This window comes from Nicotiana tabacum, chromosome 12 (assembly GCF_000715075.1).
Source record: "Nicotiana tabacum cultivar K326 chromosome 12, ASM71507v2, whole genome shotgun sequence".
Lineage (NCBI taxonomy): Eukaryota > Viridiplantae > Streptophyta > Magnoliopsida > Solanales > Solanaceae > Nicotiana > Nicotiana tabacum.
In genome coordinates this window covers 128,911,737-129,055,915 of record NC_134091.1, presented here as the reverse complement: position 1 = coordinate 129,055,915, position 144,179 = coordinate 128,911,737, and the positions used below count along the sequence as shown (strand labels likewise).

At 37.7% G+C, this 144,179-nt stretch overlaps 5 protein-coding genes and 3 pseudogenes across 8 annotated transcripts; 4 read left to right on the top strand and 4 right to left on the bottom strand.

The window, feature by feature from the left end:
• Positions 1-28,334: 28,334 nt before the first annotated feature.
• LOC107776897 (uncharacterized) lies at positions 28,335-30,233 on the bottom strand. The gene has a single exon (XM_016596848.1). It carries the CDS (start codon positions 30,131-30,133, stop codon positions 28,652-28,654), a length of 1,482 nt encoding a protein of 493 aa, XP_016452334.1. The 5' UTR covers positions 30,134-30,233; the 3' UTR covers positions 28,335-28,651.
• A 12,347-nt stretch (positions 30,234-42,580) lies between these two features.
• LOC142167386 (uncharacterized) lies at positions 42,581-42,973 on the top strand. Its single transcript, XM_075227553.1, has one exon. The coding sequence runs from the start codon at positions 42,581-42,583 to the stop codon at positions 42,971-42,973; it is 393 nt and encodes a 130-aa protein (XP_075083654.1).
• A 23,565-nt stretch (positions 42,974-66,538) lies between these two features.
• LOC107776895 (pentatricopeptide repeat-containing protein At4g20090) lies at positions 66,539-69,439 on the top strand. Its single transcript, XM_016596846.2, has 2 exons — positions 66,539-68,551; positions 69,163-69,439. The coding sequence occupies exon 1, from the start codon at positions 66,734-66,736 to the stop codon at positions 67,952-67,954; it is 1,221 nt and encodes a 406-aa protein (XP_016452332.1). The 5' UTR covers positions 66,539-66,733; the 3' UTR covers positions 67,955-68,551; positions 69,163-69,439.
• A 1,707-nt stretch (positions 69,440-71,146) lies between these two features.
• LOC142166974 (uncharacterized) lies at positions 71,147-75,605 on the top strand (annotated as a pseudogene).
• A 972-nt stretch (positions 75,606-76,577) lies between these two features.
• LOC107805458 (F-box/LRR-repeat protein At3g26922-like) lies at positions 76,578-94,127 on the top strand. 4 transcript variants are annotated; one of them, XR_012697507.1, is made up of 5 exons: positions 76,578-78,339; positions 78,437-78,525; positions 93,075-93,111; positions 93,221-93,265; positions 93,337-93,355. XR_012697507.1 is itself a non-coding variant. In XM_016629507.2 (3 exons), the coding sequence occupies exons 1-3, from the start codon at positions 92,326-92,328 to the stop codon at positions 94,054-94,056; spliced, it is 1,245 nt and encodes a 414-aa protein (XP_016484993.1). In that variant the 5' UTR covers positions 91,834-92,325; the 3' UTR covers positions 94,057-94,127. The 4 variants fall into 4 exon arrangements, 1 of the variants encoding a protein (XP_016484993.1); XR_012697508.1 differs by lacking the exon at positions 93,337-93,355 and having other exon boundaries at positions 76,578-77,803; positions 78,113-78,339; positions 93,221-93,321; XR_012697506.1 differs by lacking the exon at positions 93,337-93,355 and having other exon boundaries at positions 93,221-93,321.
• A 1,801-nt stretch (positions 94,128-95,928) lies between these two features.
• On the bottom strand, positions 95,929-100,403 carry LOC107790456 (uncharacterized). Its single transcript, XM_016612381.2, has 4 exons — positions 99,364-100,403; positions 98,981-99,271; positions 96,562-98,550; positions 95,929-96,473 (listed from the first exon to the last, which is right to left on the bottom strand). The coding sequence occupies exons 1-3, from the start codon at positions 100,277-100,279 to the stop codon at positions 98,045-98,047; spliced, it is 1,713 nt and encodes a 570-aa protein (XP_016467867.2). The 5' UTR covers positions 100,280-100,403; the 3' UTR covers positions 95,929-96,473; positions 96,562-98,044.
• An 8,784-nt stretch (positions 100,404-109,187) lies between these two features.
• On the bottom strand, positions 109,188-110,679 carry LOC107802888 (uncharacterized; annotated as a pseudogene).
• Positions 110,680-111,547: 868 nt separating this feature from the next.
• LOC142167385 (BTB/POZ domain-containing protein At4g30940-like) lies at positions 111,548-117,783 on the bottom strand (annotated as a pseudogene).
• Between the last annotated feature and the right edge of the window lie 26,396 nt (positions 117,784-144,179).

Here is a 144,179-nt window from a genome sequence, read left to right as displayed (position 1 = left end):
GCTATTAGCTTCACATCATCATGTCCATTTCACGCTAAACAAATAGCCTCGCATGGTGTTATGCTCGCTGGGAGCTCGCGTCGCCAGGTTAGTGTTGCTTTTAATTTGTTTAGTTTTGTTTTTTCTTAAAAACTTCTTTCTGTTAGTTATAACATACTTAAACACACACACACCACATTTAACACTACAATGCTTGTCCCTCTTTCCCTTCCCCTCACACACTAATTTCATTGAAAACCTTCGCTCATCATCTCTTTCAATCACTTGGGATATCAATTGAATAACACTTCAATCCTCCTAAGCATCTAAGGTATGTTTCTAACTCTCTTCTCTATCGAAAATTTGAATTTAGTTAAAGAAATGCAATTCCACCATTTTTGGGTATATCTTCAAAGCAACAATATGCTTGCTCGCCCTAATCCCATAAACTCCATAGGATTGGTATTGTTGTTGTGTACAATGGTGATAATATGGAATCCCCAAGCCGATTTTGGGGGAGGGTGAGGCAATCCCTCATATCTACAACCAATTTGACAATACTAGTGCACGCTAAGCGTTTGTCAAAATGCCTCAAAGGCATTCTTGGCCCAAATAGAGTTCTACTCTCTGGGATTGTAATGACTAATGCTATGTTGTATTGAAACATTCCAAATTGCAAGTTTAGGTGGGATAAACAGTAGCTACATGCATCACAGTTATAGTAAACACCATTTTGCCATTACTTTAATCGCATGCTAAAATAAATAGGTGAAGTCTGAGTAGCCTCAAAATGGTTGAACATCATGTAGTGAACTCTTAAGTGTGGGGTCGCAAGACCATGTTTTGAATTGATTCATCTGTTTTATCACTGAGGAACGTTCACTTATGTAGGTACGAGTATGCCTCCTAAAAAAGACGATGGTAAAGGCAAGGGCAAGGCTACTGTTCCAACTAAGGCCAAGGCTTCTTCCAGACCTCCACCGAAAAAGAGAAAAGGTGGGGAAGCCACTTCAAGCCAACTTGAAGGGTTGCTAGCAGTTGCAGCTATAGCAGCCAAACCCCACAACCTGAGGGACAACGAGAATTTTGACTGAAGGGCATACCTCAATCTGCCAAGGATTGGTACAAGATTTGTCCACCGAGACATATACATTCTGAGTCAGCTGTTCATGAGTGGCGCCTCCAAGCTAAATACCAATCAATTTGGAAAGGTATTCATGATCTTGGCTTAAGCTACATGTTTAGAAACATCGGGGATATAAATGTCAACCTTGTTCGGGAATTTTATGCCGGTTTTGATCCGAATGATCCTGAGCAGCTGGTTCCTATTAGAGGAAGGTTGATCGATTTTTTGGCAACAGCTATATGCAATTTTTTGGGAGCTCTGGATGTTCCACAGGAACCCTTGGACAACTTCATCACCCATCCTACATATCAGGCATTGAGACACACTCTCCGTGGTGTCAATTCTGTGGCTGCCTGGGTTCGTGACAAGAAGACCCAACGCCATAGGAAATTTCCAAAGAAAAAAATGAAGCCAGAAGCTCAGGTGCGCCTGATATTGATCAATACGAGACTATTACCATGCAATCATGAGACTCTTATAAGCTGTGAAAGGATATGCGTGTTGTACTTTCTCATGACTGGCCAGAAAATAAATGTGGGCCACTTTATACGCTACCAGATGTCCCAGGTGAGAACACGCAAGCACATTGACAGATTGTCCTTCGCCAACATGTTGACTCAGTACCTGCGCAAAGAAAGGGCGGAGGAGGAGCGAGATTTTGATATAGTCATTCCTACACCCCTCAGACTAACGGACATCACAAGCCTACGGGTTAAAGAGGAGAATGCCATGGCCACAATGACAGGTGCCGAGCGCAATGCTCGAGATGACAGCTTTATGGCACATCTATATGGGATGATGGATTTACAGCTCAGGATTGGGGGAAGGCCGACCACTACCGAGGAGAGGGCCACCTTGGAGGAGCGCTATCCGCTCAATCCTCACGCATAACAGCTAGTTAGGCTTGGCGATGGGCAGCGACTACCAGATGATGAGGATGTCATCACACCAGTATGTTCTGAGGCCGAGCCAGAGCAGTTCGACGAGGATGCTGATGATAATGCTGAGGGAGCAGAGGATGAGGACTGGACAGGTGTAGATGGAGCCTTCGACGATGAGGACGAGGACGATGACTAATCAGGGAGTTTTTCCAACCACCTTACATGTTTTTGTGTTTATGAATTTATATACGCATTGAGGACAATGCATGATCTAAGTGTGGGGTAGAAGGTATTCTCTTTCATTTATAAATATTAGATAAACTAATTAGTTTGTGTGCTTAATGTTTATTTTATTTTCGTATTTCCCCTTATTTAATATTTTAAAAAAATAAAATGACTGGACTTTTCCCGACGATGGATCTCTTAGGCAGTTTTCTTGAGGAACTTAAGTCTAAAAAAAATAATTATATATATAATCCCTCGTAACTTTTCTTTGTGCATCGGTTCTTTTCCACGGGATGTAGTTGAACAGAGTAGTAGTTTTTGTTTTGTCTTTAGATTAGAATAGAATTTAGGGAATAAAAGAAAGGGAAAAATAAAAAATACTTGGTGCCTTTGACTAGTTTGATAGTAGCATATTTAGGCTCTAGTATGTGTAGTACCTTCCCTATAGTTTGAAAATATTTATTATGCCTTGTTGAGTAATAAAATGTTTATTGACGCCTATATCTCATTTTCTTGGCTTGTGTCACTTTGTGTTTGATGCTTAATATTTTGTTGCTCTGTGAATACTTGCCATTGTATGAGAATAGGAATGGAACCGTCCTTGATGAGTCATGTGCCATGAGTGGTGAGAAATTATATAGTCTGTGTCATTGCATTAGAGTCAAGAACTTCCGCGGCATGTGAGTTGAAGCGAAATTTTAGGTTTTGATCGGTTTGAAAAATGATTTTAGGCTTTCTTTGATCTTTTTGAACTTAATACCTACCACAAATAAAATTTATCCCTAGTCAATCCTTTTAAGCCTATAGACTTTTATTTGGCAACCACACTACAAGTCTATGCCCATTTGTTCTTAATTAACATTATTTTGATCCTTGTACCTCGTAAAGTACTTTAATTGTGAAGTGAGAGCTAGAAGAAGTAAGGACTAAGTGTGGGGTGTCTTTCGAGTGGAACCAATGAAAGAAAGAAGGGTGCACTTATTTTGTAAAATAATACACACTAGCAGACTAAACTAAAAAAAAGTTGCTAGTGGGTGTGAATTAAAGTAGTTCTTAAAGAAAGAGGAAATACTTTGGGGATGATATTGTTTGTGAAAATGCAGTTGGGTTGAAGAAAAATGCACTTAAAGTTAATTATCTGATGTGTTAAAGTGTTTAGGAGGGTTAGCCACTATTCCTAAATTTATCATGTCCGTCCTTAAGCCAACCTTACAACCATAAAAAGTCCTAATTAATTTTAGATCGAGCAAGCCTATATTAATAGAGGTTTGCATAATGGGCAAGCCTATGGTACTTTGTGCATGCATGTGACTTCTTTGTGAGAGAGGAATTTCTTTGATATATGAGAATCCTTAAAATATATTTGAGTATTTAATTCGAATGTGTGGATTCAACTTACTCACTTGTTCTTGTTGTGAGGGCACATGATTTCGCAAGGGATATGTGAGGTTATTAGATTTCTCTATGATGTTAAGTGTTCAAGCCATGAATGCATTATGATATTGAGTCGGTTTGTGAGGTTAGGATTGTTAGAAACATGTTGTTGTCCTTTTGTTGAATAAAGATTTGAAGTATGGCATAAAGTAAAGGGAAGTTTAAAGGCATATGCTAAGATGTGAGGCCAAAATGCTATACTTTTAGCACATTACTCACCCTATATTTTGTTGTTCTAATGAGATGTTGTGCGACATTTGAGCTAAATTTGGTTGTTTTATGTGTATGAACATCGGAAGGAATCCTCGAACGAAAGTTGTCATACCCCCTTTTACCCCACAAAAGATATGTGTATGGATTGTTGTGGGTTGAAGAGTTTTTCCTATAACAGTGACAAATTTGAGTAGGGATTATTTTATTTTCAGAGCCGCCACTTAAAATTGATTTTTTGGGTGTTCCAAGTCACCTTTTATTTGAATCCCTATTCAAAGGAAGATTTGACTCTTTTGTTATTGGTTTGCGGAAATAATGTCTGGGTAAGGAATTCTGTTGTCCGGGGAGAAGGTGTAAGGCATTCCCCAAGTCCCGTGGTTCCAACACGATCGCTTTATTGACTACAACTTGGCTTGGATTAATTTTGGATAAACTGTGATTTATTGGTTTTCATATTTTATCTATCCGCTTTTAATTATTAAAATATAAAATTATCTTTGAAACGAATCACGTGTGTGAATCCGTTTTGTTTATTATGTCAAAATCTTGTCACGCCTACGTGTACACAATTAATAGAATTTTATTATTAAGACTGTTTTAGCCATAGTTAACACATACTTCAGTTTTATTTTTGGAAATCACAATTATGCCACGCGAATGTATACATAATCGCAATAAACTAATTAAAGGCGTGCCTAAAGTACTCTATCAGTGTTCATTATTCTTCCTATATATTTGAGATTATTGTAAGGTCATGAATTATGGAATTACTTGTAGAAGAAGTGTATGATTTTAGATATTTGAATAAATAAACCGTCATATACCAATACCCTACAATCCAACAATTGAAGACCAAACTTATTAGGGTCCTAATCTTCTCAACTTTAAAGCAAGTTTGAATACCATATTTCTAGAAACATGATTAAGTATATAGCATTTAAGGACTAATTTACATTATTATTTATAAAGTTTAAAGGCAAATAAATAAAATCACATGAAATAAGATTAAAAGAATAGAGGAAAGAATAAACCTTTAATGAAAAATTTAATTAAATAAGTTTCCAAGAACAGGTACAGTAACTCAGACGAACGTCGAACAAGCATAAGCAAAGAAGAACATCAAAGCTAGCGAACAGAGCTCCAACGGAATCCTTGACCTCGACTATTGACTTCACTTTTTGGCATGTAAAAAGGTATGTTATGAAGTATTTTTTTTTGGGTTTTGGTTGATGAATAGCTAGATGTTTCGAAAAGAAGAGACGAAGAAAGAATGACACGAGTAAAAATTCTCTTAGCAAAGAAGAAGAAAACAAAATTCTCTCAATTCCCTCCTCTCTTTTTTTCTTCTCTTTCTCTCCCTTTTCTCCTCACATTTCTCTTCTATTTGTAGGAAAAAAATCGGAATTTTTTTCAGATTTATTTTTTTATTATTTTATTTTTTTATTTTTTAATTAAAAAGAATTCCCACTTCCTATTTTTCTTCTGTTTTTAAAAAAAATAATTCCCCACTTTCCTTTAATTTTTTTTTTTAATTTTTTACTTTACTTTATTTTATTTTTCACTTATTGTATTTAAATTTTTTTTAATTTCCACTTATTTTACTTTTCTTTTTTTAAATTTCCACTTTCTTTTACTTTTTTTTAAAAAAAATTCAGCTACCTTTACTTTTATTTTTTAATTTATCTTTCTTTTACTTTTCATTTTTTAAAATTTTCACATTCTTTTACTTTTATTTTTTTTAATTTTCCACTTTCTTTTACTTTTTTAAAAAATTAATTTCCACCTACTTTTACTTTTAATTTTTTATTCAACACTTTTAATTTTCCTATTATTTTATTTCATCCGAAAATTTAAAAAAATATTTATAATTTTCGTTTTTTAAATTTATTTTATTATAAAATAAAGATAAAAAATAAAAATAATACTAATAGTAATAATTTGACCTTTTAATTTATTTTTAATTCCTACCCTATATTAAAAATTGTAACAAATCTAAAAATATATATATTAAATTTCTAAAAATATTTACATAGTAGAAGGTGATAAAAATTCAAATATAGTCAAATATTATGTGCTCACAGCTGCCCCTCTTTGCTAGGAAACATGAAGAGTTTTCACGCAAAGACTAGGTGAGTCATGTGACTAATTTTTGACCAAATCATTATTCAAAAGGAAAATAAATAAGAGATAGGGTGCAACCGAGTCCTGATTTTGGACAGCCTACATATCCCGGGTTATAGGGAAATTAGGTCACTTGTAGTTCAAGGAGAATGGTGGAATGATGAGTTGAGGAGTCGAGTGAGGTTTTGTCGAGGCTCCGGTCCACGATCTTGCTATTATAAAAATAAAACTAAACAAACCTATCAGCTATGAGTTACAAGATTCCTATCTATGAGTCTTCTGAAACTTGATCTTGAGTCTTGATTGGTTCTTCATGCAGACTCTGATCTAAACCTTGATGCTCGCTAGGTATAGGTGCTAGTTCATTGTTCTATAGCTTCTTCTAATCAAAACATGACTCCAATACTCGTGGCTTCAGTCATGTCTTGAGCATTCCACATCTTTTCAACTGCTTTTGCATTTTGGATTCACCTATTTTTTTTCTTTTCTTTTATTCTGAATTGAGGCTTCTTCTTTTGGTCATCTCGAACCCTATTCCTCGAGGTAAAACCTACTCAGACACCAAAAAAACAAACAAACGAAATTTTTCTGCCCCAGTTTGCACTAGGAAAATTTTGTGAGGTATTGTAACAAAATTTTAAACTACTTCTTTATTGAAAGCAATAAAAGGTCGGGAATGGTGTACCCCGAAAAAGCAGAGACCAGAGAATGGAGACCCTATGTCTAAAATGAAAGAAATTAGGGAGTGGAGACCCTATGTTAGAAAAGAGACTAGGGAGTGTAGACCCTATGTATGAAATAAAAATCAACTAGGGAGTGGAGACCCTATGTTGGAAAAGCAACTAGGGAGTGGGGACCCTATGTTGGAAAAGATACTAGGGAATGGTGTACCTTGATACTGGTAAGGAAATATAACCAGGGGTTGGTACCCTGTAATATGGAAAAAGAATATAATCAGAGGTCGGTACCCTGTATTATTGAAAAGAATGTAATCATGGGATGGCGTCTTGTATTACTGAAAGAAAATGTAACCAGGGGATGGCACCCTGTATTACGGAAAAGAAATGTAACCAGGGGTTGGTGCCCTGTATTACTGAAATGAAAATGAATCCCTGGGCGAAAAGGTTCTACCTGGGTTAAACTGCGAAAAGCGAGCATGGGCGAAGAGTACTTCTACCCGGATTATGAGCTGGATCCCCCTAGGCGAAAAGTTTCTATCTGGGTTAAACTACGTAAAACAACCTGAGCGAAGAGTACTTCTACCCGGAACTATGAGCTGGATCCCCCTAGATGAAAAGGTTCTTCCATGGTTAAGCTACTTAAAACAACCTGAGCGAAGAGTACTTCTACCCGGAACTATGAGCTAGATCCCCCTTGGCGAAAAGGTTCTACCTGGGTTAAACTACGTAAACATCCTGAGAGAAGAGTACTTCTACCCGGAAACTATGAGCTAGATCCTCCTAGGCGAAAAGGTTCTACCTGGGTTAAGCTACTAAACATAGCCCGGGCTAAGAGTACTTCTACCCGAAAACTATGAGCTGGATCCCCCTAGGCAAAAAAGTTCTACCTGGGTTAAGCTACGAAAAATAGCCTGGGCGAAGAGTATTTCTACCCGGAAATATGAGTTGGATCCCATTAGGCAAAAAGGTTCTACCTAGGTTAAGCTAAGAAAAACAAGCCTGGGCGAAGAGTACTTCTACCCGAAACTATGAGCTGGATCCCCCTAGGCGAAAAGGTTCTACCTGGGTTAAGCAATGAAAAACAAGCCTGGGCGAAGAGTACTTCTACCCGGACCTATGAGCTGGATCCCCCTAGGCGTAAAGGTTCTACCTGGGTTAAGCTACGTAAATATCCTGAGTGAAGAGTATTTCCACCCGAAAACTATGAGCTGGATCCCCCAAGGAGAAAAGGTTCTACATGGGTTAAACTACCAAAAACAAGCCCGGGGCGAAGAGTACTTCTACCCGAAAACTATGAGCTGGATCCCCCTAGGTGAAAAGGTTCTACCTGGGTTAAGCTATGAAAAATAACCTGAGCGAAGAGTACTTTTACCCGGAACTATGAGCTGGATCCCCCTAGGCAAAAAGGTTCTACCTGGGTTAAGCTACGAAAAATAAGCCTGGGCGAAGAGTACTTCAACCCGAAACTATGAGATGGATCCCCCTTGGCAAAAAGGTTCTACCTAGGTTAAGCTATGTAAAACAACCTGGGCGAAGAGTACTTCTATCCGGAACTATGAGCTGGATCCCCCTAGGCGAAAAGGTTCTACCTGGGGTTAAGCTACGTAAAACAACCTGAGCGAAGAGTACTTCTACCCGAAAACTATGAGCTGGATCCCCCTAGGGAAAAAGGTTCTGCCTGGGTTAAGCTATGAAAAACAGCCTGGGCAAAGAGTACTTCTACCCGGAACTATGAGCTGGATCCCCCTAGGCGAAAATGTTCTACATAGGTTAAGCTACAAAAAACAGCCTGGGCGAAAAGTACTTCTACCCGAAACTATGAGCTGAATCCCCCTAGGCGAAAAGGTTCTACCTACGAAAAACAAGCCTGGACGAAAAGTACTTCTACCCGGAATTATGAGCTGGATCCCCCTAGGCGAAAAAGGTTCTATCTGGGTTAAGCTACGAAAAATAAGCCTAGGCAAAGAGTACTTCTACCCGGAACTATGAGCTGAATCACCCTAGGCGAAAAGGTTCTACCTGGGTTAAACTACGAATAATTGCCTGAGCAAAGAGTATTCTACCCGGAACTTTGAGCTGGATCCCCCTAAGCGTAAAGGTTCTACCTGGGTTAAGCTACGTAAAACAACCTGGGCAAAGAGTACTTCTACACGGAATTATGAGCTGGATCTCCCTAGGCAAAAAGGTTCTACCTGGGTTAAGCTACTGTAAAACAACCTGGGTGAAAAGTACTTCTACCCGGAACTATGAGCTGGATCCCCCTAGGCGAAAAGGTTCTACTTGGGTTAAGCTACAAAAAATAACCTGAGCGAAGAGTACTTCTATCCGGAACTATGAGTTGGATCCCCCTAGGCGAAAATGTTCTACTTGGGTTAAGCTAAGTAAAACAACCTGAGCGAAGAGTACTTCTACCCGGAACTATGTGCTGGATCCCCCTAGGAGAAAAGGTTCTGCCTGGGTTAAGCTACGAAAAACAAGCCTGAGCGAAGAGTACTTCTACCCGAAAACTATGAGCTAGATCCCCCTAGGCGAAAAGGTTCTACCTGGGTTAATCTAGGGAAAACAAGCCTGGGCGAAGAGTATTTCTACCCAGAACTATGAGCTGGATCCCCCTAGGAGAAAAGGTTCTGCCTGAGTTAAGCTACGAAAATGAGAGGTATGAACATTAGTGATGAATGCTAAAAATAAAAGAAAGTGGAGATTTTGAGGAAACTTACCTTTGGTGACATTCGTCCTTTAGGAATCGCCATTCTGCACTCCTTTATTCCTGCTCCAAACAAAGAAAAAATGTGAATTTTAAAAGTGGTGGTCGGTTTGTGGCCTTGATGTCTTTGGCAGCTTGGCTTTGTGCCCATCTTCTTTTGATGATGATTTCAACCTGCCACTAGATGTTTCGTGAATACCACTTGCATTTCTAGCCCCGGAGAGCCTTTGCCTTTTCAAACTTTTACATGACGGTTGGTTGTGTGAGACATAACCTTTTCAACTTTATTTTGTCTTTGTGTTAATTCACTTTCGACTTCTTTCCTCCAAAACATTCAATTTCAGAGCATTGGGGAACCTTTGGCTTTTCAAACTTTGCCAAAACGGTTAGCCACTTGGTACTTAACCTATTCAACTTCATTTTGCCTTGTAAGTACTTTCAATTTGATTTCCTCCTTTCAAGAGTTTTTGATTTCAAAGCATCAACTACCATGGAAAATCGGGGTTGACTTGATGCCCTTGCTGAGGCTGGGTGCCTCTTGAATTTTAGCTTGTATCAAACAAAAGCCTGGTAAATCAGTCTTGACATCCCTTCTTCGCCTTACTTTTGGAACAAAGTTAGACCGAAAGGGATTCAAAGAACAACAAACAATGGAATGGACAATGAATTTAGACAAGAGGTATCCCTTTCGGGGAAAGGAAAGAAGGACTTATCTGGAGTACATGCGGACTTCAATGAACATGACATGCCTTTTGGACTAGATGCCTGATCTGTGTAAATTGTCTGACTCTTAGAAATTCCTCACAACTTTTGCCTCGAAATCGAGAAACCTTGCCCAGGACTGTGTCGATGCCAATGGCTATGATGATCCTCTTTTTGATCAGTGGCGCCCTTTGTGGGTTTTCACCAGTTGACCTCTCTCTTCTCACCATCGCCTTATAGTGCTCATTGCGAGTTTTCACTAAAAAAGACTCTCTCATTTTAGTTTATTTACTCACCATTTCCTTACGGCGCCTATGAGGGTTTTCACCAATAAGACTCTCTCATTTTGGTTGCACCAGGTCCAAGTGACTCTATCCTCCAATTTTGAACATTCTCGTTGATTGATCGGAAGGACTTGAAAATGATTTGGGTAAAAAGGATTTGGATTGAATTACAACTTTTGAACCTTTAAGGCTAAACTATCGCCGAACCATTGTAACATCTGCCCCAGTTTCATTTTTTTTTTTTTGGAAATGTGGATTTTTATTTTGGTGTGACTGAACCTAGAGAGAGGCTGCCTACGTATCCTTTCGGAATCAAGTCAAACGTAGTTCAAGGTAACATGAACTATTTGTTTTTCTTTTATCTTTTTGTCTGTTTTGTTTTCTTTCTATTTCCTTTTCCTTTTTTATTTTTTTCTTTTTTTTTCTTGTTTTCTTTTTCTTTTCAATAACTCCTTCAGGTTCCAAAGAGGGTAATCAAAGAAAGATAACCGGCTCAAAGGGTTGGCAAAAAAGGTCAATGGTGTTTGGGTAGCGAGAATGAAAACCTTCGTCATCCCAATCAAAGAGCATTAAAGGTGCGTGAAGGGTCAAACATAGTACCTTTTTGACTGCATCAATTTGGAGCCAATTTCCTTTAGCTTCTTCATGATGCGGGAAGATACATCTCAGAACGAGTTGCCCCACTTCAAATTTTCTGGGCCGCACTTTCTTATTGTAGGCACTAGCCATTCTTTGTTGGTACAACTGCCCGTGACAAACTGCGGCCAATCGCTTTTCATCAATTAGTGTCAATTGTTCCAATCGATTCGTGACCCAATTTTTATCCTCAATCTCAGCTTCAACAATGATCCGAAGAGAGGGAATTTCAACTTCTTCTGATTTTATTCGGACTTGGCCTAGGCCTACTGTTCCAATTCTTTGTTTATTTTCTCACAAGCCTTATCTTCAATACATTCTGCTTCTTGATTCATTATTTCGAGGTCTGACAACATTTTAGGATCTAGGCATGAAGTCCGCAAGCATGTCATGTCATTAAAATCTGCATTAACAGTACTGAAAAGAGAATAAGAAAGGTGACAAGATTAAGAAAACAGACATTCAATGAAATATTAATTTCATTTGATTTGATTTTTTTGTTTTTTTTTTAAAAAAAAAATTTAAAGATAGAAGGTTTTACATCACAAAGTAAGACAATAAAAGTAAAACGTCCACATTACACCCTGAAATTATCCGGACGCAGAAAAGATAGCAAGACCGGCTACCGAGACTCCCATCTGACAGAGAACTTTTCAGGTTTGGCGCCCGTTTTTAGGTTTCTCTTCTGTCGCGGAAATGGCTATTGTGGCTTTCAGTGCTGGATCAAATTCCTCATCTTCACAGATCATTCCGACTACTGGCCCATTGGTGTGAGTAGGCAGAGGATTGTTCATCATATTAGGGGCCTTTCATCCCTAAGCACTATTGCCTTGACCTCGATGAGGTCTTCCACTGTTCTCTTAAGAATCCAACAGTCTTATGTATCATATCCCACTGCTCCAGAGTGGTATTCACATCTAGCATTAACCCGGTGCGTCGGTTCGGGGCTACTGGCTGCAGTAGACCTAGCCTGACTAGCTATTTGGAACAAGCTCGAGTATGATTCACCAACAGGGGTGAACTGATTTCTTCTCGGGAGGCTCTCTTTTTTTTTCAATTTTTTTTAATGTTTTTTTTTCATACCTTGATTTCTTTTTTCTTTCTCTTTTTGTTATTTTTCGCTCTTTATTTTTCTTTGTTATTTTTTTTTGTCACTCTTTTCTTTCTTTTTCACTCAATTTATTTCTTCTTTATTTTTCGGTTTATTTTTTCATTCAATTTGTTTATGGCTATGATCGAATCCGATGGGGGATTGCCTACGTATCATGACACTGCATGAATCAGATCATTACGTAGTTCAGGGAGATCGGGAATAGACTGACCCATTATTTTTCTTTTTCTTTTTTATATATAAAGACTTTTAAATATATGTTTTTGAGTTTTTTTTTCTTTTTATGGAATTTTGAATTTTTTTATAAAAAAAAGGAATTCTAAAGAAGGAAGAAAATATTTTGGATTTTGATTTGAAAATTATTTTTGTTCTTTTTTTTTTCGAATGAAAGACTTCGGAAAAGAAGGAAAATATTTTTGGATTTAATTTTTTTTTTTGGATTTTCTAAGGAAAGAATTCTAGAGAGGGAATCAAGGAAAGGGAAACTATTTTTGAATTTTTCTTTTTTTGAAAATTGGGGCCGGAACCGATGAGGTTTGCCTACGTATCTCACATCCGGTGAGAATCAGACTCGCGTAGTTCGGTCGGTTTTGACACAACAGGGAAAACATGATTTTTTTGACTCATTTTGAAATGACTTTTATTTTTCTCTTTTTATTTTCAAAATTTCGGCAGAGTTTCTAGATTTTTCAAATACCGGGATTTTTAAAAACCGAATGAATTTTCTCTCTCCTATTTTCTTCCTTCTGGTTTTCTCTCAATTCTTATTTTTATGTTTTAGAAGCCGGTCAACATGCACAAACCGAATCAAACATAATGTACATGTAGCACATAAGATGCATCAGGATGGTCTTGTAATTATCGGTTACACCGGCCCTAGACGGACCCAACCCCTGTGTTGAGTCCTCAAAGTCAAATGCACGTGATGCAAAAAAATGTTCCTACTAGGGATCCGGCATGAGGCTATGCTATTCTAGGTTTAAAATCCTGGGGGAGTATTTTAGACCTGGCTTACCCAAGCGGACAGCTCGAGCCGAGGTGCGGGCAACGTACCGGGAGCACGAAAGTCTACCCGGCCTAGTTACAGATCCAGCCTCGTTCTATTTGGTATGACCTCTAATAGAAAAGTGGGCCACACACACGTGTGCACCATAAATTCAGAAGACTCAGAAGGGAAGCGTAAGAAGGCAGTTTATATAGTTTAAATAATATCAAAGCGATAAATGAGCGGCAATTAGATCATATTACAAGCTCGAATTACAAGCTCGAATTCTGAACCCTGAACTAGAAGTTCTGGGTTCTTTTCCCCAGCAGAGTCGCCAGAGCTGTCACACCCCCTTTTACCCCACAAAAGATATATGTATAGATTGTTGTGAGTTAAAGAGTTTTTCCAATAAATTTGAGTAGGGATTATTTTATTTACAGAGCCGCTACTTGGAATTGATTTTTTGGGTGTTCCAAGTCACCTTTTATTTGAATCCCTATTCAAAGGAAGATTTGACTCTTTTGTTATTGGTCTGCAAAAACAATGTCTGAGTAAGGAATTCTGTTGACCGGGGAGAAGGTGTAAAGCATTCCCCAAATCCCGTGGTTCCAGCACGGTCGCTTTATTGACCACAACTTGGCTTGAATTAATTTTGGATAAACTGTGATTTATTGGTTTTTATGTTTTATCTATCCGCTTTTAATTATTAAAATATAAAATTATCTTTGAAACGAATCACGTGTGTGAATCCGTTTTGTTTATTATGCCAAAATCTTGTCACGCGTACGTGTACACAATTAATAGAATTTTATTATTAAGACTGTTTTAGCCATAGTTAACACATACTTCAGTTTTATTTTTGGAAATCACAATTATGCCACGCGAACATATACATAATCGCGATAAACTAATTAAAGAAGTGCCTAAAGCACTCTATCAGTGTTCATTATTCTTCCTATATATTTGAGATTATTGTAAGGTCATGAATTATGAAATTACTTGTAGAAGAAGTGTATGATTTTAGATATTTGAATAAATAAACCGTCATATACCAATACCCTACAATCCAACAATTAAAGCCCAAACTTATTAGGGTCCTAATCTTCCCAACTTTAAAGCAAGTTTGAATACCATATTTCCAGAAACATGATTAAGTATATAGCATTTAAGGACTAATTTACATTATTATTTATAAAGTTTAAAGGCAAATAAATAAAATCACATGAAATAAGATTAAAAGAATAGAGGAAAGAATAAACCTTTAACGAAAAACTTCCAATTAAATGAGTTTCCAAGAACAGGTGCAGTAACTCAGACGAACGTCGAACAAGCATAAGCGAAGAAGAACATCAAAGTTAGTGAACGGAGCTCCAACGTAATCCTCGACCTCGACTATTGACTTCACTTTTTGGCGTGTAAAAAGGGATGTTATGAAGTATTTTTGTTGGGTTTTGATTGATGAATAGCTAGATGTTTCGAAAAGAAGAGACGAAGAAAGAATGACACGAGTAAAAATTCTCTTAGCGTAGAAGAAGAAAACAAAATTCTCTCAATTCCCTCCTCTTTTTTTTCTTCTCTTTCTCCCCCCTTTCTCCTCACATTTCTCTTCTATTTAGAGGAAAAAAATTCGAAATATTTTTCAGATTTTTTTTAATTATTATTATTATTATTATTATTATTATTATTATTATTATTATTATTATTATTATTATTATTATTATTATTATTATTATTATTATTATTATTTTTTAATTAAAAAGAATTCCCACTTCCCATTTTTCTTTTTAAAAAAAATAATTTTCCACTTTTCTTTACTTTTATTTTTTAATTTCTCACTTTTTTTACTTTACTTTATTTTATTTTTCACTTATTTTACTTTTCTTTTATTAATTTTCAATTATTTTACTTTTCTTTTTTAAAATTTCCACTTTCTTTTACTTTTTTTAAAATAATTTTCAGCTACCCTTTACTTTTATTTTTTAATTTCATCTTTCTTTTACTTTTTATTTTTTAAAATTTCCACATTCTTTTACTTTTATTTTTTTAATCTTCCACTTTCTTTTACGTTTTTTTAAAAAACAATTTCCACCTACTTTTACTTTTAATTTTTTTATTCCATACTTTTAATTTTCCTATTATTGTATTTCCATCCAAAAATTAAAAAAAATATTTAATGTTTTCGATTTTTTAATTTATTTTATTATAAAATAAAGATAAAAAAATAAAAATAATACTAATAGTAATAATTTGACCTTTTAATTTATTTTTTATTCTTACCCTATATTAAAAAAATATAACAAATCTAAAAATATATATATTAAATTTCTAAAAATATTTACATAGTAGAAGGTGATAAAAATTCAAATATAGTCAAAAATTAGGTGCTCACAAAAGTTGCACAAAAAGAGGTCAAAAATACAAGAAAAGAGCACAAAAGCATCAAGTATTCAAACTGTGCCACATACCAAGTTGTGCAAGGTCTATAGCCAGGTTGACTGTGCTATAGACCAGACTTTGCAAGGTCTATAACCAGGTCGACCGCGCTATAAACTAGGCTTCGCGAGGTCTATAGTTAGGTTAACCGCGCAATAGACCAGGCTTCGCGAGGTTTCGACCGTGCTATAGACCAGGCTTCGCGAGGTTTCGACCGCGCTATAGACCAGGCTTCGCGAGGTCTATAGCATGGTAATTAAAAGTCGCAGATTAAAAGGACCCCAACCCGGATTTGGACTGGGGATTGACATAAATACTCCCCAAACGAGTTATTATAGGGTTGGTCATGATTTTAGAGAAGAAAAAGGTTGCCAAGCACTGTGGAGCAAGAATCAAACGAGTTTTTTCTTCCTTTATCTCTTTACTTTGTAGTTTCATGTCTTTAAATATTATGTTGATTGTTGTTGTATTTATGAGTAGCTAAACTCTCTTATTTAAGGTTTGATGGAACCTATTGGAGGATGATTTTCTACTGCGTTTAATATAGATTTGTCTTTGATTTTTCTCTACTTGTTCAACTATATTTTTATTGTTGTTAATTGAATAGCTCTCAATTAACTCTGCCTATTTAGTATGTATATTGCTCGAGAGAGAGTACACATTTAGGTAGTTGTTGAACAACACTATTCCTAACATAGTTGAGTGATCGATACGGAGGGTTTAAAGGCAGGATTAGAGATAACGAAGTCTTGGTGCAATCGTAGTGAGCGGTAAACTAGTGCCAGCTAGCGTAGTTCGAGAGAATACGTCTAGTAAATTTTGGTAGTTGCTCGAGAGAGAGGTACGACAATCAAAGTACTCACGATTGGTAGAGAATATTTAGGCAAATTTATAGGAAAGGTAGCGGGGAAGATTCCGACAATAGAAAAAATCATAACCTTAGGCTTTTCCAAATCTTGTCTACAATATTTGCCTTGTTAGTTACAAATTACTGCATTTTAAATTACTTTGATCTTAGTTAGTAAGCTCTCAAATTGTTATATAATCTTTCTGAAAATTGATTACTTGAATTCAGGCAAAACTATTAGTTGTAATTGGCACGTTATTTCCTTGTGGGATTCGACTCCGGACTTGTAAATCGGATTATATTTGCAACGACTGCTAGACCTCTTAGGAGGCATAGTTGGGCGTGATCAAGAGGTCATACAGCTGCCATTAGTGTGTAGAATCAGACAATTTGAGATTATTCGACTCCATTTATTCTTTTTTGCTACAAAATTGACACAAAATTAAGATGTGCATTAATAAAAATTAAGGAATTTTTTTTTACCCGTATACATATGCAAATAGCAAAGTGGCGTCCTACTCCTAGAATACAACGAATTACTCAAGAATCTACTCATGTGCACTCAAATTGAAGAGTTTTTGTAAGAATTCAGAATTAAGGACAAACATACTTTTGGAGGAGTGAAATGATAAAGATCCAAAGGATCTAGATTTTTGGTATAGAATTTCAACAAAATTGGTTAGGCATTTATAGAGATTCAATTAATAACTAACATACCCTTTTAGAATGCAGAGCAAGAATATAGTTAACAAAGAGGTATCCAAGTTGCTCTTTTCTTCAGGTCTGGCAGGGGGAGGAGTATACGGACCACTCTATTCGAAGTGTCACAAAATGTTGTTGCACTCCGACAGCAAAGTGAACCACTGGAACTAAAGTCACAATTGCAGGCCTTCGGAGACGATGATCTGTTCGGTCTAAGATCGTCTATCATGTACTTTAATTTTAATGATTTAGTAACACCTTTTAACAAAACATTGACGTATCCTTTAATTAAAGAATGGCTAAGTACCTTTCAATCGAAGGGTATCCGCATGGCGAGCTCGGACGAATTCCGAAGTAGAGACGTCGAGCTTCGAGCTATAAGACCAATCAACGGCAAAACTCAATACCATTATCGAGCCCGTGTCCGAATCGGACTACGGGGTAACGCCGATCGACACAGGCCCCGAATATCGATGCTCCAAGGCAGAATCGAGCTCGAACTAAGACTGGGAATTCGATCTAGCACCAAGCTCGAGTCAGTGCCAAGCTCGCAGACAAGAGCTGTTACAACCGCACCAAGGGAGAGAATCTTGGCGAGAATCAAGGGAGAGACAAACCATCATGGGTTCTCCACTATATGTACTATTTTATGTTGTTATAGATAAAGTAGTGACCCTCTACTATAAAAAGGGAGATAGACTGCAATAGAGAGAGGCCTCCAAGACACATTAAGATTTCATTGTGCTTGTTCTTCTAATATTTTTTAGTTTTCCCGTCTATCATTTCCCATTTCATAGCAACAAATACATGTATTATCATTTTGTATCAAAGAAATTTGCATACCCTTAGAACCATATCTAAATTTAATGTTATCCAATTTTTCGGGTAAACAGTTTGGCGCCCACCGTGGGGCTAAGGGTAACGGTGGTTGTTTGATATAAATCTACAGTACACTCCAGCTTACAACTTCGAATCAGCCATGGCTCTACCTATCGACCTCGAAGCCGGCCTTCAAGATGAAACCAATAACTTGGTGCCCAGGGCCGGAAGGCTACCTGACAATGGCAACGAGGCTCGAATCGAAGAACCCAAAATTCGAGCCGAAGTACCACTGAATATCAATTTGCAAATAGCTCTAGAAGCGAATCAGCGTTCTGAACCGGAGAGAAGCATTCAGGGCGGTGGTCGATCCATAGCCCGAGACACCTACAACACAGGGGAAATCGGGGTCAGCGTGCGTATGATTTTCGAAATGTTACAAGCCCAACAAGTAGCGACAGCTCAATTGCAGAGCCGAACATATATGCAAAGCGGGCCGAACTCCAATCCGCTTCTTCGAGAAGTCACCCCCAGAACGGAACCCACCGTAGTGAAATCAAACGAGCAGGAATCGGGGACCGCTCCTGAAATTGCTAAATTGCTCGAGGAACTCACAAAGCGAGTCGAAGCCAATGACAAAAAAGTGGAAACGTATAACGCTAGGGTCGATCAAATTCTAGGGGCTCCGCCAATGATAAAAGGGCTCGATTCGAAAAAATTCATACAAAAGCCTTTTCCCTCGAGCGCGGCCCCAAAACATTCCGTATGCCCGAAATTCCCAAATATAATGGTACGACTGATCCTAACGAACACGTCACCTCCTACACATGCGCCATCAAAGGCAATGATTTGGAGGATGATGAGATCGAATCTGTGTTGTTGAAAAAGTTCGGAGAGACCCTCGCAAAGGGAGCGATGATCTGGTATCACAACTTACCACCAAATGCCATTGATTCTTTTGCCATATTAGCAGACTCGTTTGTAAAAGCACATGCTGGTGCCATAAAGGTTGCAACAAGGAAATCGGACCTCTTCAAAGTAAAGCAAAGGGGTAACGAGATGCTGAGGGAATTCGTATCCCGATTTCAAATAGAGCGTATGGACTTGCCACCGGTCACAGACAATTGGGCCATACAAGCTTTCACCCAAGGACTGAATGGGCTAAGTTCGACAGCATCACGTCGGCTGAAACAAAATCTGATCGAGTACCGAGCAATAACTTGGGCAGATGTACATAACCGGTACTAATCAAAAATCAGGGTCGAAGATGATCAATTAGGAGCTCCGTATGGGCCCGTACGTCAGAACCACACAACCACTAAAAATCAAAGGGAAACTAATAGAGAACAAAGGTCAAATAGAGATCGATACCAACCGTACGACACAGATCGGATGAACAATGATTCAGCACGTGATACGGTTCGGAACAACCGAAGGATTGATCGGGGGAAAAATTCTCGGGGACTTATGAGCAAGAGCGGCTTTGATAAATATACAGATCCTATAGAAATCCCTCGACTATCGGAGTATAACTTCAACATTGGTACATCCGCCATCGTATCGGCCATCGGACGCATCAAAGACACCAGATGGCGTCGACCCATGCAAACTGATCCTGTCCAAAGGAATCCCAATCAAATGTGCAAATATCATGGCACCCATGGTCACAAAACGGAAGATTGCAGGCAACTAAGAGAGTAAGTGGCCCGCTTATTTAACAAAGGGCACCTTCAGGAATTTCTGAGTGATAAGGCGAAGAACCATTTTAGAGACAAGGAATTTGGCAAGCAAAACGAGCCAGAAGAACCGCAACACGTCATTCACATGATCGTCGGCGGCGTCGATGCCCCCCAGGGACCGATGCTTAAACACACTAAAACGTCGATTGTGAAGCGATCTCGAACTCAAGATTATACACCCACAAGGACTTTATCCTTCAGTGATGAAGATACAGAGGGAATCATCCAATCCCATAACGATGCACTGGTAATATCCGTACTCATGAATAAAACTAAGATTAAGCGTGTGTTAATTGATCCAGGTAGCTCGGCCAATATCATCATATCGAGGGTTGTAGAACAGCTCGGCCTGCAAGATCAGGTCGTACCCGCAACTCTGGTTCTAAACGGATTCAATATGGCATGTGAAACCACTAAAGGCGAGATTACCCTACCGATAAACGTGGTCGGAACCATCCAGCAAACAAAGTTTCACGTGATCGAAGGTGATATGAGATATAACGCCCTCTTCGAAAGGCCGTGGATCCACAGCATGAGTGCCATACCCTCGACCCTACACCAGGTCCTCAAATTCCCAACATCGGGAGGTGTCAAAATAGTGTACGGGGAACAACCGGCCGCAAAGGAAATGTTCTCCGTCGAAGAAGCAAAATCAATATCCTCACCTTCACCAATAAAAGGATCAGGTTCAAAGTAGAGCGCCAAATAGCAATCACAGACATCGGCTTCGACCTGACCAGGTAAGCAGAACGTTGAATAAGACGATGATGATCGATGGATCCCTCGATCCTTCGTAACCCCTGATGATTTCGATGCCACCAAATCAATAATTGAGGAACTGGAGCAAATCGTACTGATCGAACACTGGACCGAACAAAAGGTATACCTCAGAACGGGTTTGAGCCCCAAACTCAGGAAGAAACTCATTCAATTTCTTATCAATAACATCGACTGTTTTGCCTAGTCCCATCTAGATATAACAGGGATCCCGCCGGACATAACGGCGCACCAGTTAAGCTTGAACACTTTGTTCATACCGGTGAAGCAAAAAAGAAGGCCCCAGTCCGAGGAAAAGCACGCATTCATAAAGGACGAGGAGCTACTTATCAACGCCTAGTAAACTAAATGTTCGAAGAACAAATAGGTAAAACGATGGAAGTCTATATTGATGACATGCTAGTTAAGTCCCTGTGCGCAGATGACCATTTGGCCCATTTGCAGGAAACATTCAAGATTCTGAGGAAATTCAACATGAAGCTCAACCCCGAAAAATGTATTTTCGGGGTCGGTTCGGGCAAGTTCCTCGGCTTCATGGTCTCAAATAGGGGAATTGAGATCAACCCCGACAAAATCAAGGCCATCGAAGACATCACCATCGTGGACTGCGTGAAAGTTGTACAAAGATTAACGGGAAGAATTGCAGCCTTTGGCCGGTTCATTTCAAGATCATCGAATCGAAGTCACAAATTTTTTTCCCTACTCAAAAAGAAGAACAACTTCGCCTGGACACCAGAATGCCAACAAGCATTACAGGAATTGAAACGATACCTCTCGAGCCCGCCACTGCTTCATACTCCGAAAGATGACGAGCAACTTTACCTGTACTTGGCGGTATCGGAAGTCGCCGTAAGCAGCGTCCTAGTTCGAGAAGAGCAAGGTACGCAATTTCTCGTTTATTACGTAAGTCGGACCTTAGGAGAATCGGAAACTAGGTATCCGCACTTAGAAAAATTGGCACTTGCCCTGGTAAGCGCACCTAGAAAGTTAAGGCCGTACTTCCAATGTCACCCCATAAGCGTATTAACCACCTGCCCACTCCGAAATATTTTACATAGGCCCGAACTATCAGGCCGATTGGCCAAATGGGACATCAAACTCAGTGGGTACGATATCGAATATCAACCCCGCACGGCCATCAAGTCTCAAATTTTGGCAGACTTCGTGGCCGACTTCACGCCAACCCTCATACCCGAAGTCGAAAGGGAAGTCCTTTTGAAATCAGGTATATCATCCGGAGTATGGCTCCTTTTTACGTACGGTGCTTCGAATATAAAGGGGTCCGGGTTAGGCATAGTTTTGAAACCCCCCACGGGTAATATTATTAGGTAAGCTATTAAAACTATCAGGTTAAAGAACAACGAGGCCGAGTATGAAGCCATGATTGCAGGTCTCGAACTAGCCAGAAACTTAGGAGCAGAAGTCATTGAGGCGCACTGTGACTCTTTGCTGGTGGTGAGTCAAGTAAACAAAACCTTCGAAGTCCGAGAAGGTAGGATGCAAAGGTATCTGGACAAACTGCTTATCACCTTACACCATTTCAAACAATGGACCTTACGGCATGTTCCACGAGAACGGAATAATGAGACCGATGCTCTCGCAAATTTGGGATCGTTGGTCGAGGTAGGTGATTTGAGCTCGGAGACTGTCGTCCAACTTTCAAGATCGGTAATCGAAGATGGGCACGCCGAAATAAATTCTACTATCTTAACCTGGGATTGGAGAAACAAGTATATTGAATACTTAAAAAATGGAAAGCTCCCTTCAGACCCTAAATATTCCAGGGCCCTACGGACTAAAGCTGCTCGATTTACGTTGGCTGCGGATGGAACACTATATCGAAGAACATTCGATGGACCGATGGCGGTATGCGTAGGTCCGGGAGATACCAATTACATCCACTGGGAAGTACACGGGGGCACTTACGGCAATCACTACGGTGCCGACACATTAGTCCGAAAAGCGATCAGAGCGGGGTATTATTGGATCGATATGGGCAAAGATGCGAAAGAATTTATTCGTAAATGTGATAAATGTCAGAGGTTTGCGCTAATGATCCATCAAGCCGGGGAGCAACTTCACTCGGTCCTATCCCCGTGGCCATTCATGAAATGGGGGATGGACATCGTCGGCCCTCTGTCGTCGACCCCAGGTAAAGCCAAATTTATTTTATTTATGACTGACTATTTTTCTAAGTGGGTTGAAGCACAGGCGTTCGAGAAAATAAGAGAGAAAAAAGTCATAGACTTTATTTGGGATCATATCATATGCCGATTCGGGATACCCGCCGAAATAGTATGCGACAATAGGAAGCAATTCGTTGGAAGCAAAATCACAAAATTCCTTGAAAATTACAAAATAAGAAGGATATTATCAACACCATACCACCCCAGTGATAACGGTCAAGCCGAATCAACGAACAAGACTATTCTTCAAAACCTGAAGAAGATATTGAACGACGCGAAGGGAAAATGGAGAGAAATCCTGCCCGAAGTCCTTTGGGCATACCGAACAACGTCAAAATCCAGTACGGGGGCGACCCCATTCTCCTTAGTATATGGTTTCGAAGCATTGATACCAGTCGAAGTCGGTGAACCTAGTCCCAGATTTCAATTCATGACGGAAGAATCAAATAACGAGGCTATAAACACCAGCCTTGAATTATCGGACGAAGGACGAGAAGCTGCCCTCATCTGATTGGCCGCCCAAAAGCAACGAATCAAAAGGTACTATAATCGAAGAACTAAACTCCGCCATTTCAAGCCCGGGGACTTAGTGTTAAGAAAAGTCACCATCAATACTCGGAATCCAAATGAAGAAAAATTAGGACCAAATTGGGAAGGACCATACCAGGTGCTCGAGAACGTTGGAAAAGGATCATACAGGCTCGGCATCATAAACGGCAAACAACTATCAAGCAGTTGGAATGTATCACATCTAAAACGGTACTACTGCTAAGGTACGACCTTTCCATATTCATCTAACTAACCCATGCAGAAGTCCGAACAAGAGCTGAAGAAGATCTTTCGATCAAGAGCACGCGTTGCACTCTTTTTCCCTTAGACCGATTTTCTCCCAAATGGGTTTTTCGGCAAGGTTTTTAATGAGGCAACCATCGATCATGCTGCACTTTCAACAATATCCGAGGCCTCTTCCGACAGACCTCGAATACCGGGGGAGCATCAGGGCCCTCAAATACATCGAGTTCAGATGCAAGAAAGTCATCTCACAACAAGGTTCCAACAGGAAACATTGTAAGAGCCAAATGGTCAAAATGAACCATGCTCATATAGATCGGCCCAAACATAAACACATGTGCAATGACTTGAGATTTATTGTGGAACTAGAATTAAGATTCACTCGACTATTAAGCCTACGGGCTACTATTATTCTGAGCTCGAGCAAAGCACTCACTCTACCATTTAAGCCTACGGGCTAATTAAATTTCGAGTTCGAAACATTCACTCGACTATTAAGCCTACGGGCTACTATTATTCCGAGTTCGCAAAGCACTTACTCAACCATTTAAGCCTACGGGCTACTTAAATTTCGAGTTCGAAATATTTACTCGACTATTAAGCCTACGGGCTACTGTTATTCCGAGTTCGAGCAAAGCACTCACTCTACCATTTAAGCCTACGGGCTACTTAAATTTCGAGTTCGAAATATTCACTCGACTATTAAGCCTACGGGCTACTATTATTCCGAGTTCGAACAGAGCACTCACTCTACAATGCCTATGGGCTACTTACATTTCGAGTTCGAAACATTCACTCAACTATTAAGCCTATTGGCTACTGTTATTCCGAGTTCGAGCAAAGTACTCACTCTACCATTTAAGCCTACGGGCTACTTAAATTTTGAGTTCGAAACATTCACTCAACTATTAAGCCTACGGGCTACTGTTATTCTAAGTTCGAGCAAAGCACTCACTCTACCATTTAAGCCTACGGGCTACTTAAATTTCGAGTTTGAAACATTCACTCAACTATTAAGCCTACAGGCTACTGTTATTCCGAGTTCGAACAGAGCACTCACTCTACAATGCCTACGGGCTACTTACATTTCGAGTTCAAAACATTCACTCGACTATTAAAGCCTACGGGCTACTGATATTCCGAGTTCGAGAAAGCACTCACTCGACCATTAAGCCTACGAGCTACTTACATTCCGAGTTCGAAATAATCACTCAAATATTAAGCCTACGGGCTACCTTTATCTCAAGTTTGAGCAAGCACGCACTCGACCATTACACCTACGGGCTATAATATTTCAAGTTCCAAACATTCACTCGACAGCTAATAAGCTACTTTTTACATCTACGGATTATGTTCCTTCAAAGTTTGAATCATCCACTCAACAAGCAAACCCAGGGGCTACAAATCTGATTGATCAGAGAGACTACAAGGTCAACATTCGATTAAAAGTCTTCACAGAACAAAAACAAGTCGACCTGATTATACATATATATACGAAAATTACCTACGAGATTAATGTAAAAACATGAAGAATTCGAAACTAAGCTTCCTGGTCGAGCTCTTCCCCGTCCTCGGATCCGCTTTCGCTACCATCATCATCATCATCATCATCATCAGAAGCCAAGGCTTCAGCTTCCGCTTCGAGCTGTTTTGCCTTTTTTACCTCTTCGGTAAGGTTGAAACCTCGAGCGTGTATCTCCTCGAGGGTCTCCCTCCAAGACCTACACTTAGCAAGTTCTGCAACCCAATGAGCTCGAGTATCAGCGACCTTCACCGCTGCCCGGGCCTCCATGTGAGCAGCCTCAGCATCAGCCCGATATACAGCAATGGACTTATCTGCCAAGACTTTCGACGACTCAACCTCCACCTTAGCCTCAGCAAGTCGTGTTTCAAGCTCCTCAATCTTCTTAGCTTGAACCGACCCCTTTTGCTTGACACTTCGAAGTTGAATGTCGGCCGATAATAATTTTGTTAAGATGGTCTCTTTTTCCGCTGCCAGGCGGTCAAGGGTCTCCTTCCACCGATTGCATTCAGCTCGGATTTGATCGACTTCTTCTCGAAGTAACCCGATCTTTTCGATCTTTTGCTGTAACTGAGACAACGAAAGGTTAACTTCCACGGTTGTGTCAGACCCATACTTTAACAGAACGAGGCTCACCTGCTTATCGAGCTCGACCCCTTCTTCACGGAACTTAGCCAAATCCACTTGGAGGTCCTTTATAGCCTCATCCTTTTGGCTGCAAAGAAGCCGTAAGGCATCTCTCTCACCTGAGAACTTCCGGAGCTCGGCCTCACACTGGCTAAGATCGACTCGAAACCTACTAATGGCCTGCACAGTAAGAAACACGAGTCAAGTATGGAAAATAACAAATAAACGAAGTATGGAAGAATCATTACCCGAGTAATGAAACGCTGAGCCTCATCTAATAAAAGAGAAGTATCACCGACATAGGAACCATCGTCGACTCCAGTAAAACAATCCCTGAAAGGATCCCCTGCACCAGAGCCTGCGCCGATATCGGGAGTCTTCAATTCTCGAGCTTCCTTCAGCGCCTCCTCAGAAAAAGATGGAAGAGAAGGCGAATCACCCATTGTCATAGCCCCGAGCAAATTGCTCGGAGTACTCCGGTCGAGATTCTGGTCTTCGGAAACAACCCCAACAGGCACAACCGCCATCAGCTCGGGAGCTCCGGCAACCTCGATGGCCTCCGTAGACCGGACTACCAAAGCCGAGGAGCTATTTTCTTCTTCTTCTTCTCTCAGTCGTTGGACCGAGTCAATCGAAAGGGCAATTGTTTTTCTCTTCACCCTGCGAGTTTTGGGCTTGTGGTCCTCTGACCGAGAGGAAGCTTTTCGCTTCTTATCTTCCCCCTGTTTAGGGACCAGGGACTTGTTTCCTTCTTTGCCGCTCGAAGGCCTCAAAGCGGCATCCCTGGTTACGCCTGCACAAGAGGAAATCGGTAACGAATAGAACGCAAAGAATACTTCGAAGGAAACAAGAAGCAAACCTCACCATGGTTCTTGGCCTCCCATTTGCCTTTTGCCAAATCATGCCAAGCGCGCTCGGCGTAAGAGGAGGTCGAGGCCAACTTCCGAACCCAGTCCTCGAGGTCGGGCACCGCTTGTGGCATCCAAGGGGCAGCTGAACATCAGGGAAGGACATCAGAAAAAATCGGAAAAGCACCTGAAAAGTGAACAAAAATCACTTACGGTCAAAATTCCATTCTTCAGGGAAAGACATCTTCTCCTACGGAATGAGATCACGGGTCCTCACTCGGATATAATGACCCATCCAACCTCGATCCTTGTCTTCATCGATGCTCGACATCAATGCCTTCGATGCCCGACGATGAAGTCTGATTAGCCCTCGAAATATCTGAGGCCGATACAGTCGTATGAGGTGGTTCAGAGAAAAATCCAACCCCCCGGCTTTGATAGAGAAGAAGCGCAATAAGATCACTATACGCCATAAAGAGGGATGGATTTGGCCAAGGGTGACTTGATACCTTTTGCAGAAATCAATAATCACCGGGTCGACAGGTCCTAGTATGAAGGGATAAGTGTAAACACTTAAAAACCCCTTCATGTAAGTGGTAACATACTCATCGGAAGACGGAATTTGCAACACGACCTCGGAACCCCAGTTGTAGTCTTTTCGGACGGCCTCGAGGTCATCCTCCGTTATAGAGCATGTATACATCGATACGTATTCGCATCGACCCGGAACGGAGGAAGGGTTCTCCACCTTAAAATCAGTTTTCAAAATGCACGGGCCAAGAACATAGTCATGAACTGACGGCTCCGCCGGCGCCTTATCATCAGACGGCCATGGGGAAGAGGCTTTTTCCTTCTGAGATACGGTTTTGGAAGTTTTCGCCATTGATATGAAAGGAAAGAGTGCAAAGGAAGAAATAGACAACACCAAAATTCTAGTATGGACGGCCCCGTAACAGCGAAGTAGAGAGGATAAATAGGAAAGTTTGGAAGAAGAGAAGGCGCAAAAATGGTAAAAGTTGTGTGGAAAGACTATTTATAGACTAAGGCCTGACGGTTCGGTATCAGCGGTGGCCGACCACCATCTGACACACATTAAATACCTCGGTAAAACCGAGCTGATGGGACAGCTATCACATACGTCGAGATCGGGTTCGATAGAAACGTCGGCATAAATTTGATCGAGCCGTAGGGAAATCATATCGTTCCTCGCCACATCCTTTCTGAGAAATGAGGGGACTATCTGTGTACGGTCAAAACCGATTCTCAGTCATAAAGACCGGTCGAGATAATAACATTTCAATCGAAGGTATCCGCATGGCGAGTTCGGACGAATTCCGAAGTAGAGACGTCGAGTTTCGAGCTATAAGACCAATCAATGGCAAAACTCGATATCATTATCGAGCCCGTGTCCGAATCGGACTACGGGGTAACGCCGATCAACACAGGCCCCGAATATCGATGCTCCAAGGCAGAATCGAGCTCGAACTAAGACTGGAGATTCGATCTAGCACCAAGCTCGAGTCAGTGCCAAGCTCGCAGATAAGAGCCGTTACAACCGCACCAAGAGAGAAAATCTTGGCGAGAATCAAGGGAGAGACAAACCATTATGGGTTCTCCACTATATGTACTATTTTATGTTGTTATAGATAAAGTAGTGACCCTCTACTATAAAAAGGGAGATAGACTGCAATAGAGAGAGGCCTCCAAGACACATTAAGATTTCATTGTGCTTGTTCTTCTAATATTTTTTAGTCTCCCGTCTATCATTTCCCATTTCATAGCAAAAAACACATGTATTATCATTTTGTATCAAAGAAATTTGCATACCCTTAGAACCATATCTAAATTTAACGTTATCCGATTTTTCGGGTAAACGATATATAGTATAAAAAATTCTACAAAATATAACATAATAACAATTAAAGAATATCCAACTCCATTTATTCTTTTTGGCTACCAAATTGACACCAAAATTAAGATGTGCATTAATAAAAATTACAGGAAAAATTCTGGATATTACTCCATCTGCTATACTCGTTGAGGATGATTCTGTTACCTTTTAACTTTCCTCATCGAGTCATTTCCAAATTATTCTCACAAAACCAAAATAAAAAAGTAAGAAACAAAATTACAAAACATAGGTTAAAAAAATTCATCTAATTTGACGTAGAACTCACAACAATCTCTGGGAAATCTACACGACTGCTCCTGAATGATAATCGGACGCATAAAATAACTATTTAACATATACGCCATAGCGATTAATACAAGAACGTCCCTATTCAGTAATTGCAGGTTGACCTTGACCTTGTCTTGCTTTAAGAACAAGCTCTTCAGTAGTTGTCCCAATAATCTCATTAGCCCTTTTAAGGCCAATACAAAAATACCTTCCAATTTCATCCTTTGAAACAATTCCTAATTTCTCTAGCTTCTGAACTGCATCATCTACATCAAAATTACAGCTTATTCCAAATCTTTCTTTAATTAATTCCTCACATCTTTGATCAAGATCCAATAATGTAGCTTTCCCTTGTTCCATTAATATAAAATACGAAATAATTACTTCTTTAACTTCTTGTTGTATGACGTCATCACACAAATGCAAAAGTGTACCACGTCCACTGTCTAATTGTTTATCATACATTGATTGTGTGATCAAATTCTGATACTGAGCCATATTCTGTTGAAAAGTGAAGTAAATTTTCGCGCAATAGCCAATTATTGTGGATAAAATTGCAAAAAGAACCCATAAATCAGCTTCTGGCATGTCAAGAGAGGTCACAACTGCAAAAAGACCAACAATTGCAGATGCAATAAATTGAACCCAATCCATTGGTGTTAAACTTGGATTCTTTTTCTCAGGTAAAACAATTTCTAAATCAGCCATTGGAATATTTTTCAAATGCTTCACATAAATTCCTCTATCGGGTTTTTCTTCGTCTTCACTAGCTCGTCTGTACACCACAATTATCCTTTCAAACGTTGGTTCTTGAATTGTAATTTTTCCCAATACATTAGGGACAGTAAGTTCCATATTCTGGATTCGAATTCGTTCAACGTAAAAATCTTGTTCTTCTTCAGAAGGGATTCTTTTTTTCAGAGGCTTCTTTTTCTTATTAATTTTTCTTCGAAAATACTTATCACCACCTGTTTTTTTCAATAGCCATTTCCACGTACGCGTAATTATCATGTCAATTTTTTCCATAATAAACCAATCTGTCGTCCTATCAATTCCAATGCCACGACGAAAAATGACATATTTATCAGCAAACTCAGGGAGTTTTTCATCGCGATGATGATTAGCAAAATACTTAGACAATAACTTACTATCAAGCTTAGATTCATCAACCGTTATTGGTAGATTTAACAAATATTGCCCTGAATTCGCAATTTCTAGCTCTTCATCTGTGGCGATTTTGAAGTTGCTCTTGTCCATAATTTGGAATAAATATCTCAAGAAATTTTGTTCAAGTACGTCGATATCCTCATCTGATAATTTTTGTTGCTCGAGATTTTGAGCACCGTGGACAGGATCAAATAACGCGTATAATTGCATTAAATCTTCGAATTGTATAAGGTACCACGCGCGAATTGTGTACTCAACTCTTTTGCACAGCTTGAGAAATTCATCGCGATCTGAATCATGTTCAATTAAATTGGCTAATGTCATAATTATCCTGGATTTAAGAACTGGAATAACAGATTCTCGTTCTAATCGAATCACTTCCTTCTTCTTCTCTTTTTTCTTGGTAGTGTCCATTGTTTTATTCGAAGCTCAGAGTCAAAAGTGAAAAGGTTTCGTGTTTTTTTAAAAAGTGAAATTTCGAAAGGCAGAAATAAGGATAATTGACGAGGCAGAATGTTACATTTCCTTACTTATAAAGCTACAAAGGAAAGTGATATTACACTCAATTGTTAAGGAGAAAAAGAAGGTAACAGTTTGCATAATTTAAGAATTAATGAATGGATGAAAGGTACTAAGTAACTGCTAATTATACTGTTTCTCTTAACTGTTGGCCTAATTGCCATTGATTTGCCATTGGGAATATGGTTTTTAAGGTATTTTTGACGTGTGTTTTTATTCTACATATTTGACTTATTAAACTCGCAGAAAGTTTCTGATCTTTTTACGTATGTAATTATTAACTAAATATACCTAACACTAAAACTAACTTCATATAGAAAGAAATAAAAAACTAAAAATGGAAACTAATTGGAATTCTCGGCTACAAGAAGTCTACTAGTGGAGTTACCGATTAATGGTTGTAGTTTCACTTTGTACCAAGTGTAGCAAGGCCGTATGCAGAAAATTTTGTAAGCGATATAGAAATTTATAGAATTAAGGGAATAATAACTTAATTGTCGTACTTTTAGACAAGATATAACCTATGGGGGGACTGATAAAGCTTGTACGTCAGGCCAGCAAAGCCCCATTCTCAAGCATCGACGAGGACCAGGATCGGGGTTGGCAAGGACGCTTTGTCCGGGTAAAGACCGCCGATCTGATACCCACTGAGTGGAGGCCGTTTCCCGAGAAGTGGAACGTATCACATAAGTATACCTCCTTCCTAACGTCTATTTTATGTTTTATCTTCCCTTTTCTAGCCGGTGTTTGCTGTGGTGCATCCCTTGCTCGAGTTTCAGACGCCATCCCTCGGCTCAAAGAGTGGATCAATGGTATTTGTTCGCAGATGCCTTATGCAGAACGCTCATGGCGCGAGCTCTCGAAGGGTCGCTGGGAAGCCCGTTCTCATGGTATGATCTTTCTCTCCGAATAAGTAGTTCTAGACGTCTTTTCTAGCACTTATGTCCTCATTGACTCTACTCTCTTTGCAGGCTTGCCCAAGACCATCGAGCTCAGGCCCTTGGTGAGGGGCGAGGATTAGCCCGATGATCCCTCTACTTCAGGGCATCCCGGAGCCATAACAGGGGAGAAGAAAAGGAAGAGGGCCCTGAGTTCCCCGAGCTCGAAGAAAAAGAAACCAAGAAGGAGGCTGGTTCGTAAGCCAAAGAAAACCTCCAGCTCCCGAGTGCTTGACTCAGGCTCACTCCTCCAGCTCAGGGACGAGCCCGAAGAGGATGAAATCGTTGTAGCCCATGATCCGCCTGTCCTCGAGGAACGGATAGAAGCCGAAGGGGAAACGACAGAAGCTAATCCTCCTCAGGTTCGTGAGGCTGATGCCGAAGTGAGGTCCGAGAACTATAGAGACGTCGTCTTTGCCCCGCTCGACGTTATAGATATTTCGGGATCGCCTATATTCACAGAATCAATGTTCGATGAAGCCCGATCGACGAAGGAGCGATCTAATGAGGGGGTCCATGGAGCGGATGATCCTCTCTGAGGCTTCTTTGATGGTGTAGGCTCATCCGCCCTGGAGGAGTTCACCGGATTGGGTGACTTAGAGGTGCCAAGAAACAGTCCATCCTCAGAGGTCAGCAGGACGAACTTGAGCCCAAGGTTGATCAACCGGTTTTTTACTCCAAGCATAGATCCTGGCCGGAAGAGATCAATCATTATCACTGTCCTGGAGGATTCTCCGGTTATTTCCGCCCCCTTCGGGGTAGCTAGCTACCTCCGGTGCCTGGTAACTGATGAGGACCATGCAAAAATGAACGAGGTAGATGCGCCATACTTGTTCAACAAAGCACAACAGGCGCTAAATCGGGTAAGGTGTTACCAAACGTTTTTATATTTCAACTTTAGTTCTTGATGATTCTAATATCTCTTCTCATATTTGCACGCTTTGGTGCTCCACCATGAAACCTTCCTCCGGTACCGGGATGAGCTGAGCCAACTCGAGGTCGAAGTCAAAGAGCTTGCTGAGAAGACAGGCATGTATAAGCTTCTCAACGAGCAACGTGAAGAAGAAGTCAAGAGCCTTCGAGCCGAGTTGAACGCGACTCAGGAAGAACACGCCAACATGGTGGAACAGGTAAAAATATTTGAAGTTAGTGATGAGAGGCTATACACGGTGACTAACGGTCAGAATCCGAAGGTCCAACAGAAGGTTGATCGGGTCGACCAGCTTCGAGCCGAGATGGATGAGGTCAAGGCCTTGGCCGAAGAGTGGAAGGGCAAAATGGACCGATTGGCTTCGGAAAAAGGATACTTCTCGGGAGAAACTGGCCTCTGTGGAGGCCCAATTTTGAGTGGTGAGGGAGAAAGCTGAAGCCCGGTCCCAAAACATCGAAGAACTCCAGTCTCAATTGGGCTCGGCCATTGCCAAATAGGATACCCTTGCCAAGGAGCTTGAAGCAGCCATGTTAGTGGAGGAAATAACCAGGGTCGATGCTGAAGAGATAGTGGCCCAGTACAAAGCTGACGCTAAGGCAACCTAGGACAGTCGTCGTATATGTGAAGTGCCAGTCCCGAAGGGAGGCTCCCGAGGAAGCTCATGCCTGGGATTTGATTTATCGGCCGAGATCGAAAATGCTAAGAGGCTCGAGGCCGAGGCCAAAAAGTTGGCGTATCCCGAGGACGAGTAAGACTCCGAGGGTTCGGGAGGATCCGAGGACAGAGAAGACCCCGATGGCCCCGGTGAAGAGGCGGGTTTCGGCGAAGATCAGGCTTCTTATATGCCTGTTGATACCCAATTTTACCCTCATATTTTCAAATAGCATATATACTTTCAAAATATTATTTTTTCATCATTACCAATTCAAAGAGTCATACAAGTATTTTCTATAATTTTTCATAATTCTTAAAGCTTTAAAAACTGATTTTCTTGCATTTAAATTACTTGAATATTTATTAATTATCCTTTTAAATTATTTTGTGATGACCTAATCATCACAATTTATCATTTACACCCACATATATATTTTATAACATTTTACTTAATTGCATATGATTACATTGGTATTTATTATCTATTTACACAACTTTTTGCAATAATAACCTACATTTTATACATAATTATATTTATTATATTATTTATGTTATAATAGCATTTTTATATTTTTTATAATGTTAAGCTATTATTTTCCAGTATTTACCCCATAAATAGTATTTTATTATTTATTAATCATATTTATAAATTATTGTTTTCATAAATTTTGTATATTTAATTTTGTAGCCTAATGAAGGGCAAATTTTTGGACCAAACAGACCCAAATCCATGGCCCAATCCCATTAGCCCAAACCAAACGACCCTTTTAATCCAACTCGGTCGCAAACCGTTAAACCAACCCGTCCGGCTCGATTTTTAACCTTGGCCGTTGATCTCTCAAGATCAACGGCCCACAACTTCCCTACCACTTTTAGTTACCCAACCCCAAACCCTAATCCCCATTTTCCTAAAGACCGCCGCCCTTATGCACCTTTATCCTCTTCTTCTCCCTTGAAGAAACCCTAGCCTCCTCCTCCCTTATCCTCTCTAACTCCGAACTCAACATGGAATCACTCCATGATTCCCTTTCCATTTATGCCCTGTCTCGTTGTTTCTTACACGGTTTTGGTATCACATAGTACTCGCCTATTTTTGGTAAGTGTCAGGCTCCGAATCAAGGGAATCAAGCTCCATTCTATTTAGATCCAGACGATATTCCGTCTATATACACTCATTACCAGGATATATGGGTCAGATTCAGTGAGATCTCTGACTATTTGTGTTCTCCTTCTTGAACTAGGGTTTACCATATTTTTTCTCCTGAATTGATTTTTGCATGATTTTCTTTCCTTATTTTGTGTTTGATCAATTATGTTTCCTTGTTTGTTCGTTCAATTTTACTACTATATAAACTCCCCTTCCTCGTTCCCTGACAAACAATGACTACTGCTACAACTATTGTTACCATTATTATTATCCTCTCTACTCTCATTCTTCTTTACTTTATGCACTCTTGGTTGTGGCCGGCTGAAATCCAAGGCCACCAGAATTATCTCTAATTACCCCTCTAGTGCGAGTACTGCTCGGGGCTTGTTCGAAGCTTCTGTAAACTCTAACGCACTACGGATGTGGAATTCCTCTTGTTGTTCCTATTTTGCTACTTCCTTTAGTGATTCTTCTCTATTTGCTGTTAAATTTGCAAACTGGTAGGTGCACAAGCTCTCTCAGTTATGTTTCTTCCCAATTTGTGTTCACGCTTCTGAACATCCCTATTATGTGGGCGTTTCAAAGCCAATATGATATTATGCCGACATTTGTTTGATGTTTTTGGATTGTGTAAGTTAGCATGATTAGAAGATTTCTGGGTCGTGATACTTGTTCGAAGTTGTTGTGTTTATGAATGCCTAATCTCTCACATTGACTGTTTAATATTGTGTCTTTATGTCCGAATTTGAACGCTTGCCCTGAAACTCTAGAGAATTACTGCATGTCCGAAATTTGTCTTAATAAGTTTATGAATCCTTTATGTAGGCCCTACTCTTGTCCTTATGAATTCTATGCTTTAACAAAACTTGTGGCTTCAAGAATTGCAATGCGGTGTCTAGCCAACTCTGTACTCTTGAGTATTACCTAGCTTCCTAGTTAAATCTTACTACACTTTGTTTCCCTGTGTTGTTCATGGTTGACAGGTTTAAGTTCTGAAATATGTCTGCTCTGTTTAACCTTAAGTTGGCAATGCCTTCTACTATGATATTTTGAACTAGGGAACCTTTGTATCATACTCAACACAATTGAGATTCTTATTAGCTGTTATAGATCATACATGTCTTCTTGTTTACTATGTGTAATTGTCATCCTCTAACTATGGCTCTATCAAACCTTCCTAACTTAGGTTTATAGTTTTAAAATCCCTTTTAGACTTATTCTGAACCATGCCCTACCCTAGACCCACTCCAGAAGGCTCAACATGTGCATCTTGTGTGTTCTTACCCTGTTAACTATAAATGACATGTTTCCTCAACTCTCATGATGTTATGTCTTCAGCATGTTCTCACCTGCTTAATGATTTAACCATGTTATTATTTTACCATGTCAAACTTACCATGTTGAAATTAAGTTTACTGATTCTCCTAGTTCCTAGTCCTTGCTTAATCAAATCTATCATTCTTGCTTATGAAATTCCCATGTGTTCATGAATCCTGCTAAATGTCACATAATATTGTCTCTATGAGGTGTTGCTTTAGAACTGTTTAGTTGATTTCCATGTGTGGTCCATTAATTTATTCGGTAAAGTGGTTAATATTGTAATTGTTGGGTTGGATATGAGTCTGTATGTTGCTTTGGGTTGTGCAAATGGACATACTCTCCTGTTTTGTGAAGTGTTTGGGTCTCGACCTGCTATTTGAGTGAAAGAGTCTGTTGAAGGCCCAAACAATGTTGGGTTAGCTCTTCTTGGGTCTGCTCTATTTGTTGGGGCATGTAATCATCTCGATTCTGTAATATTTGCATCTGTTTCCCCTTTTATCTTTGGTCCTGTAATAATTTGTAAACAAACAATTAGGGTGCTAATGAAAATTGGGGAAACAGGTATACTCTATTCTCGCATGAAAGGGTAGAAAATATGCCTATAGGGTCTAAATATTTTATTTGTTATCTTGATTGACATGCTCTATTTCTGTACACTGATAGAAAGCATGCCTATAAGAACCCAAATGCTTCACTTGCTCCACATGTTCTATTCCTGTGCACTACTAGAAAACATGCCTATAAGAATCTAAGTGCTTCACTGGTTCACATGCTCCACTTCTATACCCTTTTAGATAGCATGCCTATAGGATACAATAACACATCTTTTGCTAATGTCCATCTAGAGATCATGTCTATAGGGTTAAATTAATCAATCAAACAACTGTTTCTATTGCTCTTGGTACGCTGCTCCTTTAGATATCATGACTATAGTATCTTAATCAACTAATCAATTACTTTGTTACTTCATTGTATTGCCACGTTTAGAGGACATGCCTATAGGGATAAAGTATATAAAATAAATTCCAATTGCTGACTACTAGAAATCCTGTCTATAAGATACAGTCACCTGCCTAAGAAGTATGTCTATAAAATCAACACTGGTAATTCGGAATTCTAAGATCGTTTCACTGCCTTATTGCGCAAACAATTAGAAAGCATTCCTATAAGACTTGCAACGCTTCAAATCTGCCCATGAGCTAGTCTAAAGCAGCACTATCGCTTGTACAATACTGTAAACCGGAATCACATAGAAATCATGCCTATATGACTTAATTATCCTAATGCGTCTAAAAACTACCTACTGCTGAACCTGCATGCGTGCAATTTGAATGTGCACTAGTTTTAACAATTTGAGCATCCTAAGAAGAGTCTAGAACCATCCAAATAGATGTCCAAAGCCTCCTGGACCATAGGCATGGGATGGGTAGTGCACGCGTAGGGTGCGACCTAGAAATGAATTAGAGCGCCTTTAGGTAAACAACTTCAATATAGTAATCAGGTAGCAGGAGATGATAGTTTGTGCCCGCTGAATAATATGAGCAACCCCCACCTTAAGGGAATTGCGAAGTATTATTTATGTTGCACGGGGTGATCATTTAGGCTAAAAGACTTAGGATCCCCCCCTTGCATGTTTGTTATTTACACTTAGTCATTTAATATAGATCAATATGGCTATATCCTTGTAGTCATTAAAGTTTGTACCAATTCTCATGTGCTATAATAAGATTTTTTTTTACTTCTAAATTTCTCTTTATTTATTTGATCACCTAGCCTAATTACATGATCCACATAGTTTAAAGTTTGGTGGGGACCCACAGTTGTGGAGCTCGATGAGTGCTTAACACCTTCTCTTTGAGGTAATTTGAGCCCTTACCCGATCTTTGGTGGCGTTGACTAGTTAAACAAAGTTATTTGGAAATGGGTGTCATAACGCACCTCAAAAATCGTTAGGTGACGACTCTTCTCTTTCAATACCTCATTTAAAAGAGTTGTCACACGTCGAAGTTCGCTTTCGCGAGAAAACGGGGCGCGACAGCATGGCGACTTTATTGGGTATATACTTAGGCTCTTACCATGACGAACTTAACTTGTGTGGATTACTTCCTTTATTTTATTCTTCATATGTTTTAAACTGCTATTACATGCACATTCCTTCCCTTATTTTCCTTTATTTTCTATGACATGTATGAACTCTCTCTATTCCATCCCTACCTGTTTCATTACGTTCTCTTACATTTTTATGAGCTAAACTGACTTCTCTTTTGTCTTTCTTTTCCTTTCTTTTTTTTTTCATGTTCACCTTTGCTACTTTATTTACTGTTTTACGTACTTTTATCATGCAAATACTTGGCAATGTGTTATTATTTTTGCATAAAGCATGTTCTGCATCATATTCCACTCGTGCCAATTATAAACATAGCGGTGCTTGATGAGTGTTCGCGCTTTCCTGAAATTATCCTTTTAAATCGGAAAGGCTTATTTGCGGAAGACTAGTCGATCAGCGGTGCAGTCGACTGTCCTGTGCCTTTCTCTTTCAAGTTGTCTACTTAAGAGTACCAGTCTAGATCTTTCTAGAAACCACACTCTGACTTGAAATGTACATGCATCATGCTAAACCTGGTATGGGTTGAAGCGTTATTAACGTAACAACCCGCTTAGATAAACCTTGTCCAAAGTCCAACGGGATTTCCATAATCCCAAAGGACACTATCATTTTATGTGCATTACTTGGAGAAAATGTGCCAACATGTTGATCATTATTGCGTAAGTAGTCGAATCTAGAGGGGGGAAAGGGCTAACTCTGATTTATTTGCAGAAAATGAAGCACGAAATCCCCAGGTTCGGTATGGTCCAGAATATCCCGCCTTTGTTACTTGACTGGTAGAAAGACCTTGCTCCTTGTGACAAGAATCATGTGAGGAGGGTACTTGGTAATCTACCATCTTTGCTAAACGTTCAACCAAATAGGGAATTGATCGATGACGCTACCATATTCTAGGATGAGAAACGAGCTATTTTTCGGTTTGGTAATATAGAAATGAATCCTCTCTTAGAAGAAATAAGGGGTTTCGCCAAGTTACCTTGGGATAGTTCGGGACTGCTAGTACCAGAGCATCGCACTCCCCGCGGTTTTCTGAAAATGTTAGGCTTTAAGAAGAATGATAAACTACCCTGTCTAAAGAAATCATACATCATTTTTGAGTTTCTTTACGAGCGCTATCGGCATAGCAAGTCATATCATCTTCATATTGATGAACTAGCCATTACTTCTTTGGGATGGGTGCATCGCCGAGTTTTTGTTTTCATTGTCTGCTTCCTGGGTTTGTTGATTTTTCCAATGAAAGGGGGAAGAATTCATACTCACTTAGCCATGGTCACAGGACCTTAATGGATGGTATCGAAGGACAAACTTATACTATCATCCCAATGATCTTAGTTGAGATGTACCGTGATTTAGATTAGTGCAAGCATGGGTTTGGACACTTCGAGGATTGCAATCTATTGCTACAAGTCTGGATGCTGGAACACTTTCAGAGGGGTGAGTATCGCCAATAGCTTCTGCGAAGGCCACTAAATGACTACAAAGCCAACCATCACCCAAAGAAAATGACGTTCATTCCAAACAGGTTTGCAAAGCCTGGAAATGCTATAAGTTGGGTGTGTTTCTTCAGCAATCTGACAGACGAGCAAGTGCATTGGATGTTTGAATGGTTTCCTAGTAATGAGTTCATCATTAGATCAAAAGGAACTACTCACTTGGTACTGATCGGGCTGCGAGGCATATACCCTTACGCTCCTGTAAGGGTAATGAGACAAGCTGGAAGAAAACAAGTCATACCTCAGGTTTCCAACATGGTCCAGTACAAGGCAAATTTTAAGGGAGATGTCATCCTGTTCAAGTTCGAAGCACAACACATGTGGAACCAAAAGACCATTGTGGAAGGAGAAACTATTGAACTAGACATGTATCACGCCGGTCATATGTATTACTATCTATCATGGCTAGAAGATGACGTAGTTGGGGATGTCAAACCAGGAGTAAATTTGAAGGGTAGGGTCAAAGATGAAGTGGCTGAGGCACAGGTGAAGTACAAGATGCTACACAAAAGGGTGTTCGAGTCCGAAGCTAAACATCTGGAGAAGCACAAAGGGAAAATGGAGGCGATAAGGGAATGGAAGGAGATTACCACTAAGTCAATGGACAGATTGGAATACTTGGAAAAAGAATGATGGATCTAGAAGGGAAGACGAGAAAGAGACTTTCGGATTTTCAAGGCACGGACGACGATGAAGGTGGAAAGCTGGCAAAAGCTTACTTATTGCTGGATATGCGCGATTTGGGAAACATGATTGATGGAGTCAAGAGAGCCAAGCATAGAGAAGGTCCTTCAGGGACCAAGTAGATTGGGAGATGATGTTCTTTACTGCTTTCTAGCTTAGATTAGATTTCTATGTAATAAGGCTAAATGCCATTAGTAACTTTATTATATTATTGTCGATTTAGTAAAATATTATTTTGGCTCATTTTTGCATTAATGAAATGAAGCAAACATTGGCACCAATTTTCTCCAAGTCTATGTGTCGCTTAGGACTACCTCGGGCACAATGAGGTCCCCAAATTATTGCATGACTTTGTGAAACATGTTTAATTATTGCAAACACTCTTTTATTTCACCTTACTGACTTGGTTATCTTTTGCTTTTTCTTTCTTTTTTTGATTATTCCCATTCCCAAAGGTTAGTTCGTGCATACCGGCATCATCAACATACCACACTAGATCTAGAGGTCCTCCACCTCCTCCTCCACCTAGCGACCCTAAAAGCAAAAGTAATGGAAAGGGGAAGATAGATCATTTAAGTATCAGGAAAGACAATGTTGTTGTGGCAGAAAATGTTGAAACTTCAAATGGTAGAAGTACTCTGGGGCAGAATGAGTTGGTCTTATGTTTGGAACAGAAAATCCTGGAACTACAGGGCGAGCTTGAGCAGGTCCAAAATCTGGCAAACCTTTCCCTTACTCTCAATGTTCCCGACATCAACCAGCAAAACCCGGCTACCCAAAACCAAACACCACTACAAAACGCACAAAATCAGAATCCACCATCCATAGTTCTAAATCCTCCCGCACAACACCAGTATCATAATCCCGCACCTCCCCAGAACCTTAACCCGCCACCAATGCCAACGACTCTACAACACCACCATCATCCAACTCAATACCTGCAAACTACAACTTATCACACTCCCGAAAATACACCACAACCTACTCCCGATCCCCAAAAATCGACCAACGACCACCCATATACCCAAGTTCCAGGAACTCATCAAAGAAATCTGATATATGTGGAAACCTTACCTCACACCTCGCAGCAAATCCAATACATACCCGAACTAACTGAGAAGGACCTGTTTGTTAGAAATATGGCGGAGGAACTCAAGAAGCTTACAGGAAGAGTCCAGAGTGTTGAATGTGGGAAAGGTGTTGAAGGTCTAAACTATGAAGATCTATTCATTCAGCCGGATGTGGAACTGTCAGAGGGTTACAAACCTCCCAAGTTTGAAATGTTCGATGGTATTAGCGATCCGAATGTGCATCTGAGAACATACTGCGACAAGCTTGTAGGAGTGGGTAAAAATGAACAAATCCGCATGAAACTGTTCATGTGTAGCTTTACAGGAGACGCTTTGTCTTGGTATATCAGTCAAAATCTAAAGAAGTGGGTTAATTAGGTAAGTATGGCATCAGATTTTATAGACAGATTCAGGTTCAACACAGAAAATACGCCAGATGTTTTCTACATTCAAAACCTCAAGAAGAAGCCGACAGAAACATCCCGCGAGTATGCTACTCATTGGAGATCAGAGGCCGCAAAGGTAAGTCCAGCACTTGAAGAAGAACAAATGAACAAGTTCTTTGTTAGAGCACAAGATCCGCAATATTATGAATGATTGATGGTCATCGAAAATCACAAGTTCTCAGACATCATCAAGTTAGGGGAAAGAATAGAAGAATGAATCAAGAGTGGGATGGTAACTAATTTCGAAGTGCGGCAGGACACGAATAAAGCTTTGCAATCAGGAGGTATTTCAAAGGAAAAGGAAGTGGGTGTCGTGATGATAGCCTAGGGCCCTAAGTCTCCCCTCGTATACCTAACACCTTCACCCACATATCAACCCTCACCCCCAAAATACCAATACCCTGCCGCCACCTACCATACCTACAACACTCAATCAGCGTATTAGCATTCACCTCCACCTGTCTGCCCAAATTACCCAAATCCACGTCCAAATTTCCACCGCAGACCCCCTAGACAATACACCCCATTTGCTGAACCCATAGCCTAACAGTACGAGAGACTAAAGGCCGCTGGTTATGTCACCTCTATTCCTACTGTTGTTGTAGAAAATCCCTCCCAATGGATCAACCCCAACAAAACGTGTGCTTATCATTCATGCATAAATGGTCACACCATTAAGGAATGTCGCTCGTTGAAAGACAAGATTCAGACGCTGATCGACACTAAGGTTATACAAGTAACAGAAGATGCACCGAACATCTGTAACAACCCTCTCCCGGATCACATAGGTGAGAGAGTGAACGTGATAAAAACTGATGAGGAGTGAGATCAGAAAGGGTCCATTAGACTCATTCGAGAGGGAGACGCTCCTAAAACATCTCGAGTCACCCTCACGCCAGTTGTGGTACAAACCCAAGCGCTATTTGAAGTCGAGGTAGCTACACCCTTCACTGTAGTAGTAGCTCCCATACCACCTTACTTGCCTGATGTCATCCTGTGGGATTATGTTGCGGAAACAAGAAAGAAATGAAAAGCCAAAATGGAAGGAAACAGGTGCCGTACAAGGTATGACTAGAAATGGCAGAGTTTACACACCTGAGAATCTGGGAGGAACAAGCAAGGAAGCTGCATTCAAACCGCCTAATGTTGAGACCAACACCGACGATCTTTGGAGGAAGATACAAGCAAAGAATACTCTATTGTTGATCATCTGAATAAGACTCCTGCCCAAATATCCATCTTATCACTGTTGCAAAACTCATATGCGCACAAGAATGCTTTGATGAAGGTGCTAAGTGAAGCTTATGTACCCGCCATCATCACTACTAGAGATATGGCTAACATGGTTGGACAAGTATTGGAAAGCCACAAAATCACTTTCCATGAAGATAAGTTACCACCAGAAGGACTGAGTCACAACAAGGTGTTGCACATCACAGTGCAATTCGAGGACAAGTTCATTGCTAGGGTCTTGATAGATGGAGGTTAAAGCCTGAACACATGTCCACTAACCACTCTAAAGATATTAGGTAAAGGCCTACACGAGATACAAATGGGAAACATGAATGTGAAGGCGTTCGATGGATCTCAGAGATCCACTATCAGGGAAATCAATCTTAATCTACAAATGGGTCCAACTTGGTTTGATGTTGAGTTCCAAGTGCTAGACATATCTGCTACTTATAATCTATTTTTGGGACAACCATGGATACATGCAGCTAGGGCAGTGACTTCTACTCTGCATCAAGCTGTGAAGTTCGAATGGAGTCATCAGGAGGTGATCATTCATGAAGATGGAAGCAACCCCATCTACACCAATCAGACCGTTCAAGTCATCAAAAATAAGAGGAACTTGGGTGGAGAAATGTATCACTGCAATGAACAGGTGATTGCAATTGAAAAGGATCGATGGTGGAGCAAGAAGATAGAAAGCATATTGTTGTAGACGGTATATGAACCAGGCAAAGGTCTTGGCAAAAAGCTTCAAGGGATCACTAAACATGTACAACCACAGTACCATGGCACGGCCTTTGGACTCGCATATGAATACACCGTACAAGAGCATCAGGATTGGATACCGCCATGGCGCGCCCCTTATTATCCACTGGAACAACCTGTACCACCGTTGCACTAGACATTCCGTCAAGCCAACATGATATGGGGAACTGAAGAAGATGAGGTTTTGGACGGTATGAGGAAGTTGTTTCTAGATAAAGAAGATGTGGACTGCAGTGCAATTGTTGAGGAGGAGGAAGACCTTACCATTCAGACAATGGAAAAGGGAGTTGTTCTCAAGAACGGGACCGCTGCACCATCTCGAGCGCACCGAGTTCCTAGGTAGCCTGGCAAATTAGCATGATTTATTTCCAAATTGTTTTGAGTCGAGCTATCGAGTCATACTTGTTGACATTTCAAAGTTTTTAATGCATTACTTTTTTTCATATTTATTATTATCTTTCTACATTCTTTTCAGCATAATTATTACATATCCTGATGAACCTATGCCTGTGACATGTAATGAGACAATGCAACTTAAGGACAGTGATTCGGAAGATCCGAAAGACGATGTGATACCTGGAGAAATTGTCAAAGAAGTAGAGAATTTTGAAAACAAACCAAAATCTAATTTGGAGGAAACTGAGGTCGTTAACTTAGAGGATTCTGAGACGGTCAAGGAAAACTCGCATAAGAATTCATATATCATCGTTAGATAAAGAAGAGTATGTCAGGTTCCTAAAAGAGTATGAGGATATCTTCGCATGGTTCTACGACAATATGACTGGTTTGAGCACATCCATAGTAGCTCACAAGCTACCCATCAATCCCATGTGTCCACCGGTAAAGCAGAAGCTCAGAAAGTTCAAGCCAGATATGAGTTTGAAGATAAAATAGAAGGTCACTAAGCAAATCAAGTACAAATTTCTTCGAGTAGTTGAATACCCGACCTGGTTAGCCAACATTATGCTAGTTCAGAAGAAAGATGGAAAAGTTAGAGTGTGTGTCGATTACCGAGATCTAAGCAGAAAGAGTCCTAAGGATGATTTCCCGCTGCCTAACATACACATACTGATTGACAATTACGCTAAGCATGAAGTCCAATCCTTTGTGGATTGCTTCGCAGGATACCATCAGATTCAGATGGATGAAGAGGATGCCAAAAAGATCGCCTTTATCACACCATGGGGAATATATTGTTACAAAATATTGTTGTTTGGTTTGAAAAATGCTGGGGCTACCTACATGAGGGCCATGACCACTATCTTCCACAACATGATACATAAGGAAATAGAGGTGTACGTGGATGATGTTATCATCAAATCTAAAAGGAGTTCGGATCACATAGCAGACTTGAAGAAATGTTTCAACCAGCTTCGAAAATACAATTTGAAGCTAATCCTGCAAAATGTGCCTTTGGAGTCCCCGCTGGAAAACTGTTAGGTTTCATCGTCAGCCGCCGAGGTATTGAGCTGGATTCGTCAAAAATCAAAGCTATCCAGGACTTGCCACCTCCAAAGGAAAAGAAATATGTGATGAGTTTTCTAGGGCACCTCAATTATATCAGCCTCTTTATAGTGCAATTAATGGTGATATATGAGCCAATCTTCAGAATGCTGAGGAAAGATGCTGCAACAAGCTGGACTGAAGAATGCCAAAAAGACTTCGACAAAATCAAGGAGTATCTATCTAAACCGCCTGTGTTGGTCCCAACAGAACCAGGAAGAACTCTGCTTCTTTATCTGTCTGTGTTGGATGGAGCCTTTGGTTGCGTTCTATGACAACATGATAAAACTGAAAGGAAGGAGCGGGCGATATATTATCTGAGCAAGAATTTCATGCCTTACAAAGCCCGGTACTCTTTGTCGGAACGCACCTACTGTGCTTTGACATGGATAGCCAAGAAGTTGAGACATTATTTCTGTGAGTGCACTACATATCTCATATCAAGGATGGATCCGCTAAAATATATCTTTCTGAAACACATGCCTACGGGTAAGTTAGCAAAGTGGAAGATATTGCTGAGTGAGTTCGACATCATCTATGTAACTCAGAAGGCACTCAAAGGGCAAGCATTGGTAGATCACTTGGCAGAAAATTCCGTAGACAGAATACGAACCATTGAAAATGTATTTTCCCGATGAAGAGGTATCATTTGTAGGGGAGGATAATACCGAAGCATATGACGGTTGGAGGATGTTCTTCAACGGAGCAAAAAACTTCAAAGGAGTGGGTATCATAATTATTCTAGTATCAGAAACCAGTCAACACTACCATATATCCGCAAAACTCAGGTTCCCGTGCACCAACAATATGGCAGAATATGAGGCCTGCATCTTTGGACTCAGGTTGGTCGTCGACATGAATATTTAGGCGTTGCTGGTAATCGGAGATTCTTACCTATTGGTGCACCAGGTTCTAGGAGAATGGGCTACTAGGAACACCAAAATATTACCATACTTGCATTGTGTAGAGGAGCTGATCAAGATATTCACAAAGATAGAATTCAAACATGTTCCAAGGATTCAGAATGAGTTTGCAGATGCATTAGCCACCTTGTCTTTCATGATACAACATTCGGACAAGAATTTCATCGATCCGATCCCAATAGGAATTCATAAGTAGCCAACTTATTGTGCTCATGTTGAAGAAAAGTTCGACAGAAATCCATGGTTCCACGATATCAAGGAATACTTGAAAAATGAGAATATCCAGAGAATGCTACCCACACTCAGAAGCGCACGCTCCGATAATTGGCCAATCATTTCTTTCAAAGCGGAGGAATTCTATATAGAAGAACTCCAGACCTGGGATTATTGCGATGTCTTGATGCCAAGGAGGCGTCTAGATTGCTCGAGGAAATACATGCCGGAACTTGTGGACCCCACATGAATGGTTTCGTTTTGGCCAAGAAGATATTAAGGGCAGGGTATTTCTGGATGATTATGGAAACATATTGCATAAAATATGTTCAAAAGTGTCACCAGTGCCAGATACATGCTGATATGATACGAGTGTCGCCCAACAAACTCAATGTAACCAGTTCGCCCTGGCCTTTCTCTGCTTGGGGCATGGATGTCATCGGACCAATCGAACTCGCTGCTTTAAACAGACATAGATTCATTCTGGTGGATATAGACTACTTCACAAAATGGGTTGAAGTTGCATCCCATAAGGTGGTAACCAAGAAGGTCATAGAAGATTTTGTCCAGGACCACATTGTTTGTCGATTTGGAGTACCTGAATCAATCATTACTGAAAATGCCACCAATCTCAACAATGACTTGATGAAAGCTATGTGTGAAACATTCAAGATTAAGTACCAGAATTCTATAGCATACAGGACGCAAATGAATGGAGTGGTAGAAGCCGCCAACAAGAACATCAAGAAGATATTACAGAAAATGGTGGACAACTACAAGCAATGGCACAAAAAGCTACCATTAGCTTTACTCGGGTATCGAACCACAGTTCGCACCTCAACCGGGGAAATTCCCTATCTACTGGTTTACAGTATTGAAGTCGTTATTCCCACCGAAGTAGAGATCCCTTCCTTAAGAATCATACAGGAAGCTGAACTCAGTGACGCAAAGTAGGTACGGAACCGGTATGAACAACTATCTCTCATTGATGGAAAAAGAATGAACGCAGTTTGTGATGGTCAACTCTACCATAATAGAATGGCAAGAGCTTTAAACAAAAAGGTTAGGTCAAGGCAATTCATACCAGGGCAATTGGTACTAAAACGAATCTTCCCACATCAGGATGAAGCAAAGGGGAAGTTCTCACCCAACTGGCAAGGCCCTTACATGGTTCACGGAGTATTAACAGAAGGAACACTTATACTTGCAAAAATGGATGGAGAGATTTGGCCCAAACCCATCAATTTGGACGCAGTCAAGAGATACTATGTTTAAGATTATGTTTTCACATTCTATTTAATGTAACTGAACTATGCTTGACCTGATTCCCGTTTAAGAGGGGATACGTAGGCAGCCCTATGGGTTCAATCACATAAGAATAAAATCTTCGTTCCCCCTATGGTCAGAAATTGGGGCAAGAGCTCGAGTTTGCCCAATCTCATCATGTTTAGAATCACCAAGGAATGTATCACCAGAAGTATGCACTTAAACTCGGGTAGAATTTTGAGGAGGATCCTTAAAATTCTGAGTCAAGGAGGTTGCAATGTCTCAAAAGCATGTCAGAGTTATCAATTCAACATATTATTTGCTCTCATGCCTTATCACATATTTCAAACAACTACATTTTTTATAAACAATTCATCAAATGCCTGTTTTTCGGAAATTTATTTTTTATATAGCAGCCAGACGTTACCCAGGGTGACTCAAGTAGGACCTCCAGACAAGAGCAAAGGCAAGGCAAGGAATCGAGAGCACGAACCAACCTTTCCCCCGCAAAACTCATGATTTTTCTTTGGATGCAGACATAATGAACATAGCAGGAACGTCCTCAAATACATACACACAGCAAGATCACTATCTTCACACCGACAAAAGTCGCCAAACGCAAACACATCAAGCTAAGAAATGATTCATCCTTTCGCATTTAGCCATTGCTTTTCTAGCATAGGGCTAAACATTGCCATCATCATTGCATAAGGCTAAGCACTGTCTTCCTTTGCATGAGACTAAACATTGTCTCTACTCCTTACATAAGGCTAAGCATTGTCTTTCCTTGCATGAGAGTAAGCATTATCTCCATTACTTGCATGAGGCTAAACATTGCATCTATTATCGCATAAGGCTAAGCACTTCCTTCCTTTGTATGAGACTAAACATTGTCTCTACTCCTTGCATGAGGCTAAGCACTGCCTCCATTATTGCATAAGGCTAAGCACTGCCTTTCTTTGCATGAGACTAAGCATTGTCTCCATTCCTTGCATGAAGCTAAACATTGCCTCCATTATTGCAAAAGGCTAAGCATTGCCTTTCTTTGCATGAGATTAAGCATTGTCTCTATTCCTCGCAGGAGGCTAAGCACTGCCTCCATATTGCATAAGGCTAAGCACTGCCTTTTCTCGAATGAGACAAAGCACCACCTTCATTCTCTGCATGAGGATAAGCACTTCCTCCACACTGCATAAGGCCAATCACCGCCTCACCATTGCATAAGGCTAAACGCTGCCTTTCTTTACATCGGGCTAAGCATTGCCATCATCGCGTACAAGACTAAGTAGTGTATCGTAGCGTTCTCGCATATGACTAAGCATCACCTATTTCCTTTACCAAGCGATCTATATTAACACATACTTGCATTTCATGGTCTGAAACATCGCCTCACTGTCCGAAGGCACCATAGTTCAAAGGCACCATCCTCATAAGCCTGAAGACACCTTGTCATGGCCTAAGGATCTCTCGAAATTGCATATCATTATTCAAAGGCGTCATAGTCCGGAGGCACCATCCCCATGGCCTGAGGACACTATTCCATGGCCTACGAATCCCTTATCATATGCTTCATAGCCCAAGATGTCATGGTCTAAGGACATCATCCTCATCATTCGAAAGACAAATCTTATGGTCCGAAGGTAATCTGCATCATGTTTAAATTTACGTAATAACCCCATATATTCGCGTACATCGTGTTTTAAGTTTTGCAAGTAACTCGGGAGGTAATCGTTCTATAAACAAGAGCAATCTTCACTCTGGTTTACATTCACAACATTCACATCCTTTGTCTACCTCAAACGTAATCGATGATCAACAATTGATTTCCTTTTGTTCTATAACCGTTCAAATATTTTCCTTATACATCCGTAACGTTCAAATTTGCATTCATAGCTCCACCTAAAATTATTTATTTGCAATAATATCCTACCAAAAGAACCTTTTCGAAATATACGACCATTCTCATAACAACTCCATCGGTTTCGTTCGTCGTTGGATCCAGAACTACACACGGCCTGATTCCCGTAACACCAGGGATATGTAGGCAACTCAGGAACCAGGGTTCAGCTCCCATTTTTTTCAAATCACACCATTCCCCACTCAATTCGGCCAAAATTGGTCCATCATTTTCTTTACCCGACAACTCTTTCATCATTCCCGGGTAAAGAGGGATAACTGTTGATACCCAATTTTGCCCTCATATTTTTCAAATAGCATATATACTTTCAAAATATAATTTTTGCATCATTACCAATTCAAAGAGTCATACGAGTATTTTTTATAATTTTTCATAATTTTTAAAGCTTTAAAAACTGATTTGTTTGCATTTAATTTACTTGAATATTTATTAATTATCCTTTCAAATTATTTTGTGATGACTTAATCATCCAAATTTATCATTTTACACCCACATATATGTTTTACAACATTTTTACTTCATTGCATATGATTACATTTGCATTTTTACCTATTTACATAATTTTTGCAAGAATAACCTACATTCTATACATAATTATATTTATTATATTATTTATGTTAGAATAATATTTTATATTTTTATAATGTTAAGCTATTATTTTCCAGCATTTTACTGCATAAATAGTATTTTATTTTTTATTAATCACTTTTATAAATTATTATTTCATAAATTTCGTATATTTAATTTTTATAGCCCAATGAAGGGCTAATTTTCGGACCAAACAGACCCAAATCCATGGCCCAATCCCTTTAGCCCAAACCAAACGACCCTTTTGATCCAACTCGGTCGCGACCCGTTAAACCAACCTGCTCCGCTCGATTTTTAATCTTGGTTGTTGATCTCTCAAGATCAATGACCCACAACTACCCTACCACTTTTAATTACCCAACCCCAAACCCTAATCCCCATTTTCCTATAGACCGCCGCCCTTATGCACCCTTATCCACTTCTTCTCCCTTGAAGAAACCTTAACCGCCTCCTCCCTTATCCTCTCTAACTCTGACCTCAATATGGAATAACCCCATGATTCCCTTCCCATTTATGATTTGTCTCGTTGTTTCTTACACGATTTTGGTATCACATAGTACTCTCCTATTTTTGGCAAGTTCCAGGCTCCGAATAAAGGGAATCAAGCTCCATTCTCTTTAGATCCAGATGATATTTCGTCTGCATACACTCATTACTAGGCTATATGGGTTTGATTCAGTGAGATCTCTAACTATTTGTGTTCTCCTTCTTGAACTAGGGTTTACCCAATTTTTTCTCCCAAATTGATTTTGAATTGATTTTTGCATTCTTTTCTTTTCTTATTTTGTGTTTGATCAATTATGTTTCCTTGTTTGGTCGTTCAATTTTACTACTATATAAACCCCCTTCCTCATTCCCTGAGAAAAAATAACTATTGCTATAACTACTGTTACCACTACTATTATCCTCTCTACTCTCATTCTTCTTTACTTTCTGCACTCTTGGTTGTGGCCGGCTGAAAGCCAAAGCCACCAGAATTGTCTCTAATTACCCCTCTAGTGTGAGCACTTTTCGGGGCTCGTTCGAAGCTCCTATGAACTCTAATGCACTACAGGTGTGGAATTCTTGTTTTTGTTCCTATTTTGCTACTGACTTTGGTGATTCTTCTATATTTGCTGTTAAATTTGCAAACTGGTAAGTGCACAAGATCTCTCAGTTATGTTTCTTCCCAATTTGTATTCATGCTTCTGAACATCCCTATTATGTGGGCTTTTCAAAGCCAATATGATATTATGCCGACATTTGTTTGATTTTTTGGATTGTGTAAGTTAGCATGATTAGAAGATTTTTTGGGCCATGACACTTGTTTGAAGTTTTTGTGTTTATGACCGCCTAATCTCTCACATTGACTGTTTAATATTGTGTCTTTATGTCCTAATTTGAACGCTTGCCCTGAAACTCTAGAGAATTAATGCCTGTCCGGAATTTGTCTTAATAAATTTATGAATCCTTTATGTAGGCCCTATAATTGTCCTTATGAATCCTATGCTTTAACCAAACGCGTGGCTTTAATAATTTCAATGTAGTGTTTAGCCAACTCTGTATTCTTGAGTATTACCTAGGTTCCCAGTTGAATCTTACTACACTTAGTTTTCCTGTATTGTGCATGGTTGACAGGTTTAAGTTCCGAAATATGTGTGCTCTGTTTAACCTTAAGTTGGTAATGTCTTCTACTATGATATTTTGAACTTGGGAACCTTTGTATCATACTCAGCACAATTGAGATTCTTATTAGCTGCTATAGATCATGCATGTCTTCTTGTTTACTATGTGTAATTGTCATCCTCTAACTATGGCTCTATCAGACCTTCCTAACATGGGTTTATAGTTTTAAAATCCGTTTTAGACTAATTCTGAACCATGCCCCACCCTAGACCCACTCCAGAAGGCTCAACATGTGCATCTTGTGTGTGCTTACCCTGTTAACTATAAATGACATATTTCCTCAACTCTCATGATGTTATGTCTTCAGCATGCTCTCACCTGCTTAATAATTTTACCCTGTTATTATTTTACCATGTCAAACTTACCATGTTGAAATTAAATTTACTGATTCTCCTAGTTCCTATTCCTTGGTTAATCAATTTTGTCATTCTTGCTTCTAAAATGCCTATGTTTTCATGAATCATGCTAAATGTCACATTTATTGCTCTTAGTAGACTGCTCCTTAAGATATCATGACTATAGGATCTTAATCAACTATTCAATTACTTTGTTACTTCGTCGCATTGCCACGTTTAGATGACATGCCTATATGGATAAAGTGTATAAAATCAATTCCAATTGCCGACTACTAGAAATCCTGTCTATAGGATACTATCACCTGCGTAAGAAGTATGTCTATAAAATCAGCACTGGTAATTTGGAATTCTGAGATCGTTTCACTGCCTTATCGCGCAAACAATTAGAAAGCATGCCTATAGGACTTGCAACGCTTCTAATTTGCCCATGAGCTAGTCTAAAGTAGCAGTATCGCTTGTACAATACTGGAAATCGGAATCACATAGAAATCATGCCTATAGGACTTAATGATCCTAATGCGTCTAAAAGTTGCCTACTGTTGAACCTGCATGCGTGCAATTTGCTACTTACGTGTGGGAGGGGGGGCTAACTTGAGCCTTTCCTTATATTTATGTGCAGTCCTACATGTTTTTTTGAATGTGCGCTAGTTTTATCATTTTGAGCATCCTAAGAAGAGTCTAGAACCATCCAAATAGAGGTCTGAAGCCTCCTAGACCATAGGCATGGGACGGGTAGTGCACATGTAGAGTACGACCTAGAAATGAATTAGAGCACCTTTAGGTAAACAGCTTCAATATAGTAATCGGGTAGCAGGAGATGATAGTCTGTGCCCGCTGAATAATATGAGCAACCCCCACCTTAAGGGAATTGCGAAGTATTATTTATGTTGCACGGGGTGATCATTTAGGCTAAAAGACTTAGGACCCCAGCCCCAAATTTACATATTTGTAAATTACACTTAGTCATTTAATATAGATCAATAGGGTTATATCCTTGTAGTCATTAAAGTTTGTACCAATTCTTATGTGCTATAATAAGATTTTTTTCTACTTCTAAATTTCTCTTCATTTATTTGATCACCTAGCCAAATTACAAGATCCACATAGTTTAAAGTTTGGTCAGGACCCAAAGTTGTGGACCTCGAAGAGTGCCTAACACCTTCTCTTTGAGTTAATTTGAGGCCTTACCCGATCTTTGGTGGCATTGACTAGTTAAATAGAGTTATTTGGAAATAGGTGCCCTAACGCACCTCAAAAAATGTTAGGTGGCGACTCTTCTCCTTCAATACCTCATTTGAAAGAGTTGTCACATGTCGAAGTTCGCTTTCGCGAGAAAATAGGGGGCGACAGTGCCTTGTAGATTTTTCTTCATTTTTGTACTTTTGTATTTTTTGTTGAGGTCGCTTGGCCTTTGTAAAGTTTTATGTATATAGACAAGGCTCTTTTTTCCCTTCGACAATTTTCAAGTTTGTTCAGTTTTTGCTTTTTCTTTACGATGGCAAAGATCTCGAATGCCTTAGCACGCAATAATAAGGTCTTGTTTGGAGGTTCGAACAAGGCTCGCAAGGGATTGGCATGATCGGAAGCTTTCCCAGTAGTGCTTACTTAGAATTGTTTTAGCTTATAATTTTGTCGTGGGTAGTCTTTCAATCAATTTAGAAATTTTGAAGGCCTTATGTTTTGGTAACGGATCTCAGACGTCTCCGACCCATTCTAGGACGATCGTGGCATTTTAAATTTGAGTGTTGCCCAATGGTCTTATTACCCTGGGCTTCGATACGCGATCCATCTGGTCTTGCCCAGGACGACAATCCCTGAATAGGGATGGCCGTAGCCTTTAAAGTTCGGGCCCTGCCTAATAGGTTTTGTGCCCCTGGGCTTCGATAGCCCGAGTCGTCTGAGCTTGCCTTGGACGATAGTCCCCGAGTGAGGGTGATATATTGGATCCGAATAGGGGTGGCCCTTGGGATCGATGTCTTTAAGGAACAGAAATGTAGTAGTTTTTAAGAGACAAAATATTTATCTGCAAGGTAGAAATTTTCTTTCATGTTTGTGCACAACATACAAGGTTGAAAGTATGTACAACCTTCGTGTTATGGCTTGAGTGGCAGATGTGGGCACGGTTCATTTGATCATTTGAACCTTACAATAAATCCTATCCACCGAGCCCAGACTTTTCAAGCACAAAGTTTCTTTCCTTGCTAAATCATTATCCGAGGGTGATGGTCCCCAGTATTCGAGGTCGATTATAGAGAAGACTCAGATACTGTAAATGTAATCCTCGACTCCGGTCCATAGTCGGTCTTCAATTCTAAGTTAACACGGTTCACTATTGCCTTGTTAAAAACCTTACCGAAAAACCCATTTGGGACAAAATCGGTTCAAGGGAAAAAGAGTGCAATGCGTGCTTTCATACCTAAAAGTTGCATCATTCTCTGACTGTTACCTGCAAGTGTTAGTCCAATCCATAATCTATGTAAAGAAAAGAAATGAATGGGGTCGTACCTTAGAAGTAGTATCGTTTTAAGTGGGTTACGTTCCAGTTGTTTGGTAGTCGCTCACCGTTCATTGCTTCGAGTTTGTATGATCCTTTGCCGGTGATCTCGATAATTCAATATGGTCCTTCCCAATTCGGTCCCAGCTTCCCTTCGTTCAGGTTCCGGGTATTCAGTCTCACCTTCCTCAAAATCAAGTCCCCGACATTGAAATATCAGAGGTTGGCTCTTCGATTGTAATACCTCTCGATCCGTTGTTTTTGGGCAACCAACCGGATAAGGGTGGCCTCTCGCCTCTCGTCTAACAGTTCTAGGCTCGTACTCATGGCCTCGTCGTTTGACCATTCGTTCCCATATCGGAACTTGAGACTCAGTTTTCCTACTTCGACCAGTATTAGGGCTTCTGCACCGTAGACCAATGAGAACGGGGTAGCCCTAGTGCTGGAATTTGAGGTTGTACGATATGCCCATAAAACTTCGGGCAAAATTTCCTTCCATTTTCCTTTGGCATCGATCAACCTCTTTTTGAGGTTTTGGAGTATGGTTTTGTTCGTGGACTCCGCTTGCCCATTCCCACTAGGGTGATAGGGTGTTGATAGGACCCTTTTGATCTTATGGTCCTCAAAATATGTGCTCACTTTGCTGTCGATGAACTACTTCCCATTATCGCACGCAATCTCGGCCGGCATTCCGAACCGGCATATTATGTGGTCCCAAATGAAATCAATAACTTCCTTATCCCTGACCTTTTCAAATGCTTGGGCTTCCAACCATTTAGAAAAATAGTCAATCATAACTAATATAAATTGAGCCTTATCGGGTGCCCATGGCAGGGGGCCAACGATGTCCATTCCCCATTTCATGAAAGGCCAGGGTGACAAGACTGAATGCAGCAGCTCCCGGGGCTAACGAATCATCGGAGCATGCCTCTGACATCCATCGCAATTTTGCACAAACTCCTTCGCATCTTTTTCCATGTCGATCCAGTAGTAACCGACTATGATTAACTTCCAAACCAACGATTAGGCTCCCGAATAATTTTCACGGGTGCCTTCGTGGACTTCCCTCAAAACATACTCGGTATCTCCTGATCCTAGACATATGGGGAGTGTGCCATCGAATGTTCTCCTGAATAGGGTATGGTCTTCGAACAAGATGAATCGGGACGCCTTTGTACGCAGAGGTCTCGATTCTTTATGTTCCGAGGGCAGTTTTCTGGTCTTTAGGTAATATATATATTTGTTTCTCCAGTGCTTGGTTAAGCTTGCCGAATTTTTCTCGGCATGGCCTTCTTCCACTACCGATTACATGAGTTGTATGACCATCCCCTCAGCTGAATTCATCGTCGTCGATCGACGATCCTAAGTTAGCAAGAGCATCGACCTCACTGTTTTGATCCCGAGGTACATGCTGCAATGTCCATTCCTTGAATTGATGTAACGTCACTTGTAGCTTATCCAAGTACCTTCGCATCCATTCTTCTTTGACTTCGAACATTCCATTGACCCAGTCAGCCCCCGAGCTTTTAGCCAGTTCAAGACCTGCAATCATGGCCTCATACTCGGCCTCGTTGTTAGTCAATTTTACAGTTCTAATAGATTGTCTAACCACATTACTCATCGGTGGCTTCAACACGATGCCAAGCCCAGACCCCTTTGCGTTGTCGACACCGTCCGTAAAGAGGGTCCAGATTTTGGAGGAGGTCCCCAAGTTCAACAACAACTCCTTCTCGACCTCAAAAATTAGGGCCGGCGTGAAGTCGGCCACAAAGTCCGCCAAAATTTGAGATTTGATGGCGGTTCGGGGTTGATATTCGATATCGTACCCGTTGATTTCCATGACCCATTTGGCCAATCGTCCTTAGAGTTCGGGCTTGTGCATTATGTTCCTTAATGGGTAAGTAGTCACGACACATATGGGATGGCATTGAAAATATGGTTTTAACTTCCTAGAGGCGCTTAGAAAAACGAGCGCCAATTTCTCCAGGTGAGGATACCTAGTTTTGGCCTCACCTAGAGTGCTGCTAACATAGTAGATAGGAAATTGTGTACCTTCCTCTTCCCATACTAGGACTCCCCTTACAACTATCTCGGATACCACCAGGTACAGGTACAAATGTTCATCTGCGTTCAGAGTATGGTGCAAAGGAGGGCTTGAAAGGAACCGCTTAAGTTCTTCCAAGGCTTGTTGATACTCCGGGGTCCACGAGAAATTATTCCTCTTCTTCAATAACGAGAAGAACTGATGTTTCTTGTCGGAGGACCTTGAAATGAATCGGCCTAACATAGCTATACGCCCGGTTAACCTTTGAATGGCCTTGATATCATCAATGTAAACCTCCATTGATTTTCCTATATGTTCTTCGAACATCCGATTTATTAGGCATTGGTAAGTGGCACCGGCGTTTTTAGTTTGAATGGCATTATGTTATAGTAGTAGGTGTCGTACTTAGTGTTGAAGGATGTTTTTTCCCAGTTTCCCGGTTCCATCCGAATTTGGTTGTACCTGAAGTAGGTATCGAGAAAGCTGAGGATCTCATGGCCGATCGTGGCATCGATCATGCGATCGATGTTTGGCAGAGGAAAAGTCCTTGGGGCATGCCTTATTCAAGTCTTTGTAATCTACACACATTATTAATTTATTCCCCTTTTTAGGGACTACCACTACGTTTATTAACCAATCCAGGTACTTAACCTCCTGGATGGACCCTATTTTAAGGAGTTTAGATACCTCGTCTTTGATAAATTCATGCTTGAATTCAGACTGGGGCCTCCTTTTCTGTTTGACTGGGTGGAACTTCGGGTCCAGGCTCAGCTTATGAGTAGTTATCTCCGGCGGAATCCCTGTCATGTCAAGGTGGGACCAAACAAAACAATCTATGTTAGCTATAAGGAGTTTAATGAGTGTTTTCCTGAGCTCGGGACTTAACCTCGTTCCTAGGTATACCTTATGATCGGGTAGATGCTCGATCAATTTGACTTGCTCCAATTCTTCGACCATTGATTTGGTTGCATCGGAATCATCGGGGGCTATGAAGGACCTGAGAACTCCGTATTCGTCATCCTCACCCATCCCCTGCTTCTCCGATTGAGGCGGGGCCGGTGTCGGTAATTGCTATTTTGTTTCTCCTTTGGTGACCATACTAGATCCTTTGGTGTTGAAAGTGCGGATATCGGGACCACCTCATCGACCGTGAACATCTCTTTTGTGGTCGGTTGTTCTCCGTAAATTATTTTAATCCCTCACGGCGTTGGGAATTTCAATACCTGGTGCAGCGTCGAGGGCATTGACCTCATGTTATGAATCTATGGCCTCCCGAACAGAGCATTGTACCTCATATCTCCTTCGATCACGTAGAACTTTGTTTCCTGAAAGGTTCTGGTGGTGTTCACCGGTAATGTCATCTCTCCTTTAGTGATCTCGCATGCCATGTTGAATCTGTTTAGAACTCGGACTGCAGGCACGATTTAGTGGATACTTTGGTATGTTTAAACATCGGTCCCTGGGGGACGTCGACCCCACCTATGATCATGTTGATGACGTGCTGAGGTTCCTCTTGCTTGATCTGCTTACTAGAGTCCCTGTTCTTGAAATAGTTTTTGGCTCGATCGTTAAGAAATTCTCAGAGATGTCCGTTGTTGAATAACCAGGCTACTTCCTCTCTCCATTGCCAGCAGTCTTCAGTCCTGTGACCGTGAGTGCCATGGTATTTACGCATTAGGTAGGGTTCCCTTTGGACTAGATCATACTGTAGAGGTCGAGGCCACTTGGTGTCTTTGATGTGTTCGATGGCAGATACGATGACAGCAATATCGACGTTGAAGTTGTACTCCGATAACCTTGGCGCATCTTTGGGCCCGACGGGCCTACCAAACCGTTTTTGCTCATGAGTATCCAGTTATTTTGACCTCGATCACTCTTTCTTTCGTATCTCATGGGGTTCCGCCCGGACCCATTACCTCTTCGGTCTCCATTGTATGGTTGATACCGATCCCAATTCGATCTTGGTTCATGATTGATGTATCCCTTGGATCTGTCGATAACTCTGATGGGATAAACGTACCCCGAAGGGGCCCCAAGCTGATCATCTTCGATCCTAATTTTTGATTGATATTGGTTATGTACGTCGACCCAAGTTACGACAGGATATTCTATCATATTTTTCTTCAACTGTTGTGAAGCCAACGAGCTTCGAGTATTGAGTCCCTGGGTGAAGGCCTGAACGACCCAATCATCCGTGACCGGAGGCAAGTCCATTCGTTCTATTTGAAATCGTGACACGAATTCCTTGAGCATCTAATTATCTCCGTATTTCACTTTGAAAAGGTTCGACTTTATGGTTTCGACCTTGATGGCCCCAGCGTGTGCTTTCACGAAGGAGTCTGCAAGCATAGCAAACGAGTCAATAGAATTAAGGGGTAAGTTGTGATACCATATCATAGCTCCTTTTGACAAAGCTTCCCCGAATTTTTTCAAAAGGACAGACTCGATATCATCATCCTCCAAGTCGTTCCCTTTAATGGCGCATGTGTAGGAGGTCACATGCTCATTTTGGTAGGTTATTCCGTTGTACTTAGTAATTTTGGGCATGCGGAACTTCTTTGGGATTGGCTTCGGAGCTGCGCTCGGAGGGAAAGGTTTCTAAACAAACTTCTTGGAATCCAGGACCTTTAATATCGGTGGCACTCCTGAGATCTGGTTGACCCTGGAATTGTAAGTTTCCATCTTTTTGTCATTGACTTAGATTTTCTTTTCTCCCGATTCTACCCGTTTTGTCAGTTCCTCGAGCATTTTTATGATTTTGGTGTAGTCCCGGCTTCAGCTTCACTCGGCCTCTCCGTGATTGGTTCATTTTTATGAGTGATTTCTTGGGACGACGCGGGCTCAATTCTACTGGGAGCATGGCTTTGGTTCTGCAGCTGGGCTATCGCTGCATTTTGAGCATGTAGCATTTCGAAGATCACTCGCAAGTTGATCCCATCTCCTCCAATGTCGTGTGTATTTTGGGTTATCTATCGGACTCCACTGCAGATAATGTTCTCAGGATCGGTAGGCAGATTCGCATTGATGGCCACATGTGAGTTAGCGACAATTGGGTTCGCGACCAAAATTCAGATGGGATCGACATATGGCGCCTCACCACTGGGTACCATATTGTTGTTCTCGCCGTGGTGACCGGACTCAGCGTCCGCATTTAGAGGTACAGACTCGAGTTCGACATTTTGAACTTTGACCTGAAATTAAAGACCTTTCAAAGAAATTGCCACTATTATCCTTAGTCGCACGGTGGGCGCCAAACTGTTTACCCTCAAAATCGGATAACAATTAAATTTGTAAATAGTTTTAAGGATACACGGATTAGTTTGATACAAAACGATAAATTGAGTTAGATTGAACAAATAAAGATATAATAAATTTAAACCATGTGAGGAGGATGATTCCAGCCTTAATGAAATATTCACCTTCGATCCGGGCTCACAATAGCCGATACAGATGAACAAGAAGAAGAGCTATGAATAACACTGAAAGTAATAATGTATTGCTTTGGGATGCGTGTTACAAAGTGTCTAATGAATAGTCAGACCCTCTTTATATAGTAGGAGAATCCTACTCTAGGCACAATTCTGTAAAAGGTAAAAAATATTTTGTTTAACTGATTGTTGGTTCTCTATCGATACGTGTCGAGATCCATGTCGTGATATCCGGCCGGTCGCGGATATTACAGCCCTCTGTTGGTCATGTTTGGTTGCCTGACAATGCTCTCCGAAGTCTTTTGGGACGTGGACCGATCCCAAATTACGACCCCGATATTCTCGAGGGCAGACGTCATGCCTCCCAGACTCTAACTCGGTGAGACCCTTGCCTCGATTCCGGTGCCTCGTCATCATGTCTCGACCTTTGTTTACCCTATCAGAAGTTGGGGTGTGCCATGAGCTCGATTTTACCCATATATAAGTTTAATGCTTCATTACAATTTTTAACTACAAAGGCTCTCTCAAATATTTACAAAAAATAAAGTGTTAGTTGAGGTTTGAACCTCTAGCCTCTTAAAGCCAAAGCAAGCTCATAAGGAACCAAAAGACAATTTATGTCAAGTGATGTCATTTTTTCTTACTTATCTGTTTTCTCATAGTATTAATACTTATATTTAGTAAAATTTTATGCGAAGCGGTATCGTGTGAGACCGCTTCGTTAAACTTGCATCCGCCACTGAAGTGTAGGATCTTAGTTTCACTTTGTACCAAGTGTAAGGTTCACTTTTCTATTATCATGGGTACTATTGTAAAATATTCACGTCATCTATTATTTTTAAGGGGCATGCAAAGTCCATTATGGACAAATAAAAATGAACGGAGGGAGTATCTTCTAGTCTCAAACTTACTTTCTTAGGTTTAAATGGGAAAAAAAAAACTTTCATCAAATCAAATGAAAAGCAATAAATCTTCTTCTGTTCCTTCTCATAAAAAAATAACACCTTTTTTCATTTTTAAAAATTCTACCTGCATAAATGTCATAATATATTCAATACCACAAATTCTAAAAGTTATTCTTTTTTTCAAACTTAAAATCCGTCAAATACCTTCACATTAAATGAGAAAGATAGAGTACTATTGGCCGGTTAATTTGGCTTCAATTGTCCATTTGAATGGATATAAATAATGATCACATTTTCCCATTCTTTTTTCTTCTCTTTTAATGCGAATCTATATGACGGTGGAGTCTATTTAGGTATATATATAGCAACTTGTTGAAGTAAAGGGGATCACATCACATGGTTTATTATTTGTTCATATCACCTCACCACTACTATTACTCCAATATATACAGTACCATCCAATTCTATTGACATAACTTCTAAAGCTAACAAGATCTTCTTCCATCCACTATTATCATACTTCGCGTTGCTTTAGTATTCTAGCCTTTAATTAAGCATCTAGCTCATTACTTTGGTGTCAAAAATAATTTAACTTGTAATTTAATCTGTTGTAACAAGTTAATTATTAATATTTTTATTTGGTTATTAATTAATGTAAAAAGGCAGTTCGATGCACAAGATATCCCGCGTTCATGCATGCAGGATCGGAGGAAGGGCTTCACCCCAAGGGGTATGATGCCCTAATGCAGGCAGTAGTGGCTACTTCCAAAACTTACAGATATTGTATCTCTGTTGTTGCAGCCATTAATGCTTGCATTAGGGTAGGTTGTTTACATCACATCCCTTAGGGTGCGACCCTTCCTCCGAGCTTGCGTGAACGCAGGATACCTTGTGCACTGGGCTGCTTTTTTTACACTCTCTCTGCTGTCTACTTGGTTTGAACCTTACACAAAATTGATTTGTTTTTGTACTATTAAGATTCATTTCTTCGAAGCTTCCTTCTTCTGTAATGGCCCTGATCATTATTATCATAGATCTTGCACATGTTGCTTGTCTGATGCCATGGTTACAAGGAAAGTATAGAAATAAAAAAAGGGTGTTAAATCAGCTTGAAGTTTGATTTCTGATGATCCTTCCAATTAAATCACCAAGCAGTTGGTCTTTTTGTGGAAGGGGAGCCTTGGCGTAATCGGTGAAGTTGCTGCTATGTGACCAGAAGGTCACGGGTTCGGGCCGTGGAAATAACCTTTTGCAGAAATGCAGGGTAAGACTGCGTATAATAGACCCTTGTAATCCGGCTCTTCCCCGAATTCGTGCATAGTAGTAGTTTAATGCACCGGACTGCCTTTTTAGTTGGTATGTTGTTATCAAAACGAAACAAAATTATTAAACCAGAGGATTAAGACAGACAATATGTTGTGTAGATGAATCTTCTTCACTTGTTATGTTCCCTAAGATGAACATATTATATAACTTTGTTTATTCAGTACTCCACGGACAACTCAGCATCACACGTCCAAATATTGACTAGTAAATCAATATTATGAAAACATGTCATGTATCAATTTTAGAATCTAAGATTGCACATGATTTGTTGGATCATCAACCGATCTGCACATGTGGTAGGATCAAGTTGTTGCCTTTTATTATAATGATATGACTATTTATTGGACTATATAACTATGTCAATCGATAACACATTGTCATTCACATACATTTCCATCTCTAAATTCCAATTGCTTCTAAGTTTCTACCATTCTTTTCTACTTCCATTTCTCCTTTACACAACATGTCAACCTCAGACACTAGTTATGACGAATTCAGTGATGTTGAATTCTCAAAAGTCGATATTGATATTCTCATGTCATTTCTCGAAGAATCAGAGATTGAAGAAAGCAATGAAGAACAGATCAGAAGTGTGATCGAGTCTTTGGAAGCAGAGATTTCTCCTGTCCTGATCAGTGATTTTAATTCGTTAAAGCATGTAGAACCCGATTGTCACGAATCGAAGGATTTCCAATTGTGTGATATTGCTAGTGAAGAGGAGAGTTGTTCAACATCATTTGATTTTGAATTTGAATGGACTGATTCAGAGATGGAATTTATAGACACGAGAGATTTTTCTCAAATGTATGATAGAGTTATGTTAATGGAGGACCATGGTCAACACACTTCCTTTTGGGAAGAAACATGTGAATCTATGCTTTATGAATAGTGTTACAAATCATATTTATGTAATGGTGTAGCAAAGCCACACTTCTTGTAAATTCTCATTTTTTGATATATAATACATGAGACGAGGGTCTAACGGACACAGCGTTATAAATCTTCAACGCTTTATATTTTTTGTTAGCTATATGTTGAGTTAAAAAAATAACTTTTGGATCATGAACACAAAACTGAATGATCACTCAAGAAATTTACTCATGTAGTAGGATCAAATTGTTGCTATATTTCCGTACGAATTTAAGTTATATACACCTGTCATTGAAAAGAAAGATGTATTAAACTTAAAACTTTTTGCGTATATGTAGGCTGATATGCATTGACAGAAAACATTGTCATAATTCCATTTCTCATTCTCTCTAAATATTCATTGCAGCTAATACTCTTCCATTTTTTTTCTTTTTTTACTTCCATTTTTCTTCTGTATATTGTAGCAAAGCTACCTCGGATGTTAAATTTCAATTACAAAAATTGTGAATCATGTCCAACGAATTTTGATACTATAAGTACAATTTCACCTCTTATAGCATATTATTACCCTACTTTCCAAATTACGTACGTATCAAATTTGTTATGAAGAGTCACATGTTATTATTTGTTAATTTAACCTTAACAGTGTAAAACAATTATATGTTCTTGTTAGCAAACAAAGCTTTTAAACTCGTACTTATTCCAAGCATAGGTTACAACAATAACATACCCAATATTATCCAACACCGTGGGAGTCTGAAGAGGGTAGTGTATATGCAGTAGGGGTGAACGTTCGGTATTTCGGTACGGTATTTGAAAATTTCGGTTCGGTATTTCGGTATATCAATTGTGAATACCAAATATCGTACCAAAATAATTTGGTACGATTCGGTATTTTCTTGTTTGGTTCGGTACGATTTCGGTACGGTTCGATATCGTACCATATCTTTGTTAACTAAACAGTGCTAAGCTAATTCATTAAAAATTTCTAATTACGTGATAATGAGTATAACAACAACAAAATGTGAGCAGTACCTTCACTTCTTCTAATAATTTCTAATAGAAATCAATAAAAATCAATACATGAGCATAACAGTAGAATGTGAGTAGTTTCTTAATTTCTTTACTTCTAATAATTTATACTAGAAATCACATCATTAGAAAATTTCTAATAAAGTGATAAATGAGCATAACAGCAACAGATGTGAGAAGTTCCTTTACTTTTCTAATAATTTCTAATGTTAGGTTGGGGAGTTGGGCTTAGTCTCGGTGGGTTACAGGCTAAGGGTAAGAACTAACAAGTTACAAATGTTGGGCTGAAAATTGATAACTTGGGCTGGCAGTGAAGGAAGGTGTACTTAAATAATTCGGTATTTCGGTATACCGAAATATCCAAACTTCAATACCGAGGCCCGTACCAAAATACCGAAAAATCGAAAATCTTATACCGAAGTAGGACCGAAATACCGAATAAACCGATACCGAAATACCGAATTAATTCGGTCCGATTCGGAATTTGATTTTTCGGATTTTATGCCCACCCTTAATACGCAGACCTTACCCGTACCTTGTGAGGATAGAGAGGTTGTTTCCAATAGACCCTCGGCTCAGGATAGTATAAGTATCACATTAATGAAAATATAGGCAAGAAGGGACAGTACCAAAAAGCTATATAAAAGCAGAATAAAATAACAAGACAGTAAGGTGATCAATAATGAAAGAAAACAACGGTTAGTCATAAAAACCTACTACCAACAGAAAGCGAGACAGTGTGCCAATACTATTATTATGAACACTCTACACTACCTACTCTACTACCCTAATCCTCGACCTCCATACCTTGCTATCAAGGGTCATGTCCTCGGTCAGTTGAAGTTGTGCCATGTCTTGCCTAATAACCTCTCCCCACCTCTTATTTGGCCTATCTCTACCTCTCCGTAAACCCTCCAATGTCAACCTCTCACACCTGCTTACCGGGGAGTCTGTACTCCTCCTCCTCACATGACCAAACCACCTAAGCCGCGCTTCCCGCATCTTGTCCTCAATAGAGGTCACATCCACCTTATCGCGAATAACCTCATTTCTGATCCTATCTAACCTGGTGTGACTGCACATCCATCTCAACATACCCATATCTGCTACCTTCATCTTCTGGACATGAGCAATGTTGACCGGCCAACAATCAGCCCCATACAATATCGTTGGCCTGACCACCACTCTGTAGAACTTACCCTTAAGTATCGGTGGCACCTTCTTGTCATACAAAACACCGGAAGCGAGTCTCCATTTCATCCATCCCTCCCCAATACGATGTGCGACATCTTCATCAATCTCCCCATCCCCCTGAATAATAGACCCGAGGTACTTAAAACTCCCTCTCCTAAGGATGACCTGCGAGTCCAGCCTCACATCTCCTTCCCCTCTTAGAGTCCCACCACTGAACTTACACTCCAAGTATTCTGTTTTGGTCATATTCAACTTGAAACCTTTAGATTCCAGGGTCTGCCTCCATATCTCTAATTGCGCGTTCACACCGTCTCGCGTCTCGTCAATCAATACAATATCATCTGCAAATAGCATGCACCACGGCACCTCCCATTGCCTCCAAGAACGGGTTGAGTGCCGACCCCTGATGCAACTCCATCATAACCGAAAAATGGTCCATGTCCTTAATCAATCTAACGTAGGCAACAGGTACACTTCTAACCTCCAAACATCTGCACAAAACCTTTCTCGGAACTTTATCGTATGCCTTTTCTAAGTCGATGAACGCCATTTGCAAGTCCTTCTTTCTCTCCCTATACTGTTCCATCAATCTCCTAACAAGGTGGATGTCTTCTGTAGTCGAACGCCCCGGCACAAACCCAAATTGATTCTCGGAAATAGTCACACTCCTTCTCACCCTTAGCTCTATCACTCTCTCATAGACTTTCATAGTATAGCTACGCAGCTTGATACCCCGATAATTATTGCAATTTTGGATATCACCCTTGTTCTTGTATACAGGAACCATCGTGCTCCACCTCCACTCTTCGGGCATCTTATTCGTTCTAAAAATGACATTAAATAACCTAGTGAGCCACTCCAAGCCTGTCTTGCCCACCCTCTTCCAAAATTCCACAGGGATTTCATCTGGCCCGGTCGCTTTGCCCCTGCTCATCTTACACATAGCCCCCTCAACTTCATAACTCTAATCCGCCTACAATACCCTAAGTCACAACAACTCCCGGAGAGTTCCAAATCACCTAGTACAATGCTCTTGTCCCCTCCTCGTTCAAGAGACTATGGAAGTAGGTCTGCCATCTCCGACAGATGAGCCCTTCATCCAACCAAACTCTACCTTCTTCGTTCTTGATGCACTTCACTTGGTCCAACTCACGCGCCTTCCTTTCTCGCGCCTTGACTAACCTCAATAACCTCCGAGCATAGGTTGATAACTGCAAAAAAGAAGATAAGATTTCTTTATCAATATATATTGAAATTCGGTAAAAAATTACTTGCACATGACGTTTATACCAATTTAGCAAATGCATGACATTTTGTCTTTTTTACACACTTTTACAATTTTTTTTTGGTAACTAAATTTTTTGTATTAAACACCAAAGTAAGATATGTACAAGAACCATAACACGGCTGCAACATGTTATCTCATTATAAAAAATCAACCCAAACACTGAGCTAAATTTAGAATTTAAGGGCCCGTTTGGCCATAAGAAAAGATTCTTTTTTCCTAAAATATTTTTCACTTTTTTTCGAAATCATGATTGGCCATGAAAATTTCAAATTTCAAATTTCACTTGAAATTGAATTTCGTATTTTTTTGGAATTTGAAAAACTCCAAAAAAACTATTTTTAAAAATTTTCACTTCAAAGCTTTCCCATAAATTCAAAAACAGCTCAAAATTGTATTCATATCCGAAATTTCACAACTCTTATTTCTAAACCCCTATTAAATATGTGGACAACATTTTGTATTCTAGGGGGTGCTCCAGCATTAAAGACTATTGCAATCTCTATTGTTAAGTGATATGTATTGTCATTTTAAATTTTAACATTAAAGATTATTGCAATCTCCTGCATCCGATGTTGATATGTATTTACCATCAAAGCTTAAGATTTCTTACTTTGGTATTGCAATTATAAGCAGCGCTCCAATTGTTTAAGTATCCTGCGTGCCCCCTTATAATTCTTCTCTAGAAAAACCAAACATGCAAAATCTCATAAACCCATATAAAACAATGTTTTTAGTTCGTTTTGTCTCTTACAGACCCATTATCCACAGATTAATCTTTCAATCTCCACTCTGTTTTTCTCCTTCACGTCCATTTTCATCATCTCAAATACAAAATTCTGATGAAATCAACCTTGTTAACTACAAAGATTGGTTAAGCCCAAATGAGGTCATCAAAATTTTCCAAAATCTCAAAAACCCAAATTCAGCTTTGACAGTACTTAATCAAATCTCAAAACGTAAAGATTACAAACCCAATGAAGCCATTTATAATGTAGTTGTCAAAAACCTAGCAATTGCTAAGAATTTTGATGCAATTGAGACACTTATGGAGAAAATCAAATTTGAAAGAAAGTGTAGACTTTCTGATGAGTTTTTCTATAATGTTATTAAGATTTATGGGCATTTAGCTGGTAGAATTAATAGAGCAATTGAGACCCTTTTCGATATGCCTAATTATAAGTGCTGGCCAAGTGTGAAAACTTTCAATTTTGTACTGAATTTGTTAGTGAATACTAAACAATTTGATGTTGTTCATAAGGTGTATATTCGTGCTTCTGATTTGGGTGTGGAGATTGATGCTTGTTGTTTGAATATTATCGTTAAGGGGTTGTGTCATTGCGGGGAGCTCGATGCTGCATATAAGGTGTTCGATGAATTTCCTAAGCAGAAATGTCAACCCAATGTGAGGACTTTTTCGACTATAATGCATGCTTTGTGCGAGCGTGGTCGTGTTAATGAGGCGTTGGGATTGTTAGAGAGGATGGAAAAGGAGGATGTTGAACCAGATGCTATCGTGTTTAACACGCTGATTTCGGGGCTCAGAAAGCAAGGAAGAGCTGACGAGGGGATTGAGATGTTCAAGAAAGTAATGCTGAAAGGTTGTGATCCGAATCCAGGGACATATCAAGAGGTGTTGTACGCTTTGCTTGATGCCAAGAGGTATTTGGAGGCAAAAGATTTTATGGCTGTTATGATTGATAAGAGGGTGAATCCAAGTTTTGAGTCTTATAAGCTGTTGATACATGGCCTTTGTAATGGGAAGCTTCTTGCCGATTTAGACTGGGTGTTGAGGCAGATGGTGAGACACGGATTTGTGCCGAGGATGGGTATGTGGAGGCACATTCTTGGTTGCTTGTTTCCTCCTGATGGCGATTGTTGTACTGCCTATTCAGATGAAGAAATTCTTGCGGACTAATCTACGAGGTTTAGAAAATTAACTGAATGGTATTACAAGTCCCATTACATGCTGTTAGAAGTATCACATTGATTGCAGGATGGGAATTTAGTCTTCTTATATAGCTTTTGGCAATCCTTATCTCATGAGCTAGTTTTTGGGGTTGGATTAGAATTTATGTCTATTTCTGTACATGGTATCAGACCCATGCTCCAGTTGGCATGGTCTGGGCGTGCCGCAAAGGGGTGGGGTGGGGGGTGGGGGTGGTATTAGAAGTCCCACATTAGCTGTGAGATAGGAATTTGGTCTCCTTATGTTTGTTTTGGGCAACTCTTACCTCATGAGATAGTTTTTGGAATTGATAGATCCAATATCCATTTCTTATCACTCCTACAGCTTCTGAATTCAAAATTTTCATTCCAAGTGAAAGGACAAGATGATGCACTACCACCATGGTCGTCACCACCACCACCATAATCACCACTATCACCACCATAAGCTGCCTCCTGGCTATGAAACTTTTCAAGGATTTTCCAACTATATATCCTCTTCCACTGGCTTTAGGGTTCCTTCAGCTTGGCAATGCGAAACCTTCGACTGAATATGAAGCAGTGTCAGGTATTCCTCCAACTCGTCGCTCTGAGAAACATCATGCTAATAATTTCTTTAACTTGATCGTGATAACTAGCACAATGAAAATTCAAATTCGCATCGCAATATCGCATAGGCTCATTATTTAAAATAACAATACAATATAGTATATTGGTAACAACTATCTAAACAAATTCTAAAAGATGAATCTCTCCTTACTAGGGGTTTCTCCATTTCTAGGGTTCGAACTCGAGATATCTAGTTAAGGTTAGAGGGATCTCATTCATCGCACCACATCCCGTTGTGGTCATTACTCCTCATGTTGAATTTGAGCGAACATCGGAAGAGACTCTTTAATTTATTTATTCAATTCTTACATGCTGCATGGATTTTTCTTGGACTTGTTTTGGATGTTCACAACAGTTTTTATCGTCTTTTGACAAGTGAAGTTAGGGTTTTGTCCACAAGAGTTGGTGGGATGTTTGATATCTCTCTTTTCACATAAGATTTGGTGATTCCAAGATTCTTTTTACTTTTGATCACACTGAGCACTACATGTTCAGAATATAACAAGTCTGGTCTTTTCTCCTTCACTATTGTGGCTGCTTCTCTTGATCGATTCATCTTTGTGAACACAGGTTGATTATATTTTGGCATCCCTTGGTGAAAATTCTGGTCCCGACACTGCGAATTGATGGTGAGATTTGAACTGATCATCATCTCCAGCTGCTTTGATCCGCTTCATCTAAAAACTTAAACTCTTGGAAAAGAGACACCTATATTCATTTGAGTATATATTAATTACATCGATCTCACAATGAACAATAGTAATACTGTTTGGAAGTTGAAACACTAAATTGTCTGACTATAATTTTTGAACTATTTTTCCATAAGAATTATTTTTAATTTTTATTACTTTCTATTAATTTATGATTCCTATTTATTTTTTCTTTCCAAAATTAAGAAATCATGCTAGAAGAAACAATTAGATGGATCCACCCTATACATACTCCGAAGGATCATGCCATTTGGGTTGGGATGGGCATAGTTTGGGCAAATCCGAAATCCAAACCAACATCCGAAGCTTTGAATTTTTGGTTTGGATTTTCGGATTACGGATTGAATTTCGGATTTAATTTTTAAAAATTTTGAATTTTGGATTGGATATTGGATTTGGTACTTCGAATTTTTGGATATCCGAAAATCCGAAATTTTTATACTTTATATTTAGTTGTGATAAGTTCAATACCCTACCTATTAGATATTATCTCATATATTCAGTATTAATAGTTATCGTCAGAATACTTTCTATTTGGACATGATTTTACTATTGCTACTTCTTATCGGTCATATGTCTCTATTGTATTTCCTTGATAATAATTTCATTACTTGAATACTTTATTTGGATAATTACGGTAAGCATGAGGAACTTTTCAGACAATTTAACATGAGTACTTCATTTGGATATTCATTTTTATAAAAAGAAGAAACATCTCAATTTATAAGCTCAAAACCGAAAATTCAAAATATCCAAACCGATTAATCCGAAATCGAACTTAAAAAATCTGATCCAGTCCGAGCTTATTTGGATTGTTATTTTTTCAATCCGAAAATCAAAAACTCAAACTAAAATTTTCATATCCAATCCGAACTTCCCGAACGTCCACCCATAGATATATGAAGTATCGCCTTAATTCCGAGTCCTGTTGTAAATATTATTCTACTTATGTTTGATCTTATTATTATAGTAAGAAAATCAAGAAAGTATGACACCTAACTTACATCCTGGAGTTAATATATAGTTCTTGTAGTATATGACGCGTTGTTCCATTCCATTCTCTTTTAACTTGCGCTTAATCAAGAACATGCGACACGTCACCGTTCTCTTTTAAGCGTTATACATACTTGAAGTTATCATATAGTTCAAATAAATAAGATAAATACTTTGGGAAGCAAATCATAAAAAAGAATGTAAATTGAAAAATTTAAGAGGATACGTTAAGACTGCAACATAAACTCTCTAAACCAATAAGATAAAAAGAAAATAAAAACCATGTGTCTCAAGAATCAAGAAACAAAAAAGAAGAGTTGGGGCGAGGATTAGAAACTAGCGAAAGAAAAAAGGGAAAAAGTCCGGATTCACCCATGTACTGTAGTATATAATTTATATTTATCCTTCGTTATATTTTTAGTTTAAATCCACCCTTACCGTTAATAAATTGTGCAAAATTGCCCTCAGCCCACACGTTTTTACTGTGGCATCAGACCCTCAATTAAATTGCCACGTAGATAGCCAAGTCAGCACCTATTTTTAGAATGTCTTTTATAATAAAATGCTGGTCTCCCTCAATCATACATCGGTTTTCACTCTCCTGCACCCAATCCTCACACAAAACCAATAAGATAAAAAAGAGAAAAAGAAATCCTGTTCGTCGAGTTTGACTAATAAAACTTGTAGTCCAAATAATTGACAAAAAACACTCCAAAGACTAATGACAGTATATTTGCATCCAATGAATTTGATACCACAAAGTCAACAGAGACTTGTTGATTGTATGCTCAAACCAAATTGGCCGGCATTCCCCAATAGTCCAATACAACTTCAAATTGACAATCTTAACCAAAAAACCATAGAATAACGACAGTATATATTACTAGTATCAAATGAATATGATCATTGCTTTGCCTCATCAATTCTTGTTTATTAGCTATGGGCAGAAGTTGCAATCTTCTCTTTGGTCTTGCTGTTTTCATTCTGCTTCATTACCATACTTCACTGGCTATTGTTCCCAATATTAGCACTGATAAAGATGCACTTCTTGCCTTAAAATCTCACATTTCTTCTTCTGATCCTAATGATATCATAGCAAGCAACTGGTCGTTCTCCAGCTCGGTTTGCAGCTGGATTGGCATCACTTGTAGCTCGCGCCACAATAGAATCACAGCTTTAGACATTTCTAGCATGCAACTTTATGGTACCGTTCCTCCACACGTTGGAAACCTCTCATTTCTTGTTTCCCTTGACATCAGTAACAACAATTTCCACGGAGAGTTGCCAGAAGAGTTGTCTCATTTGCAGAGGTTGAAATTGATTATTGTCGAAAGCAATAACTTTACTGGTGTCATTCCATCATTCTTAGGTCTGTTACCAAACCTTCGCATCTTGCGCCTTTCGAGACACCAATTTTATGGGAAAATTCCACCTAAAACTTACTGGCTCTATACCACCATCAATCTTTAACATTACAACAATGCGAATCATTACTCTTTTCAGAAACAATCTTGCTGGTAATCTTCCAACAACTATATGTGAAAATCTTCCAAACTTGGAAGTTCTTCACATCCCAGTTAACAACCTAGACGGTGTTATTCCACCAAACCTAGGAAAGTGCAGAAAGCTTCGAATCTTGTCATTGTCTGGCAATAAGTTCACTGGAACTGTACCAAGAGAGTTAGCCAACTTAAAAGCTCTTACAGAATTATATCTTGGATATCAGCACTTGCAAGGTAGTGTAATAGTACTACTTTTTACGAGAAATCTAATTAAAATATTCTTCCTGCCGAATTGGTATTCATATAGTATTTCCCCCACTTGACAGGAGAGATACCAGTGGAGCTAGGTAATCTTAAGAAACTACGGTTGCTGGGATTATCCAAGAATGAGTTTACGGGTTCTATCCCTACAAACATTTTCAACATGTCAGCACTGCAGATCTTAGATCTTTCTGTAAACAGGCTTTCAGGTCGTCTACCATCCGATTTTGGCCGTGGAATTCCCAGCTTAGAAGAATTTTCTTGCGGATCGAATAATCTGAGTGGTTCTATCTCTGCTTCAATCTCAAATTCTTCAAGACTCAGAACACTTGATCTCTCGTACAACAGTTTCACAGGTCTAGGAAAATCCTTAGTTTCTGCATCCGTTAACTAATTCAATGAACATCATAAAATTTAGAACCATAAATTGACTTCATGAATGATTTACTAGTACTACTATTTTAGGTCCAATTGTTCCTATTAAAGTGTTTATGTAGCTTATGTGTAAAGTCTGCTTTCACAAGAAGAAACTTTGTAAGGAAGAAAAAACCTACTATTTCTATTCTTGTATTATTAATAACCATTATAGGGATTATAGTACTTATATGAGTTACTTAGGTGAAAAGACAAGACGCATTCTATTCCACTTTCACTTTCTTTATATTGATTTTATAGAAGATTACCTTACTAGCAATCTTACTAGTAAGGTAGAAAGATATTTCCTTACAAGAATCTGAATTATCTTCCGCCAAATTGGTACTAATATAGTATTTCCCCCACATGACAGGAGAGATACCGGCGGAGCTAGGTAATCTTAAGAATCTACAGTATCTGGATTTAACTGTAAACGAGTTTACTAGTTCTGTCCCGGCAAGTATTTTGAACATATCAGCACTGAGTATCCTTGGACTTGGAGTAAATAGGCTTTCAGGTACTCTACCTTCAGATTTAGGCCGTAAAATGCCCAGCCTAGAAGAACTTCTTTGTGGTGGTAATAATCTGAGTGGTTTTATCTCTGCTACTATCTCAAATTCGTCAAGACTCAGAAAACTTGATCTCACGCTCAACAGATTCACAGGTCCAATTCCTGAATCACTTGGTAACTTAGAATATCTTGAGGTTTTGTCCTTGGGGGGGAATAATTTTTTCAGGGATTCAACATTGAGCTTCCTAACACCTTTGACAAATTGTAGGAAACTGAGAGATCTCAGGTTCTCTGACAATCCGTTTGATGGTGTTTTACCTCCATCAGTTGGGAATTTCTCTAACTCTCTGCAGATTTTTGATGGACAAAGTTGTAAACTGAAGGGCTTCATTCCTGAAGAAATTGGTAATGTTACTGGAATGGCAAGGATGAGTCTATTTAACAATGAGTTGAGTGGATATATTCCAAAAATTATCGAACGCATGCTGAAACTTCAAGAGATTTACCTATTTAAAAACAAGATAGCAGGAACCATACCTTATGTTATCTGTAATTTACAGAATCTTGGAGAATTAGACCTATCGGGAAATCAGATTACCAGTTCAGTGCCACCATGCTTAGGGACCATTACCAGTTTAAGGAAACTTAATCTGGCTTATAACAGGCTGAATTCGAGATTACCTGCAAGCTTGGGAAGCCTTCGAGATATCATAGAATTCAATGTTTCGTCCAATTTATTAAGTGGGCAAATTCCTCTGGAGATTGGAAATTTAAAGGCTGCCACACTCATTAAACTGTCAAAAAATAATGTCTCTGGTAATATCCCTAGCTCTATAGGAGGTCTAGATAGATTGACCTATCTTTTTTTAGAACATAATAAATTAGATGGGCCTATTCCAGATTCATTAGGGAAAATGCTTGCCTTGGAATTCTTGGATTTGTCCTTTAACAATCTTAGTGGTGAGATTCCAAAGTCATTAGAAGCTCTTGTGTGTATTAAATACCTGAACATCTCATTTAATAAACTTAGTGGTGAAATTCCCACCGGTGGACCTTTTGCAAATATCACGAGCCAATCCTTCCTGTCCAATGATGCACTCTGTGGTGACTCCCGATTTAACGTAAAACCATGTCCTCCAAAATATACAAAGAAGTCAAGAAGAAAAAGAGTGCTTATAGGTTTATATACTTTGTTAGGGATAGGATCACTCTTTGCATTGGTCGTTGGATATGCGGTGTTAATATTGAGAAAGATAAAAAAGAATATAGATCAAGCTGATGTGTCGCTCGTTAAAGAGCATGAAAGAATTTCTTATTATGAACTTGAACAAGCAACAGAAGGATTCAGTGAAAGCAACTTGCTTGGTAATGGGAGTTTCAGCAAGGTCTACAAAAGGATACTTAAGGATGGTACGTTTTTCGCAGCAAAGGTATTCGATGTGCAATTGGAGGGTGCATTCAAAAGTTTTGATACAAAATGTGAGATGCTGCGCAACCTCCGCCATCAAAATCTTACTAAAGTGATCACCAGTTGCTCCAACCTTGAATTCAAAGCCTTAGTATTGGAATACATGCCGAATGGAACACTTGAAAAATGGCTATATTCTCATAACTTTTTCTTAGACATGATGCATAGATTAGATATAATGATAGATGTTGCATCTGCGATGGACTATCTCCACAATGGCTATTCAACACCTGTGGTGCATTGCGACTTAAAACCAAGCAATGTCTTGCTAGATCAAGAAATGGTTGGCCATGTCAGTGATTTTGGCATTGCAAAATTGTTGGATGCAGGGGAGGATTTTGTTCAAACACGTACAATTGCAACCCTAGGATATATTGCTCCAGGTATCAGAACTTTTTACTTGCATCTTTAAAATAACCTAAATAGTGCTTAGCATATTCCTTGATCATTTTTTACCATGCATGATTGTAGAGTATGGACAAAATGGTATAGTATCCACGAGCTGCGATGTTTATAGTTTTGGCATCCTGATGATGGAGACGTTTACAAGAATGAGACCAAGTGATGATATATTTATCGGAGAATTGAGCATAAGAAGTTGGGTTAGCGATTCTTTTCCAGGTGCAATTCATAAGGTGGTGGATGCTAATTTGGTACATCCAGGGGATGAACAAAGCGATGCAAAGATGCAGTGTCTGCTATCTATCATGGAATTAGCTTTGAGTTGCACTGTGATGATACCTGATGCAAGAATTAGTATGGAAGAGGCTCTTTCAACACTTACAAAGATTAGGCTCTACTTTGTCAGTAGTTGCTGCTAGGTGGAATCAGCGATCGACTCTCGATTGCTGCTTCATTACCTATATATTATGGTTGTGTTAAGCTTTCAATTATGCGCTAGGACTTAAGTTCATCATAGCAGTGTATGTAATTTTGTAAGTAATGATCTGGTATGCAAGGCGATTTTTGATGGTACTGATATATTGTCTCTTTTCGTCTTCTTGAGCCGAGAGTCTATCGGAAACAACCTCTCTACTCCCTCGGGGTAGGGATAAGGTCTGCGTGCACACAACCCTCCCCAAACCTCATTTGTGGGATGATCTGTTATGCAAGGCTTTTAGACTCTGGAACCACAGCTGAAGTTAAGCCATTCCAAAAGTGAAATGCGACTGCTAGTATGCAAGGCTTTTAACACATTTGTCCATTGGCCAAATATATACAGCCGATAGTCAAACAGAAAAAAAAAAATATAAAATATGTATACTATACATTTGTCTGTTATTTTTGTTGGCGGTTATATTGTGTAAAAATCTCATTTTAAGTATATCTTGTTGCTTTCCCACTCTCTTGCTGGTGCTGAAAAGTATCTGCTAAAGGATATTAGACATTAAGATAAATAAAAAGAAATATAAGCAAATGATGATGTTTGATTACAAAAAGATATTAGACATAATCAAGGTTTCTTTTTCTTTAAAAAAATAAAATAAAATTTAGCCTACAATTCGTTTGGGAATTTAAGATTAATATTAAGGCTAAACTACATGAATTAATATTTTACTTATTCAATCTTTGACTCATAATATGGGAAAAAATATCGAAATTCAAATCAATGGTCCAATTACATGTTAGTATTTTACTTATTTAATCTTTGACTCATAATATGGAGAAAAATATCGAAATTCAAATCAGTGGTCCAATTACAAGTTAATATTTTACTTATTCAATCTTTGACTCATAATATGAGGAAAAAATCAAAATTCAAATCAATGGTCCAATTACAAGTTAATATTTTACTTATTCAATCTTTGAATCATAATATGAGAAAAAATATCGAAATTCAAATCAATGGTCCAATTACAAGTTAATATTTTACTTATTCAATCTTTGACTCATAATATGGGAAAAAAAATATCGAAATTCAAATTAATGGTCCAATTACAAGTTAAGTTGTTAAGCAGAGGTTGATAACTGCATAAAAAATAATGTTTCTTAATCATAGTTAAGTGATATCTATTTTAACTTTTAACTTTTAAGATTTAATTGTTTGATTTGACGTAGACCCCAAATATAAGTAAATATTCACTTCAGAGCTTAGGATTTCTTTATATATACATATTCTACGGCTTTTTGCTTGGACAATAAAACAATGTTTTTAGTTCGTTTTGTCTCTTACAGACCCATTATCCACAGATTAATCTTTCAATCTCCACTATATTTTCCACATTCATGTCCATTTTCATCATTTCAAATACAAAATTTTGATGAAGTCAACCTTATACACTACAAAGATTGGTTAAGCCCAAATGAGGTCATCAAAATTTTCCAAAATCTCAAAGACCCAAATTCAGCTCTAAATTTACTCAATCAAATCTCAAAACGAAAAGATTATAAACCCAATGAAGCCATTTATAGTGTAGTTGTCAAAAACCTAGCAATGACTAGGAATTTTGATGCAATTGACACCCTTATGGAAAAGATCAAATTTGAAAGGAAGTGTAGACTTTCTGATGATTTTTTCTATGATGTTATTAAGATTTATGGGCATTTGGCTGGTAGAATTAATAGAGCAATTGAGACCCTTTTTGATATGCCTAATTATAAGTGCTGGCCAAGTGTGAGAACTTTCAATTTTGTTTTGAATTTGTTAGTGAATACTAAACAATTTGATGTTGTTCATAAGGTGTATATTCGTGCTTCCGAATTGGGTGTGGAGATTGATGCCTGTTGTTTGAATATTATCGTTAAGGGGTTGTGTCATTGCGGGGAGCTCGATGCTGCATATAAGGTGTCCGATGAATTTCCTAAGCAGAATTGTCAACCCAATGTGAGGACTTTTTCGACTATTATGCATGCTTTATGTGAGCGCGGTCGCGTTGATGAGGCTTTGGGCTTGTTAGAGAGGATGGAAAAGGAGAATGTTGAACCGGATGCTATAGTGTTTAACACGTTGATTTCGGGGCTTAGGAAGCGACGTAGAGTTGACGAGGGGATTGAGGTGTTCAAGAAAGTAATGCTGAAAGGTTGTGATCCGAATCCAGGGACATATCAGGAGGTGTTGTATGCTATGCTTGATGCTAAGAGGTATTTAGAGGCTAAAGATTTTATGGATGTCATGATTGATAAGAGGGTGAATCCAAGTTTTGAGTCTTATAAGCTGTTGATACATGGCCTTTGTAATGGGAAGCTTCTTGGTGATTTAGACAGGGTGTTGAGGCAGATGGTGAGACACGGATTTGTGCCGAGGATGGGCCTGTGGAGGGAGATTCTTGGTTGCTTGTTTCCTGATGGAGATTGTTGTACTACCTGTTCTTATGAAAAATTTCTTGCAAATTAATCGACTAGACTTAGAAACGTAATGGAGTTCCTAAATACATTCTTTTTAGTATGTTAAAGTTGCAGGGAAATGATTGAAAGCATAGGTTCTATATAATTCATAGTTAGACTAGCTCATAGCAGCTATGACTCCCATCTTTGTCAATACATAACTCTAGCTCATAATTCAGTTACATTTCTGCTAGGGTTACTTTCTCTTCTTCGGGCTCCCCTGTTCATGTCCTCGGGAACATAACATCTTCCCGACCTAGTCACCCCATGAGCAGCCTCGCCTTCCGTCATCTTGCCTTTTCCTTTTGACAGTTTTTTATACAAGGATTATTTTCAGGGATTATTTTGCGAACAAGGAGGACGAATAAAGATGAAGAAAATGCTCAAAAGAACGCAAAAATTGAAGAATTTGGACTCAAGGAACAAAGAAGAGCAAAAATGAGGCCTGCAGAAGAAAATGCGGACCGCAGAAATATTTGTGGACGGAATATTTTTAGTGCCTGTTGTATGGTTACATGGAGCTTTGCTTCACCTGGGGTGCATGGCAATGCGAGGTTTGAGAGTGTAAGAACCAAATATTCCGAATTCCAACTACAGCAACTGCAACTTGAAGTTTCATAGAGTTGGAGAAAACCTGACATTTGCTTCTTTCCTTTGACAGCAGCTCCTTTTCAACCATACAAGGTTTTAGGAGATCGCGAAAGTTCCCCCCCTTTTCAACCATACAATAATTTGAGGACTTTTTGTAAGGTATGATTTCTTCCTTTGCGAAGTTAGTTAGATATTTATATTTCAAATACACTATTTAATAAGTAATATTTATATTATTCTTAAAGAAAATTATACTCATTGATAGGGGTACACACGCAATGCGCCCTACGACTAGTATATACATTATTATTATTTTTGGTAAAAACAGTGAAGTATTATCATAAACAAACCAAATATTTACACCTAGAGATCACTTTAGAGAATTTAACCACCTTCTAAGAAGGACTAGTACATATCTATACTATATTAAAAGCACGAAGGCCCTTAGCGAAATGTCGTTCGCCTTTTTTACCCTTTAAAAATAGGTTTCACATTAGATAAAATAGTCATTTAACTTAAGTTTTTTTTCCTAATATTTAGAACTTTAAAATCAACTAAAATTTTGCTTACTTAATTGTTCCTTATTTGACTATTGCACTTTAAAAACAAATTAATTAAAATTTTACCTTATATGAACTCCTTTTACTTAATTAATACCCCTTTATCAATTTCTTTAATCACGAAATACATGTTGACAACTATGTAAGTTCTCATTAATAAGTTCTTCCTTATTTGAATTATTTAAAATAACAAAAACAGATATAGAAAACGCAACCAAATTCCACAGAATTTTGTAGCATGAAATACTTAGGCAAACTGTAAATATAAAGCCTTTTGCTTTTTGGAAGAAAGTTCTAATACTTAGGATTTAAAATCTTAAAATTTTACCTTCTATGCTAATAATTTAGTTAAATATTAATTGTATTATAATTTTAATATTATAATTAAAAGTTATCTAAATGATAAAAGACAACATATCTTAACAACATCATTCGTGAACTAAGTGAACTAACATTCAATCAATACTCAAGTACCATATCACTAAAATATTATCAACGAATAACTTTTAATTAGTAAACAGTAAATTTTTTTAACACAAAAAAATCTTAAAATGCGTATGGAAATAAATCTTAAACACTATTGTAATTTTCTATATATATACACACAAAATGTATATGAAAGTTAATAGATTTTTATACTTTTTGCGAATAATATTTCATTATGATACACCTCATGTTGAATAAAATAATAATATAATAAATATTAATATTCTACCTGCATTTTTATGACAATCATTTTTTTTCTAAATGTAAATTAATTAATTCGGTTAAATACTACCCTTAAATTCGTAATACGATAACTAAACCTAACAATATGGAGTCTCATGTTGTTTTTCGTATTTTTTAATTTGAGTTCCAATAGTAATAAGATGAAATTTATATTACTAAATTAGGTACCTGAGCAAATAGACTTTATTTTTTAAGGTCAAGATGAACATATTGTTGCATGATATTTGAGTTTAAATCAACATATTATTTTACTCTATCTGAGTTACTAAAGCAAATATATAAATATATCAAATTTATGGTATGGCATTAGAATACTTTTGTGTGACATACTCTTTGCCTTTATTATATTGTTTAAATAAGATCAATATCCATCATTTTTTAGACCTTGTGCTTTCCGTAAAATTTTATTTTATAGCTCATAATATTTACGTGATTTTAAATACTTTATATTCATTGATATAGAATTCACGCGCAACACGCGTATCCTAAAACTAGTATATATATATATATATATATATATATATATATATATATATAACCTTCTTTCTTGGGACGGAAGTTATATGAGAAGCATTTTAGAGAATTTAACCACCTTCTAGGAAGTATATACTAGTCTTAGTGTACGCGTTTTGCGCGTGTATCCCGTGTCATGAGTATTTATTTTTAGAAAATCACATAAATGAGTATTAAGAAAAGTGTCTTGAATTATAAAAAAGATTAAATGAAATAATAAAATTTTCGAAAAATAATAAATATTAATTCTATTTAGCTAATTCTATAAAGAAATAGACATTATGCTACATAAGTCCTCATATGCCTTATAGTAATTATGATACATGAATTTTATTTTTAGTTTAGAAGTCCAAACAGAGTAGGTATAATGTATTAATTTGTATTAACAATGCTTACAACAACATTTCATTTTGTCTATAACTCTTAAACTTTTTTTAGGAAACAACTTTAAAAGGTAAGTCTAAATATAGTTTTCAAATACCTTTTTCAGCTTAACTTTAATTGTCAAACTAAGAATATACTTTAGTTTTACCTATTACTCCATTCACTGTAAAATAATTTTAGTATTATATATGTATATTGTTTTAAAAAAATAGTACATGATTGAAGGGGTAAGACTTAAGAGAAAATGTCAACGTTAAAATAATATGGACATCCATAAATAGTTGTTTGAATTATAATATTCTTAGTTTCGTTGATAAATTCACATTAAAAATAATTTGATAAAGAAGTAAGAATTGTTCTTTTCTTATATGAAATTAAAAATAAACTTGGAACTTTTTAAGAAGAAATTAAATTGTGTTCAAAGTAAAAGCATAACATTTTTACAATTCAAAATATAGATAAAAAGGGTATAAAACAATTCCTAATTTCGTTTGGTAATCAACTAAAGTTTCCCATAACAAAAGTTAGAATTTCGTTTACAAATAGAATATTTTTGTTTAAAAATATTTGAGTTTTCTCTAAGTTTGATAAAAGACGACGGATGATCCCAGCAAGCGAAGGAAATTTTGATCATAGAAGTACTCAGATACCTTATTGTGAATTATGCGTACTTATATGGAAATATCTTATAAAAATTATTGTTATTTTATGATATATATATAACCACTAACATAAAAATAATTTTATTAAGATTTGTTATTGTCACGACCCAATTTTCCCTCCATTTGGTATCGTGATGGCACCTAGTCTTAGGGACTAGGTAAGCCTAACACTTATTAAAACAACAACATTATTTAAATAACATCTATCAATTTAAATAGAAATCTCTTACAATTCCCAAAAACGGCAGTACAAGTCATAAGCTTTACAGAGTGTTTGCTAGAAAACCTCTAAATACAACTGTCCAGAAATAGGAATAAACAGTGCAAAACGAAAACTTAAAGGTGACTCCAAGGCCTGCGAACGCAACAACAGGTTTACCTCGAGTCTCCACAGCAACAGTCCACACAGCTAGCTAACGAACAAGTACTTGGATTTGCATAAAAATGTGCAGAAGTGTAGAATGAGCACACCACAGCGGTGCCCAGTAAGTATCAAGACTAACCTCGGTGGAGTAGTGACGAGGAACAGTCAAGACACCCTCTGGTAAAACTTAAAGGTGACTCCAAGGCCTGCGAACGCAACAACAGGTTTACCTCGAGTCTCCACAGCAACAGTCCACACAGCTAGCTAACGAACAAGTACTTGGATTTGCATAAAAATGTGCAGAAGTGTAGAATAAGCACACCACAGCGGTGCCCAGTAAGTATCAAGACTAACCTCGGTGGAGTAGTGACGAGGAACAGTCAAGACACCCTCTGGTCTAATAAACTGAACAGGTATAAGTATATGAACAACAGAAATATGATGTCTACATAAAGACTATGCAATATGGCTCACAATACAGTAATGACAACCAAGAAGGAAACAACAAGTATCAACGTAATATCATGAAAATGACACAGACAAAGTGAATGGAGCACAACCTAAATCCGGAATCACAAATACAGCAAGGACAAGTAATAACTCAGCGACTACAACTGCTTTTACATCAGGTTTTAGTCAAACAACTTCACGAGGTACCGAACCTCGGACAAATCACAACTCACGGGTCTCAATACCTGAACCCTAACACTTGGCATCATGTGCCCTCATAACACCTCATAACCGCACTGACGGCTCACGTGCCAATAGAGCCATTCTCACATAGAGTAAAGTAAACAAGGGTGAGCATCTATGCTCCACAATATCAAGAACACCTCTTATTCGATAAGAGTGCTTAACTACGTGTATGCTTGTGCAAATGTCCTACCATAGTCCATGTCAGCAAATAAACATAAGGAAAAAGAACGGACAGCACGTAGAATATTTTATCACAACTTTCACAAGATAAGGCTCACACAGGTACGTATACCACTACACAAATATCAACAACAAGAATGCCCCCAGGCCACAAATCATCACAATTCAATTCTTGACACAGCTCACCTTGTCTCGCCACGTGTGCAGTAATAAAGTAAGTGCCCGCCTTGTCTCGCCACACGTGCATAACAATGTTCCCACCTTGTCACACACACACACACACACACACACACACACACACACACACATATATATATATATATATATATATATATATATATATATATATATATATATATATATATATATATATCCCGCCTTGTCACGTCGCATGTGCAAATATCAATAGTAACAATAGCACGGCAGAAACCTCGTGCAACCCCATAACAACAACCGCACGTCAGAAACCTCGTGCATCACAATAATAACAACCGCACGACAGAAACCTCGTGCATCACCACAACAAGTACAACAGCAACAACGGCAATAATACAAAGCACGACAAGTAAATCAACTCAAGAACTTTAATTCACAAGAAACGGTAGAACCAATTCGCAAGGAATAACCACAGTAAAGAATGTTAGGCGTAAAGAGATCAACTCAACAAGGGAAAAACTAATATGTAGCAACGGTCCCGCAATATACATTTCAACAACAGGGAAGCTAACATGAGTCAAATAAATTCAAATAAAACAAGTCGACTAAGATGTGAGATATCTAAAACTTCTTTTAAGGTTGAGGAAATTTTGAAGGATATTCAACAATTCAATTAAGGATAAGCAGCGGAAAGATAATCATAACCTCAATTAAGACTGAACAAATTATAGGATGAGATAAGAATAATTCCAAATAAAGATAAGCAGTTATGAAAAGATAGCATGGCAATAGAGGAGGTAAAATCTTCAGTTAAGTCAAATAAGAGTCAAATAGGCAATAAGAGTGAATCCTGAAAACAATTAATTCTAATTAAAGCATGTAGAGGTGAAACTAGTAAATAGGAACTTAATCATATCAAGAACAACTTCATACTCAGTGAATATAAGGACCTAAAAATCCTAAAAGGCCAGCTTTTCACAAATAAGTCTGAGCACGCACTCGTCACCTCGCGTACATGGACTACAATCGACATAGAAGACTCAAATCCTAAGGAGAAAATCCCCCACACAAGGTTAGGTAAGATACTTGTGAGAAGGCACAGGAGAAAATATGTTATTGATATTGGATGAACAATACAATACAAGAGGTCCTTATTTATAGCTATACTATACAAGGACATACTACTCCTCTACCAATGTGGGACAATACTACACTATATACATGCTGTAAACTAACACTCCCCCTCAAGCCGGTGCATACAAATCATATGTACCGAGCTTGTTACATATATAACCAATACGAGGACCAGTGAGAGACTTGGTGAAAATATCTGCAAGTTGATCATTCGACCTCACAAACTTTGTAGCAATCTCTCCTGAAAGTATCTTTTCTCTGACGAAGTGACAATCAATCTCAATGTCTTTAGTTCTCTCATGGAACATCGGATTTGATGCAATATGAAGGGCAGCTTGATTATCGCACACAAGTTCCATCCGACTGATTTCATCAAATTTCAACTCCTTGAGCAATTGTTTGGTCCAGACTAGCTCACATGTTGCCATAACCATTGCTCGATATTCTGCTTCTGCACTAGACCGAGAAACTACATTCTGTTTCTTGCTCTTCCAGGACACCAAATTTCCTCCTACTAAAACACAATATCCAGACGTAGAACGTCTATCAGAAGGTGATCATGCCCAATCAGCATCTGAGTATCCAATGATCTGCTCATGACCTCGATCCTCTAAGAGTAACCCTTTGCTTGGAGCCGATTTTATATATCGAATAATGTGGACAACTGCATCCCAATGACTATCACAGGGAGAATTCATAAACTGACTTACAACACTCACAGGATAAGAAATGTCGGGTCTAGTCACTGTGAGATAATTTAATTTTCCAACCAGCCGCCTATAGCTTGCAGGATCGCTAAGCGGCTCCCCTTGTCCTGGCATAAGTTTAGAATTCGGATCCATCGGAGTGTCAACAGGTCTGCAACCTATCATCCCCGTCTCCTCAAGAATGTCTAAAGCATATTTTCTTTGAGAAATAACAATACCTGAGCTAGACTGGGCAACCTCAATACCTAGAAAGTACTTCAATCTGCCTAGATCCTTAGTTTGGAAGTGATGGAAGAGATGCTGCTTCAGATTGGTAATACCATCCTGATCATTGCCAGTAATAACAATATCATCAACATAGACTACCAGATAAATACAGAGACTTGAAGCAGAGTGCCGATAAAACACAGAGTGTACACGAGAATAACCAAGGAAGACACACATGAGAGCACGAGGAGCTAACTTATCTTTCCCAGGGGCTAAGTTTTGAACAAAACACATGCTTCCAAAAACACGAGGTGGAAGAGAGTATAAGGGTGACTGGGGAAACAATACTGAATGCGGAATCTGATTCTTGATGGGAGATGAAGGCATCCGATTAATCAAATAACAAGCTGTGAGAACTGCATCGCCCCAAAAACGCAACGGAACACGAGATTCAATTAGAAGTGTGCGAGCAGTCTCAATAAGGTGCCTATTCTTTCTCTCAGCAACCCCATTTTGCTGAGGGGTATAAGGACAGGATGTCTGATGAATAATTCCTTGAGAAGTCATAAACTGCTGAAAGTGAGAAGATAAATATTCTAAGGCATTATCACTGCGAAAAATGCGAATAGAAACACCAAATTGGTTTTTGATTTCAGCACAGAAACTCTGGAATATAGAAAATAACTCAGAATGATCTTTCATTAAGAAAAGCCAAGTACATCTTGAATAATCATCAATGAAACCGACAAAATAACGAAATCCCAAGGATGAACTGACTCTACTAGGACCCCATATATCAGAATGAACTAAGGAGAAGACAGACTCTGCATGACTCTCAACACTACGCGAAAAGGAGGCTCGGGTATGTTTCCCAAGTTGACATTACTTACAATCTAATGTAGACAAACTAGATAAACTAGGCACCATCTTCTGAAGTTTGGATAAATTCGGATGTCCTAAACGTTTGTGGATTAGATCTGGAGGATCTGTAACTAGACATGTTGTGGAAGGACTGAGTGAGTTAAGGTAGTAAGGGCACCTTCTGATTCACGTCCTGTACCAATTGTCTGTCCCGTACTGCGGTCCTGCATAATAAAAGAATCGTCAATAAAATATATACCACAATGGAGGGCACGAGTCAAACGACTAACAGATGCAAGACTAAAAGGACAGCCAGGGACATAAAGAACGGAATCTAGGATGATAGAAGACAAGGGATTAGCTTGTCCAGCTCCTTTTGCCTTAGTTTGACATCCATTGGCTAAAGTAACAGTGGGAAGAGACTGTGAATATACAATATTTGACAAAAGTGATATATTACCAGAGATGTGATCAGAAGCGCCGGAGTCCATGACCCATGGGCCAAGAGTGCTAGACTGGGAAATACAAGCAAAAGAATTACCAGTAACAGAAGTATCAGTCTGAGCAACTGAGGCTACTTGTGGAGATGTCTGCTTACTTGCTCGATACTGAAGGAGCTCATTATATTCTTCTTTAGATAAAGAAAATTTTTGGGTGGACGACCATGTAAGGAATAACACATTTCACGAGTGTGTCCAAGTTTGTGACAATAAGAACACTTGGGTCTAGATCTTCCAAAACGACCTCCTCCTCGTCTATGCTCCATAGTTTGAGATGCCCGAACATCCATTGTCTGGGATGCAAGAACAGAGGAATCAAGTATCTGTGATGAGATCACTGGTGGACTTGGTGCTGCAGCAAGGCGGAGTAATCGAGAGAATAATTCATCAACTGTCGGGACAGACGGACTAGCCAAAATCTGGTCGCGTACTGAATCAAGATCATTAGGAAGTCCAGCGAGGGTAAGAACGAGAAACATCTTCTGTCGCTGCTCTTGTTGTTTTTCCACACTAGCAGAAACTGGCATCAACTTCTCAAATTCCTCCATGACTGCCTGTACTTGACCCAAGTAAGTAGACATATCCAATTCCTGCTTCTTTAAGTTTGTCATCCGCGATATCACATCATAGAAGTGAGATATGTCATTAGTGTATAAGGTGCGTGCCTTTGCCCAAACCAAATAACATGTATGGGATGGACGAAACAAGGGCATCAACTTGGAATCAATAGATCGCCACAATATGCTACATAACTGAGCATCGATTTTTGCCCAAAGTGCTATTGCCTTTTCATCTCCATTGCTAGACTGTTTGATTAGATGATCTTGAACACCTTGACCTCTACACCATAACTCGACAGATGAAGCCCAAGCTAAGTAGTTTGAACCTCCCATTAAAGGTTTCGAGGTAATAATAGCACTAGAGCTTCCAGAACTCATGTTTCTAGACCCAAAAGCATCAAATCCCAAAGACATTGTTGCAAATTATTACCAAATAAGAGAAAGAATCAACTGTAATCCACTGAAACAGTGTACGGAAACACAGAAGCAAAATACTGAAATACTGTAGCTGCCGGAATCTACTGTAGCTGTCGGAATAGTACTGTAGTTGCCGGAAAAAAAACTCAAAGTTGTCGGAATGAAATAAAAACAATACGGGTAGGATCGGAATTACCAGACGACCTAACTGTTCTGAAGGAAGATTTTCAAAAAATGGCCGGAAGTGGTCGTACACGCCGGCGCGTGAGCTCACGCGCGTGAGCTTCTGGTGGCGCGTGGAGGCGTGTGAGGAGGCTGCTGCCGGAGCTTTTCACTGGGGTTTGGTCGCCGGACAGTGACGACTCTTGTGGTAGTGTTGGATTTTGCACAACACTGACAGAAATGAAGCAGATAGAAAACAGCCTTAAAAAAGTACTGATTTCTCTTTCCCGGAATCGCTGGAATTTATGTACAGCAATAAGTCTCTCACAATTGCTCTGATACCATGTGAGAAGGTACGGGAGAAAATATGTTATTAATATTGGATGAACAATACAATACAAGAGGTCCTTATTTATAGTTATAATATACAAGGACATACTACTCCTCTACCAATATGGGACAATACTACACTATATACATGCTGTAAACTAACAATACTTACCTCGAACCAAGCTCAAACAATCAGTCACAATGCCTTTCCCACGAATATCCGACTCCGAATGGCCCAAATCTAGCCAAAACAATTACATATCATAAATACAACTATATTAGGCTAATCAAATTAATAAAATCAAGATTTTAGTAGAAAATTTTGAAATCCATCCTAAAAAGTCGGCCCGGACCCACGTCTCGGAATCGGATAAAAGTCACAAAATACGAACACCCATTCACTCACGAGTTCACTCGTACCAAAATTATCCAAATCCGATGTTTAAATCCCAATCAAAACTCAGAAATCTTAGTTGAAGAAATTCTTCCCATTTTTCCTAAATTTTCAATCCAAACCCGAAATTTATTGAAGAAAACAACTATAGATTAATGAAATACAACCAAAAACGAGTTAGAAATCGTTACCCCAAAGCTCTATCTGAAAATCCCTCGAAAAATCGCCAATTCCCGAGCTCCCAAGTCCAAAAATGAAGAAATGAATCAAACCCTCGATTTGGCCCCTTTTCTGCCAGTTAAACCGCATCTGCGGACCGGTCTTCGCACATGCGGAATTCCCATCGCAGGTGCGGATTCCACTCAAAACTCAGCATCCGCTTCTGCGGTCCTTCACCGCTCCTGCGATTGCTCCATCGCATCTGCGGAATTTACCTCGCACCTGCGACCCTTGGCACTCCTTCACTTTTCCGCTTCTGCACTTGCCTCTTCGCACGTGCGATCCCGCACCTACAGTCTCTCCACCACAGGTGCGAAAATACCAGATGCCTGAAGACTTCAGCAGCAACACAAATCCAACTTTTAATCCGTTAAGCACCCGAAACTCACCCGAGGCCCCCGGGACCTCAACCAAACATACCAACCAATCCTAAAACACCATACGAACTTAGTCGAGCTCTCAAATCACATAAACTAACGCTAAAATCACGAATCACCCTCCAATTCAAACTTAAAGAACTTGAAACTTCACATTCCTACAACCGATGCCGAAACCTATCAAACCACGTCCGAATGACCTCAAATTTTGCACACAAGTCATATTCAATATTTCGGACCTACTCCAACTTCGGAAATCAGATTCCGACCCCGATATCAAAAAGTCCACTGTCGGTCAAAATCTCTAAAAATTTGACTTTCGCCATTTGAAGCCTAAATGAGCTACAGACCTCCAAAACACAATCCGGACATGCCCCTAAGTCCAAAATCACCCAACGGAGCTAACAGAGCCGACGAAACTCCATTCTGGAGTCGTCTTCACACAGTTTTGAGTACGGTCAAAATCCTAAAATTTAAGCTTCTGTTTTAGGGACTAAGTGTCCCAAATTACCCCGAATCATCCGGTAACTGAATTCAACCACGCACGCAAGTCAATACACATAATACGAAGCTGCTTGGGGCCTTATGCCGCCGAATGGGACTTAAATTCTCAAAACGACCAGCCGAGTCGTTACAGTTATATAAAATAAATTGACAAATTAATTCTTTTAGTCTCCTGGGAATGAAGATGTTGTCTTATAGCTTATAAAAAAATGATAAATGACAATGTAAAGTCTATAAATGACTAATGTTGATTTAATATTTTATAATAAATAGTTAAATTTATAGCAAAAATGTAGAAAGTTGTCATTTGTTGGAATAATTGGAGAAAAACTTAATGACATTTTGTTTACAATTGATTTTGTCTAAAGTTGAATATATTTTCTATTAAAATTAGGAAATAATTAAATGATGATATCTTTTATTGGTCAACAAAGGAAATTGCTATCTTTTAAAACTTAAGTTCTTTTCTCCAAAAACAATATCCTTTTTTGAGCCATAGGATGCGTGAGTTAGGACTAATTAAATATAATTTCAAATAAGGAAAGATATAATATGTAAAATTTTAATTGATTTCAAAGTCCTGAATTTTAGGAAAATAATTAAATGACTATTTTGTCTAGTGTGAAATTTATTTTTTAAAGGGCAAAAAAGGCGAACGACATTTCGCTAAGGACCTTCGTGCTTTTAATATAGTACTAGTCTTAGGTACGTGCTTTGCGCGTGAATTCATATAATGAGTGTAGAACTTATTAAGAAATTGTCTAAATATTACATAACATGTTTGCATTATAAAATAAAATTAGAAAATATAAATTCCTGAAAAATGATGAATATTTATCCTATTTAGTTGTTTCGATAAATGAAAAAATATGACTTATCCGATTATCTTATTTCTTTCTCTTTGCCTCCCTCTATCTTTATCTTCTATGTTCTTAATTATTTGTTTGTTATTTATTTTGATTATTAAGTATCATTTTAAAAAATTATACAAAAAACTAATGAAGTAAAAAGTATTATTTGAGCAGATAATTAAAGAGTTCAAAGATAATATCGAATGAATTATAGTCATGTTATAATATAAAAAGAATTGTGATAATGTTATAATATTCAAATAAAAAATCATTTATATAAATTAAAATCTCGATTGCTTTTAAATTTATAATATCAAGACTTCCAAAACTATTCAATGAAGGATTCAAAAGGTAAAAAATTAATGAATATATCAGTTTTGAATCTTTCTATTTGGCTTTTACTAATCACTTTTGTTTGCACTTGCCAAATAAAGGGTAGGCAAAATTGGAGACACTCGTAAGATATTCTTGAATTTATGTGTGGGCTCTTATCTTTGCAAGCTTATGCCTCAAGCGTGCGGACGAACACTTGTTATGGGCCCACTGCCTTAAGCACGAGCTCGTCCCACAATTCTTGTGTAATCATGTGTAAAACGTTAAAGATCATAAAAATTCATTATTTACCACATGACTCGTCAAAAAAGTCTATTCATTAATTATATTCTAGAAATTGAGAACACTAACATCGTGTCATGAAAGTGGATTCGATAAAATATTTTATATGAAATTCTTCTATTTTTAATGCACGCGGGGCTCAAAATCTCGTGCTAAATAGCACGGAGGTTCGACTCCTCTTCAAGGCTCTCTTCAAATCTTGTTTTTTTACATTATTTTGTTTGATAACAATATTTTCATATATGTGCATTATGAAACTTATTACTTAATAATTAATGTTAGTGATTAACAACTTACAAATAATTATATCCATTAATGTTTTTAATATAATAAATTAGAATACTGGAGTATATGTTAATTTTTTAGTAGCTTATTAGAAGAACATAATGCCAAATTGCATTATGTAATTGTTAACTTTTTCTGAAAGACTGAATTTCCAAAGAATCAATCTTTACAAAAAGTTAACAGAACGAATAGACTCTTAAATCTTGTTTGGATGGTTGTTACCTGTTATATTGTATCGTATTATTACTTTAAATATAATTTTTTTGGTTGTTATTTAATTTTATTGTACCGTATTGTTAAATCCGTCGTTACGTAATGACGAAAAATGTTACTTTATGGAACAACCGATTTGGTTTGGTCGCGTCATTCTCTTAGTTTTTTCTCTCATCTTTCCCTTCCATATTATTAAATAATTTTATTTTATCCTTTACCCTATCTTTTTATATAATAATTCTACCTCGTACCTTACTTTTCTCTATAATATTGTAACTTTATTCTTTATATTGTTGGTGCATGATATCATAAAATGACGGAAAACAATACAATTTATCTAAACATTGTATACATCAAAACGATACAGTACTATACGATACATTATGAAACGATACATAACAGCCATCCACACAAGTTGTTAAGTTTGTTAGTTATGAAACATCCCCTTTTTAATCAATCTTTTTTTCTCTACTTGTAATTCTTTTAAATTTCTTTTCTCCTAACTAAGGTGTATTTGCAATATTTTCTAAAGCTTCTAAACCTAAAAATGTGGTTTTCATGTATTATATGTGGTTTTTATGTATTACGTGTTATTACTTTTTTTTTGGGTTGCAAATATGGTATACTACATAATTAAAATAAGAAAAAACTTTAATAGAGAAAACTTAGTTGATATATAAGTCCTAAATATTAGGAAAATTATTAATTGACTGTCATAAATATTAGAAAAATAATCAAATGACTATTTTGTATAGTACGAACTCTATTTTATAAGGGTAAAAAAGACGAACAACTTTATGCTAAGGCATTCGTACTTTTAATATAGTATAGATAGTCCGCTAAACATTAGCCCCAATCAAAAAACTTCAAAAGAAGATAATGAAGTTATATGAGATTAATTAGAGAGAATACTTAAATGAAAGAGGAGTAAAGAATAGTTAACGAGTTTTTTTCCTTAAAATAATGTAATTAACAAAGTCTTCTTGTAAGTCTATCAGTAGCTATTTGACTATTTTTTCCCTTTTCACTAAAGTATAAACGATTCCTTCAGCTGGAATAAAATCTTATTTTTGAATTACAATTTCTTTTACTGAAAAGATACTGTCTATCTAAAAATAACAGTCCTAGTTCAAGTATAACTATAGAAAGTGAATAATTAGAGAATCAAAATTATTTTAGGTCTTCCTAAACACATGAAAGTAGTCTCCTAGTCCTAGAGGAAAACAAAAAGACTACCTTTTCTAAGACCAAAACCAAATATATTCTGGATTTAAGTGTCAAATTATTTTTGTACAAATACTTCTTACACTCAATTTAAACTCAATATATAGCCGTATAGGTATTTTCTGCCGATTCTTTCTTTCAAAAAGTTGGAAATAATGGAAGTAGTAGAGGCTTCTCCTGACTTGATTAACAAACTTCCTGAACACCTCTTATGTTCAATAATCTCATATCTTCCCACAAAAGAAGCCATAGCAACAAGCATATTTTCAAAACATTGGAAATTCCTATGGAAGTCCTTATCTCGCCTTTCGTTGAATCTGCCACAAGATCAAGTACTTGTGGACAAGATTCTTTCATCACAAGTTGGAAAGAATATCGAACATTTTCACATGAATCATCTCCCACAAGATTGGAGTACTTCAAAGAACAACATGAAACGATGGATAAACCACCTTAAAAACAAAAAAAGACTCCAAGGGATTTCACTTTATTGTGATAAAAACAATTACCGATCGTATTTACCAAGAAGCATCTTCCATGGTAGATTTCTTCAAGTGGTGGAGCTAAAAGAATATGTGCTGACCGATGCTTCCCCCTTTGAAGGTTGCGTCAATTTTAAAACCCTAAAACTCATTGCTATCCATTTAAAGGATAAAACCCTAAACGACATCGTTCGTAATTGTACCTCCTTGGAGAATCTGAGCCTTAATGATTGTAGCAAGCTTAATATTGACATCATTCACCACAAGAAACTCAAGATAATAGAGATTAGAGATATTGATATAATGAAATTTACTTTAGTATCTGAAAGCCTGACTGAGTTGGTGTTTGAACCTAATTCCTGTTACTCTTCCAAAAAATCTCATATTGCCTGTCCCAACCTTCGGGTTCTCCGGACCAACAGCAAAGAGCTGCTCGAATGGTGCACTGGTTTGAGGCCGGTAAGTTTTTTTTTTTTTTGAGTATATTGCTTAACAATTTCTTTGTTATTCAATATTCGTTGAAACTTGATAATAGACATGTATATATTCATTTGTTTATTGGATCCAGTGTCGAGATTATGAACGCTATAAGTACGGAATCCCTTTGACCGAGGTGCGTGTGTTATGCACCAGCTTAGACTTGAACAACATGAATGACAATATTGTGCTTAACTACATCTTCAGGGTGTGGAGCCATCTTCAAACGCTTGATATCACTAATCAGGTTAGTATATTTATTTCCAAGGACTTGATAATATATTATAGACTAATGTAGACGGATATGGCGGGTTCTGTTGGTTCAATAAAACCTACTATTAGTTTTGACTTGACTGATGACATATAATTGGTATAGATATACAATTATTAAGATCACACTAGTTGTGAATCCACTTTAGATTCTGGATTTTCTACAATAATAACAACAAAAAACCCAGTGTAATCTCACAAAGTGAGGTCTGAGGAGGGTAGTGTGTATGCAGACCTTACCCTTACCTTACGAAGGTAGAAAGGTTGTTTCCGATAGATTCTCCGCTCAAGGAGAGATTCTGGAGTTTATTTGAGAATACTTGTGAAACTTATATCCCCCCCACAATGATGCAGGTTGGGAAGACTCTAGATTATGAATCCGCTTTTCGTCTGGAGTATTGGTTTTGGGAAATGAAAGAGTTGGCAGATAGTTTTACTCATCATCTGAGACTGGTGAGGATTAGAGGGTTTACTGGAAAAGAGCGTGAAATCAGACTTGTAACTCATATGATAAAGAATGCTTGTATGTTGGAGAAGCTAGAAATTCAATGCAGTGATGGTTGTTCAACACAAGGAGCAGCTGCTACTCAGGGATTACTATTATTGCCCAGAGCCTCTATTAATGTATCTATAGTCTTGAATATGCCTGGAGATTAACATTTGTTATCAGTTTATCAGTTTTGAAGTTGGATACTGACACTTTCATTGTCATTTTCTTCTATGAAAATTAGAGCCGTCAATATGGGCTAGGCCCGTTAGGCCGGCCCAATCCAGCCTGTGATTTAATAGAGTTTGGCTAAGATTTTTGGAGCCCACTTAAAAACGAGGCTTTTAAGCGCGGCCCAAGTAAGCCCTAGCCCATGAGGCCGGCTAGCCGGGTTAAGATTTTTGGAGTTCATTTAAAAATGAGGCTTTTAAGCGCCGCCCAAGTAAAGGTTGGGTTGGGCCGGCCCGTGAGCTTAATAACGTATTTAATTAAAAATATTAAAAAAAATAAGGAACTAAAATAACAAGAAGAGTAGTCCAGTCCCAAACTAGTAATATTTTTTATGTGAATATAAATATTTTTTGTTCTTAAAATTTTAGTTATTTCTTAATGTTTAACTAATTAACATTGCATATAATTATAAATTTAGATGAAAATGAAAGACATCTTTGTTAATATTGCATTTTAGGTTAAAACTTATATTTTTAAGAATATGAAAAATAATTTTAAAAAGGGTAGTTTAGCAAGTATGCATGGGGAGGATTTTAGTAACCCCCCCCCCCAACCCACTTTTTTAATGTACCCATTTTTTTAATACTCAGTCAAATGAAGTCAAACTAAGATTCTATAAACCAAGTCAATTCAAGCCAAGTCAAGCGAAGACAAATAAAGCCAAGCCAAATCAAAGCTAATCTAAGCCAAATGGGTAAAAAAAAGTTGGGATGGGTGGGTAGGTAGGGGTAATTAGTTTTAATTGGGTAGGTATATATTGTAAATAATTTTCGAATGGGTAGGAAAGGATAATTATTTTAAGTTCAATGGGTATTTTGCATAAATTACTCTTTTTAAAAATGTCGGACCAACCCGTGACTCACATATGGCTGGGTTGGGCTGACTATTTTAAGGCCCATCAAAATAGTGGGCCGACCCAGTTCAATCCGTCAAATGCCAAAGCTCGTGTGGGCTGGGCTAGGCCGGGTTGGGCCAGCCCGTATTGACAGATCTAATGAAAATCCTGTTGGCATCATCATTTATTATCCTGTTTGCAGCGTAATTTTAGTAATAGTAAAACACAACTACATTACATTACGAGGTGTTACTCAAATAGTTAGGTTGAAAGAATGGCACAATCAATTTCAGAATCAAATTTCTGTTGGGAATTGACACCATTTAATGGAGGCAAGAAATCATCTTAATCAATATTACTCAAAATTTATCGAACCGTACCGATATCCAAGAAAAATTGAGATGATTGGGACGGTTTCAAAAAGTCTATTATTGATTATACAAAATAAAGTACTCGAAAAATTGGCACAATACAAATTTTCTAAAATAATCGGCCGAACTGACTTGAATAGCATTGACACTTCTACGTAATAGCATAGATTACTTGGAATTTGGATTAATTACAAAATATTAGAAATAGATAGACCTAAAATCAAGAAATAAAACATTACAAAAGATTTAAATATCTCCTCATCCAAGCATATCGAGCAAAAAGATAGAAACCAATAATAAAGGTTGAAAATATGATACCAACTAGAAACTAATGCTTACTAGAAGAGTTTTAGAATATTAAAGATGTAACCACAAGAGTCTAAAAGCCTTGCATAACAAATCAACAACAATAACAACAAACCAGTAAAATCCCACAAGTGGAGTCTAGGGAGGGTAGTGTGTACGCAAACCTTTCCCCTACCCTGAGGGAGTAGAGAAGTTGTTTCCGATAGACCCTCGGCTCAAGAAGACGAAAAGAGACAATATATCAGTACCATCAAAGTAAACCATAGAAATAATAACAGCATCATAAGAACCAGAAAATAGATGAAAAGCAATAACAATAACCAGTAAATAAGGTCATGCACTATGGAAAAAGTCGCCTTGCATACCAGATCATTACTTACAAAATTACGTACATCGCTATGATGAACTTAAGTCCTAGTGGATAATTGAAAGCTTAACACAACCATAATATATAGGTAATGAAGCAACAATGGAGAGTTGATCGCTGATTCCACCTAGCAGCAACTACTGACAAAGTGGAGCCTAATCTTTGTAAGTGTTGAAAGAGCCTCTTCCATACTAATTCTTGCATCAGATATCATCACAGTGCAACTCAAAGCTAATTCCATGATAGATAGCAGACACTGCATCTTTGCATCGCTTTGTTCATCCCCTGGATGTACCAAATTAGCATCCACCACCTTATGAATTGCACCTGGAAAAGAATCGCTAACCCAACTTCTTATGCTCAATTCTCCGGTAAATATATCATCACTTGGTCTCATTCTTGTAAACGTCTCCATCATCAGGATGCCAAAACTATAAACATCGCAGCTCGTGGATACTATACCATCTTGTCCATACTCTACAATCATGCATGGTAAAAAATGATCAAGGAATATGCTAAGCACTATTTAGGTTGTTTTAAAGATGTAAGTAAAAAGTTCTGATACCTGGAGCAATATATCCTAGGGTTGCAATTGTACGTGTTTGAACAAAATCCTCCCCTGCATCCAACAATTTTGCAATGCCAAAATCACTGACATGGCCAACCATTTCTTGATCTAGCAAGACATTGCTTGGTTTTAAGTCGCAATGCACCACAGGTGTTGAATAGCCATTGTGGAGATAGTCCATCGCAGATGCAACATCTATCATTATATCTAATCTATGCATCATGTCTAAGAAAAAGTTATGAGAATATAGCCATTTTTCAAGTGTTCCATTCGGCATGTATTCCAATACTAAGGCTTTGAATTCAAGGTTGGAGCAACTGGTGATCACTTTAGTAAGATTTCGATGGCGGAGGTTGCGCAGCATCTCACATTCTGTATCAAAACTTTTGAATGCACCCTCCAATTGCACATCGAATACCTTTACTGCGAAAAACGTACCATTCTTAAATATCCCTTTGTAGACCTTGCTGAAACTCCCATTACCAAGCAAGTTGCTTTCACTGAATCCTTCTGTTGCTTGTTCAAGTTCATAATAAGAAATCCTTTCATGCTCTTTAACGAGCGACACATCAGCTTGATCTGCATTCTTTTTTATCTTTCTCAATATTAACACCGCATATCCAACGACCAATGCAAAGAGTGATCCTATCCCTAACAAAGTATATAAACCTATAAGCACTCTTTTTCTTCTTGACTTCTTTGTATATTTTGGAGGACATGGTTTCACGTTAAATCGGGAGTCACCACATAGTGCATCATTGGACAGGAAGGATTGGCTTGTGATATTTGCAAAAGGTCCACCGGTGGGAATTTCACCACTAAGTTTATTAAATGAGATGTTCAGGTATTTAATATACACAAGAGCTTCTAATGACTTTGGAATCTCACCACTAAGATTGTTAAAAGACAAATCCAAGAATTCCAAGGCAAGCATTTTCCCTAATGAATCTGGAATAGGCCCATCTAATTTATTATGTTCTAAAAAAAGATAGGTCAATCTATCTAGACCTCCTATAGAGCTAGGGATATTACCAGAGAAATTATTTTTTGACAGTTCAATGAGTGTGGCAGCCTTTAAATTTCCAATCTCCAGAGGAATTTGCCCACTTAATAAATTGGACGAAACATTGAATTCTATGATATCTCGAAGGCTTCCCAAGCTTGCAGGTAATCTCGAATTCAGCCTGTTATAAGCCAGATTAAGTTTCCTTAAACTGGTAATGGTCCCTAAGCATGGTGGCACTGAACCGGTAATCTGATTTCCCGATAGGTCTAATTCTCCAAGATTCTGTAAATTACAGATAACATCAGGTATGGTTCCTCCTATCTTGTTTTTATATAGGTAAATTTCTTGAAGTTTCAGCATGCGTTCGATAGTTTTTGGAATATATCCACTCAACTCATTGTTAAATAGACTCATCCTTGCCATTCCAGTAACATTACCAATTTCTTCAGGAATGAAGCCCTTCAGTTTACAACTTTATCCATCAAAAATCTGCAAGGAGTTAGAGAAATTCCCAACTGATTGAGGTAAAACACCATCAAACGGATTGTCAGAGAACCTGAGATCTCTCAGTTTCCTACAATTTGTCAAAGGTGTTAGGAAGCTCAATGTTGAATCCCTGAAAAAATTATTCCCCCCCAAGGACAAAACCTCAAGATATTCTAAGTTACCAAGTGATTCAGGAATTGGACCTGTGAATCTGTTGAGCGTGAGATCAAGTTTTCTGAGTCTTGACGAATTTGAGATAGTAGCAGAGATAAAACCACTCAGATTATTACCACCACAAAGAAGTTCTTCTAGGCTGGGCATTTTACGGCCTAAATCTGAAGGTAGAGTACCTGAAAGCCTATTTACTCCAAGTCCAAGGATCCTCAGTGCTGATATGTTCAAAATGCTTGCAGGGACAGAACTAGTAAACTCGTTTACAGTTAAATCCAGATACTGTAGATTCTTAAGATTACCTAGCTCCGCCGGTATCTCTCCTGTCATGTGGGGGAAATACTATATTAGTACCAATTTGGCGGAAGATAATTCAGATTCTTGTAAGGAAATATCTTTCTACCTTACTAGTAAGATTGCTAGTAAGGTAATCTTCTATAAAATCAATATAAAGAAAGTGAAAGTGGAATAGAATGCGTCTTGTCTTTTCACCTAAGTAACTCATATAAGTACTATAATCCCTATAATGGTTATTAATAATACAAGAATAGAAATAGTAGGTTTTTTCTTCCTTACAAAGTTTCTTCTTGTGAAAGCAGACTTTACACATAAGCTACATAAACACTTTAATAGGAACAATTGGACCTAAAATAGTAGTACTAGTAAATCATTCATGAAGTCAATTTATGGTTCTAAATTTTATGATGTTCATTGAATTAGTTAACGGATGCAGAAACTAAGATTTTCCTAGACCTGTGAAACTGTTGTACGAGAGATCAAGTGTTCTGAGTCTTGAAGAATTTGAGATTGAAGCAGAGATAGAACCACTCAGATTATTCGATCCGCAAGAAAATTCTTCTAAGCTGGGAATTCCACGGCCAAAATCGGATGGTAGACGACCTGAAAGCCTGTTTACAGAAAGATCTAAGATCTGCAGTGCTGACATGTTGAAAATGTTTGTAGGGATAGAACCCGTAAACTCATTCTTGGATAATCCCAGCAACCGTAGTTTCTTAAGATTACCTAGCTCCACTGGTATCTCTCCTGTCAAGTGGGGGAAATACTATATGAATACCAATTCGGCAGGAAGAATATTTTAATTAGATTTCTCGTAAAAAGTAGTACTATTACACTACCTTGCAAGTGCTGATATCCAAGATATAATTCTGTAAGAGCTTTTAAGTTGGCTAACTCTCTTGGTACAGTTCCAGTGAACTTATTGCCAGACAATGACAAGATTCGAAGCTTTCTGCACTTTCCTAGGTTTGGTGGAATAACACCGTCTAGGTTGTTAACTGGGATGTGAAGAACTTCCAAGTTTGGAAGATTTTCACATATAGTTGTTGGAAGATTACCAGCAAGATTGTTTTTGAAAAGAGTAATGATTCGCATTGTCGTAATGTTAAAGATTGATGGTGGTATAGAGCCAGTAAGCTGGTTTAGTTGTAGGTCTAGGATAGTCATGTAACGAAGATTACCGAGTTCTTGAGGGATCTCTCCTTCAAGAAAATTGCGCTCCACGCCCAATCCTTGTAGTTTTGTTAGATTGGAAAGGGAAGGTGGAATTTTCCCATAAAATTGGTTGCTCGAAAGGCGCAGAATGCGAAGGTTTGGTAACAGACCTAAGAATGATGGAATGACACCAGTAAAATTATTGCTTTCGACAATAATCAATTTCAACCTCTGCAAATGAGACAACTCTTCTGGCAACTCTCCGTGGAAATTGTTGTTACTGATGTCAAGGGAAACAAGAAATGAGAGGTTTCCAACGTGTGGAGGAACGGTACCATAAAGTTGCATGCTAGAAATGTCTAAAGCTGTGATTCTATTGTGGCGCGAGCTACAAGTGATGCCAATCCAGCTGCAAACCGAGCTGGAGGACGACCAGTTGCTTGCTATGATATCATTAGGATCAGAAGAAGAAATGTGAGATTTTAAGGCAAGAAGTGCATCTTTATCAGTGCTAATATTGGGAACAATAGCCAGTGAAGTATGGTAATGAAGCAGAATGAAAACAGCAAGACCAAAGAGAAGATTGCAACTTCTGCCCATAGCTATTAAACAAGAATTGATGAGGCAAAGCAATGATCATATTCATTAGATACTATTAATAATATATAACATTGTCAATTTTGAAGTTGTATTGGGGAATGCCGTCAATTTGGTTTGAGCATACAATCAACAAGTCTCTGTTGACTTTATGGTATATGCGAATGTACTGTCATTAGTAAACCAATGTATGATTGAGGGGAGACCACGTGGCAATTTAAAGTATCCTCTTAAATTTTTTAATTTACATTTTTTTTTATGATTTGCTTCCCAAAGTATTTATCTTATTTATTTGAACTATATGATAACTTCAAGTATGTATAACGCTTAAAAGAGAATGGTGACGTGTCGCGTGTTCTTGATTAAGCGCAAGTTAAAAGAGAATGGAATGCCATAACGCGTCATATACTACAAGAACTGTGTATTTGTTATTATTCTGTATTTGTAAAATAATTTTGAAGAAAATAAAATAACATATAAACAGAAATGTAAAAGAAACAGAATTTAATCCGTGCCCACTGAATTTACAGTGTTTCCTTAAGAAATTTAATCCCCTCCTAGTACCCAAGGTTATGGATTATTTCCTCCCAGGATAGAACGAACTACACACTTGTGTAGCGATACTTCAAACCCCAGTGTTTCAGCGAACACAAAGATCGGTAGCAAATCACACTTACTGTTATTTTCTTTATAGTTAAAACAATGCAGAAGAAAGGAGGAGAAGTCAGAAATTCGTATGGAAAATCTGAGAGAATGGACTGGTATTTATAGCCAATGTTGAGCTCAAACTGAAGAGGTACAACTCTTCAAAACTGAAGAGGTGCAACTCTTCAGAAGGGATGTTTGTGTAAAACGGCCATAAGTTAAATGGCTTTTACAAAAAACAAAGGGCATATACTATTCCGTTGGATTTAATATTAATTTTTCATTTAAAAAAACGGATATGTTAATATTCACTATTAACAAATAAATTTGGTCCAAAAAATTAACCAATTCATCGATCATTTGACCAAATTCGAATCCGAAGCCGAAGCCAAAGCCGAGCCGAGCGAGCGACGACGACGACGGCGTGAGGCTTGCCTTCTTCTTGACTCTTTAAGAGCTAGAAGAAGTGTTATTGTATATATACCCATCAAAATATTTTTCTCTTCCAATATAGAACAATGTCCCTTTGTCAAGGAGGAAAACTCAAATATTTTTAATTTCCCTCCATTTCCCATTTACCCTCTTTTAAGCTACATTTAAGCTTAAAAAAAATCCAACAATCCCCCACATGAATGGGGAATGGCTATATCCGAAAATATGCATGAAAAACTGTGTGATTCGCAAGCAAGGATTAATTGCATCTGGATAAGTAGGTTTCCCTTTGAACTTTCCGTAGTGAACTTATGTCGGATATACTCGGTCAATCGATAGATTTGATATCTTTGAACCGTCAAACTTTGGTGTATACCTAGACAACCATAAGTCACACAACCAACCCTTAACCGTCTTTGGCTCTCATTGTTGTGTTCGTTTCAGCCATGAACACCGCTTGGTTTTATAAGTGTGTAGAGAATTGGCCTTACAAAATTCTCCTTGAAGCGGCTAACACTTCACGCTTACATAGGTGATTCCTAAACGTGTCATCCCGTAGATACACTATTTGATATACCCCGTATCAAATTTAGAAATCATTAAAAAGCCTTAATGCTTTATCCTTGGTACTGAACATTGTCTCATCACGAGAATGGACCAAACTTTTAGTTGACAATGTTAAACCGTCATTAATGACTTTGTTTGATCTCGTTGAACCTAGATGTTGGGATCTCCAGTCTTCTAGGTAGAGTTACTGCCACAATGGCTTGTTCTCGGCCATAGTCTCATTTTCCTCGATAATTTCTCAACTACCTCTCTAGTTAGGCCTTTTTAAGTGGATCCGATACATTATCGCTTGACTTTACATAGTCAATCGTGATAATTCCTCTAGAGAGTAATTGCCTAATGTTTTATGTCTTCGTCGTATATGAAGAGATTTACCGTTATACATCACGCTCACAGCCCTTCCAATTGCCGCTTGACTATCGCAATGTATGCATATTGGTGCCAACGGTTTGGGCCAAAATGGAATGTCTTCCAAGAAATTTCGGAGTCATTCAGCTTCTTTACCGGCTTTATCTAAGGCTATGAACTCAGCCTTCATTGTAGAGCGGGCAATACAAGCTTGCTTGGACAACTTCCAAAATACTGCTCCTCCACCAATAGTGAATACATATCCACTTGTGGACTTAGAATCAGTTAAATCGGTGATCCAATTTGCATCACAGTATTCATCATTCATCGCAGGATATTTACTGTAGTGCAAAGCAAAGTCCTGGGTATGTTCTAAATATCCCAAAACTCGTTTCATTGCCATCCAATGAGATTGATCTGGATTGCACGTGTATCGGCTCAATTTACTTATAGCACAAGCTATATCTGGTCGTGTACAATTCATGAAATACATTAAGCATCCCAACACGCGAGCATAATCCAATTGTGATATGCTTTGGCCTTTATTCTTTGCTAATGCAAGATTTACGTCAATTGGAGTCTTTGCAACTTTAAACCCCAAGTGCTTCAATTTTCCAAGTACTGTCTTAATATAATGAGATTGTGACAATGTCAGACCTTGAGAAGTCTTATGGATCTTAATCCCCAGAATTAAATCAGCAACCCCCAAGTCCTTCATATCAAACTTACTAGTTAGCATACGCTTAGTCACATTTATGTTGGCAATGTCATTACTCATTATCAGCATATCATCCACATATAAGCAAACAATGACTATGTGATTTGGAATATTTTTAATGTACACACATTTATCACATTCATTTATCTTAAAACCATTTGACAATATTGTTTGGTGAAATTTCGCATGCCATTGTTTGGGTGCTTGTTTTAGTCCGTAAAGGGACTTAACAAGTCTACATACCTTCTTTTCTTTACCTGGAATCACAAACCCTTTAGGTTGTTCCATATAGATTTTTTTCCCCAAATCTCCATTTAAGAAGGTCGTCTTAACGTCCATTTGATGAATTTCAAGACCATAAACTGCAGCCAATGCTACTAACATTCGTATGGACGTAATTCTTGTAACTGGAGAGTATGTATCAAAATAATCAAGATCTTCTCGCTATCTATACCCTTTGACTACAAGTCTTGCCTTATATTTATCAATAGTGTCATCATTTTTTATTTTCTTCTTAAAAATCCATTTAGAACCCAAAGGTTTATTTCCAGGAGGAAGATCAACCAATTCCTATGTATAGTTGTTCAATATGGATTCTATTTCACTATTGACTGGCTCTTTCCAAAATAATGATTCCGAAGAAGACACAACTCCTTTAAATGTTCGAGGCTCATTTTCCAATAAGAAAGTCATAAAATATGGTCCAAATAAAGTAGACATTCTTTGGTGTTTACTACGTCTTGGATCCTCCTGATTAAATGTACTTTCTTTTGTTTTTTCCCGAGGTCGTTTAGATCCTTCACCAATCGACTCACATTTCTTTTTATACGGGTATATATTTTCAAAAAACTCAGCATTATCTGATTCTATAACCGTATTATTATGAATGTCGGGATTTTCTGATTTATGAACCAGAAATCGATATGCTTTACTATTGGTCGCATATCCTATGAAAACACAATCAATGGTTTTCGATCCTATTTTTATCCTTTTGGGTTTAGGAACTTGCACTTTTTCCAAACACCCCACACTTTAAAATAATTCAAGTTGTGCTTCCTTCCTTTTTATTTTTCATATGGAATGGATTGTGTTTTGCTATGGGGCACTCGATTTAGTATCCGGTTAGCCATAAGAACGACTTCCCCCCACAATTTCTGTGGCAAACCAGAACTTATCAACAATGCGTTCATCATTTCTTTTAATGAACGATTCTTTCTTTCCGCAATCCCATTGGATTGGGGCGTGTAAGGGACCGTTGTTTGATGAATAATTCCATATTCTAAATATATTCCTTCAAAAGAAGATTCATATTCACCACCCCTATCACATCTTATCATTTTGATTTTCTTGTTAAGTTGCGTTTCAACTTCATTTTTGTATTGCCTGAATGCGTCTATTGCTTCATCTAGCAATATCGAGTATTGTCATCAATAAAAGTTATGAAATACTTCTTTCCACCGCGAGATGGTATTGACTTCATATCGCAAATATCTGCGTGAATTAAGTCTAAAGGATTTAAATTCCTTTCAACTGACTTATAAGGATGTTTAACATATTTAGATTCCACACATATTTGACATTTTGATTTGTCGCATTCAAACATAGGCAATACTTCCAAATTAATTTTTTTCCGCAAGGTTTTATAATTGACATGAATCAAACGTATATGCCATAATTCATTTGACTCAAGTAAGTAAGAAGAAGCTGAAATTTTATTATTATTCTCAACAATCATTACATTCAGCTTGAAAAGGCCCTCAGTGAGGTAACCTTTTTCTACAGACATCTCATTCTTACTTATTATAACCTTATCGGATACAAAAATACACTTAAACCCATTCTTAACAAGAAGTCCAGCAGAGACTAAGTTCTTTCTAATCTCGGGAACATGAAGGACGTTGTTCAAAGTCACCACCTTACTAGAAGTACAATAACAACAACCCAGTAAAATCCCACTAATGGGGTCTGAGGAGGGTAGTGTGTACGCAGACCTTACCCTTACCCCGAAGGAGTAGAGAGGTTGTTTCCGAAACCACCTTACTAGAAGTCATTTTCATAAATATCTTCTCATATCCTTCAATTTTGGCCATTGCAGAATTTCCCATAGAAAGTATCTCTTCGGGTCCAACAAGAGCATATATAACAAACGCTTCTCTAACAACACAAACATGGCGAGTGGCTCCAGAATCAATCCACCACTCTTAGGATTTCCCACCAGGTTGCATTCAGAAAACATAGCACACAAGTCATCAACATCTTCGTGCTTTTCAACCATGTTTGCTTGACCCTTCTTCTTATCTTTCTTTGGAGCATAACAATCTGTAGATCTATGTCCAGTTTTTTTCATAGTTGTAGAAATTTCCGTTGAACCGCTTCTTGCTTGGGTTGCTTTTCGGTCCATAGGCCTTCTTCCTCTTTCTATCCTCAACAATGTTTGCTCCCATTATTGTTGAGTTTCCACGGCCTTTCTTTTCAGCAGCTTTGTTGTTCTCTTCGATTCTCAACCGAACAATGAGATCTTCAAGGGACATCTCCTTCTGTTTATGTTTCAAGTATTTTTGAAGTCCTTCCACAAATGAGGCAACTTCTCAATCATTGCTGCAACTTGGAATACTTCATTGATGACAAGACCTTCAATGAAAATTCTGTTAGTAGAAATAATATAATTAATATTTTCAACATTAGTATTAATTTGACTTATACCTTCAGCAAGGAGATCGTGAATAATCACTTGCAATTCCTGGACTTGGGTAATAACAGACTTGCTATCTACCATTTTATAGTCCAAAAGTTTAGCGGCAACGAATTTCTTTAACCCGGCATCTTCTGTTTTGTATTTCCTTTCAAGCGCTATCCACAGTTGTTTTGACGTCTCCATATTACTATAGACGTTATACAGATCGTCCTTTAGTCCGCTAAGAATGTAATTCTTGCATAGAAAATTAGAATGCTTCCGCGACTTAGTCACGAGAAAGCATTCATTTTTTGGAGTTTCGTCGGGCAGAACATGAACATCTTCCTTAATGAACTTCAGCAGACTTAAAGTCGTCAAGTAGAAGAACATCTTCTACTGCCACCGATTGAAATCAATCCCGAAAATTTTTTCGGATTTTTCTGTTGGTGCCAATGCCGATGTTGTTCGGCTTGTCGATGCATTGACACTCACCATAGGAACAGTCTGGTTCCCGTTGTCATTCGTCATTTTTGTAAAAGAATGACACAAACAAACATTAAAATCACGTAGATTTTAATCTCCACTAGAGTAGAAAACCACACAGATTTTAGTTTCCAGAAACAGTGAATATAACACAAATACAAAAAATATTAAATTCCTTAAACTTGTTATTATTCTGTATTTGTAAAATAATTCTGGAGAAGATAAAATAACATATAAACAGAAATGTTAAAGAAAACGAATTTAATCCGAGCCCACTGAATTCACAGTGTTTCCTTAAGGAATTTAATCCCCTCCAAGTATCCAAGGTTATGGATTATTTCCTCCCATGATAGAACGAATTACACACTGGTATAGCGATACTTCAAACCTCAGTGTTTCAGCGAACATAAAGATCGGTAGCAAATCACACTTACTGCTGCTTTCTTTGTAGTTAAAACAATGTAGAAGAAAGGAGGAGAAGTCAGAAGTTTGTATGGAAAATCTGAGAGAATGGACTAGTATTTATAGCCAATGTTGAGCTCAAAGTGAAGAGGTACAACTCTTCAAAACTGAAGAGGTGCAACTCTTCAGAAGGGTTGTTTGTGTAAAACGACCATAAGTTAAATAGCTTTTACAAAAAAACAAAGGGCATATACTATTCCGTTGGATTTAATATTAATTTTTCGTTTAAAAAAACGGATATGTTAATATTTACTATTAACAAATAAATTTGGTCCAAAAAATTAATCAATTAATCGATCATTTAACCAAATCCGTAGCCGTAGCCGTAGCCGTAGCCAAGCCGAGCGAGTGACAACGACGACGGCGCGAGGCTTGCCTTCTTCTTAACTCTTTAAGAGCTAGAAGAAGTGCAATTGTGTATATACCCATCAAAACTTTTTTCTCTTCCAATATGGGACAATGTCCCTTTGTCAAGGAGGGAAACTCAAATATTTTCAATTTCCCTCCATTTCCCATTCACCCTCTTTTAAACTACATTTAAGCTTTAAAAAAAACCAACAATATTAACTCTAGGATGTAAGTTGGGTGTCATACTTGATTTTCTTACAATAATAATAGGTCAAACATAAGTAGAATAACATTTACAACAAGACTCGGAATTAAGGCGACCTTCATATATCCCCAAAAGGCATGATCTTCGGAGTATGTATAGGGTGGATCCATCTAATTGTTTCTTCTAGCATGATTTCTTAACTTTGAAAAAAAAAATATTGGAATCATAAATTAATAGAAAGTGACAAAAATTATAAATAATTCATATGAAAAAATAATTCAAAAATTATAGTCAGAGGATTTAGTGTTTCGACTTCCAAACAGTATTACTATTGTTCATTGTGAGATCGATGTAATTAATATATACTCAAATGAATATAGGTGTCTCTTTTTCAAGAGTTTAAATTTTTAGATGAAGCGGATCAAAGCAGTTGGAGATGATGAGTTCAAATCTCACCATCAATTTACGTACTTAAAGATTCATGCAGAATGTAAGAATTGAATAAATAAATTAAAGAGTCTCTTCCGTAATATTTTATACTTTTAAAAAAGATTATTCGCTCAAATTCAACATGAGGAGTAATGACCACAACGGGGTGTGGTGCGACGAATGAGATCCCTCCAACATTAACCAGATATCTCGAGTTCGAGCCCTAGAAATGGAAAAACCCCTAGTAAGGAGAGCTTCATCCTTTAGAACTTGTTTAGATAGTTGTTACAAATATACTATATTGTATTGTTATTTTAAATAATGAGCCTATGCGATATTGCGATGCGAATTTAAACTTTCATTGTGCTAGTTATCACGATCAAGTTAAAGAAATTATTAGCATGATGTTTCTAAGAGCGATGAGTTGGAGGAATACCTGACACTGGTCGAAGGTTTCGCATTGCCAAGCTGAAGGAACCCTAAAGCCGATGGAAGAGGATATATAGTTGGCAAATCCTTGAAAAGTTTCATATCCAGAAGGCAACTTATGGTGGTGATAGTGGTGGTGCTAAACGACCATGGTGGTAGTGCGTCATCTTGTCCTTTCACTTGGAATGAAAATTTTGAATTCAGAAGCTGTAGGAGTGATAAGAAATGGATATTGGATCTATCAATCCCAAAAACTATTTCATGAGATAAGGGATGCCTAAAACAAACATAAGGAGACCAAATTCCTATACAACAACAACAACATACCCAGTATTATCCCACACCCTGGGGTCAAGGGAAGGTAGTGTGTACGCAGGCCTTACCCCTACCATGTGATGATAGAGAGGCTGTTTCCAATAGACCTTCGGCTCAGGAAAACATGAGCACCACATTAATAAAAATATAGACAAGAAGGGACAGTACCAAAAAGCCATAAAAAATCAGAATAAAGACAACAAGATAGTAAGGTGATCAACAATAAAAGAAAACAACGGTTAGTCATAAAAATCTATTACCAACAGAAAGCGAGACTGCGTGCCAATACTAATGTTATTAACACTCTAGACTACCTACTTTACTACCCTAATCCTCGACCTCCATGCCTTCCTATCAAGGGTCAAGTCCTCGGTCAGCTGAAGTTGCGTCATGTCTTACCTAATCACCTCTCCCCACCTCTTCTTTGGCCTACGTCTACCTCTCCGTAGGCCTTCCAATGTCAATCTCTCACACCTCCTCACCGGGGCGTCTGTGCTCCTCCTCTTCACATGACCAAATCACCTAAGTCGCGCTTCCCGCATCTTGTCCTCAATAGGGGGCCACACTCACCTTGTCGCGAATAACCTCATTTCTGATCCTATTTAACTTGGTGTGCTCGCACATCCATCTCAACATCCTCATCTCTGCTACCTTCATCTTCTGGACATGAGCGATATTGCCTGGCCAACACTCAGCCCCATACAACATCGTTGGCCTGAGCATCACTCTGTTAAACTTACCTTTAAGTTTTGGTGGCACCCACACTCCCCTCCCCCTTTGCGACCAAATTCCTATCTCACAGCTAATGTGGGAATTCTAATACCACCCCCACCCCCCCACCCCTTTACGGCACGCCCAGACCCTGCCAACTGGCGCATGGGTCTAATACCATGTAAAGAAATAGACTAAATTCCATTCATGCAACCAATGTGATACTTCTAACAGCATGTAATGGGATCTGTAATACCATTCAGTTAATTTTCTAAACCTCGTAGATTAGTCCGCAAGAATTTCTTCATATGACTAGGCAGTACAACAATCTCCATCACGAGGAAACAAGCAACCAAGAATCTGCCTCCACAGACCCATCCTCGGCACAAATCCGTGTCTCACCATCTGCCTCAACGCCCAGTCTAAATCGCCAAGAAGCTTCCCATTACAAAGGTCATGTATCAACAGCTTATAAGACTCAAAACTTGGATTCACCCTCTTATCAATCATGACATCCATAAAATCTTTAGCCTCTAAATACCTCTTAGCATCAAGCAAAGCATACAACACCTCCTGATATGTCCCTGGATTCGGATCACAACCTTTCAGCATTACTTTCTTGAACATCTCAATCCCCTCGTCAACTCTACGTTGCTTCCTAAGCCCCGAAATCAACGTGTTAAACACGATAGCATCTGGTTCAACATCCTCCTTTTCCATCCTCTCTAACAATCCCAACGCCTCATTAACACGACCACGCTCGCACAAAGCATGCATTATAGTCGAAAAAGTCCTCACATTGGGTTGACATTTCTGCTTAGGAAATTCATCGAACACCTTATATGCAGCATCGAGCTCCCCGCAATGACACAACCCCTTAACGATAATCTATGTTGCGTGGACTCTCTAAAATGCTGCCGCACTCGTGTCGGATCCTCCAAAAATACACTACTTTTGCAGGATCCAACACGCATCCAGCGACATTTTTGGAGAGTCCCAGAGACATAGACAATAATATTCAAACAACAGGCATCAATCTCCACACCCAATTCGGAAGCACGAATATACACCTTATGAACAACATCAAATTGTTTAGTATTCACTAACAAATTCAGAACAAAATTGAAAGTTCTCACACTTGGCCAGCACTTATAATTAGGCATATCAAAAAGGGTCTCAATTGCTCTATTAATTCTACCAGCTAAATGCCCATAAATCTTAATAACATCATAGAAAAAATCATCAGAAAGTCTACACTTCCTTTCAAATTTGATCGTTTCCATAAGGGTGTCAATTGCATCAAAATACTTAGCCATTGCTAGGTTTTTGACAACTACACTATAAATGGCTTCAATGGGTTTGTAATCTTTTCGTTTTGAGATTTGATTAAGTACATTTAGAGCTGAATTTGGGTCTTTGAGATTTTGGAAAATTTTGATGACCTCATTTGGGCTTAACAAATCTTTGTAGTATATAAGGTTGACTTCATCAAAATTTTGTATTTGGAATGATGAAAATGGACATGAATGTGGAAAATATAGTGGAGATTGAAAGATTAATCTGTGGATAATGGGTCTGTAAGAGAGAAAACGAACTAAAAACATTGTTTTATCGTCCAAAAGCAGTAGAATATGTGCAATAGCAATAATTTCAATATATACTGACAGTTTTTACAGAAATCAGCTCTGATGTGAATATTTACTCGTACGTCAAATCAAATAATTTAATTTAAAATTGATAAATAAAAATATGTGTATGAATATATCATGCATTTGTTGGCTTGATATAAACATGAGTAAGTTTTTACTGATTTCAGATTTCAATATGTATTGATAAAGAAACATTATTTTTTATGCAGTTATTCACCTATGCTTAATTACTTAACTTGTAATTGGACCATTGATTTGAAATTTGATATTTTCCCTCATATTATGAGTCAAAGATTGAATAAATAAAATATTAACTTGTAATTGAACCATTGATTTGAATTTCGATATTTTTCCCCATATTTTGAGTCAAATATTGAATAAGTAAAATATTAACTTGTAATTGGATCATTGACTTGAATTTCGATATTTTTCCCCATATTATGAGTCAAAGATTGAATAAATAAAATATTAACTTGTAACTGGACCATTGATTTGAATTTCGATATTTTTTCCCATATTCGGAGTCAAAGATTGAATAAGTAAAATATTAACTTATAACTGGACCGTTGATTTGAATTTCGATATTTTTTCCCATGAGTCAAAGATTGAATAAGTAAAATATTAACTTAGCTTGAATCCTATTGAAATATTATGGATAGGTACATCAAAATTCTAAGTTCAACCAGTTAGTGTAGTAGACACAGGTTTGTGGTGATATAATTCCATCTGGTATACACTGACTAATCATAGGACAAGCACCACAAGGAATTGAACCTATTTTTCCTAGTTGGCATTTTTCGAACCACTGGTTGATAGAGTTACTCGATAACAAACTGTTCCAACAGGAATAGAACGATACTCTCCCAACCCATTGTTCTTCGGCTCTTTAATAACATTGTCCAAAACCATAGACTTCAAAATTTCACCAATTTGTTGACTTGTACATTCAACAACTTTTAGTTGAATAACCCTATGCTTCCACTAGCTAATTTTCTATCAAAACTGGCCACAATATTTTCAGAATCAACCTAACAAACATCATTCACCTTATGGTAATCAAGATTGATTGCGGGGTGCTCTTCAAGCATCCAATCGTACACGCGAACCACGCTACCCTGAGCCACACAACACCAGCCACTCGAGCTAGCTCGAATGGCCTGAGTAGTGCCCGCATCATCCCCTACTGACCGGACCGAAGCCTATTGCCATCAAATGGAGCGCACTCAGCTGACCGAACATGATCCAAAAGGCCATAATATAGAGCTGTTACGTTTTTTCTTTAAATGGTATGAATGGGAAATGGAAGAGGCACCTTTTGGATTGCACCTCTCCATCTCACTCTTCCTTTATCTATAAATTTAGAGGCTTGGCCTCATTTTTAGATATGGAAAATCTGAAATCTTCTCCCCTCTTTCCTATATTGTTGCATTATTTTCTAAATAAACATAAGTGTCAAGTGTGATTTGCTCCGTTTGTTGAGTTCGTTGAAGTTCTGTGATTTGAAGTGCCGCTATCACAGAATAGTTATTCCGTTCTATCTTGGGAAGAATTAATCCGTATACCTTGGGCAACAGTGAGGGGATTAAATTATTTAAGGACACACTGTGAATTCAGTGGGCTCGGATTTAATTTTGTTCTTCCTATGCATTTCTGTTTCTCTTTTACTTTACATGTTTTTTATGATTTTGAACACAGATTACCAACAATCTTAAGGAATTTAATATTTTTTTGTGTTCATCTTTTAATAGAAGTGACTCGATTTCAAAATGACCTCTTTTTGCCTAGACGATGCGTCTGTTGGCTCAGTGTCACTATTGCGAAAGTTAATTAATGTCTTTTGAAGGTAGGCGGTGATGCAAGTGCTGCGTCACTTTGATGAAAACAAACACTGCCAAACTTGTTACTACATTAAATCATTAATTCATGAAATTATTTGCAAAGGTTGGCCAGTTTGAAAATCCATTCCAAGTATTCTGGAATCCACTCACTTTGAATAATATTGTTCTCCATTTAAAGAGAGAATTGTGCATTCGCTCATGAAGAGGCCACCGTAAACCCATTCTTCTTCTCTTTCTATGCCTTTCATGTTGTGGGTACATTTAATTGAACATTCATAGATAAACAATTTTTAAACTTATGTGGCATGTGGTCTTACTGGTTTGATTACTTGATACAAAGTATTTCTATGTCTGGCTTTGAACTCAGAAATACAAAGGCAGTAGGTTACTGCCATTCTTATGATTAGTATCATCATGGTATGTTTTAATGATTATGTTATTGGAAAGACATAAGAAAATGATAATCAAGTGGTGCTTACTTGTTATAGCAGAAACATGTTCAATTGTTCAGAGAAGTTGAGCTATCTGTTATATTTATCTACAAGAATATGTCTTGGTACTATTCGTACTAAGATATTGCCATGTGCTTTGCGGTTTGGTTACAGAATTGAATTTGATATATTTCAATTGTTAAAACTTGAGAATATGAGAAAAGAAAGATTGAATGATCAATTCTTCCTTATCGATTGTAGCCATAGGCATGAAGTTGGATAACTTATGTGAGTGCAGTTTCCATTTCATGGTGTTTCTTAATATTCCAATGCTTCCGTCGGGGAGGACCACACATATACCCAATGGTTTGGTAAAGATTTTTATTACTTGTCTGCTCCAGAGAACTATTCGCTTCTCCTGTTTGCACCTTACGTACATGGCCTTGCGAATTGTGAATGAAATAATCTGCCATGAATTTTAATTGGTTTCTGGTAATGGCCATTGGCATTTCACTAATTTCATCCCTGAGACAAGGTCTGGAGAAATTCCATATACATGGTTTGGAATATAATATGTAGGAATGTACGTATATTTGCTTGATCAGAGTAAAAGATCAAAATATTTAAGTGTTATAATGGTTTAGTTGGGAAGCCATTTGAAAGAAAATTTAAAATATTTGTGATTTTCGACTCCTATTTTGGAGAATAAAATCCTCATGATTTTCTATTCATGTTATGGAGAATAAAATCTTTGTGATTTTCTATTCTTGCTTCGAGATTAAAATCTTAGTGATTTTCTACTCTGATTTATTATTCGGTTTGAAGATTAAAAACTTCAACGTTTATTAAATTTGATTGTGTCACATATACTCGGTTTGAAGATTAAAAAAATTTCACCGTTTATTAGATCTAGTTGTATTAGATGTTACTCGGTTTGAAGATTAAAAATTTCACCGTTTATTAATTTTGAATGTGTCAGATTGGTTTGAAGATTAAAAACTTCACCATTTATTAATTCTGGCACTGTCGTGACACAAACAACAGTTCTTGTGGTTGGCTCTACAACGTAATAGGGGCGGCGAATATGAATCTCCTTTTGAAGAAATATGGTTGGAATATAAAATTATTCACCAAACGACAGCCCCTTAGTCACCGCAATATAATGAAATTGCGGAAAGAAAGAATAGAACGTCAAAGGAGACGATGAATGCCTAGTTGATAAGTTCTGGTTTAGCCAAAACTTGTGGGGGTAAGCTATACTTACAGCTAACCGAATACTCATTCGTGTTCCCCATAGCAAGACACAATCCATTCCATATGAAAAATGGAAAGGAAGAAAACCCAACTTGAAATATTTCCAAGTGTGGAGTGTATTTGGGTAAAGTGCAAGTTCTTAAACCCAAAAGGATAAAAATCGGATCGAGAACCGTTGATTCCATTTTCATAAGATATGCAACAAATAGTAAGGCATATCATTTTCTGGTTCATAAATCAGAAAATTCCGATATTCACATTAATACGGTAATCGAATCAGATAATGCTGAATTCTTTGAGAATATTTATCCGTATAAAAAGGAATGTGAGTTGTCTAGTGAAATATCTAAGCGACCTCGGGAAGAAGAAAAGGAAAGTACACCTAATGAGGTGAATCCAAGACATAGTAAACGTTAAAGGACAACTACTTTCTTTGGACTAGATTTTCTGACATTCTTGTTGGAAAGTGAGCCTCAAATATTTAAAGAAGCAATGTCTTGCTCGAAAGCACAATGTTAGAAAGAGGTAGTCAATAGTAAGATATTATCCATATTAAGTAATCGTACTTGGTAATTGGTTGATCTTCCTCCAGAAAATAAACCTTTGGGTTCTAAGTTAATTTTCAGAAGGAAAATGAAAGTTGATAGTACTATTGACAAATATAAGGCAAGATTAATTGTCAAAGGATTAAGACAACGAAAAGGTCTTGATTACTTTGACACATACTCACCGGTAACGAGAATTACATCTATTTGGATGATAATAGCGTTAGCTACTGTGTATGGCCTTGAAATCCATCAGATGGACTTAAAGACAACCTTCTTAAATGGAGATTTGGAGGAAGAAATTTAAATGGAACAACCTGAAGGGTTCGTGGTTCCTGGAAAAGAAAATAAGGTGTGTCGACTTGTTAAGTCACTTCACGGACTAAAACAAGCACCCAAACAATGACATGCGAGATTTGACCAAATAATATTGTCAAATGGTTTCAAAATTAATGAGTGTAAACAAATGTGTTTGCGTTAAGAATACTTCAAATCATATAGTCATTATTTGATTATATGTGGATGATATGTTGATGAAGTATTTAAAATGTGGGAGCTTTTAGCTTATGCATGACAAAAGCCAATGTTAGACGTAATGTCTAAATGATATAATTTTTTAAACCCCACCAATCCTTAGTGGATATTGATATGATAGTCGGTGAATTCATTGCTTGCTCAGTCTTAGTGATGACTAGTGATGAAACTACAAATTCAAAATTTGTTTACGTGCCTTTCCAGAAATGATTTGTTCTTTCTTGAACATTTATAATGTTTAACTCTTTTATGAAAGGGTGTCACCTAGAACTCTACAACTTTTCATGAAAAGTGCATTTACATATTTTGTATAAATATATCCGTTCATGAACGAATGTATTAATATGTTGGTCTATAATGAGGTGAACCAACCGATGAACATGACCAAAATCCATTGTAAGTTGGATTTGTTTCATGAATGGAGGTGCTATAATTTGCATATCATATAGGCGTATGAATAAATAACATACAAATGCTTGAAAATAGCGGAGTGATTGATAAATGCGTTATATATTAAAAGGTTGTGGCCACAACTGATACCAATCATTCCGGCTGTTATTATAATATACTATTACTACATTAAGTGTAGTCAATAATCTGATATGCAATCGAAAGTCGAGACGTATTAGTCTACGACATAAGAAAGTTTGCATTGAACTTTCATGCCAATGAAACGAGTTTTGAGGTATTTGAAATATACTCCAAATTATGCTTTGCACTACAATAAGTACCCCGCGATAATAGAGGGGTATAGTGATGCAAATTAGATCACCGATTCAACCGATTCTAAACAGTCGGTAGAGGAGCGATGTCTTGAAAATCGTCCAAACAACTGTGCATTGACCGCTCTACAGTGGAGGCTGAGTTTATAGTCTTAGACAAGGCCGGTGAAGAAGCTGAATGGCTCCTGAATTTCTTGGAAGATATTTTATTTCGGCCCAAACCTTTGGCACTTATATGTATACATTGTAATAGTCAAGCGGCAATAGGCAGGGCAGGGAGCGTTATGTATAACGAAAAATCTCGTCACATTCGATGGAGACATAATACCGTTAGACAACTACTCTCTAGTGGTATTATCACGATTGACTACGTAAAGTCAAGAGATAACGTGTCGGATCCACTTACAAAAGGCCTATCTAGAGAGGCAGTTGAAAGATCATCGAAGGGAATGGGGCTAAGGCCTAGGACAAGTCATCATGGCGGTAACTCTACCTAGCAGACTAGAGATCCCAAGAGCTAGGTTCAAAGAGATCAAACAAAGTTATGAATGACATTCAACATTGTCAAATAACTCAACCCATTCTCGTGATGAAGACAATGTAAAATCAAGGTAAAGCATTAAGGTTTTTTAATGAGCCAAAAAAGCTTAAAACTTTTTAATGATTTGCTAAGTCTGGCAGGATATGACCAGATAGTGTGTCTATAGGATTACACGTTTAGAAATCACCTATGTGAGTGTGAAGTATAAGCCGCTTTAAGGGGAATGAAAGTAAAGGCCCATTCTCTAAGCACTCATGAAACTAGGCGGTGTTCATGGCTGAAACGAACACAACCATGAGAACCAAAGACGGTTAAGGATTGATTGTGTGACTTATGGTTGTCTAGGTATACACCAAAACTTGACGGTTCAAAGTTATCAAATCTACTGATTGACCGAGTATATCCGACATAAGTTCACTACGGAAAGTTTAAAGGAAAACCTACTTATCCAGATGCAATTAATCCTTATTTGCGAATCACACAGTATTTTCATGCATGTTTTTCCACATTTGTCCATTCCCCATTCATGTGGGGGATTGTTACGTTTTTTCTTTAAATGATATGAATGGGAAATGGAAGAGGCACCTTTTGGATTGCACATCTCCATCTCACCCTTCCTTTGTCTATAAATTTAGAGGCTTGACCTCATTTTTAGATATGGAAAATCTGAAATCTTCTCCCCTCTTTCCTACATTGTTACATTATTTTCTAAATAAAACATAAGTGTTAAGTGTGATTTGCTCCGTTTGTTGAGTTCGTTGAAGTTCTGTGATTTGAAGTGCCGCTATCACAGAATAGTTATTCCGTTCTATCATGGGAAGAATTAATCCGTATACCTTGGGCAACAGTGAGGGGATTAAATTTCTTAAGGACACACTTTGAATTCAGTGGGCTCGGATTTAATTTTGTTCTTTCTATGCATTTCTGTTTCTCTTTTACTTTACATGTTTTTTCTGATTTTGAACACAGATTACCAACAAGAGCCTCTCTGTATGGGAATTTCTTATCGATCTTCGGAGGAATATAAAGCTCACCTGTTCTGAGTAAGTTAAGAATGACGGCAAAATAATCAGGGTCTCTATCAATGAAGTGTTCATTGGTTGTGGCATTAGAATGCAGGTTCCAATTCTCATCAAACATGGCTCCAAAGAATGAATTCCTACCAGCACCTGCTAAGGTTGTGGCCGTAGTTTCAAAGATTCTGCCACCAACATTGAATTTCACCATGCACCACCAGTTAGTTCTTCTGAAGGTTCAAACTCAACAGCCATGTAAATTTGATTTTTCTTGGACTTGTTTTGGATGTTCACAACAGTTTTTATCAACTTCTTTTTGACAAGTGAAGTTAGGGTTTTGTCCACAAGAGTTGGTGGGATGTTTGATATCTCTTTTTTCACATCATATTTGGTGATTCCAAAATTCTTTTTACTTTTGATCACACTGAGCACTACATATTTAGAATCCATTAAGTCTGGTCTTTTCTCCTTCACTATTGCGGCTGCTTCTCTTGATCGATTCATCTCAGTGAACATAGTTTGATTATATTTTGATATCTCTCGGTAAAATTTTTGGCTCTGACACGATGGTGTTTTAACACCTCACACTTGGAAATTTAGCCCTTCTCTGTTAAAAAGCACGGATAAGGATCTGATTTGCCCTTTTACTATCATAAATAGGTCTTATTTATCCTCCGTTTAAATTTTTTATCAAATATGTCCCTATCATTATACATTAGGTGCATATATATCCCTTACACGTTAAAAATACCCTCCCAACTTTTAAAAGCCACGTGGTATCTCCTTATTGGACCAACTGACCCGTCCCATTTTTTATTTCAAACTCACCCGATCCAACCTCTTAAACTACACCCATCGGTAAAAAAAACCTTTTTTTTCATCTCACTATCTCCTTCTCTCTCTATCTCTAACATAAAGAGACCAAAATCTAGGATTTACTAACATAATTAATTTAGTAATTTCATTCACTCACTAATGAATTTATCTAACTTCTCTAACTTGTTTAATAGCCACCTAATAAGGACAAAAGGCAAAAACTGCTTGATGAAGATGAAGAAGTTGGACAACATCCACGTGAAGATATCTACCTTACAACACAATGTAGTCAAGCAAGTCAAGGCCCAGAGTTTGTTTTCATGCTTACACCGAGCGTCTATAGTGAGACTTCAAGTAGTTCATTTCCTTCTTTTGAGCACCAGAACCCGAAATAAAACCAGCTATAAGGCCTATGGTTGTGTCAGAGGAAAAAACAAGGCTTCAACAGAGACAACAGCCATCACAACCTTCAGGATCAAGGATAATTGCATTCAAAGGTGATCATAATGGTTTAAGTGTTCCATCAAATCTTCCTTACTCACCAGGCAGCCTCGCATGGAAGGGAAAAGTTATTACTGGAAGACAATTGGAAATGCAAAGTAGGCAAAGAATTGAGAAGTTGATGCCAAGGAAGGGAAACAAATGATGTGTGGTAGTTGAAGTTTTTTTGTTGTTTGTTTTGGGCTTGTATTTACTGCATTATGACAGTATAATTAAACTGTTTATTTTTTGTTTAATTTGATGGTAAATTAGAGGTCGTATTATGATCAAGGGTCTGTAAGTTTTAGGGGGTTATAATTGTGCATCTAACAATCCATGGTCCAATAAGGAGATGTCACATGGCTTTTAAAAGTTGGGAGGGTGTTTTTAACGTGTAATGGATATATATGCACCTAATGTATAGCGGTAGGGACATATTTGATAAAACATTTAAACGGAGGATAAATAAGGCATATTTATGATATTAGAATGGCGAATCAGACCCTTATCCGTAAAAAGAAAAAGAAAGAAAAAAATTATGGAATCTTAAACATGAAAATCTCATTTAAAAGGGTCACAAAAAACAATAGAAAGACATTATTTAGAAAGAAATCTTGTAGCAAATTGGTTTTTCTCCACTTACCGGACTTTGTGTTACCACGCCAACGTGTATTAATGCACCCTCAGTTATGGAGAAGTGGATATAATGTGAAAACCCTAATGTATATGATGTGAAACCTTAGGAGGCAGCAAGATATACGATTACTTTAATTTATAGGGTAGGGTTAATATACAGGGGTTTTACTTAATCTGATACACGTGCATAGAGTAACTAAAAGAATGCACCCGATTGGTTCATTAGTAAAATAATTAAGAAGTGTTACTCAAATTGTTAGGTTGAAAGAATTGCACAATCAATTTCAGAATCAAACTTCTGTTGGGAATTGACACCATTTAATGGAGGCAAGAAATCAACTTAATCAGTTATGATAAAAATTAACCGAACCGTACTGATATCCAAAAAATATTGAGATGATTAACATAGTTTTAAAAAGTCTAATATTGATTATACAAAATAAAGTAAGGGCGGGCGGGATATATATCTCTCTCGGCGCATGTTAGCTTAACCTGTGCCATCAATGGAAAAGAGAGTGTGAATTCCCTCGCAAAAGGCATTAATGGCCCGGGAAGCTACATCATATGGAGGAAATCACCAAAGGAAGAAAGGATCTCAGCCAAAAGGAACAAAGGACAACATGCAAGTGTCGAGCGAAGCAGTAATTGAAGGAATCACGGACCAAAGCAATGGAAAAGTAGATTACAGAGTGCTGAGAAATTAACCCCAAATCAAAGTGTGAGTAGTAATCGAAGGATGACATGGGCAGAAGAGGTGGAAGCATCAGTTGAGATGGCAACGAAGAGCTCAATTTGGGATAATTTCGACATTACCAAGGTCTCAAACGCAGGGTTCAAACTTGATTTTATTGAACCAGAAAAGCATGGTGAGTTACCTGTTTGTGAAATTGACATAGAGGACATAAGCACTGAAATAACATGCTGAAAAAATGCAGTGGTATGCTATGTATTGGTGGCACATCCTCCATTCACGGTATTGAATGGATATATACAAAGGCAGTGGGCAAAGTATGGCATTAATAAAGTAGTGATGCTGAAAAATGGTATTGTATTAGTACGATTTGACACAGAATTGGGTAAAAATGAGGTAATCCAAGGAGGTATATATCATTTTGACAACAAGCCATTCATTGTAAAGGCTTGGAGTCCGGATATGGAATTCACTAGAGAAGAGCTATACACAATACCAATATGGGTGAAATTGCCAGGTTTGGACTTCAAATATTGGAGCCCTAAGGGATTGAGCAAAATTGGGAATTTGATTGGGAAGCCGCTGATGGTGGACCAAAACACTGAGAAAAAGATGGGCCTCAACTTTGCTATATTACTAATTGAAGTAGATATTGATACGAACCTACCTGAGAAGGTGTATTTCAGGAATGAGAAGGGAAGCCTGGTAGAACAGAGAGTACACTATGATTGGAAACCTACTATATGCAAATATTGCTAGAAGTTTGGACATGTGGACGAAAACTGTAGGAAGAAGAACAAATCACAGCAAGAGTCTCCAAAGAAGCTAGAAGAAGAGAGGCACAATGTAGCAGAAGAACCAAAGACACAAGGATGAACACTAGCAGTAAATGAAAACTTGAAAGCAACTGAGGTTTCAAAGGAAACTGGAACAAGTAAAGGGGTTGATAAAACTCAAGGAATCAATCCACAACCTGGTAAAGGTGCATGGATTACTCCCCTGAACCCAAGCAAGCAACAATCAAATCATGGAGCAAAAGATCAGAACAAAAATGCATTCCAAGTACTGGAATGTGCAGAAAACAGCAATAGAGGACATGGAGCCAGTAAAGTTAGAAATGAGGGAGGGAGTTCTATACCTCTCTCAGGACATGTATAGCGTGTTATGTTGGAATGTAAGGGGCATAAATGGCCCAAATAAGCAAAGAGATGTACAACTCCTTTGCAGGAAAGAGGAAGTAGGACTGGTAGGTTTGGTAGAACCAAAAATAAAAAAAATAGGATTGAGCAGGTGGCAGGCAAACTGTTTGGAGGTTGGAAGTAAATCACCAATCTTGAGCATCATTATAATGGAAGGATTTGGTTAACTTGGAGGCCAGATCTCTTTCAGGTTAACCAAATCTCAAGTAATGCACAAGCAATAACTTGTAGGGTGACAAGCAGGAATATAACTTTTACACTAACAGTGGTATATGCACATAATGCCAAAGAGGATAGGAGAGTATTGTGGCACTATCTTAATGATATAAGTAGAACCTGCAATGGACCATGGATCACTATGGGAGATTTTAATGCAGTGCTTAATATGGATGACAGGATTGGGGGCAACCCAGTCACAGTCTTGTGGATTGTTGGAATTGCCTCCCAAAGGAAGCGGATACACATGGAGTGACAGGCATGAGGGACAAAGGGTGATCTCTAAGATAGATTGGGCCTTTATCAATAATGAATGGCTGCTCCAGATGCCTGCATATATAGCCAACTACATGCCAGCATGCATTAGTGACCACTCTCCAATCAAGGTGGAACTACTTAATGCACCTGGAAGGATTAGCAAACCTTTCAAGTATTGTAATATCTGGGTAACTCACCCTAAGTTTTTGGAGGTAGTGACAACAACTTGGCAGAATATAGAGGCAGGATGTGCTATGCTACAAGTAGTTAAGAAGCTGAAATCATTAAAGAGGAATCTGAAGGAGCTCAACAAGCAGTATTTCAGAAACATTCTAACTGAAGCTGAGGAGGATAGAACGAAACTAGAGCGAATACATAAAGCACTGCAGGCTACTCCCAGGGATCAAAATTTGCAAGTTCAGGAGAAGGAACAATATCAGAAGTTTAAAAGATCATCATATCTAGCAGAAGGCTTCTTGCAACAGAGAAGCAAAGCAACATGGATTCAGCTTGGAGATGATAATTCTAAGTACTTCTCTGTTATTAAACATAGGAGATTACAACAGTGTATTACACAACTGAAAGATACTTCAGATGTAATACACACAGAGCCAGAAGACATAGCTAGACTGTTTGTGGAGTTTTATCAAGAATTACTGGGCAACAAAGGAGCAACTAGAACTAAAGCTTTTAAGAGTTTTTTGAGCAATGGGCATGTATTGACATTTGAACAGAAGATGGAGGTACTTCAACCATACTCTGACAAGGATGTGAAGAAGGCTATGTTTAGCATAGATAGCAAAAAGAGCCCTGGGCCAGATGGATATGGGAGTGATTTTTTCAAGAAGTCTTGGAGCATTGTAGGGAGAGATGTCACTATTGTTGTTCTGCAATTCTTAAACAACGGAAGGATGTTGAAGCAGATCAATGCAACAAATATCACTCTGGTTCCAAAAGTTTCTAATCCTAAATATGCAAGCCAATTCAGACCAATATCCTGTTGTAATACCCTGTACAAATGCATCCCTAAAGTCCTATTTGAAAGATTGAAACAAGCTCTGACTCACTTGGTGGCAGAAAATTAGGCAGCCTTTGTGACCGGTAGATCTCCAGTACACAATGTGCTAATTTGTCATGATCTCATGAGACATTATAACAGGAAAACGACACCTAGATGTCTAATGAAAATAGATTTGAGGAAAGCATATGATATGGTGAGCTGGGAGTTCATAGAAGAAGCACTAACAAGCTATGGGTTTCCAATCACTCACACTCAATTGGTTATGGCATCTATTACCTCAACAAAATTCTCTGTGAAAATCAATGGACAAGGTTATGGATACTTTGAAAGTAAAAGAGGACTGAGGCAGGGAGACCCCATGTCACCTCTTCTGTTTGTGCTCGTAATGGAGTACCTCTCAAGGGCATTAAATAAGATGAGTAAACTCCCAGATTTCAAATACCACCCTATGTGCAAGTCCCTTAAGCTCACTCACCTAATATTTGCGGACGACTTAATGATCTTCCGCAAAGGTGACACTAGATCAATAGCAAGGGTAATGGAAACACTAGAGCATTTCAGTAGAGTTACTGGACTAGTGGCCAATGTGGACAAATCTAATATTTTCTTGGCTGGAATAGATGAAGCAACTCAGGAACTTATACTAGAAAGTACAGGATTCTCTGTAGGTACTTTACCTATCAGGTACCTTGGCTTGCCACTGTCATCAAAGAAATGGAGCAAAATGCATTGCCATCAACTAATTGGTAAAATCACACATAGGATAACAAATGCATACTCAAGGAAGATGTCCTATGCGGGGAGATTACAGATTATAAATGTTGTGTTGTTCTCTTTATATAACTTTTGGGGGGCTGTTCTCATTTTACCTCGGAGTGTGCTTAAAGAGGTGGATCAAAAGTGTAGGAATTATCTCTGGGGGGGTTCAGAAGAACATAGGAAGTTGGCTCTAGTTGCAGGGGAGAAAATGTGTGTTCCAAAAAAGTATGGAGGTCTCAACATAAAGAACTGTAGGCTGTGGAATATTGCTGCAGTAGGGAAACTACTATGGCAGCTAGCAAAGAAGGAGGACATTTTATGGGCTAGGTGGGTCCATGGAGTATATATGAGGACTGGAAGTAATATTTGGCAACATAAAGCTCCAGCTGACTGCAGTTGGTATTGGAAGAAGCTAAATTCTCTCAAAGGCCTTATGGAGAGTTGGTATCAGAATGGGGTATACACACGAACTCCTAATGGTGCTTATTCAATGACAAAGAGCTACAACATGCTACTAGGGGAGCAGGTGAGAATGCAAGAATCCAGCTTAGTAAGGACAACAATGATGCAACCCAAGCAAAGGTTTATCATCTGGTTAGCCAATCAAGATAGGCTGCTAAGAAAGGAAAGGCTTCTCAGGATGTAAATCCCAGTGGCAAATGGATCATGCAGCTTATGTGATCAAGGAAGACTAGAAACTCAGGCACATATATTTGCTGAATAAGCATGGATTACAGCAGTCAGGAATGGAGTGTCTATATGGCTAGGAATACAGCTCCAGGAAAAGGGCATCTGAGAGAGCCTACATTGGATACAAAGAAGGAATTGGAAACAAGCTCAAAGAGAGATGGTCGCAGCCGTGTGGGGTGCTATGATATACCATACATGGCAAGCTAGGAATTAGAGAATCTTTACGAATATAACTGTAAATACAAAAGTTTACAATAGCAAAGATACAACAAGAAGTTAAGATTAGACTACATAGCATGAGAAATTCAGGTAGAGCTCGGATATGTAATTAGAAGAGATCTCTTGAGGTCTAGCAGATACTAGGTGCTCTCTAGGTGTAAAAAGTTTGTTGTTAATGGTAATATTCACAGTTATTACTCAAAAAAAAAAAAAAGTAAGCGAAAAATTGTTGCAGTAAGAATTTGTAGCGATTCCCCAGTGGGAAAAGCCATTGAAGAAGCTAAGAAAAATAATAAAGAAGAAGAAAGAAAAATACAGCAAAAAAAGATTCAGTTTTCATTAAACATAGACTACAAAAGAGAACTACACGATATTTAACTAGAAAGCAGCATAACAAACTAGACACGTGTCGACCAACAGTAGTGACACCTTTAGGGACTGAAAAATAAATAAAAAGGCCTCAATCAATAATAACTAAACTTAGGACCCAAAAGCATAAAATATGAAAAGCTGCTTCTACCACCAAATGCTACATTCCATCCCCTTTTAAATAACCTTGTCGTCAAGGTTTTAAATGGATCAAACCAGTGATAACAAATTTGCAGATGCTTCATTGTTCTTAAGGTTCCTCCTTCACGGTCAAAGTTGAGAATGTTCCTCTCCTTTCCCACACTGATGCCACAAAAGAAACACCTCCAGGATCAAAAGTAGTAAAAGTATACCCCTTACCATCTTTCTTGTCTAATGCTGCTGCGGCACCATAAACTGAGCCTATCCATCTGGAAGTAGATATTTTTCCTTTAAAGCCATAATCTAACATATTCCAGCAACAACCAGTGATACTAATACCATATTGCCTTTGCAATACGCTTGGACAATACTCTAGCCGAATATTTTTATCAAAACCATCACTACCAAGATAAGCATTAGCAGAAGTAAACACCAGCACATCAACCTCATTACCAAACCCATGAAATGATCTAGCAACAATGCCACCATTCAATTTCATCTCAAGAGTCAGAAAGAGAAATCCACCTACTATGAAGTTTACTAGAGCACGAGGAGTGATTATTTTTTCAGGGTCTCGTCTGCTATCTTAGAGTGGCCAGCAGCCACACCAACCAGTAGCACTGCAAGCAACACCACCATGGAACATCTTCCGAGGTTGAAGGTCTATCCACTTGTTTAAGTGATAGAACAAGATTTTGCTCTGTTTGTCCAACAATTCGCCCCTCTAGGTACGAAGCAAAATCCTCAACCAAGTATCCTATTGTGTTAAAAATTAAGAGCAATTGGACAAATCCCACCATACTAGAACTTAAGAGACGATGGAGCTGGAGAGAATAGTTGACATTCTCCCATGATAAAGCCACAAGATGATTTAGGGCAGATGGGATATTAGGAGGTTGATATACAAGTTGCCAAAGAACTCATAAAGCATTAACCTGCAGGGAACCATTGCTGCAATCACCTAACAATGATGTCACAATGTGGTTATGACCTTGATATGCTGCATTTAAGGTGATAAACATCTTCAAAATTACAGTACTAAACAATTTGGTTCCCTTTGTGACACCTTCTACTCTATAAAACACTTTGAGAACCTTAAGACCATCAAATCTTCTAATAATCACCTCAACCGAACGACACACACCTCCAAACAAAAAAGACTTGCTATCGAGAGCAAACTACAGCATGAGAATAAATTTGACTAAGTTGACCATAGCAGAACTACTATCATAAATGGAATTCATATTAATGAATAATTTAGCACTGTAAATGTCAATAGGAAGTCCATCAAAAATAACAAATCCAAGTTGTATATTGTAGAAAAAACTAAGTGCTCCTTCGGTGTTTCCGGCCCATTCGAACGTCTTTATCCTTCCAATCCAACATACGGTATATCTTATTGGTATTTCATCCAAAACCGGGTAAAAATTATCAGTCATCTCGCATAGTGTATCCATACCACGTAAAACTGCCATTACATGCATACCCAACTTAACCACATTTCTTATCAGATTTGACAGAACCAACCCGAAATTACCCTTGCTTCTAACACAAATTCCCACTCTATCACTGACATATAAATTTGAAATTGTAGCAATTTTCTCCAACAGTATATATGCATCTAATGTGAGCAGCAAAAAGCCTGAGGATGAAAGTTCTTGACCAAGATGTGGGTGCTCACTTTCCGCAGAAGTCCAGCTATATCCTCTTTCATTAAAAATATCCAAACTAATTGGATGTAATGAGGTTCCATGAGAAGAAGAGACACAACTAAATTCACCCTCTAATCTCTGCCCTGTATCTAACCAATCGCACACGTGAGTATAAAATAGAGTAATATTGAATGAGTCAGGTCTGATGGTAAACCCAACATTCTCAGTGAAGTCTAAGGAAGATACCTTTACCTGAAGTTGGATGAATCTGGAACTATCCTCACTTTTCTTCTTCAAGTAACCATCCTCTTTTAATTCTTTCTTTGGCGTGCTATTGAAAGCTATGTAATTATTCTCTGATGGCACAAGGCATCCTCGACAATCAAGAGCAAAGAAAGTTGTACTGTCCCTACCATCTATATCTTGAGAAGTGGGCAGAACTCGGTGAGAACAATTATCGAACACTTGGCCTGCACTACTGCCCAAATATTCCGAATAGCCAGTAGTTGTCAAAAGAGAAAGCAAATCACACAATTCTGAGTAGAGCACTCATTGACCACCTTGACTTCGTAATGCTCATGCTCTATGATCGAGAAGGTTTCAGATTCAGATGAAAGTATATAGAGAATGACGAACGATGATTTCACCTTCCTCCACGGTGTTTTGCACTTCCGAATGTGCTGATATGATTTCAGAGTTATCGACGGTTAAGGAATTTGAATCTTCTATCGATCCACTGATGTCATTTAGAGGATATTCCTCAAACACCTCAGTTTCTAAGTCTTCATCACTAATCTTGAGCATGTCGTCTCCATTCGCAGTCACTGGCAATATGGAATCGCCAGTAAACCCAACGCCATAGGAATCTGAACTGTGAATGACATCTGCGTCGTAATGCTGAAAGTACCTCGTCGTTAGGGATAGTTAAATATGCCCTATATCCGATCTCAACGTTATTTCATATAAAATATATATGGAATTTATTATTCTTTTATTATTATTATTAATATTAATTACTTAATTAATTTGAATAAGGTCCTTAATTAAATTTGGAGACTTCTCATAGATCATGATAATAAGAGTAAAGTTTCTTACAATTTAATCTAAATTTTGTTCTTGATCGTAGGGTTATTAATTTGGACATTAGTAATCCGGTTAGATCAATATTTATGTGATCGTCTTTATGAGATAAAGATTAGTTGATCTCATTAACTAAATTATATAGATAAATGATGTATATAGAGATATGATCATTGAACCGACTCATTGGATAATTCCTAACGGTTAGAATTACCATAAACTGTCAATAGGATATTTTCGTGAAGAATGTGATAAAAGTTTCCTTTGACCTGAGATCGTGATAGTAATTGATAAGTTATTTATTGTGATTTGATACTAGACACCTGTGGCCCTAGGGCGATAGTTGAAAGGAAATTGGGTATGATTAAATACTTGTAGAACTAGTGATCGATCAAGATGGAATTTATCAACACATTAGGTAATGAGTTTAAGCTCCATGTTGTCATAAATTATAAACAACCAGACTAAGACCTTGGCGAGGGCGATTGAATGAAAGAAGAAAAGAGTTTCTTAGGTCATTCAATGGTCGATTATATTTTACATGAACACATAGTTGGTCGCCTATTAGGATTTAACGGTTGAACCATATCCTAGGGTGACTCAGAGCTATAAGGATAGAAGGAATTACTACATTATTCTTCTACTGGTTCTTGAGAGTAAATTGTATACTTCATTCTATCTGGTCGTTAAGGAGTGATGCTAGACGCCACCCTTGATTAGTATATTGATGTGATCAATTTACTACCGGTTTAGTATTGAACCTATGGGGTCGCACACTAACGAGTGTTCTAGTTTTTGCTAAAGGATTAATTACTTTATTATTTGATAATTAAATTAAAGAATTTAATTAGTCAAATAAATTAGTTATTAGTCTAAATGAAATATTATTATATTCTCTACTAGCACAAACGATATAATTAATATTGTGGACAAATTGAAGTTTTCTATTGGAATAGAAAATTAAAATATATCTCTTGATTAAAATATAAATATATATATATATATATATATATATATATATATATATATATATATATATAAGGTATGTATATAAAATATTGATGAAAGACTTATAAATCAAATCTAATTTAGAATGGATTTTTACGTTTAAAGTCCAAAAGGACTCGTCGGCAAACATGAAACCCATTTGGAATGGGATTCTATTTTACAATGAAAACCTTTTATAAAGTCCAATATTGTAATGGACTTGTAAAAAGGAATAAGACCAACGTTCTTTTCCTTCCTAGTGGAAAAAGGATTACCAACTAAGATGCTATATATACGAGTATATATGTGAGGAAAATTATTACAAACACAAGGGCATATGTGAGCCGCACAAATCCAAGAGAGTATCTTGACAAGAAATAGTTTTTCTTCTTGGCTGAAAGTTTTTAGAAAATTTTTAGCACACAATTTTATTCAATTTGTTTACGGGTTTCATTGATCAAAGGGTTGATAGCAAGGATCGGTCTCGGTGTGGATACGCATAGAGTCTTCGCACTATCAAAGAAATTTTTGAAACGAGACTCTCTTCACCAGGTACGTCTTAGATCTGATTTTTGACATGTAAATAAATTTTAAACACGAAAAGATCTACTTAGTATTGTTATTGTCTTCCGCTGCGTGTTATGAACATCTATAAACAATCCTTCAGTGGTATCAGAGCCATGGTTTCTCGTGTCTAAAATTTATTTACGAAATATTTTAAGATTATATTTGAAGAGTTCAAACCATAATACATGTGTCTTGTGCAATCGTCAAATTGTATGAATGCATATGGATTGATATTATTTTATTGTGAATAAAATATGTATACATATAAGTTAAACTATTGAGATAGTTTGTAAATTAAATTTATAATTTATATTGGATATGACGATAATCTATAATAGGTTATTGGATTCTACTGTTATTTTAATTGTTATTAGTTCATGAGAAGTTAATTAATAATAATATTCTGGCATGAAATATTTTATGTGATATATGTGATATATAAGACAAACATGTTAGAAGTATGTTGAATTTCGTTTTTATGTCACGTGCTTGTTCGTTATATATTATTTATTACATGTGGTGTAAATTAATTTAGGACTAAGCATGTTGACAACTTGAACAAAATTCATGTGCTATAAAAGATTTGATCATCATGTTAGTAAAAAATTATTTTAATAACAATTCCCTCTTGCTAAAATTTGAGTTCTTAAATAATAAAATATAAGATATTTTATTGTAAAGCTATCCATCAAAATAAATAATTTTATTTATTTATTATTTATTAGGAGCGGCCTTACAATCTGGAGACTTATAGTTCGAGAATATGTTTAAATTATTTATTGCATTAGATGCATGAATTGAAATAATTATTTAATTTTACACTAGACTCCTGGACTACCCAGGGAGTATAAAATTTAATAAATTTTTTGCTATCATGATGGTTGAACTCAACTATGCCAATAGGATCGACCTGACTATTAGGGGACTATCTCACATAGAGCTATTTAAGAAAATTGTATAAGGATACACTTGGTAAGAGTACCAACCTTTAAAATATATGTGAGAAACGACTTGACTTCCAAGGGGCACATACATATTGTTGAAGAATTTATTTACTCAAGTAAAAGAAATAAAGATTTCTTAAACTATAATGAGGGTAAATAGTTTAAAATAATTAGTGAAAATATCATTTAGATAAAAGTCCATGTCTTTATGATATGTGCAAATATGTTCTTATATTATTGTCTTTTCTTTTCTAATTTTAGATTTCTCAATATGTCTGTTATATCACTGCATGGAATACTTGAGACCAACAAGTTGGTAAAATCAAACTTTGATGATTGGTACAGAAATTTGAGAATTGTTCTCATGCATGAAAATCTTATTGATGTGATCGATAAGCCTGCCAAGGAAGTCCCAAATGAGGATGATGGTGATGCCACCAAGATTTATCAGAAATACTAAGAAGAATGTCTTACTACCAAATGCATCATTCTCGCTTCTATGAGTTCTGAGCTCCAGAGGAAACATTAGGATATGAATCCAACTGCAATCATTGAATATCTTAAGAAGATGTTTGGTACATAAAGCAGGACAGTTAGATACCAGCTATCTAAGGCTTTATTTAAATCCAAATTGATTGAAAACTCTCCAGTTGGACCCTATGTCAATCATATGATTGATCTTATTGAAGAACTTGAAAAGTTGGGGTGCAAACTATGTAAAGAGATTTCTCAAGATTTGATCTTGCAGTTACTATCTGAATCCTTTTCACAATTTGTTATTAATTTCAATATGCATAAAATGGATTGTGATCTTCATGAGATGCTTAACATGCTGATTGATTATAAGAATCAATTTGCATCTGAGAAGAAGAAAGAAACTGTCATGTTGGTTGAAAACTCTTCTAAGAAGAAGGGTAAGGGTAAAAGTAAACCCAAGAAAAAGCCTACTGCGCCTAAGGGTGGTGTGACCAAACCCAAAGGCAAAGAAGGCAAAGCTGACCAAGTTTGTAGTATCCGAGTTTTGCTGGTTAGTTTAGTGAAAATTTATAATGGTTTTCATGGAGTTTTTCGGGTGATAAGAAGGAGAGAGAGATGGGGTTTTCTTTGGCATTAAGGACTGAAAATGAGATGAGGTTATGAAAAAACATGTCACAAAAGTAATATAAAAACGTTGGATAAATAAGAAAAATATGGCTGCCCAACCTACTAAATATCTTTAGATAAATACAAAAGGGTGGCAGCCCAAAACTCTAATTATAATATATTTAACAATAATTCATCAAAATAATATTAAGTATTACACATAGAAACACCATGGAACTTCTTTGTCAATATTAACACAACCTAAAGTAAAGAATTTTTATGTATTGTCAATTTCACGTTTAGGAAGTGTGAAGTAAAAAAATATCTCCTCATTATAAATATGCTCAATCGAAAATGCAAATATTAGTAAAAATTTGGGGTGTTACAACTCTCTCCCCCTTAAATAAATTTCGTCCCGAAATTTACCTTGTACTAGTTCCTAAACAAATATGGATATTGAACTTGCATATCCTCTTCTCGCTCCCAGGTAGCTTCTTCGCCAAAATGATTTTTTCAAAGAACTTTCACTGAGGGGATGCTCTTGTTTCTAAGCTCCTTTAACTCACGCGTTAAGATTTGGATTGGTTCTTCTCCATATGTCAAATTAGGATTGACCTCAATAGATTCAATAGGGAGGACATGAGATGGATCTAAGCGGCATCTTCTAAGCATAAAAATATGGAAGACATTGTGAATATTGTCTAACTCTGGTAGAAGAGCTAGTTTATAAGCAACCGGGCCAACTCTCTCAAGCACTTCATAATGTCCAATAAATCGTGGACTAAGTTTACCTTTTTGGCCAAATATCATAATCTTCTTCAATGGAGAAACCTTTAAATATACCTTATCACCCGTTTTATACTCAATTTCATGCCTCTTAAGATCAGCATAAGACTTTTGTCTGTTTGAGGCAATTTTTAAGTGATCCTTGATGATTCTTACTGTATCTTCAGTTTGTTGAACAATCTCAGGACCTACCAATTTTCTTTCACCAACCTCGTTCCAACAAAGAGGCGTTCTGCTTTTTCTCCCATAAAAATCTTCATAAGGAGGCATGCCTATACTTGATTGGTAGCTATTATTGTAAGCAAATTCTATTAGGGCTAAGTGTTTGTCCCAACTACCCTCAAACTCAATAATGCAGGCTCGAAGCATATCCTCCAAGATTTGTATTACCCTCTCAGACTGGCCATCTGTTTGTGGATGGAAAGCGGTACTAAAATTCAACCTGGAACCCATAGCTTCTTGCAAGCTAAACCAATATTTGGATGTAAACGTTGGATCTCTATCAGACACAATAGAAACAGAGATTCCATGCAGCCTCACAATTCATTAATGTATAATTCTGCCAAACGTTCCAATGAGTAGTCCATTCTGATTGCCAAGAAATGAGCACTATTAGTTAGTCTATCTACAATGACCCAAATTGCATCATGATTCCTTTGAGTGCATGGAAGTCCAGAAACAAAGTCCATCGTTATACTTTCCCATTTCCACTCAGGTATTGACAAGGGTTGCAGTAGACCAGCTAGGACTTGATGTTCAGCTTTTATTTATTGACATACCAAGCACTTAGAAATGAACTCTGCAGTGTCTTTACCATTCCACCAGTAGTGCTCCTTGATGGTCCGATACATTTTAGTACCTCCAGGATGCATTGCATAAGGTGAACTATGTGCTTCAATCAAGATATGCTTCCTCAATTCATCATCATTAGGAACACACAACCTATTTTTATAAAATAAGATACCATCTTTCTTCAATGTAAAATCTGATTCTTTTCCATTTTGGACTTCTTCAATCCGTTTCACAAGCTTCTCATCTAATTTCTGCGCTTCTTGGACCTGCTCAAGAAAGACTGTCTTGACTTGCAAATTGGCAACGATAGAACCATTAGAATTAAATGAAAAACAAGCATTCATGGCTCTTAATTCAAGAAGCAAAGGCAAAGGACTTAGAGTTAAACTTGCAAGGGAATTGCGACTCAACGCATCTGCAACTATATTGGTTTTACTAAGATGATAATAAATCGTGCAATCATAATCTTTGATGAGTTCAAGCCATCTATGTTGTCTCAAGTTTAACTCTTTTTGTGTACCCAAGTACTTCAAACTCTTGTGATCAGTAAATATGTGACACTTCTCCCCGTATAAGTAATGCCTCCAAATCTTTAAGGCAAAAACAATGGCAGCAAGTTCAAGATCGTGAGTGGGATAATTCAACTCATATGATTTCAACTTTCGAGAGGAGTAAGCAATTACTTTCCCTTCTTGCATCAAAACACAAGCCCAAGCCACGGTGAGATGCATAACTGTATATCACATAATCTTTCCCTTCAGTTGGCAAAGAAAGTATTGGAGCTTGTGTCAACAAGGATTTGATCTTTTCAAAGCTCTCTTGACACATGTCATCCCATACAAACTTGGTGTCTTTACCCAAAAGTTTGGTCAAAGGAGAAGCTACAATAGAGAAGCCCTTCATGAACCTCCTATAGTATCCTGCTAAACCCAAGAAACTTCTTATCTCAGTTGAAGTTTTAGGAGGTTTCCAATCAACAATAGTTTGAATCTTACTAGGATCAACCTTCTCAACTTTAGCTGATACAATATGCCCCAAAAACACCACTTCACTTTGCCAAAATTCACATTTGGAAAGCTTTGCATAGAGTTGCCTCCCTTTCAGAATTTGTATGACAATCCGGAGATCCTTATCATGATCATCTCTATTCTTGGAATAGAATAAAATATCATCAATAAACACCACCATAAATTGATCAAGATAAGGCTTGAATACACGGTTCATTAGATCCATAAATGCAACAGGGGCATTTGTCAAACCAAATGAAAATACCAAAAATTCATAATGGTCATACCTGGTCCTAAAAGCAGTTTTAGAAACATCTTGCTCCCTCACATGTAACTAATAATATCCAGACCTCAAGTCAATTTTTGAGAACAAGCTGGCACCCTTCAGCTGGTCAAACAAGTCATCGATTCTAGGCAGTGGGTATTTGTTCTTGATTGTTACCTTGTTTAGCTGTCTGTAATCAATGCAAAGCCTAAGAGTGCCATCTTTCTTTTTCACAAATAAAACAGGAGCTCCCCAAGGCGATATACTGGAACGGATAAAATATTTCTCAACAAGTTCTTGCAATTGAGCCTTCAACTCTTTTAATTCAGCTGGAGCCATTCTATAAGAAGCGATAGAAATAGGAGTAGTTCCAGAGACAAGCTCTATAGGAAATTCAATCTCCCTTTCTGGAGTTAACCTAGGAAGATCATCAGGAAATTCGCACACGGTGGGTATGTCCTTAAGACTTGGACTCCCCAATCGTGTATCGACTATATGAGCAAGATAGGCATCACAACCTTGACAAATCATCTTCCTTGCCAAGACTGCAGAAATAATATTAGATGCCAATGATCTTTCTCCTTGAACTACTATGTGTGAATATGAAGGATTTTTCAAAAATCACTTGCTTCCACCTAAAATCAACCAATGCATGGTACCTATGGAGCCAATCCATACCAACAATAACATCATAGTCTTGGAAGGGCATTTCAAGCAAGTCTGCAAGCAAGACCAGATTTTGAATCATGAATGGACAATCTCGGTAAATCTTGTTAACAACAGCCTGATGACCTAATGGATTCGTGACCAGCACATCAAAGTCAAGTTTCACAAATTTAACAGTATCAGGAAATGCAAGTGATGAGCAAACATAAGAGTGCGAAGATCTAGGATCAAATAATGTAACAACAGATATGCCAAATAAGTGAAATTTTCCAACAACCACGTCCGGGCCATCTTGGTCATTCCTCTGTCTCATAGCATAGACTCATTCGGTAGATCTCGACCCACTAGCCTAATTAGCTCTACCCAAACTCGTTGCTTGCACATTTATAGGTCTTGCACCGCTATTAGCTTGAGAATGAGTAGTGACAGGCTTTTGAACTGAGCCCTCTGTAAGTGTATAAGAAAGAGGATTAAGATTAGGACAATCCTTCATTTTATGATCTAGACTTCCACAATTAAAACAAGCACCAGAAGCTCTTCTACAGGCACCATAGTGATTCTTCTCGCACTGTGCACAAGTAGGTGTATAAGTTTTGCCTTGGACATAACTTGGAGTACTAGCAGTAGAGAAATTTGGCTTATTCTGCTTATGATATGATGACTTATGTGCACTTTCAGTCTTGGAATAGTCAAACTTTCCCTTCTTAGATGGACCGTCATAATCTGCATTACCCTTCCTAAACCTGTTTTCTCTCCTACTAGCTTCTTCCTTGTCAATTCTTTCCCAAGTAAGAGCAACTGAAATTAGCTTGGAAAAATCCTCAAGTTGCAAGATTGCCACAGACTTTCGAATGTAATCATTCAAACCTTTTTCAAATCTTCTGAACTTGTCTCTTTCACCATCAATAATGCCTCCAGCATAGCGAGAAAGCCTGAGAAATTTTTGTTGATACTCTGCAATAGACATACTCCCTTGTTTTAAATTCAGAAATGCTTTTTTCTTTGCATCACAATAGACAGGGAGGACATATTTCGCACGAAATACTTTCACAAAGTCATCCCAAGTCAGTACCGGAGGTTTTGCTTTTGCATTTGGCACACTTACCCACCAATCATAGGCATCTTTTAGTAAAAGAGAGATAACATACTTAAATTTGGCAGCATTAGTACACTCTAGTTGTTCATAGACTCTCTCCATGCGCTCGAGCCATTGTTCAGCTACCGTGGGATCAGTAGTTACTTCATATTCAACTCCACCCATTTTTCTCATCTTCTCAAAATTTATTTCACTTGGTTCTGACATTGTCCTAGCCAAGTGACGAAATAACTCAGCCATCTGCTGAAATGGAGGAGTCATAATAGGAGTATTATGACCCATTGCTCTTGGATTATTGTCCACTTCATTTTCACTAACACGATGATGATTTAGGTTAGGCAAGGGTACCTCATCTCCTTCTTGGAGATGAGGTGGAGCATTATAATGCGTCTGACTTTCATCAACGGATTCAATAGCTCTATTCGAAAAAGAGGTCATATTAAAATTCCTATAAAAGATAATATCACATTGCATTAGGGACATGTACATGATGCATATGCATAAGGAATACATCAAATTACATCAAACAAGTATGCAAAAATTTATAATCTCCAAGTCATTTTCAAGAAAGAAAATAACAAAAGATATTAGGTATGATCACAACAAAAATCCTAGAATCACAAATCTAGGCTCTGATACCAAAACTTATAGCAACCCCTTTGGGAGGGTGCTACTTACGAAACAAATCTAATTTACTACTTACAACATTAAGAAGATATTAATTAAAAAAAATATTCAGAATAATTTAGTAGCGAAAATAGGCCCATACGATGAGGTCCAAAGTGCAATATTTTTATTTTTTGAAAATACTTTTCATAATTTTATTTTATTTTTAAAAAATGAATACAATGTCAAAATATCAACATAAGGTGATATACCCCTTCTTGAATAATCAACATCACTGAAAATTTGTATTGTACATAAATTTCAAACTATCGGGTATAAAAAGAAAAACTAATTTTTTCCTTTGTACATATTTATAAGACAAAGTATAAATTCAACATATTACAAGACTTGAGTTATTAACACACCCTAAAATAGCTAAATAAGTTATCAAATTTAAGTTACAAGATTTTGGTCTTAAGATCCAACAAGCCTCCAAATAACATACATAAGTATGATATATATATCATGTACATATCCCAAAACTATACAAAATCATGGTGCATATGCAAATGTGATCTCCATAAGTGCTCCCAAAAAGACTACTTCATAAGGCCGTCTTCAAATTTCATCCCGTACATTACCTACGATAGAAAATAACTATCGCTAAGCATAAAAGCTTAGTGGCGTATAAACTTTGGGCTTGGAGCCATTAAATTCTCCATTTCTCCTTTTCAGTCATAGGTAGCTCAAATTTAACATAATTTAAAACAAGTGAATAAATATATCAAAAGAATCAAATATCAAACTTTGAAGTGTTTCCAAATATCAATAACAATGTTCAAGAGTCGAGAAAACGTATACTATCAATCCAAGAGAGCTTGCCAAATATCTATTTTTCGCCCAATATGTATGTCATGCCATCATACTAAGTATAATCAGATATCAAGATGGACCGAATCCCCAAATCAAGTAGGGTCAAAACCCAATAGTCAAAAGAATCAAGAACAATATTAAAAATGGCTTTCTAGTTTGTACTTAACATGGACAAGTCCCATAATTTAAGACGAACTACAAATCCAAAGTCAAGATGGCAAATCATCCGAATCAAGAGGCATGCCAAGATGAGTGATAAAGTCACTACCACAAGAAGGATAAAGTCCCAACAAGAATGCAAAACGATCAAGCAATTCGTACGAGTGGGCGATTTAGCGAATATCTTATAATACTTGATATAACACGAATACAACGATATAAATTGAAGACAAGAAAAAAAAAATCAGGTTATTTCAAAATATTTCAGCAAGTAAAAAGAGTACAAAGTTTATACACAAACCTTGGTGTTTTACCACAAAACAGTTCAACCACAACTTGAGGACGTTCGAATCGTCTATGCCATAGACAAACTAAATCCGTCCATTTCCTCAAACACTTCCCCTTAGATTTTACAAGGGTATATATACCTTAAATACATAATCAAATATCTATATAATTTCAGTGATTTAACATGTCAAAATAAACATGATATTGGTGAAAATTACCCAAAACGTTTGAAACAGAAATTCTGGACAGTATCACTGTCTTGTGTTATGACTCAGTTTTGAAGATGAAAAAAACTAACTAGACCGTATGGTCTTGATTACAGTTGTATATATATGTATTATCGTTTTAGAACATCTTGAATCACCCCAATACCAGTTTCGTACAAAAAGTTATGCTAAAATTACTAACAGTAGTACAGAAAGTATTTTTTAAACTGAAAATCTGGGCAGCACCTGCCTTGTACTTTATGATCCCTTTTCGGGTAAATACTAGCAAAACTAAATTTTGGTTCCTGAATAAGAGTTATAGATCTATAAAATAGTTTTCCAGAAAGTCTAAGATCACTTAAAATGGAGCTCTATACAAAAATATATGAAGAAAATACTAATAACTGTCTAGTGTAAAAACGAGTTTAGTAACTTACCACAAAAGAGAGGAGCAACTTAAGCTTCACCAAAAACGAGTTTTGCTGGTTGGTTTACTGGAAATTTATAATGGTTTTCATGGAGTTTTTCGGGTGATAAGAAGGAGAGAGAGAGATGGGGTTTTCTTTGGCATTAAGGACTGAAAATGAGATGAGGTTATGAAAAATATATCACAAAAGTAATATAAAAACTTTGGATAAATATGAAAAATGTGGCTGCCCAACCTACTAAATATCTTTAGATAAATACAAAAGGGTGGTAGCCCAAAACCTTCATTATGATATATTTAACAATAATTCATCAAAATAATATTAAGTGTTACACATAGTAACACCATGGAACTTCTTTGTCAATATTAACACAACTTAAAGTAAGGAATTTTCATGTATTGTCAATTTCATGTTTAGGAAGTGCGACGTAAAAAATATCTCCTCATTATAAAGATGCTCAATCGAAAATGCAAATATTAGTAAAAATTTGGGGTGTTACAAAGTTGATGATGAATGTTTCCACTGTAAGAAGATATGACATTGGAAGAGAAACTGCAAGGAGTATCTTGCAACTCTAAAGGACAAGAAACAAGGTAAGACTCTAATAAAAAATCTTTTCAAGGTTTCTTTAACTACTACTGATACTTCATTGTGGGTATTAGATACTGGCAGTGGTTATAACATCTGCAATATGTTGCAGGGGTTCCAGATAAGTTGAAGGTTGAACAAAGGAGAAGTTAATCTACAAGTTGAAAATAGTGCAAAAGTTGCGGCCGTAGCTATAGGATCAATTTCTTTAATAATGCATACGGGCAAAGTACTTATGTTGGATGATTGTTATTACGTTTCTAAATTTATTTCGAATATAATTTCAGCTTCTATGTTAGACAAACGTGGTTTTTACATTATTATAGGTAAGGTATTTGCTCTATTTATTATGGTGATAATTTATATGTGAATGGCTATCTCCAACATGATGTTTATATCTTACCTAATGTGAATGCTAATTTGATTATGCATGTTTCAAGTCTTAAGAGGAAAAGAGATGATCAAGTAAATCATACATACCTTTGGCATTGTAGGCTTGATCATAGGGTGTGTTTGGTATGAAGAAAAATATTTTTCGAAAAATATTTTCCAATTTTTTCATGTTTGGTTGGCTTAAATGTTTTGGAAAACATTTTCCTTATGAACTTATTTTCCTCCAATTGGAGAAAAATATTTTTCTACTCAAGAGAAGGGAAAATATTTTTCAAAACTCCTTCTCAACCTTCCCCACCCTCACCCACCCACCCCACACCCTCACATCCACCCACCTAACCTCAATCCATCTCTCCAAAAAGGCTTCTTCTTTTTTTCAAATTTCAGTTTTTTTTCCGTCACCACCCACCCCTACCCCTACCCCTACCCCCTACCCCTCCCGCAAAAAAAAAAATTACTTTTTTTTATAATTTTAAATTTTTGTTTTTTTATTTTTCTGCACCACCCATCCACCTGCCCCCCCACCCCTACCCCGCACAAAAAAAAGTTTTTTTTTTTACTTTTTTTTGTAATTTTCAAATTTCTGTTTTTTTTTTTCTGCACCCCTCAACCCCCTTCCCCCCCCCCCACTCCACTGCCCCCACCTCGCACAAAAAAAAGTTTTTTTATATTTTTACTTTTTTTTTGTAATTTTAAATTTTAATTTTCAATACTTTTACGACTTGTTTTCCAAGAAAATCTACGGAAAATATTTTCTATTATACCAAACACACCCCAAGTCTTAAGAGGAAAAGAGATGATCAAGTAAATCATACATACCTTTGGCATTGTAGGCTTGATCATATTGGAGAGAAAAGAATTAACAAGTTGTACAAGGAAGGGTACCTTGACAAGTATGATTTTGAATCATATCCAACTTATGAATCTTGTCTCAAAGGAAAAAGGACCAAATCTTCATTTACTGGAAGTGGAGAAAGAGCTTCTGAATTATTGGGATTAATTCATAAAGATATTTGTGGGCCCATAAAAATTCAAGCTAGAGGTGGATATTCTTACTTCATCACCTTCACTGATGATATGTCAAGATATGGATTTGTGTATCTTATGAAACACAAATCTGAATCTTTTGAAATGTTCAAAAAGTTTCGTAGTAAAGTTGAGAAATAGACGGGTAAAAGTATCAAGGTACTAAGGTCTGATAGAGGTGGAGAGTATATTAGTGAAGATTTTACTAGGTATCTCAAAGAGAATGAGATTCTCTCACAGTGGACACCTCCAGGAATACCACAACATAATGGTGTGTCTGAAAGAAGAAATCGAACCTTATTAGATATGGTGAGTTCTATGATAGGGTTCACTGATCTTCCAATAAATGTATAGGAATATGCTTCGGAAGCAGCAACATACTTACTTAATAAAATTCCCACTAAGTCAGTCTCTACAGCACCATATGAGATATGGAAAATGACGTAAGCCTAACCTTAAGCATATTAAAATTTGAGGTTGTCCAGCTTATGTTAAAAAACTGTAACTTGATAAACTTGACTCAAGATCTTATAAGTGTAGGTTCATTGGGTATCCCAAAGAAATAATGGGATATTATTTCTATCACCATTCTGACCATAAAGTGTTTGTGGCTAGAAGAGCAGCCTTTTTGGAAAGGGAATTTCTTTTAGAAGGAAATTATAGTGGAGAAATATAATTTTATGAAGTTCAAGAAGCCAATGAATCAACACAATATCAAGATCATGAGACACAAGTTGAAGAACCTTTATTGGATGTTTAGAAGTTGACAAGAAAGTTGCCATCTTCAACGGTTGAAGTTCAAGAAATAAATGTAGTTCAAGAAAAGGTTAATGAACCAGTTCCAAACCAAGTTGAACAACAACCAAATCCAACACAAGGTGAGCAAGTTGTACAAGCACCTCTTAGAAGGTCTACACGAGAACGTCATGTACCAACTAGATTAAATCTAATGGTACAAGATGATGTATCAAATGAGGTTGATCATAATGAAGATGACCCTAAGACCTATGAAGAGGCTATACAAAGTTCTGATTATGAGAGATGGCAAAAGGCTATGGAATCCGAAATGGAATCCATGAAGGAAAATAAAGTATGGACTTTAGTTGAACCTTCAAAGGATATAAAACCTATAGGTTATAAATGGGTTTTTAAGAAAAAGATTGGAGCAGACCGGAAGGTAGAGACCTACAAAGCCCGTCTTGTTACCAAGGAATATCGTCAGAAAGAAGGAGTCAACTATGACGAGACTTTCTCTCTCGTAGAAATGCTCAAATCAATTCGGATCTTGCTCGCTATAGCAACATACTATGATTATGAAATATGGTAAATAGATATAATAACATCTTTCCTTGATGGTGAGCTAGAAGAGAATGTATACATGACACAACCAGAAGGTTTCATATCTCTGCCTGATCATAATAAAATTTGCAAGCTACATAGATCTATTTATGGACTAAAGCAAACTTCTCGAAGTTGGAATATTTGCTTTAACAAGACAATTGAAAAGTTCAATTTTATTAGATGCGAAGAAGAGCCCTGTGTGTACAAAAAGGTAAGTGGGAGCACAATTATAACCTTAATACTGTATGTTAATGAGATATTACTCATCGGAAATGATGTACCAGCATTGCAAAGTACGGAGATTTGGCTATCTAAACAGTTCTCCATGAAAGACTTGGGAGAAGCAGCTTATATATTAAGAATAAAGATCTATAGAGATAGATCTAAGAAGTTGCTTGGAGATTTTGAGTTGAAACTTGAAGGTTATACTAATGCAAGTTTCTCTTCAGATAGGGATGATAACAAATCTATTTCTGGTTATGTATTCACCTTAAATGGTGGTGCAGTGAGTTGGAAAAGTTCCAAACAAGCTACAGTAGCCGATTCAGTGACTGAAGCAGAATATATAGCAGCTAGTGAAGCTGCTAAGGAAGCTGTATGGATGAAAACGTTCTTAACTGAACTTGGTGTGGTTCCTTCAACAGAAGGTGCAGTTCCATTGTTGTGTGACAATACTGGAGCCATTGCTCAAGCAAAAGAACCAAGATCACACCAAAAATCCAAACACGTTCTGTGAAGGTATCACTTGATAAGAGAGATCATTGAACATGGAGACGTCGAGATTAAAAAGGTTGATGGAAAGGAAAATACTACAGACCTATTCACTAAAGCTCTAGGCGCAAAGGAGTTTGACAAGCACAAGTAAAAATTGGGAATAAAGTACAAGAGCGATTGACTCTAGTGCAAGTGGGAGATTGTTAGGGATATAGTAGTTATGCCCTAGATTCAATCTCATATTTGATGATTTGAACATATTCTTGTGAACGTTATTTCATATAAAATATATATGGAATTTGATATTCTTTTATCATTATTATTAATTGCTTGATTAAATTGAATAAGGTCCTTGATTAAATTTTGAGACTTCTCATCGTGATAGAGATCATGATAATGAGAGTAAAGTCTTTTACAATTTAATATAAATTTTGTTCTTAATCGTAGGATTATTAATTAGGACATTAGTAATCCGGTTAGATCAATATTTATGTGATCGTCTTTATGGGATAAAAATTAGTTGATCTCATTAACTAAACTACATAAATAGATGATACATATAGAGATATGATCATTGAACTAATTCATTGGATAATTCCTAATGGTTAGAATTACCATAAACTGTCAATAGGATATTCTCTTGAAGAATGTGATGTAAGAGTTTCCTTTGACCTGAGATCGTCATAATAATTGACAAGTTATTTATTGTACTTTGATACTAGAAACATATGGCCCTAGGGCAATAGTTGAAAGGATATTGGGTATGATTAAATGCATGTAGAATTAGTGATTGATCAAGATGGAATTTGTCAACTCTTGGTAATGAGTTTAAGCTCCATGTTGTGATGAATTATAAACGACCAGACTAAGACCTTGTAATGACCCGTCCGGTCGTTTTGAGAGAATTAGTCATGAACCCCTATTTATTGCTCCCTCTATTTCAGTTAGTAGTTATGTTGTCACGGACCAAACTGCAGGGCCGCGATGGGCACCCGGTGCCTTACACAACCGAGTACCAACGTAACATATCTTTCTCATCATACTGTTATGGGTAAGTGGGCCATAAGGGCCGTCATGAGATAAACGGAATAAAACATAAGGGAATACTAGACGTAGGATGACCCAACATGATATAGAAACTTATACATGTGACATACGGGCCTACAAGGCTGACATGATCATTTGTACACTCAAAACATAGGCCGACAAGGCCATACAAGTATCCATATATATGAAATCTGTCTACAAGCCTCTAAGAGTACATAAATGTTATAAAGTTTGGGACAGGACCCCGCCATACCAATCAATACATGTCCAAATCATATTGACCAAATAGGCAACTCCAAAGCAAATGGAATGCACCAACACCTTCCGCTGAGCAGATAGCCTACTAGGATGACTGTTAACCTTTCTATCGTGACCTGTGGGCATGAAACACAGCGTCCCCAAGCAAAAGGGACGTCAGTACAAATAAAGTACCGAGTATGTAAGGCATAAAAGCAGTATATAAAAGACATGAAAGAATCATGGAGTAAAGGACTCAACCTGTAAGTCTGAATAGCTCT

Coding starts and splice junctions, on each gene's coding strand:
- LOC107776897 (XM_016596848.1), bottom strand. CDS start 30,133: ATGGACACTACCAAGAAAAAAGAGAAGAAGAAGGAAGTGATTCGATTA.
- LOC142167386 (XM_075227553.1), top strand. CDS start 42,581: ATGGGAAACATGAATGTGAAGGCGTTCGATGGATCTCAGAGATCCACT.
- LOC107776895 (XM_016596846.2), top strand. CDS start 66,734: ATGCAAAATCTCATAAACCCATATAAAACAATGTTTTTAGTTCGTTTT.
- LOC107805458 (XM_016629507.2), top strand. CDS start 92,326: ATGGAAGTAGTAGAGGCTTCTCCTGACTTGATTAACAAACTTCCTGAA. Junction 93,112..93,220: donor GGTGCACTGGTTTGAGGCCG/GTAAGTTTTTTT, acceptor TATTGGATCCAG/TGTCGAGATTATGAACGCTA. Junction 93,377..93,753: donor CGCTTGATATCACTAATCAG/GTTAGTATATTT, acceptor ACAATGATGCAG/GTTGGGAAGACTCTAGATTA.
- LOC107790456 (XM_016612381.2), bottom strand. CDS start 100,279: ATGGGCAGAAGTTGCAATCTTCTCTTTGGTCTTGCTGTTTTCATTCTG. Junction 99,272..99,363: donor TGGATATCAGCACTTGCAAG/GTAGTGTAATAG, acceptor CCCACTTGACAG/GAGAGATACCAGTGGAGCTA. Junction 98,551..98,980: donor CTCGTACAACAGTTTCACAG/GTCTAGGAAAAT, acceptor CCCACATGACAG/GAGAGATACCGGCGGAGCTA.